The sequence below is a fragment of the Plutella xylostella genome, chromosome 13 (assembly GCF_932276165.1).
Source record: "Plutella xylostella chromosome 13, ilPluXylo3.1, whole genome shotgun sequence".
Taxonomy (NCBI): Eukaryota; Metazoa; Arthropoda; class Insecta; order Lepidoptera; family Plutellidae; genus Plutella; species Plutella xylostella.
The window spans coordinates 2,682,671-2,826,849 of record NC_063993.1 but is presented as its reverse complement, the minus strand read 5'-3'; the positions used below and the strand labels follow the sequence as shown (position 1 = coordinate 2,826,849).

Below are 144,179 nucleotides of genomic sequence, written 5' to 3'. Positions count from 1 at the left end.
AAACTTGGTCTGCGTCTACGCTATTTCCCCAAAGCATGATTCCATATCTAAGGCAGGAGTATGCGTACGCATAGTACGCCGACAGTGCCGTAGGGGTGTCTGTTGTACGTTCTATTACATAAAAAGCATAAAGAAACTGTGATAATTTAGATTTTACTTTTTCGATGTGGTTTTTCCAGTTTAGGTGAGTGTCAATATTTATTCCGAGTAAGCAAAATGTATTTGTTTCTTCTATGTTACTATTTTTTATTTGGAATTTAATATCTAATGGGTGTTTCTGGTGTGATCGAAATTGGATAATTTTAGTTTTATTATAATTTACGTTTAAATTGTGGTCCTCTAACCAATGCTCCACTGTCTCGAAACAAGCTTTTAATTTGTTTTCGTGTTGATCATTTTCATCACATTCAATAAGGATAGATACATCATCGGCGAATAGGACAGATGTTGCTGACTGACTATTTAAACATTTGGGAAGATCGTTGATGTAAATGAGGAATAATACGCAACCAAGTACGCTGCCTTGTGGAATGGAACCTGTAAGCTGTAGCTCCTGAGATTTTATTACTTTAATTTCGTTTGTAGTTTTGTTGAAATGTTCTATTTGTACAATTTGTTTCCTGTTTTCTAAATATGATTGAAACCATTTATATGTTGGGCCGCGAATACCTGAGTCATAGAGTTTTTCCAGAAGGATTTTGTATGAAACTCTATCGTATGCTTTTGTCATGTCCAGTAGTATTCCAAGAGCATATTTTTTATCGTTTATGTATGTTAGTGCTTTTTGTATATATTTATAAACTGCAAGTGTGGTAGATCTACATTGTCTGAAGCCATTTTGGCAATCATCTAAGATTTGATATTTTTCTATAAATTGATAGAGTCTATTTGACATGGCTTTTTCATAAACTTTTGAAAAGGTAGGTAACATAGCTATGGGTCTGTAATGGTTAAGTATAGTTTGGTCTTCTTTTTTGTGTACGGGTTTTACTAGTGATATTTTCAATAAATCAGGAAATTCGCCTGATTCGAAGCTTTGATTTATTAGAACAAATAGTGGATATATAAGTTGTTTTGCGCATTTTTTTAGAAGTACTGGAGGAATATCGTCTAGGCCATAGCTGTGTTTATTTTTAAGATCTTTTATAATTTTATATATTTCATCCATAGTTACCGGTTGAAGAAACATAGTTTGAGTAGTAGGCTCTACTACTGGCCGGCCGCGAGCCTCGGGTTCGCCGTCATTAGGTTTACCAATAGTTGCGAAGAATTCATTAAAGGTATTTGCAATTGTTTCGGGACATTCGTGTAATTGGTTGTGTATTCTAATTTTCAAATTTTTTATATCCTTCCTAGTTTTTCTTTTGCTTTTTTCATTTATTATCTTCCACATCGTTTTAGTTTTGTTATCGGATTTATTCATTTGTTTTATATATTCTAGTCGTTTCGATTTTTTTACTGTTTTCTTTAATATTTTGGAATAAGAGTTGTAATATTTCCTAATAATGGGATTATTGGTTTCATTTAAAATAATTTTTAGTGCTCTTTTATGTGCACATGATTTTTTAAGTCCAGTAGTTAACCAGGTTTTTTGTTTTTTTGTTTTTATTTTAATCCTTTGTATAGGTATGGTAACATTTAGTATTTCTTGTATTATATTATTGAAAGAGTTGTAGTTTTCGTTTGTAGATTTAGATGTATTAATAACTTCGTCCCATTGAAGTTCTTTTAATTTATTTTCAAAACATGAAATATTTTTATCTGAAAAAAGTCTTCTGTAAATTATTTTTGGTTTATTTATAAAGTGTGGAAGTTGGTCTTTACATATTTTAATATTTGTTGCCTTATGGTCTGAAAAACCATAGTCGATTACTCCAGATATGTTTTCCTCATAGTTGGTAAATATTAGGTCTATACACGTTGATGTTGTGCTTGTAACTCGAGTTGGTTGTGTAATTAGTTGTTTAAGGTTGAAGCTTTTCATGAAATTTAGTAAGTCTCTTGATTGTTTGTTTTTTTCTAAAACATCTATGTTAAAGTCGCCTCCAATAATTATGTTTTTGTATTTGTCTTTACGTATGATCGTATTCAATAATTTAGTTAATTGATCATAAAATACATTAATATGACGGTCTGCTCTATATAAACTTACTAAAATTAAATTCAGTTCTGGTATCTCTATTGCACTAATTTCTATAATAAACTCTACTGACATTTTAACAAGATCATTTCTCTGTATAAATTCTAAATTATCTTTAACAATTACGCATACTCCTCCTCCTTCGGGGATTACAGTCGTGAGCATATGTATGTATGTATTTATGTAGGTTCTAAGTTTGCCTATCTATATACTAAGGTTGTTCATTAACTTAATTATTTCCAGTAGCACAAAAGACACAAATAAATAGACTAAAGCAAAGTTTTGTTTTATATTTACCCTCCAGTTACCATCAGTTTCGACGAATTATTCAACAGAGGTAATTTAATAATTCAATTAAATTTAATAACAATTATTTAATTATTGTAATAAATTCCTAGAATTAATGCAAAGAATAAACTACGTTGTTGGCGAAACTTTACCAAAATAATTATACTTTATAAATAATCTTCTGTAGTTACACCTACATAATATACATTATGTACAGGCAACATGTTTTGTACTGAAACCCTATAGGTACAAAGTCGTATAACGAAGTATAAAATAAAGTTCTTCAAGTTTAGATGCTCACAAGAGGTTCAAGTTTGATCCATACTTCAAAAGACATGCTGTATATAATAATGAAGTCAAAGTCAAAGTCAAAGTCAAAATTTTTTATTCATCGTATAGTTATATTATTATACAAATATAAAATTTTCTGATGAACGTAAATTTTTACAAATTACTCTCCGTTCGGATAAGGGGGGGCTCTTTCTGTCTAAGGAGAAGAACGGAGGCAAGAAACTCCTGAGCCATCTTTTCAAAAAAAGAATGAATGTAATACTATGATAATTTAGACCTAGTATTATCATATTTTTTTCTAAGTCATACAATACATGAATACAACCATAGGTTTTTTTCAATGCGGCATACCATGTATTTATTCAAAGATCGTAATAATGACTTCCTCAATTTAGAACAGGGCCCTTATTCTGCTAATACATTTAGAAACACAGTTTAATTGTATATGAATATATTAATAAAAGATTTAGGTATGTAACTAGTACTAAAACAGAACTGTAGTTATAAACTTTTCGGTATTTATTTATAGTACCTACGAGTACTTACAATGTTACAATCCTTATCCTAACTAATATTATAAATGCGAAAGTAACTGTGTCTATCTGTAACTCTTTCACGCCAAAACTACTGAACGGATTTGAATGAAATTTGGTATAGATATATGGTCTAGACTCTGAGAAAGAACATAGAATACTTTTTATCCCGGAATTCCCGGGAAAACTTTTTAAGGCGAAGCGAAGCTCGCGGGTAAGCTAGTTTACTAAACTACAAGTAATTATAAAGTTCACAGATCATGCTGACGACACATCATTCAGTCGCCATGTTTCAGTTAACTGGCCTCCCAGGTAGGTATTTTATTCACTAAATCGGACCCACTGGGCCAGAATAAAGCCCCTTGGGAAAATACCGTTTTCATTAAGTACTCCTATTGTCTAAATAGAATATGGGTTCCGTTGGCTTTTTATTGTTTTACATTTCACGCAAGGACCCCAGACGCGGCGCTGCTATAATACCAGCATGTTAGAAAGTTGTAGAAAAAAAATATTTAATTCATATTATTTAAATGGTTTTTTTAAAGTAGTAAAATTGTTATGTCACTAATAGATGAGGAAGCTATAGAGCTTCCACTATATTATTGTATTTTGACGTTTCTTTATGTCTGGTAAGTAAAGTTGGTTTTCCTTTGCAGTCGCCAAATATGTATGGGATTTCGAATGTCTAAAAACCAATCATATAAAGGACAGAGTATAATGAATAAATAAGTTACTTAAACCGACTTCAGAAATCAGTAAAAAGTAGGAAAGACATAATTTAATTTGGACACCATTCTATGAGACAGTATCAAAACACCTACTGAGTATACTTTTTGGAAATTTCTTGCTTATTGCTTATTGATTGATTGAATTGGTGCGGTTAAAAAAATCCGAAGGCACAACACATGGCACTTGGTTCTTACCAATACAGCTTTCTTCCAGAGTTAACATGCCTAGATGTAGTATCCCACTGGTTTTTACCATGCACTTATAGTTACTTAATAGTAATATATATAAACATATCCAATTCATCTTGTCCAATTAAAATTTACATACAATACCAGGAAGTACACATTATTAAACAAAAATGCCCAGGGAGGTTTTTGAAACCAAAAACCACGGTGATTCTGAAATTTTCCATGTGACGTAACTGCGCTCACAACGTCCGTACATACATCTGTGCAGCGATTATAAGATTCGAAACCTCCGTTTACGTTGCGTATCGTCAACTTTCACTGTCAAAATGTAAGGAAAATTTGTTAGTTCCAAAAGTGACATTTGTTTTTTTCCATGATAGGTGTAATTTACGCAAACGCTAAACGTATTAAGTACCCTGTCAGACGTCTGTCAGTTAGTACAAAATGTATTTAAAATTTGATTTCAATACTATTTTATTTATATACGTTTAGCGTTTGGTAAAAGTGACCCTAACTGCCAGTTTCTATAACTCTATCTATCCATAACTAGTAGTTACTTTCATACGATTTTGACATAATTAAAAGTTACAATCTGTCAAAATCGTATGAAAGTAACTACCAGTTATAGATAGATACTGGCAGTTAGTGTAGTTTCGAAAATAGTATTGAATCCTGTGATCGCGCCTCTGAAATTGCAGAGTTTGTAGAATTACATTCCAATCATTAGTTTTCACGAGTATATTTTGAAACGCATACACCACAGTGTATCACGCACCCACTACACAGTTGGGCTTAATTTATAGTATAAACTAACACGTCATCACGGTAGGTAAATAGGGAGCACATACATCAATTCAGTGCAGACCTAATGTATCAAATGGCAGTGTGTTTGCGTTACCTGTTGTGGCATAGTTTGCATATCATACCGCTTAGACGTGTGGGACTCGCAATCTGTATTCGGAGAGTACATTCATTGCTTGCACCTGAGGACAGAAATCTAGACTGCCTATGTGTGTCGTCGTACATTGTCTTTGATGGTGTATTGAATATACATACATAACAATTATCAATAATTATATTATACGTAACTCATCTCTTTTGACCCTCTTTGTATGTTGAAGCATTATTTTCCTCATATATAAGGTGTATGATATTATATTTTTAAATTTTATTTGTACTTGGTTAGTTTTATTCCGTCTCGATAAATATTATCTGCCCCAAAACATTTTTTCGTTTAAAATACTCGTATAACTAGCTCGGGGCAGTTTACGGAAAACAGAATCCAATTCAATCATAATGATTGCCCGTGTAAATTAGAAATACTGCACGTATGGTTTCAAATCTCAGCTATAACGAACTGAGGTACCGGCCAAACACGGTAATATTAAACTGGCTTTCTGCAAATTAGCAACAAACTCAGTTCCCAGTATTTGATGTGAAGGTACATCAATATTTCTACTGTATCCACGTTGTACCTTCTTTAGACGGCCGACTGGTGTAGTGGTTAGTGACCCTGACTGCTATGCCGAAGGTCCCGGATTCGATTTCCGGCTGGGCAGATATTTGTTTAAAGACCGCAAAAACAACGGTGTGTTATTTTTGTGCCATAAATGTGTAGGTGCCTACAATAATAGATACATACAATTCAGTAAGTATTTATGGATATACAGTAGTTTCAACTACATAGTTTGTAAATACAAGGAAATACTTTAACAGCTTAATACAAATGCGTTTAGCTGCACACCTGTACGTGTTCTTAGTCAGTGTGTTGGTCCGTGGCCGCAGTGATCTGTCGTCGGACACCACCCGAGGCCACCGCAGCCGGGTGACTGCACTAGTCTAGAATCTATAGCTCGGTAGATTCAAGTGGTCACTCTAGCTAAAGAAAAACTAGATTTCGGAGAGCTGACCGCCACTTCATCTTGTTGTATCAAACATGCTACGATGTGTAGTATAGGGTAGCTGATTCTTTGTCGAGCTAAAGTAACCTTTACATAGCAACTGGTTTTGTCTTTTCTTGTCACTTTAGTGTTTGTAAAAGTTGCACGCTCCATTTTATTTAACATAATTATTTTAGTTTACTGCGCCGGTTTTTGTCGTCATCATCTTGACGTTTTATCAGCAATATTAATTAATTAATTCGTCTTAGCAAATTAACATAGCGTTTTGTCCTTATGTTTTTATGCTGAGTGATGGTGTACGGTTATTGTTCTTACAATGTTCTCATAACACGCTTAATTTATACGATAAATCGTTATTGTATTTCTGTTGACAAATGATTGTTTTATTTAATGCTACATAATTACGTTATAATACGACTGATGAGGGTTCAGTAAACATTGTTAACGAGTCGCACTTGTTATTAATTACATTTACCCTCCGCTTCACATTGTCGGGATAAAAGTTATCTGTGGGCTAAAAGTCATACTGTGAATCTCTGTTTAAGTTTGTGACTGTATGATTTTTATCACACTGATAACTTTTCAAATTCAAAATATAAATTCAATTAATTTATTTCGTAAACTTACATACTGGTTACAATAGTTGATGGGGCATCCTTTTAAGTATAAAATACCTGTGCCAGGAAACCCCGCTCTTCCATATACTAAGTACATTTAAAATAGTTTACGACAGTTTCAGGCTATGTAGTTACGAGTATTGACATACAAATTTAGACTATAAACTAAAGAAGAAAACAAAAAAACCTTTTGTATCCAGATATCGTGAAACAGTCAAATAAATAGCACAAATATATACGTAAACATACGTTGATACCAAAAGTCAATCAACTGCTTATAGCACCTGGCTGACTCGAATATAACTTATCTGCAAATTATTATGCCTAAGATCTTTAGCTTGGACCATTTCCCACCACACTGAGCTAGTGCGGGCTGAGGCTTGATGTATACATATAGTTTGATGTGAAAGCCTTCACATCAAACTAAGTCACGAAGTATTCCGTATATGCGATGGTATACATTATTGTACACAAATTCTCACGGGCTATTATTGATTGATGTGTCGCCCACGAGAATGCTAACTTTATCCTAACTAATATTATAAATGCGAAAGTAACTGTGTCTGTCTGTCTGTCTGTGTGTCTGTTACTCTTTCACGCCAAAACTACTGAACGGATTTGAATGAAATTTGGTATACATATGGTATAGACCCTGGGAAAGAAGATAGCCTACTTTTTATCCCGGAATTCCCACGGGAAATCTTTTTAAGGCGAAGCGAAGCTTGCGGGAACAGCTAGTATTATATACACTCACGGGCAATGAAAAAGTTCCGCTCACAAAATGATAACATCAAACGACCCCAATTCTTTCAAATATTGATGTTAAAATTATTACAAAATATTACCGTTTTTAGTAAGTAAGTAGTTGGAAATATCCTGATGCTCTGTTAAATGTAATTCAATGTTGCAGAAGACGTCATTAAGATAGCCTTTTCCGTTTAGGAATCATTTGGTGCTTTTCTCAGTGGAACCTTTTCATTGCCCGTACGTGTAGTAGGTTGAACAGTCTCTCTAAAATTTATGTTAAAGAAAAAAAAAACTAGAAACAATAAAAGTAAAAATGTAAAAGTAAAACAGCAAGTGTAGACACACCATTACAATAGCGTAAAAAAGTCCAAGAGTTTTTTCAACTTGAAAACTCACTGCAGACTACGGTTTTTAAATGAGTTTTATTCTTAGTAGCTATTTAGTTGTTTCTTTTAGGACTTTTTGGATGTCCTTAGCTGCCTTTTCAGGAGTGAATAGAGTCAGTTTGTGGTACATTTGTATTATTTTACATGCTTTTGATGAAAGTCACGGTGGAGAGGCGAGATAATATTCAGTTCATTAACTTTAGTATTTTGTTTACGGCTGTCTCGGTGAATTAAATTGATAAAACTTTTGTGTCTGAACGTCATCTGTAGAATCGGTCCGTGTCTCTCTGGATTCATAAATAAGGTAACGCGTCCCTATTCCGAGGTAAATCACAACATTTGAAAGTAAGTGGGAAAAATAAGAATTTATAACCATCATACGTAGAACAGCTGATGCGTTTGGTGAAGAATAGAGAGGATTATACAGAGCTGACCGCCACCTCCAGTAGAAGCACTATAAGAAGAAGAAGAAAGAACCATAATTATATCTGGTTAGAAAGTGCTATAGCTACTTACCTATCGGAAGCATAACTTACTTTGTCTGCTTGACACACATGTGTTGATGTGTTGGTTGGATGTCTTGGTGCAATAAAATTTAATGTTCTGTAAAGTCGTGTTCATTTGAAAACAGGCAACCTTTACTTACCTGCATTTAATGGAAGTTCAAAGTTTGTTGGTAGGTATATGGTAAAGATCACAGTTTCTTGTGTAAACATATACTTTTATATATTTGTTATTTAAACCATTAAAATAAAATTCTTTTGAACCAAAAATATATCCGCTGCATACTTGCTTCTCGCACAAGATTTAAAGTTAAGACAAATGGCAAGAGGATGGGTGGGCACCGCTCCTTAATCTTCCCCAGTTAATTTATATCCGTAGGCTGGTGATATCCAGAAAGTTATTTAAGTGATAATACTTTATGTTCAGCTCTACGATTTTCTCACAGCATGTAAAATGTAATAGTTTGTAATAAATGATCCTATTGATTTAATTAAGATATTTTCAGTTTCTTACGGAAATAAATTACAATAAACTTAATAGCTTCACACAGACAACGTAAACAGGAGTTGTTTTCAAGAAGATGTAAGTTTAAACCAGTGGCGTATATTCGCAGCGCGTAGCAAACACATCTGCTACGGCGTAGCGTTGCTACGAGAATTTGTAGCAGTGCTACGAAATTCGTAGCACAGTAGAATTATTTTCTGACACATGTGCGGGCAAGGAGCACGTTTTCTGTCGGCCACACGTTGTCACAACCAACATGATTCAACCTTTATTATGACCATTATGAGTATGAAACTATTTATTAAGCTGCTAAATTAAATTGTTGACCGTTAGTGGTGACCGACAGATACTGTAATATCCTTTAAAAATGCTCTGTAAGTAGCGTACAATTAAAAGACTGTGGATGGGTTTCTAAAAATTCACGATCTATCCATATTTATTTTATTTTATTTTATTTATTCATTTATATTCTATTTCATATCAACAATATTGGTCAACAATTATTCAAATACATGTAAAATATTAAACATGGATTCAAAGTCATTTACGGGTAGGTACATTGACCCTTTGTTGAGATAGTGGAAAATTCCAAATAGAAACGGTTTTAGCTGTCCCGCGTCGTATTTTTCTTGCAATATTTCATTATTACGTCGCCTTTAGGTTTAAAATAGAGTTATTTGTAGCCGAGGCATTTGTAATGTGAAAATCATTTTATTTACTTTGAATAAAGTTACTTGCCAGATGATTTTGTATCTACTAAATTGACTTATTGGTGTGTTTTTCGTATTACGAATTTTAAATAACTATATATTTAAACACTATATAGATAATATTTATTCAGGTGTTTTTCGTCGGTTGCTGAGGATATTTAACAGTAAATTTTACCGCAAATTGACATGTTATATTTATTTAACGAAATCTTTCGATTTAAGTACCTCCATTGTTGTCGAGTTAATAATAAAATAACATAACAAACAGTCGCACCATGAAAAAAGTTACTACCACGAAAAAAGAACTAAACGAATTCAGCTCACAAAGTTGGGGGAATATAATCAAGGTAATCGGGGGTGCTCCCAGAAATAGCAACGATTAACTACGAAGCTATTCTGTAACTTTAAATTGCACACCCGAACTTCGACAATTGTTCGCCGACGACTGCCTGCCTGCATTGTACCCTCTTTGAATAACTTTTCACGGGGAATATAACTTATTCTTAAACGTTAATTAGCTTAATGTTTCGACATTTGAACTGCGGAGACTGCTGTTGCAATTGTGGCACTGCGGTGCGGAAGATTTATGAACTGTTACATACAGGGTGGAGTTTGGTAAGCAATCGTGTTATCAATATTATTTTTAGTGTGTCGGTGACAAACACTAGAAATGGCCTGGAATCGGATACCGTTGAGATAGGGTAACCAGTTAGAATTGAGTCACTGCCATTTTTTTTAAGTTATCTTTGACCGTAATATTTTTTTTTATCAAACATAATTATATACAACCACACTGATACATTTAATCCGAATGCGTTCTACACATGAGGTACAGCGATATATTTTGTTTCTTAAAAATATTTTCAATATAAATAGAAAAATAATAACATAAGTTCTGTAATAATATTGTCAGTTGAATAAATGTTACCGGCCGGCATAAGAGCAGATTGATGTTTTTATTATTCAAAAAATAACACAAACACTGGCAGCAAACAACCGTTAAAACAATCACAATCAAGCCATTGTTTCGAAACAAATCCTGGAAATTCCAAATTCAAATTTTAACAACTGTATTTGCGCGACAGAGAGGACCATGTCTTTGCAAAGGCATTAAAAACCACTCGTTGTCGTATTAGAATCCAATAGAGACATTTCCATTTCTTTATAAACATTGGCATATTTTCTTTGATGGAGATATGCCGAAGATCGCGCCACAAGTTTCCAAGCTTCGTCGCATTCGTCAATTTGACTAGTAACATGTTTGGTTTAAAGTTGGATTTTCTATGGCTGGCACACAAAGTTAGCCGGCAACGAGTTTGCTCGGAATAAGGCAGCATAAGCGTTTGTTTATTCAAGAGACCTTGCGGGAAGTTTAAAACGGATGGAATCAATTTTTCATTGAGGATCATTTGTGTAGCGTCGAAACTTTAATATTTAAACAGTAGATACTTTATTCATGAATTGAAAATAATATAATTATACGAAACGTAAATTAAGCTTGCATCTTTATTTCATTTCTGGAGGTAGGTAGTTGTTAATTGAATGTAATTGAGACAAATAAAGCTTTAAATTATATAAGGACCAATAAGGACAACTTGCTGAATTCTACTTTGTGGCCAGGACTAAGAGCACAGTTATGCCCTATAATAATGTTACTACATAAATAATACTCAGTACTTAGCCTTCCTGATCCTGCCACAACGGTTACTTGTCTAAGTTCGTCATTTCAGCAAGCCGGAGGGCGTGCTTTGCTCGCCTATGTGCCCATCGCGAATATAATTCGTCATTAATTTATTATAAGAAACTAATAAAACGCATTCAAACTCCCATCGAAACCTAAAGACTAGAGTTGATAATATTCGTCACTGATCAGTGATTATACCTCCAGTGCGAAATATTTTTTTCTAAGTAGGTTCAAATCTTAAATTCTGGCGTCCACCCATCCAATTTATACAACTGTGCCAATAAAACGTATATAAAATCGTCGCCACCTTCAAACCTTCAAGTGGGTTCTCTGCGAAAGTTACTAAAAACTCAACCGTTGAAATATTGCTTCGAAACCTAAAAATTAACGTCCTACATTTTATTTGAATACATTTTAAAATTTGATTAAATTACAAAAAAATATTAAGAACTACGCTGAAACAGACATCATGAGATACATGAGTGTCATAAATAAGCAATATACCTAGTACCTTACCTAATATATTTATGTCAATTTTATTTATAACATAACATAAACTATAATATAGCTAACCTCAATCCAATTAAACTACTGAATGCTGGGTTATTGGTATAATTTTACCTCGTGTATGAATACAGTGTGATCGATGGTGCTTGATATACCACTACAAAAACTCGTATATTACGTAACCAAACAAAAAAGCGCTACAGAAAACAAACAAATTACATAGACCCCGCGGATATCTAAAATAAATATACTAACATTTGTAACGCCCTTACATAACACTTGGATATAAAAGGAGGCATGAAAGTAGAAAAATTGTGCCGAGTGCCAGAATTGGCAGGTGGATTTTTCCTATACGGGCGAATATTTCATAAATAAAACTAGGAAATATTTATATTCTACAGTTCTGGAGTATCCTTCCTGTAAGTCGCGCTTTTTATGACTTGTAAAGTGTGTTTTTTAGAGTATTCTACTCTTTGATAAGCAATGCTACTAGATGGGGTGTCAGTGCTAAAGAATCGTTTCGACAAATAACGCCTCGCTTTCATTAGGGAGCTCTTACATATTTTGATTCACAATGGTTGTTATTGGGTAAAAGCGTAGCGTCAGTCATTCAGTTGTACAACTTATACAGTAACCAAGGCAGAGAATAAGTATGTATATTGCATTTCTTTGTTTTTCAAAATTCAGTCTGTATAAATGTGTAAACTTTATACCTAATACATATATTTTATTAACCCAAATTATTTACATATCAATATAAAAAGACTTAATTACACAAGTAGGTATAAATTAAAAATAAACATGTAAGATATTGTGTATTATTCATACTAGCTATAATCAAATTATATTTGTACTATCTATAGTTAATAAAACCAAACAAGAGGACCTATTTAAACACCCTTTAAAGGCAAGGTCAGACGCTGTGCTATAAAACACACCCTTAGAAAATATACTGCCCATGAAGCTGTGTTTGTTCAATTTTACAAGCTCTCTTTTAGGCTGCCGCAGAGCCTCAAGTTTGGTTTTGTTGGAAGAAAAAAAATATCATCAAATCATTGTCTTTTACTGCTGCATAATAATAATATATACACTAAACACTGCAGGTATATTAAAATTTTAATTCCATGAAATAAAGTATGTAAGTAATTAATCCTTTGAAATGGGTTTTTATCCAACCTGGTAAATTAAATTCTTCTTCTTCTTTCGTGTCAGTGAACATGCGAATTTTTATATTTGTCCAGACCAAAAAGAAGCAACTTTGATAGCATTCTGGTTGGCCTGGAGGAAGTCTTCCCGTGTGCAGGTGGAAGGGCACAGGGGACAGGAGAGTAAATGCTCCATAGTCTGGGGGGCGGTACCACAGTCGCATAGGTTGGTACCAACGGTATAGCCCCACTTGCAGAGATTGTCCTTGAAGCAGCCTACCTCTGCTCGCAACCGATTTAGAGTCTTCCAGATGTGCCGGGGAAGACTGTTACCGGAAGCAAGTTTTTCCTCAAGAGGTTATTCCTCAAGAGGTAAATTTAATTCGATTGATTTAAAAGTAGTTATTTCTTTTAAAATAGAAATAGATAGTTATTTTGTCGAGCATTGATTAATGCATATTTCTCATACATTCAAGGTTCACTCTCTAAATCGATTAAATAACATTCATAAAAAACATCTATATGTATATTTCGCATTAAAAAAAATGCATAACTACAAATAAATTGTTCACCGTTTTCTGCGGCTGACAAACAACTGTTAAACCCAACCACATCGCAACCGCTAAGGGTGCGTTCACCCTTAAGGCGAGGAATGTAAACAGACCGTCTAATTACATGGCGCCCTCTGGACTCCAGATGTAAACACCCCCAGTCTGCACAGGCCTTAATCTCGCCGAGTTTCAAAGTTAAGAAGCTGATGTTAAGTTATTAGTAATTAAAAGCTCCCTTTGATGTTTTAACTGTTTGAACGGCAAACGCGGTTTCGGAAAGGGACGAGGAAATTCAAATTGTTATTTTAATTTAATTTGCCACGGAAAAACTTGATCGGCCGCTACTAGATTATTTAACCGCCAATTACAAACCGAACTAAATGGAATGTTAAGACATAATTTTGAGAATTACAAAGTACCCGTATATTTTACAAGCATCATGTATTTTGGACAGAGGTTAATGCTCGCAATCCGCATATAACTTCAGAAGAATAAGAATACATCGGGAATAATCTTATAACAAAATTAAATATACGAGTATACCTATATTTTCAGCTAGAAGGCCATTACGATCAATCAAAATTCAAGTAAGCAATCATAAGGTATATCGTTCAAAAAGAAATAACGTTAATCGTAATCAGTAATCGAATATTTTTTCCCTGTCTTGCCAAATATATAAATTAAAATATTTTAGACTAGATTTTCTCGCGAGCTTCGCTGAAAGGTTTTCCAGTGGGCATAATATAGACCTTTCTTATAAATCGCACTATCAATTTAAACACAGCATCAAAATTCGTCGTGTAGTTATAAGAATCTAAGCATACATACATAGATAGATACAGATAGACGCAAAAAGCTACTTTGATTTGATGATGATTTTGTATTTAGTGACAAAGAACACCTTTATTTTCAGTGGTAGGGGAAGGCAGCAACTGTATTAGATCCTAGCTCTACTATTGACTAATAAAATCCTGTATAATCTAGTACTCACAGTAAACGTGTAGTACGTAATAGTGATTTTGAAAAATATATAGAGATATAGATATTTTCTCTAAGTAGCTTTTGCGTTGAAATTTCTATTTATTAATTTAAAAATAAACTGATTACAGTAGACTATATAAGCCGAATGGTACTTTTTAATGTCTAGTACTGCATAAAAGCAAGTTTCGCCATCTTTATCCCGATACACTCGCGTTAGTATAAGTTTTAATCCGGCGCCCGCCGGCGATGGACCGTAAGTCGTTTTAAATTAAAACTTGCGATCGTGAATCCGGACCAAAAGATCTTAGTTGAGAGCAAAATCCAAACCTCATACATATTTCTGTACTGTGGGGCCATTCTGATAAATGGTATACAGCTCAGGTTATTTAGAATGAAAGGCGCAGTGGTCAGTGGAGGGTCATGTTTCTATCATCGGCCGCGGCATATATTTGTTTTAAACACAAAATAGTTATTTAAATAATCCTCGTGTGATGGTTGTGCGCTAAGAATGGCTCTAACGCATGTCATAAGTACCTATATATCTTATTGGGCGTAAACAAATTACTAATTAAATGTGTAACAAAAAATATATATTGATGTTACGGTGCGCCAAACTTATATGTACAGGAAACAATTTTATTGATTAATCACTTGTGGATGCTCCCTGTGTTAACTAACAGGCATGTATTGGAGCTATGATAACAGTATATAATTTAGTACAACTTTAGAAAGATGAGAAAAATGCAGGTGACTCTTCGCAATTCCACTGTAATTAAAAGAATGAAAGTCGTAACCTACTTCTGAAACTCACATTAACCTAATTGGAGAAAAATAATAATAATTTCGGAGGAGTTTAAAAGGTCTTACCATTTTTTTTATTAAAAAATATAAATATTCTTTAGGTGTTTACTACGAATAACTTATGATTATTATATTATTTAAAAAATATATACCTATTACAGTTATAGTTATACAAAGTATTATAAAGTATTGTCGCTGCAGTTACCGGTATACAAAACCTGCTTTAATATAGCACCAGTTTAAGGTTGATATCGCGTGAGATGTTCTACCAATCACACCGCTATATTTATGCTAAATATATATTAATAGTGACGTTTATCTACGTCGATAACAAACCCATGTAGCGGCAGCAGGAAGTTTTATACGCTTCACACTCTCAAACAGACATACAGATTAAAGCGAGCACAATGTTCCATGCACACATCACTGCAGGCTTCGACTATCGATCGCATCACCTGGCTGCTATTCTGTTATTTTGATACCAGACAAAACATACAGGTGAAATAAATAGCTCTGCCTATGAATACACTACATATAACAAGAAAATCTTACATATGGACAATACATAAGTGTTTTTTCTTGGTCTGGTGGTACAAATCTCCCATTTTGTACCACCTGACCAACAGTATATATATACCTATAGTTCATCGGTATTCGTTTGAAAGTTAACCGGTTATAGATGATACCATCAGAGGGAATAGTGTAGAGGAGATAGGAGATGCAAATGGAATAGCCTGATTGAGCAGTAGGTATTTAAATGTAAAGATACTTAGGTGGAATTTTACCAAAAGCTAAACGAAAAAGTCACCTGTAAAACGTCTGTAAGTTTGTACAAAAATTAATAAAATAAAATTAAGTAGGTACAAATTTAAATACTTTAGCATTATTTATGTAAAAGTCACCCTAGTACTGTTGCTGTCATGTTCAAAGTGATCGCTGCAGGTGGTGTAAACCGTAGAAAATCGGTCGAGAGAGCATTGTGATATACATTTTATATGAGCGGGCTGCCTATCTCTTCGGCATTATAAATAAATCGGAGCTGTTTGTCAGTGATTGTGAAATCAATGTTGTTCAGTTGACGTTTTTACTTTATTATTTATACAAGGCCGCGGTGTGATTTGTTTTTCCTGACTTTTTTACCTTCTTTGTTGTTGTTGTAAGAAGTAGAAGTAACTTGTGACTTTATTTCATTTCAACTGTTAGATCTATAGTTTGGTACTTACACATATGGCCTTATAATTATAGTTAGCGTTCAATAGACTGCAAATGCCTTCCTCTATAATCTACAACCCATTTAAACTATACAGGAATACATGGACTTATATCAAACACCCTGAATATGCGTATAATCATAGCCGTTTTCTTAAATAGACGGTTTGCTTCGGCATGCCTACTAAGATTAGTGTTGAATAATTATTTAAGTAACTTAAGTTATAAGTACGTGATAAGTTTCCAAAGTCTGAATTTTGAGCTTTTAAACAATTTGACGAATTTATAAAAGTTTGAATAGTACAACGTTCTTTAGGTTTTAAGTAATGTTTTTGTTGAAATATCTAATGACAGGATGAATATAATAATACTTTAATAATACACTTCTAAGAGTACTATTAAGAGCTATAGTTCTTATTTATTTATTTATTTATTTTATTATTGGGTCAGTCAGTTCTTTGCAGGGAGCAGCCATATACCTATGGCTAATAGGGTATTTAATACAATAAAGTACAGTCGTGAGCATAATATTCTATATAAAGAATATTCACACAACTCAGACGTACACGTACATAGTAGGTACATACAATAATAATTATATATCATCATCATCATCATCACGACCCATTACGTCCCCACTGCTGGGGAACGGGTCTCCTTCCAATGAAGGAAGAGTTTAGGCCCTGTCCACCACGCTGGCCAAGTGCGGGTTGGAGGACCCCAATAATTATATATAAGGTCTTTATAATATATAATGTATGAATGACCACATGTACATATGTAAAAGCGCAAAGTAGTTACTTTTAAAAAGTTTCATGGTACCAAATTGATTTTAGGCACTCAATCGATAGTGGTCGGTTAATATCAATAATCGTTCTGCAGAACATAAAACATAGTCAGTTCATAAATAAGTAACTTATTATTCTTAAGGGGATCCCTAAAGCTAAAATGCTAAAGTCGGCTTGATATACTTGATTAGATTGGAAAAACGGTGGCTTCTATCACATTGATAAAAATATATTTTGTAGCAGAGGGTATACTGAACATGTTAGTTGCTTATAAATTGGTGCAGGATTATAATAAGTATGTTAAAAAAAATTGCAAACACACCATGTCTTTTGCCATTTTTTGACTTATTATGAAAAAACCCTCGAAATCAGAGGGCCCATTTTCATGGAATCTTATATGTATGTGTAGGTAATTAAATTCTTAACAAAGTTACCTTAACTCGTATCATCCCAACCATAGTAAAACAAGTACAATTTTTATGAAACTCATATCAGAACAGGCTTATAGGTGTATAATGAGACCTGCATACCAAAAAAAAATATATCTTTTTTAGATTTTTAGTTTTGTAACGGTTCCAATAATGGAACAGTAGGAATATACATACATGTAAGATACTGTTAGTGGCTATGGATTTCGTTGGGAAATAAAACGATTGTATTCACTTTCTTATTTATTGTACGAAGTTAAAAAATAGATAGAGAAAAGAAATAAACTAACATATTATTTAAATCTTATAATTATTACGTAAAAATACATACTTAATTGGATGTGTTATTGAGTATGAAAAAGAAAAGAGCATTTGGTAATGTAAAGCAACATTACATTTGATGCACTGGGTTTTCCAGGTTTTCCAGGAAATCTGGTTCACGGTACTCCTTCTCAGCTTTTTCTGGAATATCTAGAAACCTCCACTCTCTTGTGAGTTCTACTTTTTCTTTCTGGAGGGGGCTGGCGCTGAGCCTGTGTTACCGTCGACGAGGATATAGGCTGTGGAGGCTGCGTCACTGACGATGTGGAAGGTGTTGGTTCCACTTGTTCTTCATTTTCTACAAGCTTCTTCGATACCCTAGACTATTCTATTCTATTCTCTGTGGGGGTGTTAGTACCAAAGTAGCACCTGGCTCTCTCGAGTGGTACCATTGTGCATATCCCCAAGGTCTAAAGTGCCTTCTCATGCTTGGACCATTTCCCACCACGTCCATCCATCGGTCTCCGGTCCGGTCCACTGTGGGTTGGTGCTGGAGTGCATATCTAGATGTGCTAAATCTAGATCACTATGCAGGTTTCCTCACGATGTTTTCCATCACCGTAAGAGCGATAGTATCCATTGTACAATTCAAAGAACTCATTGGTACATGTCAGCGCCGGGATTCGGACCCGCATCTCTGGAGTTAGAAGAGGGCGCTTACCCGACTGAGTTGCCACCGCTCCCACCGCTATCCTAGACTCAGATTGAGACGATCTGGTGACCCAGAGTTCAGCTTTTGCCAGTAACTGATGTCTAGAGAAATTATTTATACTTGCAAACTCTTCGTAACCGCTGTCTTTGTCACTATTTTGGCATTTGTCAGGAGGTGTGATGAAAATATCAGCCGCGAACAAGTCGTCATCTTATTCCAACTGATATATTATCTAATTCACATTCAATCTGCTATAAAATAATATCATAATTACAAGGAAATACTGATGAAGTAAAAATCCTAATGTATAAAGATCACGACTTGTATGTTCCTACTGCTCCAATAATGGAACGGTACATAAAAACTTACATAAAGCTACAATTTTTCATATTTTTTTCTAAATATGTATTATGACATGATATAACAATATTATAGCATGTGTATAAAACCTAAATTATAACTAGTCTAATGTAAACATCATAATTACTTACGTTTTTATTTTTGCCATAATTTTCACTTAAAACTTCAAAATAAATTTAGGTTTTACCGCGTTTTCAACCGCGCGAAGTGAAATGTATTTTATTCAAATAACAGCTAGCAATATCAGTAATGCCAATATAAAAGCATTAATTTAAAGATACGTTAAAAAATTCGAGAAAAAAATTAACAAAGTAACCGTTTGAAAAATGGAACACTAGGAAGATACGGGTTAAAGAGTTGGATTTAATGGACCAGAAGTCAACTTTTTTTGCAAAAAACTAATAAATTCCGGTTTAAAAATGATGACACCGTGACAGATTTCAGATTTCTTCAGTCGTCGCCCTGGTGGCGGCCTGTTAGGAGCGATACCCACGCCATTTTATTTTTTATCAAATATTTCACAAAAACTGATTAAATCAACAAATTATGACTACAAGTATTATAATACATATGCATTTGCTATGGAAAGTTAATTTTCTAATCATTTTAGATGCAGAAAAGCCGAAAATTCTTAGAAAACATTTTGCCTTTTCGATTTGTTTACATTTTTTACTATAGAGTTACAGATGCATAGATAAAGGTAAACATTGCACATAATGACACTTATTAGATTCTCCGAATAAGAACTATACGGTCAATGCAGTATGCCAAAGCGCGAGCCTGTTTATATTCTGAGGGGTAATTTATTTTATTTTAACGGTTGTGTATGGTAGGTAAGCTACACAATATACAGGGTGTTGAAAAGTAAGGTCATAATTTGTTTTATTTGAAACCAAAAACCGTAGTTAATTAAAAATATATATATTTTAAGATGTGGTAGTCTGTACACTACAGGTTGTAAAAAATAAGTAAGTATTTTTAAAAATTGAAGATCTAAAATTTACATAATTTTTTAAAATCTATTTAACAAGCTTTGCAAAAAAGCGGTTAAGTGCGACTGTATCTCGCCATGAAAAAAATGAAATGTTTACTGTAGCTATGAATTTTATGCGTTACAAGTGGAATAAAATACCGCATAATATTATGTACAACTATGTAAGAGCCTAGTTTAAAAAAAAAAACTCATAAGAAAATATTAAATACACAGGTTTTTTAACCCCTGAAGGAAATAGAGGGGTGTTATAAGTTTAAAGTAAGGGCTGAATTTTTTTTTTAAATTAGGGTGATAGGTAATGTATATTTTTAATGATTTTTTCAAATAGATAAATGTTATACCATTTTTGAATTGCCATAAAATTACCTATAGTTATAGTTATAGAAAAGGGCAGGGCTACCAGTGCCCATTCGCCACTGCAACCTAAAAGATCTATAAATTATGACTCCCCATGCCGAGTCTCACTCTACAGGCCCAGGTCTTTTATAAACCTGATATTACCTATACAGGATGTTGCAAAAAGGGTATACTGTGCCGAAAGGGTTTGACTCAGGGGTTATTCTGAACAACTTTTGTTCTCCAAGTTTTGGAAATTCTCGAAAAATAAATTCGGTCTCTATAGTAAAAAGTCACGTGATCGAATAAGTTTCTATGTAAAAGGTTTTGTTACGTGAATTTTCAAAATTGTAGAAGAAAAGTGGATCAGAATGGCACCTAAATCCACTTTTGGCTAAGCTTTATACCCTTTTTTCAATACCTTGTATAAAATATCGTCAGCGTCACCTTAGATCGTAATCATCGTAACTCCTCGTGACCAAATTTTAGAGGAGACAAAAATACTGTTTTATTTGTAGTTCTAGTTGGCATACTACCCACCTAAAGTTTTTTTTAACTAGCCTAAAAATGATTTGTTTAGACAGTCTATCTTCCTGTTCAACCGCAGCCTGAGTGCCAGTGACTCAATGACTGAAAGGAAGCCATTAGTGCTCCTAAATAAATAAAGCAGGCCTGTAGATTATCTTTCAGTGTACCGACACATCTGATTGCTGTAAGAGCCTGATAAGCTCTTCGAACGAGTCATACCTCTGTGGTGGTACGGTTTCGACCTTTCGGACAGTCAGTTTGGCATCCGAAATGCGGATTCGAATAGTGGGTACAATACTTTGCGTTCGTTCACTGTCGGAGCAGGATAAGAACCACGGGCGAGTTGTTGCGCTGGCTGTTTGCTTAAAAATAGTAACCGCGTTCAACTCTATCCCCTAGAGGGCGAACCTTTAGGGCGGCTCTTGTATACCATCACTTGTCTTCTTATCTGCAGAAAATTGACAGAGGTCATACGTGTCTAACAAGTACATTAAGGATGCGAAAAGAGAGGGTTTGTTTTCACTGAAGAAGTTCAGTTGCGGAGTTCCACAGCGGTAGGTCTTGGACCCCTCTGCTGTGGAACTTGGCATACAACGCGGTCCTGCAAATCAAGCTCGCAAACGGCGTTAGCACAGTGCATTTTTCTAATGTCACACAGGTCGTGAGGTAGGCTGAGAGCCTCCTTCGGGGATGACATCCCAATGATTCATTACGAAAAAATTGCTGCAGCTGTGCTCGCCATGCAGTGCATGGGCTACTTCCGAATCTGGGGGGCTGTTGCAAAGGAGTCCGTTGCCTCTATACGGTACGGGTTCCGTGCGATCTATGATCCTTCCGGGAGCACCTGTCTTGTCAAGTCGAAGAGAATGGCTCGTATTCGACGCAACCTGCAGTACTGGTGAGATTGGTTGGAGGACAGGACAGCAGGAAACTGCAGCAGCCGTCATGCTGTGATTCGACGCATAGATGCAAAAAAAAGTTGAAAGTAACTTCATGTTAATAAAATATTAGATCTTAATTTAACAACATAACATTGCAAAAGAAAAATTAACATTGTTGAGTATGTTATTGTAATTTACTAAAGTAGTAATAAAAACAAAGGCTTATTGCATAGTTTTCGTTCACGTTCGCCTACATCGCACGTTGTATATGAGAATAAAGGGTATAATTACTAAGTTTTCTTGTTTAAAAATCACGGTTTGGGGTTTAGAGGAAAACAAATGGTAAAATGCGGAATACAGTTTTTTTTTTTCGAATAAAGAGGAAAACATGTGAATTTAAAAAACGTTTCTATTGACACCAAAGAGTACTTTTCGCCGAGAAAAGTGGAGTTACAATGTTTGCGATCTAAAGTGATGATAGAACTAGAACTTATTTTTTCAGTTCACCTGCTGTTGAGTGAAATCGTTATTAGGTAAATGACTCCTTGACATGAAAATAACTTTTTTTTTATAATCGTTATAACAAAACCGTTTTTTTTAATACAGCAATATTTGTAGGTGTACTTACAGTGAGCAAAAGAGCGCAGCAAGGTGTAAATTTTTTGGTTTTTAAGAAACAAAAATATTATTTCTATCATATCCCAAATACACATAAGTACTTAAAAAAAAAATACACACTCTCGCATTGTACTAATGTACCCCCTTGCGGGGGTACTTACATGTTATTATTTTTCTGGTGACCTCCCCATATCCCTTTGCCAGCTACGTAACCTTTTGTGACACCCTGTATATGCAGAGTTCTGCAAACTACTGTTCTGAACAAATTATATGAAGAAGCGTTTTTTTCATGAATATAAAAAATTACGTAGGATAAAAGTTTTTCAGAGTGACGCCTGAGTAACGCCCTTTCGGCTAACTATACTTTTTTTATTACACGGGGGCAGAGTTTAATACAACACCCTGAACTATTAAACTCTGATAATATTTTCGCGATTTTTTTACATTCTGATTTCATTTCCTGGCTTAGAAATAACATCAATAACATGCTGCACACGTAGGTTTCGACATAGTATTAAACCCTTTTTGCAACAACCTGTATAAATATCGGCACGGGTACGACTTTATATATAATTAATTATTAAATATTAAAAATACTTTCAAATAAAAATAAATATTTTCGTATCACAAAACAATATTACTTACTTAGTATATTTTTAACAAAGTGGCATGTCTTCACTTTTATGTTTTCGAGTACTATGTTAAAATTTCATGTCATTGTCCGTAGAACGCCCCGCATACCTCAACCCCCCCTCACTAGATTTGACAGATTCTGATTTTCTTCCAGCTTTAGTGACAGCCTTATTGAGTGAATGCAGTAATAAAGTACTGCCTCCCGTTCCAAATTGTTGGCGTGATTCACAATGTTATACCAGAGAGTAATAACCCGAACTTGTTCAAGTTTGCTCAATATATCGTTCTACATGCAATAGGTGCAATGTTTGAGCAATTCCCGGGGCGACACACATTGCCCCTAGAACGCTCATATTACTGAAACGCTCCATGGTACAGACTAAGCAAAACCAAAACACAACTTCTTGGATACTGCAGAAGTTACGTCAGTTGCAAGGGGAGTTTTTCTACTCTGTGGCTAAAAATATGGGAGGGCTTCCCCAATGTAGCTGGGCCAAGCGTCCTGCCTCTAGCATTACATTTACATAATGTACTTAGCGCGAAGAGAAGCATACAAAGGCCCGTCTCGCAGAAAAGTGATGAGACACGGGTATGGTAGAGAAAAACAACCCATATGACCGTAAGAGGAAGACGTAATTCACTTTGCAGTGGCGTTTGTTGGGAGTGATGAATTATTGCGCGGTCTGTTACCCGGGGGACAGTAAGTAGGTAGAACTTTCGTTTATGCTCCATGTTTGCCTGGTTTAATAACAGGTATAGTTTTTATTGCAAGTTTTTTTTTTTGAAAAGACACTTAAGTTATATATTTCTAAGAAGAAAACGACTGTGCAGTTACCGGAAGGGTTTGATTCCCGGTGGGGGCAGATATTGATAGACGGTAAAGGTGTGTCATAGCCTTGGACGCCATCTAACAAATCTAACCAGCAAATTTCAAAAAAATGGCATTTATGATTGGCTTTATGTATATGAAATATTGCTTTATCTTTATATATTTTAAGTTCAATCGATTACCTAACACAGTATTGTGGTAACTTTTCATTGAAATCGTGCTGAACACACATTAATTGATTTGATGGTAAGACTGTACGAATATATGAGCAATGAGTTTAATCGAAAACACGAAAAAGGGAAGTGTTCATCCAACAGCATCCAACATAACAAAGTATTGTTGTCCATAAATCATTTAAACAATTATTATTGAATACACACAACTTTTACAATATATCTCATGCATATAAGTATACAGACTTCAGCACTGTTCAAGGTTTAACGCCCATGAATATCTCGTTTGCCCGATACCAATTTAAAATATACCTCCATAACTTTGTCGCTTTACATAAGTATAAGTAGTGAACAGACAAACAAAAACCGTACTTTTTGTCGTTTTTAACGCGAGGGCTGCAAGGGTGCAATTGGATCGGCAAGTGATGGCTATTGGCTATATTTATTTATTGATATTTATGGCGCATGCATCGAAGCGGGATTCCGAATTGAAACCCACTTGAAATCTGATACTTACTTGAATTCGCTTGAATCATTTTACTTTTTGATACACAAAGTTGGCATTTGAATTACATGTTAGCCGAATGGCCTCGAGTGCGAGTTTTTTCACCTACCTATCGATAAGTGAAATCGAAAACGCAGATGTGTATGGCGCGGAGCTAGTATAGCTACTTACGGCTAGGTGGCGTGTTTCCCGCGCCATACAAATTTGCGTTTCGATTTCACTTCTCGATAGGTGAAAAAACTCGCCTGAGGCCAGGGTGACGTAATGGTTTAGTGGTTTCTATTATAGGTACTCTCCGGTTATTTGTAACGGAACATAGTCCGTCCGTAGCAGACTTATACATTATTACAATATTTATGTATAGATTGGCGAAATTTTTATTATAAGCAAAATAAGACTATACGCTGGTTGGAAAACACAACCATACCGCGATGTAGAAATGCCACACTAGTGCCATCTATTGGGTTAGACTCGATGACGCATTTCCTTATATGGAAATGTTCGGGGGGTGTTGTGTCGTTCGAATCGACAGATACCTAGAATAAGTACAAGTCTTATTGTTGACGCTTAGAGTTTAAAGAGATATCATACTAGATTCGGTTATATTATGTTTCAACCGTTTATACGGCTCTGTTAATTATTGTTTGATTATTGAAATGAATGACGCCATAGTGATAAGTTATTATTATGAGGATCAGATTTGCACAACACTAATTTACGCGACACTTTACGTACTACGCCTCCTTGACGCTCAACTGAGTATCTTTTAGTTCTAATTAATCGAATCAGGACTTAAAATTAGTAAATACTAGTTATAATAATAATAATAATCATCATCATCATCAGTAGGGTGTGTTTAGGAATAGGTGACATATGAGAGTGGGGGTGTTTCTTAAAATTAGTAAATATGGTTTAAAAATGTAGGAATGTTTATGAATGAGAGTGTAGTGAGGTGATTGAATTGAGTCAATCAATACTATAAAATAGGAAAGACGGTTGTGATGTGAATGTGGGTTAAGTATTGTTCTGTTGTTACACACGTGGGGGTGAGAGTATTCATCTACAGAAATAGATAAGAGCTTAGGTTATTTGACAATTTGAATGCATTTTAAATTTGACTGTCTTGGAGTGAACGAATGTGCCTAACTTACCTAAGTATTTCATCAACATAGATAAATATTTAAGAGTTGTTTAATTTTGGGGGTGATACACCATTTAAATCATTGGTAATCAACCTTTTTTATGTAAGGGCCACAAACACGGTTAAGTCATGGTACGCGGGCCGCAGGTTGAGTATAGCTGATTTAAATTCTCATTGCACTCCTTTAAATAACTAATTGATTTTGTAAAGGATTTTGGGTTAAACTAAAAGTTATGGATTGGAATAGGATTATTGTTATTATGATTAGTGATTAGGAGAGTGGATAAATTCTTAAATCAAGGGGGTGTGTTGTGCACTTACACAAGAGGGATAGTAAATAAGTTTCTACTTGGATTTAAGTTTAGGTATAGGTTATCTGAAGGTACAGTGATGATGGTCACACCGTGTAACCGTGTCATTTATTCATTGGCCCTGTAAATTTTATACTTTTGGGCGCGCTAATGTCGGTGACTATACTTTGGTATGGTAATGAAATGGAATGTAGTCTTGGAGTACTTCTTCCTATACTTAATAACTTTACCGTGATAGATTACATTTTATAATATATTATTTTTTTTGGAAGGTGATAAGTGATGGTTTTTAAATTCATACCTACTGCTGAACAATTCGGATAAACTACTGATAGGCATATAAGACATTTGCCGAGCTTCTATAAGGGGGCTATCAAATGAGTTATCTAGTAGCATTGCTTATTGGATAATGATATCTTTGTCGTTTTTATTGTCTCGACCGACTAAGACTTTCTGCGATGGTCTACAGTGCGGGCTTTCAACGATCTCATATTTGAGAAGGGAATAGTGTGACTTTGGATCTCAACTCAAATATTTTTCATTAATGAGTTATTATTGATTTGCATAAATCACAAAGACATTGAGGAGGAACTAATTTAAATGTCACTCAATGCGCCGATCGTTCTAAGAAAGTACTGTGAGACATATAGAGCGTCTGGTGAGCTTCTATAAGGGGGCTATCAGATGTGTTATTCATTAGGCTAAAAATACAGGTGAAGGTGTTGAAGTGGAGTTAATCCAAGTAGAAAAGTAAAACGATTCGGGTAAACCACTGATAGGCACATAGGGCATTTGGTGAGCTTCTATAAGGGGGCTATCGAATGAGTTGTTCAACAGGACTACTGATAGTGTAAGCCTATTGGATAATGATACCTGTGTCGTAGATGGTGTCTGCTTGACTGGACATTCGGTGAGGATCTACAGTGAGGGCTCTAATCGATCACATATTTGAGAGGGGATATGGGTCTCAACTCAAGTATTTAGTTTAACTTTGTTACTTAGTTTCTTTTCTTAATTGCAAAGACATTGGGAAGAAAACAGTAAGCAATTCACCCAATGCATCGATCGTATGGAGAAATCACTGAGAAACATATAGGGCGTTTGATGAATTCTTATAAGAGAGTTATCAAATGAGTTACCTGATAGGATTGATTATGTGCACGCCTGTCGGGTAATGACACCTTTGTTGTCCACATTGGGTGCGCTGGTCGAGTGGGTGGCATCTATCTGCAGTAGGGGGCCTCGAACTCGTTGCATATTCGAGATAGCGAAGGGTACAGCGACTGTTACCTCGAATATTCTATTTTTAATATTACTAAGTAACAATAAAACACTGGTTACAATACTATGAATTGAGTAAATTTAATGTGAGAGTATTGGGGTTTATCACCTTCACTAAGATATAGAGTTATCATTGTCTATCAAGTTAAGTAGGTAAATTTTTATCCAATTGCATTTCCTAAAAATTTAGGGGGTGGTTGTAACGAGACTTATTTGTATTGTAAGGTTCTGATATTAGTTTGTTATTTTCATGTACCGTTATTCATGTATAATGTATAAGTCTTAGATAGGTAAATTTTTATCCAATTGCATTTCCTAAAAATTTAGGGGGTGGTTGTAACGGAACATAGTCCGTCCGTAGCAGACTTATACATTATTACAATATTTATGTATAGATTGGCGAAATTTTTATTATAAGCAAAATAAGACTATACGCTGGTTGGAAAACACAACCATACCGCGATGTAGAAATGCCACACTAGTGCCATCTATTGGGTTAGACTCGATGACGCATTTCCTTATATGGTAATGTTCGGGGGGTGTTGTGTCGTTCGAATCGACAGATACCTAGAATAAGTACAAGTCTTATTGTTGACGCTTAGAGTTTAAAGAGATATCATACTAGATTCGGTTATATTATGTTTCAACCGTTTATACGGCTCTGTTAATTATTGTTTGATTATTGAAATGAATGACGCCATAGTGATAAGTTATTATTATGAGGATCAGATTTGCACAACACTAATTTACGCGACACTTTACGTACTACGCCTCCTTGACGCTCAACTGAGTATCTTTTAGTTCTAATTAATCGAATCAGGACTTAAAATTAGTAAATACTAGTTAAATAATAATAATATTAATTATCAATAATTATAGAACAATAGTTCATCGGTTTATTACCTTAAAAATATTTAATAGTTGTGTTATTGTCTAGCTCAGTGGCGCCACCTGTAGGCTAGGATCTGAGGGATGGAGTGGAATCGATAAAGTTCGATGGATGAACCGGGAAAAGAAAAAGAAAAAGGGAGTCGATGGTCAGGGAAGGCTATAAATAGGATTCGGGAAGAAAACTCGCCCTTGGTCTTCTCGTGGAGTTTCGGGTGATAGGATGGAGCGTTAGTGGAAGTGTATTTTATGGCGGGGTGGTTTTGCAGCTTCGACCGGCCGGCGGCGGCGCCTCAGGATCCTCAGCTAAGTGTCGATAATATTTTGTCATAACCACTATTTAGAGGTATCACAGCATATCTATACTTCACCCCATTCTTTATATTAGAATATCTATCTACTTTTTTCTGGTTTCAAAATTAGAATATTTTTCATAACCTAAAAATCCAATTGTTCCCCATTATTTATTGTTAAGCTTCTTGGCCATTTTGAAATTGAAGGCTGCTACGGTACCTAGGCTTATTAGGAGAGACCCAAGGAAACCACCTTTTACTTCATCAATCAGCCTTAAAGATTCTATCACATAAAACAATCAATTTACAAGTATAAGTACATTCAACTATGAGAAAATTACCCCACTTGTTTCATCAAGCTATGTTTGTTTACCTGGAAGGAATAAACTTAGTTACTCAAGTATATCAATATATTACAGATATTGAATAGTATGTTCTATTGAGATGATGACTAATGACTCAAGTATTTAAGTATGTTACTTTTACTCACAGCATTCTATCTATCTGAAATTGTTTCACCCAGCAATCTTTGCCTACCCAGTAAAGAACAGTAATTAGGAAAATACAGGCCATTAGGTGTACCTATGTTTCATTGTGGCGGATCATAACCTATATGTTCCAACATATTTGGTTTACAAACTTACTAGGCCTACACAACAATCTGAATAAGTACCTGAGTATTAATAATGGATGATTCATCAGATATATATAACATAATTATGTGGAATACTATTCAGTGATAAGTACTTGCAATCTAAGTAAATCTATTAGGTAACTTATTAGATCATTCTGAAATTGTTTAAGTTACAAGGAATTCATATTCCTAGGTAGTCTGTACTTATTTACTTATCTCCTGAGATACACAATACAAACATATTTCTACCAAATCCATCTAGTTCTCATGTAAGCATGTACTTATCTATTCAGTCTTGAAACCAGAATGAAGAATATGCTTCAGGTTATTCATACTAAACTATGAATCCATTTAGCAAAATTGTATTCTTATTTGAATGAGCATTTCTACTATGTACGGTGGCCTGCGCCTAAAAGTATACAGGCGGAGTTTTTAAAATAGATCCCTGATGATGAAGGGACCAGCTACATCTGTTATAAATCCGGGGACGTGTTGTCTGTGATGTGTATAGCAGTGGTGTTTATGTGGATGTGCTTGAGCAGCATGTAAGCTTGAGATTGCTATTTTAAAAACTCCGCCTGTATACTTTTAGGTGCAGGCCACCGTACTTAATTAATTAAAAAAAAAAAAATCTTACAGCTAGCTCAATGTACTTTGATTCTCTAAGAGTGGTTATTATAAACATTACTTATTACTTGTATTCTTAATATTTGAAATGATTTTAAACATTTTTCCACCGGGATAAAAATGGGCCGAACCATATTTTCATAAAATACTATGTTTCTACTTGAATAATTACTGTGTGTACTTGTGTGATTCACTACTTTAATGATTCTCTATGGTTTTATTATGGATTTAGCTACACTTGGTAAATTCAAGTATTTGAAGTATTGTTCATCATAAAACAAAAAAAAAAAAAACCATACTTTAACAATTAGGCAGCAACAAAACTAACATACATTTAAGGGACAAAAGCGTGGTATTGTTTGCAAAACAAATCTACTTTCAAAACATTAGTTCAGAACTAAGAAACCCAGATTCTAAATTTATACTTACTTACTAGGTATTTGATACTAGGTACATTGTGTAAAATGTGGGTTTGTATAAAATGCATTTCATCTTCAAACCAGTTAGATGCTAAGCAGGTAGGTTTAGACTGTGGGAGAATAGGTTATTGAATTGAAAAACATGCTATCCTTTTGTATCTCATGTGTGGTGAATGTTATTGATGTATAGTTGGTGGATCTAGGCCTCTTACTCATTGATGTGATAGATATGATTTTGGTATTTACTTACCCACCTAAGTATGTAAAGTTTGCTTTATTGGAATTCAATAGGTATTTACTTCAGTACCTCAATTACTAGTTATGTATCAGAAAACAGAATAGAATTCATGTAATTTAGTGAGTATTCCTTTTATTCAATGGTTATATTGGCCATAACTTGTACCTGACTGACTGTGACTAAGACAATTCTTATATATTCAGCAAGTTAATGATAATTTATAATACTTAAAAACCTGTATTATACCCTTTTATTAATATAAATAAAGATTGATTTTGCTTTGGAAAAGATGTTAAGAATATCAAACAAAATTAATAAATAATAGGGTCAATGAGTCAGTTGCCGACCTAGTTGAGCACCAACTTTACTTTTACTAAAGTTATCTACTTGTCTGATTAAATAAAATAAATACCTTCAATTAGATACTTATACCCGTAGGGTCAATGTGTTGGATGGCGGCCATAGGAGCACTAACACTATTTTAAGTTAACTGAAATATTTGGAAAAGATAAAATAAATATTTCCATAGTGAATATTCATGCAATTTTACTTTTGAAGGTTAAATGGGTATCATTGGCTATATATTATTGACTGTGACCATGACAACTTTTACATATTAAGTGATTAGTAATAATTTATTATACTTATTATTCTCCTTTAATTCTGCTAATATAAATAATTATTGATTTGGGTTTGGATAAGATGTTGATAATATTAAACAAAATCTTATAATTAGGGTCAGTGAGGTGATTGACGGCCATAAGAGTTTCAACTGTATTCTATTCTAAATAAAATTTACTAAGTTTTGAATAAGATAGGAAAATATTTTCATAGTACATGAGTTACTTACTACCGATAAATAAATTGAAATGACTTCTTATCAGCTTGGGTAAAGGAAAGCAGTTGCTGAATTGGATTCTTCTTACAAACTGACCAATATACATACTATATACAGGAGGAGATGATGACAGTTAGTTATTAATAAGTAATGTTGAGCTTGACTGTGATGAAGTTAATTAGAGGCAGGGAAACCACCTCGAACAACTTGTAGGTACCATGGTAGACACAAGCCAGCATCGATAAAATATTAATTGTCACATAACTCTGAGATCTACAATATAGAGATACATTTGAGTGATTGCTCTTGACACAAGCTGAAATGGGAGATAGTAATTATATTCTAATTATGTCCATTATTGGAAGACATTGTACTGTGACGATACACATGAGTAGACTCAGGAAATATCCGTGTCGAATAAATGTATAAGTAGACTCAGGGAATATCCGTGTCGAAAATACAAGAGTAGGCTCAGGAAATATCCGTGCCGAATAATTATTGCATATTATGGATACAGAAGTAGGCTCAGGAACTATCCGTGCCGAATAACTATTACACATTATTGATACATTAAGTAGACTCAGGAAGTGTCCGTGACGAATAAATACATAAGTAGACTCAGGAAATATCCGTGTCGAATAAATACTTAAGTAGGCTCGGGAGATATCCGTGCTGAATTGTGAAGCTGAATAAAATATTATTAACATCATCTGGATCCCAATCAATAGATCCTTTCCTAGGGACTGACTGACAAAAAAAAAACAGTTTGAATAGAGCCAGTGGGCTAGAGAAGGTAGATGGGTCTGGTGGACAGATCTGGTCGTCCTTCATAGGGTGTGCGAGGCGGGGCGCACCTTCTATTCAAATTAAAAACGTAGTTTATGTAGGGCGAAAAATACGTCTCAAATAGGTAGGTTAGAGTCGGAAGCATTACTACAGGGGGGGGATATTACATATTGACCAATTAAAATGCTCGCCTATAGATTTTTTTATCCAATGAAACAAGGCCCACACGTTTGTACGTACATTGCGGACAAATCTTTTGTTAAGCGAACTACATTCTGAGGGCTAAAAGTTCATGGGTGAACCGACTGTGGGTGAATTGTTCTCCCTGTGTTCTATCTACTATTTTAAAAAACGAGTAATCTGCATAGTTTTATTTTTATTTTTCAGAAACGAATAGCAAAAGTGAATAATGATATAAATTATGTTAGTGATATTTGTAGTTCTAAATTAACTTGTCTTTACAACTGCTTGTAACTAAATAATGAAATTTTAAAATGGTTTTATTGAAATAAACTATCGTAGGTACTTAAAATTCTGAGAAATTGATAAATTCGTTAACATGAAAGGGCAAGTTTTAGTTGTAAGTACTAAATTATTTAATAAATACATATTTACGAAGTCTTGAACTTCGTAGAATAAAACTAAGAGCCAATAAATCGTAGAGTAAACCATAATATAGCTATTGACCACTTAAGAAATGCCTACATTGTAAAGTTATTTTAGAAGGCTGTCGGCATAATCAACCAATGTCAATGTGAAATTACTCTACGTTCTAATTAGGTTATTAATTTTATAATTGAAAAACATCATTTCCATAATAAAACTTGACATAAATTCTACATAAATATTTAACTCTTACATAATAACTCCTCTAAAACAGCTAATACCCTACAATACCGCGACGATATTCGATTTCTATGTCACAATATCATGAGCTATTAAGCGTAAGCTAGTTGAAGTCACACAAACCAGTGGAGGAAACACGACACCGCCGAGATCCGGTTACGAAACGACAAATAATAACGCCGTTATGCGTTACGAATCCTAATGGATTGCGGGTAACGGCGACGGAAGCAAGAGAGTTTAGAGACGTTAGAGATTGAGCATTGGAAGTTTAACGATCCTAAGGGTGCGTTGCACCATTTAACTTTAACTATTACAAACGTCACATCCTCTGTCAAAGCATCGGTTAAGCGAAAAATTGGTTGCACCATTCAACTATGGTTAAAATGACGTCATAACTTTAACGATAACCATAACCACCCAATGTTGGCCGGTTACTGTTAAAGTTAAAGTCAGGTAGCTGTCAAACATGTTGACTTTGAGTGCTTTGACAGAGACTGACGGCTGCAGTCAAGTGGTTGTATACCATAGACCTATTTACTACACATTGTATATACTCATTGGCTGCAGTCCGACAGCTAGTTTTGGTATTGCCTTACATAAAAACGTTTCCCACAATAACTTTGGGGATAATTATGTCTCAAACGAATAGCAACCCTAATAACATTAACAATGACCGACGATTTGATGGTGCAACACGTTACAGTAAAATGTTGACTGTAACGACTCTGTCATTGCTAAGTTTAACCTTAACTATTACGATAACCGGGATGTTGATGCAACCCACCCTAAGTAGCCCTGACAAAAGCATTGGTTATTACAGTGAGTTGCAAAAGTGGAGGTGTGTGAAGTTAGCAGCCTAAAGTTAGCAGCCTTTGAATACCCGACCAAATTAAGATGGTCACTTCAGTCATTGCATACTTTATCAATTAAAACACGTAAAAAGCCCCAAAAACATTGGAATAATAATGCTAGGTATTTATATAAACACTAAAATATGTTCTAAAATAAATAAATACAAAAAAAATACGACGTTTACTTACTGACGCTCTTGTTGGTTAATGGATATTTTGTATGGGGGCACCAAGATGCTATAGACCTGCCCGCATCTCACCTGGTTTATTATGTGTGTTGTGTCATTAAAAAACACTGACAGAAGTTTCATCAACATTGAAACGGGATAGCAGGTGTCCAGGAGCCACTTTCTGACGGATTTTGGGTGAAAAATTTACAATATTTCACGAATATTCAAGTTTGCAGGTGGAGCCTGAACAGGTTCAGCTGCAAATGATAGTTCATATGAAAGGTATTATTAATACCTAGAAACGGTTTTCAGCAATTTCAGATTAAATGACTTTTGGTGACTCTTCAAGGTGAAAATCAAAAAATAAAACTTAGCAGCCCAAGATTAACATTTTGTATGGGGGCACCAAGATGCTATAGACCTGCCCGCATCTCACCTGGTTTGTTATGTGTGTTGTGTCATTAGAAAACACTGACAGAAGTTTCATCAACATTGAAACGGGATAGCAGGTGTCCAGGAGCCACTTTCTGACGGATTTTGGGTGAAAAATTTATAATATTTCACGAATATTCAAGTTTGCAGGTGGAACCTGAAGAGATTCAGCTGCAAGTGATAGTTCATATGAAAGGTATTATTAATATCTAGAAAAAGTTTTCAGAAATTTCAGATTAAATTACTTTTGGTGAATATTCAAGGTGAAAACCAAAAAATAAAACTTAGCAGCCCAAGATTAACATTTTGTATGGCGGCACCAAGATGCTATAGACCTGCCCGCATCTCACCTGGTTTATTATGTGTGTTGTGTCATAAGAAAATACTGACAGAAGTTTCATCAACATTGAAACGGGATAGCAGGTGTCCAGGAGCCACTTTCTGACGGATTTTGGGTGAAAAATTGTCAATATTTAACGAATATTCAAGTTTGCAGGTGGAACCTGAAGAGATTCAGCTGCTAATGATAGTTCATATGAAAGGTATTATTAATACCTAGAAACAGTTTTCAGCAATTTCAGATTAAATTACTTTTGGTGACTCTTCAAGGTGAAAATCAAAAAATAAAACTTAGCAGCCCAAGATTAACATTTTGTATGGCGGCACCAAGATGCTATAGACCTGCCCGCATCTCACCTGGTTTGTTATGTGTGTTGTGTCATTAAAAATCACTGACAGAAGTTTCATCAACATTGAAACGGGATAGCAGGTGTCCAGGAGCCACTTTCTGACGGATTTTGGGTGAAAAATTTACAATATTTCACGAATATTCAAGTTTGCAGGTGGAGCCTGAACAGGTTCAGCTGCAAATGATAGTTCATATGAAAGGTATTATTAATACCTAGGAACGGTTTTCAGCAATTTCAGATTAAATGACTTTTGGTGTCTCTTCAAGGTGAAAATCAAAAAATAAAAATTAGCAGCCGAAGATTAACATTTTGTATGGGGGCACCAAGATGCTATAGACCTGCCCGCATCTCACCTGGAATATTATGTGTGTTGTGTCATTAGAAATCACTGACAGAAGTTTCATCAACATTGAAACGGTATAGCAGGTGTCCAGGAGCCACTTTCTGGCGGATTTTGGGTGAAAAATTGACAATATTTAACGAATATTCAAGTTTGCAGGTGGAACCTGAAGAGATTCAGCTGCAAGTGATAGTTCATATGAAAGGTATTATTAATATCTAGAAAAAGTTTTCAGAAATTTCAGATTAAATTACTTTTGGTGAATATTCAAGGTGAAAACCAAAAAATAAAACTTAGCAGCCCAAGATTAACATTTTGTATGGGGGCACCAAGATGCTATAGACCTGCCCGCATCTCACCTGGTTTATTATGTGTGTTGTGTCATTTGAAAACACTGACAGAAGTTTCATCAACATTGAAACGGGATAGCAGGTGTCCAGGAGCCACTTTCTGACGGATTTTGGGTGAAAAATTGACAATATTTAACGAATATTCAAGTTTGCAGGTGGAGCCTGAACAGGTACAGCTGCAAATGATAATTCATATGAAAGGTATTATTAATACCTAGAAACGGTTTTCAGCAATTTCAGATTAAATGACTTTTGGTGAATATTCAAGGTGAAAACCAAAAAATAAAACTTAGCAGCCCAAGATTAACATTTTGTATGGGGGCACCAAGATGCTATAGATCTGCCCGCATCTCACCTAGTTTATTATGTGTGAAGTTTCATCAACATTCATATGAACTATCATTTGCAGCTGTACCTGTTCAGGCTCCACCTGCAAACTTGAATATTCGTGAAATATTGTAAATTTTTCACCCAAAATCCGTCAGAAAGTGGCTCCTGGACACCTGCTATACCGTTTGAATGTTGATGAAACTTCTGTCAGTGTTTTCTAATGACACAACACACATAATACACCAGGTGAGATGCGGGCAGGTCTATAGCATCTTGGTGCCCCCATACAAAATGTTAATCTTCGGCTGCTAATTTTTATTTTTTGATTTTCACCTTGAAGAGACACCAAAAGTCATTTAATCTGAAATTGCTGAAAACTGTTTCTAGGTATTAATAATACCTTTCATATGAACTATCATTTGCAGCTGAATCTCTTCAGGTTCCACCTGCAAACTTGAATATTCGTTAAATATTGACAATTTTTCACCCAAAATCCGTCAGAAAGTGGCTCCTGGACACCTGCTATACCGTTTCAATGTTGATGAAACTTCTGTCAGTGTTTTTTAATGACAAAACACATATAATAAACCAGGTGAGATGCGGGCAGGTCTATAGCATCTTGGTGCCCCCATACAAAATGTTAATCTTGGGCTGCTAAGTTTTATTTTTTGGTTTTCACCTTGAATATTCACCAAAAGTCATTAAATCTGAAATTTCTGAAAACCATTTCTAGGTATTAATAATACCTTTCATATGAACTATCATTTGCAGCTGAATCTCTTCAGGTTCCACCTGCAATCTTGAATATTCGTTAAATATTGTCAATTTTTCACCCAAAATCCGTCAGAAAGTGGCTCCTGGACACCTGCTATACCGTTTCAATGTTGATGAAACTTCTGTCAGTGTTTTTTAATGACACAACACACATAATAAACCAGGTGAGATGCGGGCAGGTCTATAGCATCTTGGTGCCCCCATACAAAATGTTAATCTTGGGCTGCTAAGTTTTATTTTTTGGTTTTCACCTTGAATATTCACCAAAAGTCATTTAATCTGAAATTGCTGAAAAGTGTTTCTAGGTATTAATAATACCTTTCATATGAACTATCATTTGCAGCTGTACCTGTTCAGGCTCCACCTGCAAACTTGAATATTCGTGAAATATTGTAAATTTTTCACCCAAAATCCGTCAGAAAGTGGCTCCTGGCCACCTGCTATACCGTTTCAATGTTGATGAAACTTCTGTCAGTGTTTTCTAATGACACAACACACATAATACACCAGATGAGATGCGGGCAGGTCTATAGCATCTTGGTGCCCCCATACAAAATGTTAATCTTCGGCTGCTAATTTTTATTTTTTGATTTTCACCTTGAAGATACACCAAAAGTCATTTAATCTGAAATTGCTGAAAACCGTTTCTAGGTATTAATAATACCTTTCATATAAACTATCATTTGCAGCTGAATCTGTTCAGGCTCCACCTGCAAACTTGAATATTTGTGAAATATTGTAAATTTTTCACCCAAAATCCGTCAGAAAGTGGCTCCTGGACACCTGCTATACCGTTTCAATGTTGATGAAACTTCTGTCAGTGTTTTCTAATGACACAACACACATAACAAACCAGGTGAGATGCGGGCAGGTCTATAGCATCTTGGTGCCCCCATACAAAATGTTAATCTTGGGCTGCTAAGTTTTATTTTTTGGTTTTCACCTTGAATATTCACCAAAAGTCATTTAATCTGAAATTGCTGAAAACCGTTTCTAGTATTTATAATACCTTTCATATGAACTATCATTTGCAGCTGAATCTCTTCAGGTTCCACCTGCAAACTTGATTATTCGTGAAATATTGACAATTTTTCACCCAAAATCCGTCAGAAAGTGGCTCCTGGACACCTGCTATCCCGTTTCAATGTTGATGAAACTTCTGTCAGTGTTTTCTAATGACACAACACACATAATAAACTAGGTGAGATGTGGGCAGGTCTATAGCATCTTGGTGCCCCCATACAAAATATCCATTTACCAACAAGGGCGTCAGTAAGTAAACGTCGTATTTTTTAGAATTTATTTATTTTAGAACATATTTTAGTGTTTATATAAATACCTAGCATTATTATTCCAATGTTTTTGGGGCTTTTTACGTGTTTTAATTGATAAAGTATGCAATGACTGAAGTGACCATCTTAATTTGGTCGGGTATTCAAAGGCTGCTAACTTTAGGCTGCTAACTTCACGCAGGTCAAAAGTGGTACCTATAAGTAGTCATGAGTCAGCCAAAATATAATCCTTATCCTTACTAATATTATAAATGCGAAAGTAACTGTGTCTGTCTGTCTGTCTGTCTGTCTGTCTGTCTGTCTGTTACTCTTTCACGCCAAAACTACTGAACGGATTTGGATGAAATTTGGTATACATATGGTCTAGACCCTGAGAAAGAACATAGGCTACTTTTTATCCCGGAATTCCCACGGGTATACTTTTTAAGGCGAAGCGAAGCTCGCGGGCAACAGCTAGTAATTCATAAATTTTAAACAATCTGTATAGTTTGTTAGTAGGTAGTTTATGTTTATGAAATATCACGACTGCCAATAATATAAATTACCGCTTACAGAAATTTCTTCCAGGAAATCTATTAATGGAAAGAACGGGCTTTCGGTCTATATTCAGGAACCAATCTACCTCAGCAATGATTGGTTGCTCGACTAATACAACAGAAGGTCTAGTATGGGGCGCATTTAAGAAGTGACAAAAGTTTTGCATCACGCTCACTCACTTCGCGCAGCCTCAAGAGCGAGCGCGACGGAGAACTTTTGTCACGTCTTATTAGCGCCCCGTGCTACAGGGCCAGCACACTTCTATAACCGATTTTAGATTTAAACTCTTGATATCAGTGACCTCTTTAGCAACAAACAACGTAATTTTTGCCATTTTTGTCATTTAGGAATTTTACATTAGTGGACCATTCTTAAGGCTCAGTTACTCACTCACTTTCACTATCTGTCTGTATCATACGTTATGATGGGAAGAACGAACTTAGATGTGTTCATACTCTGAGAAATGCCGTAGCTAGGATTAACAAGCAGAATACTGTTTCTTACCAGGGTCAATGTTGACCAACTCTAAACGTATTTAAAACAGTATTTAAATCAAGCGTTTGATGAAATTCCACCTAAAAATTCGAGGTTATCATAATAATAGAGATACCTGATAATAATTGCGTAATGGAGACAGATCTGGCCGCAAGACGACCAACGCGGACAGTATATAATGACCCTAATGAGCCTGTCAATAACAGATGAAAGGAGGCCACGTCATTATAGACGCCATCGCCGCGAAATGATAGCAGATACGACCTTTTGATAATGTCAGTATTATTTTTGGTTATGCGGTAATTTTTCAAGGTTGTGTTTTAATAATTCAGTTCCAATGTACCTACCTAATAATACTACTCAATATTGTAATAATAGATAACTGTGTTTTATATAGTCACATGAAGTATTTTTTACATGTTACTAATACACCAAATTTTACTTTCACATACCATACGAGTGAGCCATTACACCTCCCCGAAATTAAATTCCGCCAACCCTAATTCGCGCATCTCACACGCGTTCACAAAGACGTTCGAATCTACTCACATTTGGGCATCACAAAAGCACCCGTCCAAATTAAAAATGTCGCTGCGAAGATTAAATTCGGTGCAGACCGAAACATATTGTAAAGCGACAACAAACGGGCGGTTGATAAATCGCGCCCGCTTCCGTCCCCCCCCTGCCCGCTGCACTCCCTAGCTGTTAATTTCCGCTAGCTTGTATCAGCTCGGCGTTAGCTGCTCTCTGTTATTACGTCTTCGCAGCAGTTTGTGACCTGTTATATAACATTTGTTTAGGTGTGCGCTTGGGCTTCGGCTGAGAGGATTCGGATTTTAAACTCGAGCTAAAAAATGGGTGTTATAATTTAATTGTATGTGACATTGATGGACAGATAATTATAGGTAAATACATATTTGTATAAGTAGCTCTTATTGGGAGACCCTAACTTATGAAGATGTAAGGTCCTGGCTTCCTTTTTAGGAGGTTTTTCTTAAATTCTGAACAAATTTTGTTCTGTAGGTTCGGATATTCCTGCAAAATCTGAGCCTATTATGTAAAACCATAAAGTAGTAAGCTCATCATGTTGAGGATTTCATTAGGCGGGAAAAAAAATACTACTAAAATTAGTCTAGAATATTTAAGCCTCCGGCAATCTAATGTTAAAAAAGCTTCTCATAACCAATTGAACAACGTCGGAATGACAAATGTGAGTAATAACATTATTGTATATATATTATTAATGGAACTTTTTATGAGCTCTAACAATATTACCAACCTAAGGGCTTTCACAATATTAAAGTCTAGACTGTCAAAAGCCTTCGTTATATTTACAAATTCAAATATAAATGTAACCTGTATAATATAATATAATACAACTTTATAGGTACATATGTACATATATTTTCATTTCATTTTCATATCACACTATGTTCAAAAAAACTGCATCAACAATTCAACATATTTGTTGTACATAAAGTTACAAATATCTAAGCATACATACAAAGGTACGTCATACATACAAACGGACTGACGCCGGAAGTGCCTTTGTTTTATACTTTGTAGCATTGACTTATATGTACATTGCTAGCATAAGGACAGGCCCAACCGTTCAAGAAAATGGAACCCGCACGCTGGCCCTAAAATATCTTACCTATACTTATCTGTCATATTGTTTTTATTAGGGCCAGCGCGCGGGTAACATTTTATTTACGCAAAATCAGAAGACGGGCGCATCCATCCTTTTGAAATCTGTAATCCTTTTTAAATTGTATTGTATGTGTTGTTTCTATGGGCCTATTAGTTGACTGAAATAAATAAATAAAATATTCTTCCGCTTCCCCTATCCACCTAGCCGCCGCCCCTCTGATGGCAGTAGGCCGCACTCTCCGCCCGAGGAAATGACACATACGTTTCAGATCACATTTAATTCCGCGCACGCCTACGCCTGTAGCTTTACCATCGCAAGCTATTTTATTGTGAACTGGTGTGTTTTGTTGTTTAATTGTTTATGTATAAACACTGGGTAGGACCGACTACTTTAGAAGGGTGGCCGGTAGTGGCTCGATGCTTGGCCTATTGTAGGCCTACCTTTGGTAGGGTTCTCCATTGTATCTATAGGTTTATTTTAATAGTGTTTAATTTTACACCCAAAACCAAGTCTCAGAAACTAATGAAATCATCTGTCTCAGACACTAACTATATGTGAGGGCATAATATAGGAACAATGTTTTCATTTAAACAAACAACACCTAGTATCAGATCAGAAGATGTTTATACATGTAGGTTGTTTTTCGACACTTGCGAAGTATAGTGAGGCCTTTCGGGACTTGAACCCGGAACCTTCCGCGCTTCCGTATAAAGACAGCAATTTTTGGCACACAGGCGAACTTAATGCGAGCAGCATTTTCTACCAGTTAACCTTTGGTGATGTCGAAAAAGGGTAGTGCTTAAGGCTTTGACGATAGAAGATGGTCTATATTGAGTACTTAACCGAAATATTTATATTATATCGTTTCTTGGAAAAAATATTATCTGCTAAGCTCGTAAAGCATTGTGGCTGTCAAGCTAAACTGGGCGTGCCCCAAGGAACCTTAATATTACCTAGAAATGAGACTATCTTTGAGTAACGCCTTTAATTAGATTCCAGTCGGTAGTCGGCATCACCCGACATTTAAATCGATCGATTCTCAATTTGCCGCCATTAATTTAGTTCCCGCCATTTTTCTGCTCGTTGGAGTCTGAACATCACCGTTTTATATTACCTATTAGTACCTAGGTTGGGTACTTTATTCTCAAGATGGGTTTTGGTTCGCTGGTTTAGTTGGTTTTATAGTGAAGTCATTTTGTTCCTTGAAAAAGTATCCTTAGTAACTTAATAAGGTAGTATATACAGAGTCGTATGAGGAGTAGAAGAATAAAAAAATACTTCCATAAGTACTTCAGTTGAGTTTTCGCGACTTTATCTTCGAAAGTTTAAAGTATCCTTGAAAGCAAATTCAGAATCAAAATGTCAAGTGAGTAATTTAAAAACAAACTTTACTGACTTATTAACGGCCGATTAACTCTTATTAAGTGGTATACAGGCTGTTGCAAAAGTGGTCCTATGCATAGTATTTATTTTTTCATGAATTTCTAAAAGGCTCGCCCTCTATTACAATGGGACTAACATAACACTCTGGCGAAAAGTGGGTGCAGCAATGCACCTCTGCCTACCCCGCAAGGGAGTACGTAAGTACAAGCGTGAGTGCGTGTTTTTTTTTGTTAAAAAACTAAAGTCGTTCAGAATGTCCAACTGAGTACTCCCTTTCGGCTTACGAATCCAGTTTTGCAATACAGTATATTCCCGATGGTCCTGAGCCTTACCGACATTATAATTAGTATAACATTAATTACAATAAATAAATGCTTGCATAATAAACATCATTTAAATTTAAACTGTCAGCGTAAAACGAGTGCCGTGACTTCGTAATGGCGTAATCAAAGGCATTAAGGTAACTTCCGATGGGATTTGTGTGGGAATAAAAACCCCATGTTTCGAGCTTTATATTGCTACCAGGGGGGCCCGTTATGGCCAAATACGACCGTAAATGAAGCATAGAAGCCTCATAAGGAAAATAACCTGATATCGTCGCCTGTATATTGCTACGAGTATTATAAGCCGCGATAAATGAGGATTAATAAAGTAAGGGATACACTTGGGTAACTTTTGATGTCTGTCTTGTCAGAAGAGTTCCGAGTTAGTAGATAAGTTAAATAAATCCTGTTTAAGAAATGTGTTTCTTCACATACATATATATTATGTTTGTTTCTTCATAGAGAGGTGCATATGCATATGTGTCTTCAAACTCTTGAATGGTTTCTATTTCGAAAATATTAATTAAGAATAATGTCAGAAGCAAAAAATAAGTTCTTCAACAAGCCACAACGTCACAGCCAAAAAACCCTAGATAAATACAATACTCTCTTTATTTGTACCAAAGGAAATAATACAAAACAACTAAACGTACCTACCTAGTTTTTTTTTTTTTTTTAAACCCCCAATTTTTGCCGCAATAGTAAAAAGCCACCGTTCAAGCCTAAACCCAACTTACCCACTTCTTCTTCTTCTTTCGTGTCAGTGAAATGCGATTTTTTATATTTGTCCAGACCAAAAAGAAGCAACTTTGATAGCATTCTGGTTGGCCTGGAGTAAGTCTTCCCGTGTGCAGGTGGAAGGGCACAGGGGACAGGAGAGTAAATGCTCCATAGTCTGGGGGGCGGTACCACAGTCGCATAGGTTGGTACCAACGGTATAGCCCCACTTACAGAGATTGTCCTTGCAGCAGCCTACCTCTGCTCGCAACCGATTTAGAGTCTTCCAGATGTGCCAGGGAAGACTGTTACCGGGAGCAAGTTTTTCCTCAAGAGGTAGGAAAGGATCCTGGGGCTGCTTTACTTACCCACTGAACCGTGACAATGCTAATTACATTCTTAATGAAATTGTCACGGGTACGGCAATTACTGAAAACTAATGGGGTTTATAATTATTGGCTCATTAGGCGTGTTCATTAGAATTATCTGCGTCCATCTTGGTGTCCCTTGGAGCGCCGCCAGCCACGTAATGCAGTGTGAAATCAGAGTTGGGGTAAGATTTTAGAAACTACCCCAGTTGCTGTGCAAACTGCTGTCTTGCTTTCTGTTTTAAATGAAGGCTGTGATTTTCTTTAAAATTTTCGGGTAAAATTGGTGGTAGTATTATTCTGTGGTGGTATTAAGAAATGGTAATATAACATTTACACTAGTGTATTGGAAACACTCCCATACACATTTTATTTACAGGTTTAGTTCTCCCCTTCCCTGGTAATTTTAAATTGTACATTAAGTATGTACAATTTTGTACATACTTACAAGTTTGTAACATTTAAATAATATAATAATATGTTCTTAGTATCTACGTGGCTGCTGCAAACCGAAAGTACTAAGCATAAACTGGAGGAAGTTAGCTTAGTGCATTTACACGATAGAAGAAGAAGAAGTATCTACGTGTGTAATCGATTGGTCAGTTTTCGGTCACATTGTATATAAACTTCTCACTCTCACAGTGCCTTAAATATATACTTAAATATATACTTCGTTTAAGCACGCAGGTAAGTATACTTATAACTTAATTAATTGGTGCTACATGAGAGCTGTTTTTTTAACGGCAAGTAAATAATTACTCAATTGAGTAGTAAAATAATAACGTGACCTCAATAGCGGTAAAGCTGTTCACTGACTAGTTATATCGTTATGTAACAAAGTTATGATGGTATTCTCTCCCATCCAAAATAAAAGGCCCAAAATAACGAAACGATTTATTTGTATTTCAAACAACATAAACAAACCATTCTTCGATGTTAATGTAGCTGAATTAAATTAATCTATGATTTAAATTACAATGTTAAAGCACGTTCAAATTTTAATCAGCAGAAATTGAAACAAGTTAGTGTACACAAATTAATTCGTCCAAAATTTTCAATCACTTTAATTCAATAGTAAAGCACTTACTTTTATGATCAAAAACAACGTATTCTCTCATTGTATTTGGGGTTAAATTCAGTCGCTCTACTCGCTCTGAATGGAACGGGAACCCAGTCGTACTAAATGAAACGAATTGTTTGGTATTACTGATTAGTCCCGCGATGAAAGCAACACTTAGAATATATTTTACCATATACAGGATGCTGCAAATATGGTATAGGTACTAAGCTAAAAGGGGCGGACTCAGGTTCAGATTGACCACCTAAGTCACCCCCTTACCGCTTTTGAAACACCCTGTATATTTTATTTTTTTCGTTTAAATACCAACTACTAAACAACTATTTTTTTACGACTTTTTATACCTTTGGTAAAAAGTAACATGACCAACTGACCACCAAAGTTTTTTGCGTAGATACAGTAAGCTGCATAAGTAGCTATACACTTTTGTACGTTGTCAAACTACCTACGAATTAAAACATCAGTGTTTGAATGAATGAATAGGCAGTTAGTGAGTTTGACAAGGTTCAAAAGTGTATAGCTACTTATGCAGCTGACTGTACCTATATTGTTCAAAAAGTCTTAATTCCTTCAGATTGACCCCCGAGTCGTACGTAATTCTTGCGTTTATGCATAATGCAAGGATGCATAACTAGCAAACCATTGTCTCTACCATGGAGCGCCACAATAATCTGTCCTCGGCCTTCCTCATCCAGCCACTACCGGCTGTCAAGGTCGCTGGTCTAGTGAGTCAGACATCGCAGGGTCGGTCGGTGGGTTATTTTAGTTAAGATTCTCAAAGGAACCTCGAGAATATCTCTTTCAGCTGAGAACTGTTCTTCGTGCCGTGAAACATAAACTAATCAGTTTTCAAAATCGTTACCTATAAAATATTTAGATAGCGGACAGACAGACTTATCCATTCTATAAAATGCCGCATTCTATGCGGTCTATTTGTGCTTGAGATTCACAGTACACTGTACAGAATATCAAACTTATAACATCAACATTTTCCAGCACGGGTTATAAAGGACTAATTCAGTTACAAAGCTACAGAGGCAGGTGCGAACTCATGTTACGCAAGAGAGAGCGTACCTCGGAGCTACGCACCGACCGTTTTATTGACTGGAAAGAAATCCCGCTCATATGCATACCCGCACACCCCACCCTCGCCACAAAGCCACCATCGTTTCGCGGTATTAAAAACGGCTTTCGATATTCAAAAACTAACATACCCAGGAGCCTGGAGGCATCCAGATCCGTTTTTTCTCTCACGTACAATCCTTACAGCGCATACTTAATTTCTATTTGCCCGTGGCGCGAGGTGCGGGGGCGCGGGGCAGGGTTTTCAGACCGGCGCGGTGGAGGCTCCCTGGCCAGTTGAGACTGCGGCGCCGTCACGGCCGCACGTCCCGTCCCGCCCCGTTTCAGCTGAACCAGTGGAAAAGTGTAGTGAAGTGAACCCAGCGTGGAGCGCACATGCAGTGGACCAGACCTGACTATTTTAAGTGCTTGTGATTTTTCCCTACCGTCACCTTTTTACTGTGTGGTTAGTGTTGCGTGCGCCTAAGTGAGTTTTGAACACGTTCGTGAGAAGTCGTGGCTGCAGGACTGCAATCACAAAAATAGTTTCCGGTAAGTTAGCTGTTTTTTTAAGGCCGAAGTTGGTTCAGGTCGATTCCGTATAATGTGGAGTTATTGTCCGGCCGGACGGCTTAATTCAATTTGCGCTAACTAGCGGCGAGTACGAGGTAGCGGCTACATACTGCTCAACTTTTTGGTAATAACTATACTACTGTTGTGTTATTTAATTTTAAGGGGTTCCGCTCATCTGGCATAATCTTTATTGACCAAAACTCATTTCGCATAACTCGTATGGTCTAAACTTTTTTGGCCGAACCATCACTTTGCCAAGACTTATGTGGCATAAGGCTCGTTTCGTCTAAAACTCTTTAGGCACAATCTTTAAACACCTAAGTTTCGTTTGCTCAAATTTATGTTCGTCTATACCTACGTATAATCTTGTTTCTCTTAATGTTATCTTAATAAATAATATATTAAGTATGTAGTAAATGTACAAATTGTGGTATTTTTCTCCTACATCCCGAAAATCACGATATTGTATGATCAAAAAATCGAAAGTTAACGACCAATATAATTATTACAAACCCCATGAGATCGAAACCTAAAAATAGGTGCGACGACGAGCAAAGCGAGGAGGAGCGTGTTAGGTGCACATGTTCATCAAAACCAAAGCGGAGCGCAGCGAAGCGGAGCGGAGCGTTTTCCAAACAGCGGAAACAATACAAGGCACCAGTTTGCGCTATGTAGGGAGACGCTCCGTCAAAGTTAAAGCCAAACGAATATTATTACTTTGTATAAACCTAATAAACCTATGCCATAGCATTATTAGGCTATTCAAGATTTGGCCATACCATTATTAGGCTAAACAATGTTATGCGAAATAACTTTTTACTAAACGAGATTTATGCCATACGATTTTCGGCGTAACGAGACTTTGACCAAACGTTACTATGCAATACGAGATTAGGCAAAAAAATCTTATGCCAAAAAAGGTAGAACCAATTTTAAGCTTTTCAGCAGTTTTTCAATACGCTTACATGTCATTATAGACTATGAAAATCGTTTACAAAAGGTGGGTTTGGTGAGTAACAATCTAGGTCAGTAACTTGGTTTACGATCTGAAAATGTATTTATGATTCATGATGGATGATAAATAAAAAAGTTTAAAAGGTAGGTACTGCAAATTTTATGACCTTTAACCTTTATAGCTCTGGTTTCACCTAGCCAAGCCATTTTGGATCGTATTTGGAACACGGGCGTCTACATGGATTAAAGGGATCAACTTTGCGATAAAATAACGGAAAATATTCAATCTTCAGTAAAAAAAAACGTATTACTAAGGTACTAAACCAAGAACGGATCTTTTAATTAAATATAATGGTACTCGGAGTAGGTTCTTCGGGTACAGAATGGTAGCCAAATGGATCAATGAAGTTTTCTTCAAGTATTCTCGTACAATACAAAGCAACAGTGTATTATACCTTAGGTTATTTAGTGAAACGTTCAACACACTGGCTCGGGATATAATAAAAAGGAGGTAACTTTCCGGGATAAAATAAAAAGGACCTAAAGTTACAGTCGTGGACGCTTAGCGCATAAAAAGAAAACATTTGAAGAAAAGTCAAGAATATCAGCCGATTTAAAAAAATACTGCAATAACAGAGCCTCGAAGAAGGAAATAGGCTCAGTCCCTATTATAATGCTACGAGTATACAAGAGAATAATAATATACTAAATATTTTTCACCTTTAAAGGAAATCTATACAAGAATAAGTAAACGGAACGGGCGGACTTATTGAATAAAGCTCTGTTTCTCATTTGAGTATGTATCTTAATGAACATTATTATTATATATTTATATGAGCATAGGTACTTATTAAAATTTAAATAATGAACATAATGTACATCAAAATAAAAATTGACTTCAGTCTTGTTTACAGATACAACAACAATCGAACGATTTTTGAAAGTATACAAATATAAATTATATAGCTATTGAATAAAAAAGCACAGCAATGAAGGTCTTAAGCTCTCAAGTCTTAAGATCCGCGGTATTAACAACCGAGTTTCCTCACAGAAGTGAGTTCAGCCTACAACTGAAGTGTCTTGTGGTTATCCAATAGTTAATTTATTGCTCGCGAACATCAGCCAGCCATTTCCGCTTGTGGTCTGCGCAAGATGGATGACTACTCGAGGAATATTGTAGTACAGTCGACTACTTAATAACGTGTACTTTTTACCTCGTCAACGTATAAATTCAGTCACTTACTGCTTTGGCCGTTTATGATGTTTGGTGTTGACAAGGTAGGTACATAAGTGGACACATATTATTTACCAAGTAGACTGTACCTTGAATAAATGAGCAGTCAGTTGTAATATTTTGTAACATGATAGTTTTCAAAATATACGTAGATGCTCTATAGCGTGTGACGGCGAGAAAGCGTACTGAACAACTTTTAATGAGGCCAACTTTGAAATGGAGCATACTATCGAGTCCAGAGCATCTAGTACGGGTTTTGCAATTTACGAAAAGGAAAAAAGTTCACATTTTCTCCTGTTATTTGCATTCGATATCTGTCAAAAGGTGCATCATAGTTTCCGCTAGAGGCGCCACTTTGTATGCGAGACAACAAAATATTTATAGTTTTGGACAAACTATCAAACCTGTACTAGATGTACAGAGCTTAAATATGTAAATTGCTGATTATGTACAATATATTGAAGTTTCATAAGAATTTACTCATTAAAAAACAATATCTTCTGTAAGTAGGAAATATCTTCAATATTAAGCGAGTTTTACTAAACCTTAAAGTGCCTTCTCTTTCTTCAAAGAACATCATTTGGGGTCTACATTTACTTACTATTCGAATGGAAAGAAAACAATAGTTGAAGATGTCGTTATTAACCGGTTTTTGGGTCATTCCCTGAGAATATGCAAGCATTTATATATAAACTAATATATTTTGTATACTGTACTGTATATATATATATTAAACTGGCACCATTAATTCAGCACTTTCAAAGAGACCAATTTCATCCATTTTATGGTCTTGACTTAAAGGAGAGAACTATAAACTGTGAGAGTTAAGACGACGATAGACTAACACAGTCGTGTAAATGAAATATGGTTTCTGCTATTCTTAACCGGTATACTGAAATAACTGAGTTCCTTAAAAATCATCTAGATATCTTTGGTATACGAGAGTTTATACTGTAAGAAGTGCGATAAGCTGAGGAGAAAAGTTACATTTCTCTAAATATACTCTCTTTAAACATAATATTAAACATATAAACCTAGCTTACCAAGTTTTTTTTTTCCGGAACTGTCTAAAGTTTAATAACTAATAGCTCTCCTTAAAACATTTGGAAATGCATAGCAACCATTGTGGCTTAGCCGCAGTTAGCAGTAAGAGGCTTCTAGAGCACACATTTATCGTGTCTGAATGTTGGCAGTGCATTCGTAAAGGTCATTGGCCCCAGATGATGGCTATCGATCGATTAATGCATTTTTGGCATTCCACGCCCCTTTCTGCTATAACTGGCGGTGTTTCAAACCATACTAAGTACCTACCTAGTTCTTTTTTAAATAGCAACTAGCATAAATAGTGCAGTTTGGCAATTATGACTGATTAAGATCTTTGTTATTGCGAATGATTTTAATCGATATCCTGTAGCAACATTCTACGGTTTGGCGTAGCGCTACGCTGTTGCCTCATGATATACTAGCAAAATAGTCCGACGTTGCGTAGCGCTACGCCGTCGCCGTAGTCTTATGCTACGAAAGTAGAGAATATAATATAATAGTGCGGTGGTGGCGTAATGGATAAGGCCTCGTTCTCTCAATCGAGAGGTCGTGGGTTCGAATCCTGGCCTGTACCAATGAATTCTTTCAATTATATTGTCAATTAAGGAGTTTAAGTACAATAATACCACGTGCTATTACGGTGATGGAAAACATCGTGAGAAAACTTGCACATCTAGATTCTTGATATGTATCCTAAGTGCATTGTACTTATTCCAAAACGGGTATATGGTTCGCAACCTATAACGTGAGTACAAATGTGCTGCGAAAAGTGGGTGGCTCGCTTGTGAGCCACCTCTGACTACAGTCGTGATTACAGTCGTGAGTGCAAATACATTAGTAGAAAATACTACGATGAGGCATACGTTTAGTCGTTTACGCTGTAGCCCATGTAACCTTACAGATATCAACACGCTCTAGTACCATGATGCAGTTGGCAAATTGAATCTTAACTATGTTTTAATAATAAAATATGATAATTAGGTTCAGAAACTGATGGCACCCGAAAGTTTGAAAATGCATCTTTCTAGACAATTTAATATAAAAATATGTCACTTCATTAATAACAACCATTTAAGCGTCTTGGATGAATATTCACAAAGCGGATTTCAAAGGTAAGAAGGGACGAATTGACAACCAAATTTAGCGGAAACCCTGTCCTGTTAATCTTAGCTTCCATGAACCTTGATAAAGCATTGTCTTAAGTAGAGCAACAAAATCGTTCGTTTATTAAATCAAGTTGGCGTTCAAACTATTAAAATGAAAAAAAAAAACTGATTAAAGCTTCGGTATTAAACAAATATTTCAATTTATTTATTTTTATTTACAAAACATTGTGTAACATAGTTAGGTTTTTAAATTAACGTGCCATTAAACCTGCTCATTAGATCATTAGAAATAGTACCTACATATAAAATGATTTACATATATGTATATTATAGCATTAGTCTCAGGATCCATATACAGTTTTAATTAGTTTTACACTCAAGGTGGTTTTCGTGTCAATAAATACAACTACAATAAGTACTGCAAAACTATACAAAAACACTAGGTACTTATTATTTTAACAAAGTTTAATAAATACACTATAGGTATTATCCAATATTATTATACACTCACGGGCAATTATATAGTTCCACTCACAAAATGCGGACACGAAATTTTTTCAAACATTTATTTAAAAAAAAAACAATAAAAAATATTTTTTTTCAAACATTTATTTTAAAATTTGTACAAAATATTACTTACCTTTTTTGTTGCTAGTATCCTGATGCTCTGATAAATGTACTTCAATATTGCAGAAGGCATCATTAAGCTAGCCTTTTCCGTTAAAGAGCAATTTGGTGTTTTTCTCAGTGGAACCTTTTCATTGCCCGTGAGTGTATAATCTAATGGCAAAGTTCAACGTGGATGTCTCAATCAGAACGGCGGACTCGATTTGAATAACATTTTGGTTAAGAGGTTGTTTACGTTACAGATTCGCCCTTGTTGCCATGGGGCTCGGCATTAACACAATAATAGGGGTTGCCTTAAGCCACTTTCTATCGTCGGATCCGATTTGTGCGTCAATAGTCTTAGCAACCAATGGCCGGATGTTATGGTTGTGATTTTATGTGAAAATAAACATTAATGCTGTGTTAAAAAAATACTTTCTTCTACGGTGAAGGAAATCGTCACGAGGACATCTAGATTCTAGGTGTGTGTAAATAAAGTGCATTGTACTAATTCAAAAATACGGCTGGTGACCTATGGCTTAAGTACCAAATGTAAAACAAAAAGCGTTTGGCTCATTATGTATAAAAGTATATAAACTTTTCAGAATAACTTCGAATGGGTATTTTCCTCCTATAAATTCCTACGTGTAAATAATTCTGAAACCGGCAAGCAAATATCAAAAACATTCACGTACTTAGCAGGTACGGAAAATTATATAACAACCAGCACTTCCAATTGCTATCTTCAAAGCGAGCACATTAACCTTGCCTGCTTGAAAACAAATGGCTGTGTAAAAATTTTATCACACGAAAGATTGCTTTTCTTGGTTATACGATGTTCTTTGATGTTTTATTGTATTTTAAACATGTTTATTTTCATTTTCTTTAGGTAAATTGTTGAATTTATGATAACTGATTAAAAACCATTGGTATTAGAACACAAAAAGGTAAGTACCTAAACGCACTGTCTCGCTTATCTCGAACCCAAAAACTATATATGTATATTATTGTAATCTACTTCTTAAGATGCAACCAGTTACATGATAATATCATTATGAATGAATGAAATCATATTTGTGTTTGACTTTTATCAAAAGACAATCTTTTAGATTACTTTACGACCGCCATTAGCCTGTCTTCAAATATTTTTTGTTATGATTAAACTTTATTTCTGAGTCACGCTAACTCCATTTTTATTTAATGTGTTCATTTTACAAACGGCACTGAAAGCGTTGAATACTATTTGAACCATCACATAAGTACTCATGTATCTTTCTTTGAACACATTATTACGTTATTGCCTATTAATATTGCATTTACCCTAAGTGAAGGGTGACAAAATATTGAAATTAGGTGCTATACAAGATACTTTGGTTTAAGCAATAAATAATGTAAAAGAAAATAAAAGTATCATAGTTTTACCAGGGCATTGAAATGAAGGGACAAAAACGTTTTTTGGCTCTCCTGAACATTTTGTCTCATGGTTCTTACTATGTTTTAAAATGGCCCAGCCGAATTATGCCTCTAATAAAAACCGTCTAAACGTAGGAATTAACTAATAGACGAGTGTGAATTTGACAACGTAAGAAAATGTATAGCTACTTATGAAAATGAATGTACTTAACGCTACTTGTAACACAACGGATAATTATTCATATATCATGGCACTTCATAAATTTCCTGTGGTTTCCGTCGGATGTAAGGGAATCCTGGGTGTCGTCGTGTCGTCGGATCGTAGGTATATCGTATTAATTACAAGTATTTTAGGGTAGTCAACATAATTATACTACTATGAAGAAATTGGTGGAGCTATAAAACCACCATAAAATATGTACAATGAGAACTGATATGTAACCTACTTCATTCACAAAAGTTAAATAACGTACCTATTTGAACAAAAAACCAAACCATGGAATGTAATTCCAATTATATCTCTCTTCGTGTCTTATAATAGCAATACACAATTCATGTTAAAGCAAAAGGAAACAGTTTGGTTAATTTTATGTGGAAACGCCGTCAGATTTCCCAAGAGGAAAAAGACGCAGGGTAAAGAAGATATTAGTCAAAGAATTTCTATTCATATATATCTATAAATTGAAGCTACTTTTCCTTATGGGATCGGTACTAAGCAAATATATCCGAGAACGGAAGTATCTTTAGGTAAAGTTACAACCGTATTTATAAATATAAGAATGTTATATTTTTAAGCCTTCCGCCATTTGTGGTACGTATAAATAAAATTAACTAATAGCATAGATCAAATGCATTATTGATTATAATTGAAATCGATTGATTATCTCCTCCTTTATTAGGAATATTTGGTATATTTTGGGTACAATAATCAAATCACAATATAATATATGTATTATTAACTTTCTTATTGTTATAACAACATATTCAAAAAGACCGCAAAAGAAATGATTTAATCAAACTAAGTAATTAAGGCAATTACGTGTGTAAAGCTAAATTTATGCAAGCAATGCAATTATTCAGAAAATGCTTACAACGCTCGTACGGAGCTCTGCTAATGAAGTCAAATGTTGTTTTTAATGTTACGGTACATTTACGAAGACTCGCAACCATGGGTAATCGTACCTAATTAGTTGTCTTTTTGATCATAATAATAATATGTGGGGACATCTCACACATGGCCCTCTGACCTCAAACTAGGCAGAGCCTGTAATATAGGTATCGGACAGGTGATATATCTACACAAAGATCTTTGAAGGCATTGTACGGTTTCAAACTTATAACACATCTCATTTTGACCGTGTTGAGTTGTCAAAATTGAATTATCCACCTTTTAACTGAAAACTTAACAGTCGCTTTTATTTGGCAGAAACAATAATGGCGCCGTGACAACCCTTTCGCTTTAAAAGCAAGTATAAAATTTTAATTATTGCGAGTAACAGCTCGAAACAAAGTAGGTATTTGACCGTTGAATTTTCAACGCGATTTTATTGTATACAGCAGCTCTGTATAGGTATAGCTGGATAAAGCTTCGTTGCCGTTATAATTAATTGCATAAGAATACAATATCGCTATCCACAATCACTATACATAAGTTGCTATAATATGCATGTATTTATAACTTAAGTAGGTACTTGTTTAGTGTAACATAAATGGGAGTATTACCAGCCGATAAACAGCTCAGTTGTTTGGCTGATATTGTAAATATTAGTTTTTAAGGATTATTTTGCTTAAATTAATTGACGAAAACTTGCAATCTGCTATATTGTGCTTTTACTTGCCAAAGTTATTGAGATACCTACTAACAATAAAATTATTAGTTTTCTAATTATGCTTATTATGATTTTATGGTGGATATTTAAAACTAAACATGGCTCAGATTTGCATATCTGTAAAATAGATCTAGCCAAAACACTTAAAACTTTTATAAAATTCGTAGACACTAAGTATAGTGAAAAGTTTTAATGTTTCGTGGCTAATGCATAATAAGCTTAGCCCAAACCATCAAAGGTTTGGTGAGTCACTCAGTAAAGTTATTATATACCTACCTATTCAATCCCTTTTAACTTAATCGTAAATGGCTTTTGACGGAACAAAAGAATGGCAATTTGGGCGAGTTTTAAACGGATTCGAATCTTTAACAGTTATTACACGCAAAGGTATAATGAGGGTGTTTATAGGTACTTAGGTACGAGGTACGTCGATATACCAGTTAAGTTTATTTTGCATTCATTTATGGAAAATTTGCTATTTTGTAATATTTACCATGAATTTAACAAATTAAAAAAACACTCACGGACAAAGAAAAGGTTCCACTGAGAAAAGCACCAAATTACTTCTAAACGGAACGGCTAGCTTAATGACGCCTTCTACAACATTAAAGTACATTTATCAGAGCATCAGGATATTACCAACTAAAAACGATAATATTTTGTTCCAATTTTTAATGAAATCTTTGAAAAAAATTGGGGTTGTTTGATGTCGGCATTTTGTGAGCGGAACTGTTTCATTGCCCGGGAGTGTATTATCTTCACTAACATAAGCATGGCGTATCCATAGCATGTAGGTACCTACAACTACATTCATAGGTGTCTCATAATACTCTTGTTTTCGATTGGAACTAAAAAGGACGACTCATTCCGGAACAGTTTTCCGAGCTTGAGCCGGAACTATGCGCTTTTCTGAACGACGTCTTAATACTTCCGGGAACGCAAAACCAGTCTCACAAAAGAGCTTATATGAAAAAGGCTGTTGATTGTTAGTACATTTTACAAGGAATTACACATATACTTAGGTACGATCACCGTACATCTGTTTTTCTCTAGATTTACTTAAACTAAACATCGCACTCTTAGTAAATATAGGGCACATTCGAAAAATATTATTGTTGGAAAAACGCGCAAATAAATATGTATTTACTGAAAAGTATTAAAATTATATATTTCTTTGACAATTGTGTGTTTCCTTGTTAAAGATTAAAGGCGTTTTTTCAACAATCATATTTTTCGAAATGTGACCCTATATTACTAAGAGTGCGATATATGATTTCGGGTTTTTTATCTTGCAATGGACATACCAAGTTATTAATTCAAATAACTAAACAGGATTCAGGTTATTTTTGTCAGGAAGTGGGACAATAAATCTTATCAGTAATAATAATGTCCTGAGTCGGAGGACTCAATGAACCCCTTTATTTAATCATGATAATGTTCGGTGTGGACCACTTAATTGTTTCCGGGTTGACCTGAATAATATTTATGTCACCTAAGGGTATATCTTTCTTTCGCATCATTAATTTGGCTCGTGCGAGAATCTTCGAAATAATAAAAATAAAATGATAATGTAACACACGTAACAAGCAATTATTTTATGGAAACGCTTCATACATTTAAAATATAATAATATCGCTTTAATTGCTATAAACTTTTGTAATTGCACATTCTTTAGCCTAAGCCACTTTCTCATTGAGACCTAGCTATACTTATTTAACACGACAAGGACATAGGTGTTAGGCCAGTACATAAAACGTAAAATTGACCTTATTTCCCGTGCGTTGGGTATCAGAATCGCATGTGCTAAGCTGTGAGTCGTGTTCTACGCCACCCTTGGGTGTAGTTCGGATCGAGTCGTTTGTACAAACTCGAGCTACACGAGTCGAAATAAAATATATTTACAACAAAATGTTTTATACGCGACGTGCACGTAATGTGGGCCATTTTAAACGCTCGACCGAAAACAGGTTATAAGCTGGACATGTTGTGTGTTTGTCTTTCACTGTGGCCCTGAAATGAGATGATAACGTTTAGTTCTATGAATCCGCGATCTCTATGGTTAACAATTTCGCAATGTAAATATAATAAGTACCTAAGTATTCATTAGTAAATAATATAGATCGGGCTTAGCTATAGTTAGAGCTCTGGAATGTGCTATGTCACCGGGGAAATATTTTCAACGGTAATTTATTATGATTGTTCTGTAAAGCATGACGCGAGGAAAATTAAACGTTGATTATAATCTGTTACAGTGAATTAATTAACTAAAACTGTGTATATTTTTGCCGATTCACCGTGTATTGGACACGAAACGTATAATTCAGCCCTAGGGAGCCGTTTATACAAATATTTACTGTAAGCTTTTAAAATACAGTTTATATCCGTCCTAAAGGAATACAATGAAAATAACTTGCTTGGTAGCTTACTTTTTCACAGATTTCAACAATATCTCTCTAGGTTATTATGTAAGTTATAAAGACATAAAAAATTAAGTCATCATCATCATCACGACCCATTACGTCCCCACTGCTGGGGCACGGGTCTCCTTCCAATGAAGTCCACCACGCTGGCCAAGTGCGGGTTGGTGGACCCCAACACAAGCAAGCTTGTGCTGAGAGAGTTGTCGGGTAAGTGGGCAACCCGACTGTCAGATGTTTTCAAGCCGCCCGAAGGCCTCTGACTAGGCTTAACGACTGCTGCCGTAGCAGCAACCGGGACCCACAGCTTAACGTGCCGTCCGAAGCACGGAAGCGTCAAGAAAAGCACCACTTGAAATTGGTCACCCATCCAATGGCTGACCGTGTCAGTTGTTGCTTAACCTCAGCGATCAGTTACGATCACTGAGGCCCGCTCGACTACGGACGCTTCAAAAAAAAAAAATTAAGTATGCAGGAAGATTATGAGTTCCTTCTAAAACCGTGAATAAAAAACTGCTTTGCGATAAATTTTTGTTGAGTAAGTGTGAGCTTAAGGTTCAGGATTTTTCAATTGGGTAAACGGTTATCATAGAACATCTTATAAAAATATCAGTTTAACTTCAAAAATGCCATTTTTACCTCAAGCCAGGGCCAAAAGCTAGTCACACAACTGACACACATACCTCGTTAATAAATTCAGTGGAATTTACACTTCTCGTGCTGAAGGTAAGTACCTACGTGGAAAGCAAAGAGTATTTTTCATTCATTCATTTTAGTGAACCCCCTTCGATCTATGCCAGGAATGTTTGCTTTGTCGAGGGGACTACCCCTATGTAATCCAATATGGAAGGTCGGGTTTTAAATTTACCTCGGAGACACGGTTTCGCGTGCCTGATTTATTTCATTTTACTTTTTGTTTTACAATGAACACATTCTGTGAATATTGTGTTGGATCCCGGTATATTTGAATGTGAGATTATTGTTTGTAAATATTGGTAAAGTTATGAATACGTAATGAAATAAACATAATTATTTATGAATTATTTAAACTAATGTTATGCTATGTAGCTCCCGTCTATCACCTAGTCTATCATCTCGTCACCCATATTCATACTAACTATTTTGTACATTATAAATTATCATTATTTTTTATATTATACCTACCTATGTTAAAATTAATGTAGTTCTGTAACTAGCATTATGTTATAAGAAATCAGCGTTTTTGTAGTAACAACTAACTAGTATAAGATTTCCTTTGAGCACTACCGTTTCCAGATAATGCATGATGACTCAGCTAGTTCAACTTCTGATCGGCTGCGTTTCATAAAGCAATGACATGTTATAGTCATACCTAAATGAACAAAAAAAGATGTTGTTATTATAATGTAGATTACACGTGACTGGCACAAACTAATAAATACCAAAAATATCACGCAAGCGCAACTTGTCAAAGGGAGATTTTCCATCATAGACTAGAACCATAGACAAAAGCCGATTATAGATGGTGCTAGTAAAACTTCATACTCAACAGCACTGCATATTTTTTTATAGACAGCATGGATTCGAGTCCTTTCAGCCAATACAAAAATCTAATGGATGTAACTTCCACCATAAGCGATAACGATAACTACTACAGTGCCACAAACTTATCTGTTCCGGTGAGAGCGAAATAAATTGATCCATATCTCATTACTTACTAATGAAATGTATATTGTTAAAGATTAGATGGATTTATTAACACCGCAAGAACGAATTAACAATACGGGTAAACTTAAAATCTTATAGAATTAAGAAATATTAGACATATATGTGAGCTGTCACCGGAACAGATAAGTTTGTGGCACTGTACATGGCTGTTATATTGTTTTGTGGTAGGCCTGTGACATTTGTATGATTTCCCGGTGGCCATCTATCGGATGATTTTGGAACTTTTAAATTTTCAAGGAAAATCCCTAATTGAACGTGCCAGCTTTCGATAACTGAGCTACAATCTACAATCTCTAATTTTTACGGTGAAGGAACACTTAGAAATGGTCCAAACTTAGAAAGGTGGTTTAGGCTTTATGGGGCATGGATAGGTCCCATTCGAGTGACTTAGGTGCTGGCTCCTATACCCTCTAAGATAATGCAATAGAACGTACTATCAAGAGTCCTTATTGATCCTGGTCATGTATGTGAAAAAATACTACGGGATCGGCATCGTGACATACAATAAGTATATTAGGCTGAACCAAACCAGGAACGAACGAACGAAATGGTATCTGATTCAGCAGTTTATTTCAAATGAGTTTTCTTTCCCCCTTCCTCTTCCCCCTTTGTCCCTTCATAATGTCGGTTGCGTCGATCTTCCTTTTTTGGTAGAATCTTAAATCGTCACTACCATAGACTAATACTACGAATTACGGAGGTGCAAGAAAGGAGCCTCCAACCTTGATTTAACCAAGACTTCATGTATGAACTGTGCCTTAAATACATCAAGTCCGTGTAGTACAGGTTTTGCAATTTTTTAAACCTATATACTACACAAGCAGAGCTCCTGGGCTGTCGGCTACTATAACTTATAGAATACAATAGAATGTGACTTATCTCTGGCTTATCATTTCACCAAAACTAGACCATCAATTAATCTAATATCGCTTAGATCTTTTTTATCTTAAGGCTTTTTAATAAACACATATTAGTATCTAAAATTTAACGCTGTATAGCATTAAAAAAACACACCTATATGCAGACGAATTGAGGTTTTTTTTCGAAGTCGGTAAAAAATACTGCCCATATAAACCACATTTTTTTTATACATGTGGCTTGACACTTAAAAAAACTCGAACGTTTTTCCCTGGTATACTCTACCACGAAACTCTACATCAAATATGTAGATCTTTTAAGCAGCTATACGTAGGTAGGTATATAACTCAATTTAGACCAAGATTTGGATTTAATCCTTGCACTGTTAAAGTATCTTTGGGTTCATTATGTCATACTGTTACGTTCTCATAACCCTTCAGTAATATCTCTGTGATGGTATACCCTTCTTAATGACAGGGTGGTGTCATGTTTCGTCAATATACTATAGTCCGCTCAAAATAGCTTGTCAACACTAAAATTATTTATTACATATACTACATAAATATAAGCTACTCCTTAAAAATATTATTATAAAAAATCATAAAATTTAATAGCTATGGATATTATTATTTTAACCCCCGAGGAAAAAAAGAGGGGTGTTATTGATATTTGAAACGACGATAAATAATTTTACGACAAGTCTTTTTCATAATTTTATCAAAAGCTAGAGTAAGGTTGTTTAATGATAGAGAACCATTATACTTTCATGTTGATAAAGTATTGCTTACGATACAAAAAAATAACAACGATAAAAAAACTATCAATAAAGACATCGACCATCATAATTAAAAGTACAGGCAGAGGCCTGCCTGTATTTTTACTCTGGGACACAAATACAAAAAAAAAAACGCGAGGTACACATTAAATTGCACGCAGAGTAAACGGTTCAATACCCCACTCCCTTGCACAACATCGATTACCACCTCACATGAATACCCCTACAATATAGACATCCGACCATCATAAACTGAGCCACCCTTTATAATGACATTCGGTAGACCTAAAGGTCAAGATTAAGTTGGCGTAACGGGTCGAAGGTTTCCTTGATATACCTCGCTACGTTGGTGATTTTGATACAGAGGTATTTATTATCGTGTTGTATTTTGTATTTATTTAAACCGGGGCAATTATTTAAAAGCGTTTTCAATATTATAATATTGGCTTTAAGAACTGTTGGTGTCTGAAAGTAATGAAACCTTCTTAGCCTCAATTTCTCCATAGTCGGTTATCTAATGGATGATGGGGATAGTTCATCAATTATACGTCATCTCCATATAAAATTCTTGACAGATGTGTCAAAAGTCAACCACTAGTACCTGGCGCTAAACGACTATAAGGAAATTGGCACTTAACGCGTCGCCGTCGGTGACAATCACACGCACTAAAATTGTCACCGTGGTGACAGTTCGCCAGTACTAGTTTAGATAACGGCAATATGCACCATTTCTGTCTATAAATGTAATTTCTGTGTCATCACGTCCCATCACGTCCCCACTGCTGGGGCACAGGTCTCGTAACTCCTTCCCATGAAGGAAGGGTTTAGGCCTAGTCTGCCACGCTGGCCTAGTGCGGGTTGGTGGACAAATTTCTGTGTTCCTAACTAAAATTCTAACTAAAACTATTATTTACCCTTATCTTTTGCATTTTTACTGTGCATTGCTCTAGTTAGTGCTTGACGGTATTGAAGTTGAATTTTAGGGCCTCCGCTGAGTTGCGCGGATATCCCGATCAATATAACCTCAATAGAAGCCCTTAGGCAAATATTTCACTGACTGACATCGGCTGTTTCCTGTCGCTACTCAAAATTTACTCACGGATCACGGAGGGTGATCATAAAAAAAGGTGTTTACGATACATTTATTGTAAAACACCAACCGTTTGATTTTATCGATTGCTATTTACCGTTCTAAAATAAATTTTATAGCCTTTGTCTGTGTTAAAAGTTATTGTTTTACTTTTATAGCTAATATTTTATCCTTTTATAGGAAACACGTGATAGTACAGAGTAAAAAGCCATGGAAAGGAAAATGAACAACGAAGTAATTAATTATTTAAGCAGGTGGAGATTGATGTATTTCGTTTATTTGTACACAAATCTGTTCAATAACGATTCGATTATTTTATCAATCGGCATTAAATTTTCAACACGTATAACTGACACTAACGACTTTATAAATTACCTAACTGTAGGTTCCTATTTGATATTCCAATGCAATTTTATAATACTTATACTATCTTTAAAATATTACAAAATACAATTGTTCACATCCGGAGAACTTTCTAAGTAATCCTTCTATAGAATTTATAAAAGTTGACGAAAAGAAATAACAGACGACTCGGAATATAAAAGTAACCAGCATTTTCCTGCATCAATATTCCCCCATCTTACAAGTTTCCATCTCATTGTTATGCATGCACAAACGTACATCATATTTTATTATTTTGTTTACAAATTCAGATGCCAAGATATCCTCGAAACCGAATAGGGGCTCTCTAATTTAACGAATAGCGAATATTTGGATAAATTGTAAATCTAAGTTATCCTATTCCAATTCCTACACTGTTGTTTTTATAGTTATTAAATTAAATATTTATAGTTTTGCAATCTTTTTTTTGTAAATTTATGATTAAAGAGATTATTTGAAAGCATTAACTAGCCAAGATTTATTAACAATTCATACCTACTTTAACTTTTTGTCTTTGCTTAATAATTGTGTAAATTTTACATCATCCAAACTCTACATTTATTCAATTTGTCGTCCATTCATCAATATTAAGAGAATTTGCCAAAAAACAAATCCCAAGAAAAATATGCTTTGGTATCGTCGCAGTTCTAAATGGTTTGCAAAAATATTGGTTCAGTTGTGCCAAGAATAGATTGACCAAGTTATAAAGTGCGTACTTTACTATGCGAGCATTTTTGGTTCGTTAACTTTTGATTTTGGTAAGAGGGTTCTCGCATGTTGATCCCGCGCTGGTCGCAATCGCAATATGTATTTATTTTCTATTGTACGAGTTCTTTAAACAAAGTTACTGGCCTCTCAGGTTATGGTTATTAAAAAAAACAAACTTATACATATAAAGAGACAATTGAAGTTAGTGTAGTAGCGATAGTAACACAGCGTACAGCGTACCGGATGGTGCAGTGGTTAGTGACTGACAGCTGCTGCGGCGCCGAGGGCTGGGGGTCCTAAGTTCAATCCATCTAGGGCAATTAGGTAGGTATACGTTTAAAGACAAATATTTTGTACTCGGGTCTTAGTGTTTAAATATTTGCGTAGTTTGTGTAGTGTGACTATCAATAATAAGTGTTCCTTAAGTCCATACATCTATAAAAACACAATGTCTTTTTCTTCAATAGATAGCGATAAATTTAATTTAAACTCACTCAACAGAGTCATCATCATCATCACGACCCATTACGTCCCCACTGCTGGGGCACGGGTCTCCTTCCAATGAAGGAAGGGTTTAGGCCTAGTACTACTCAACAGAGTAGAATACAGTATTTTTCTGTGCACTATCTAATAGGCATACTTTTGTTACAAACTTTCAATAAATCGATAACATTACGCAAAAAAAAACCTGTTAAACCGGAGGGTTCTTACACTATTCGGTTCGATTCTATAGCAGTTTTCAACATTCATTTTCAGTAGATATTTTAAGGATATCGGGATCGGGTCCGTGATTCCTTGATCAGAGTAAAATCACTCATTAAGTTTTACCCTGTTTATGGTTGTCTATGTACGAACTGAGTTTACAGATTGACCACAAGGACTAATTGTAATACTGTTGGATACCTTTGACAATGATAATTTGGTGTAATTAATATATCTAACATCGTACAACGTACATATGTCAATATGCGCATGTTTATTACAACATTGTACTCAATTAAAAACGGCATAAATGTATTTTGAATAAAATAATACTTAAAAATGTTTGTTGATCAAATGACCGTAGAAAAAATTCAACATTGTGTAGCGTCTTGAAAGTAAGGGCGTAATACATGTATAACGTACGAGTATAATACAATGTATAATATGTATATTGTATAATACAGCTCATGAAACTCGACTTGAGGAAATTGCCCCTCTGAAGAGGAACCCCAGAGTACGCTTCAAGAGGAAAATTTGATAGCTTATTGTTTTTGATATCCTTGATGAGGCGGAATTCCGAGATAAGACTTTTCATTTTTTTAAATACTTTTCATGGTTGCAATCATATTTTTTTTAAATATTGGGTAGGTGGAAGTAGCGAATGGTTACTTCATTAGCGGACCTTGTTATGCTGTTATGCATTGAATTAGCTCATATGAAAATTTATAAATTTCAAGCAGAAGGCAACGCATTTAAGAGATACCTAAAGTATACGTATTTTCATATGAGCTAATTCAATGCATAACAGCATAACAAGGTTCGCTATTATTGTTTTGTTAAGTACCTAAATAGAAATTGACACAGATATAAAATAATTGTAATTATAACTAGCTTAAATTGTACATATCCATAAAGGTATAAATGAGAACAATCGCATCTATAGGGACTTGAAGTGGGCTGCCAAATATTCTTGAGTATAGATACGATGAAAGATTTTGGCATTTTTTAAACCAGTATGATATGGACTGTGTACTGTATTAAAGTAAATTTAAACTCTTTTCATTTTATCTGTATAATTCTTTTTTTCAATGTGTAGTCTTTTATTCACAAGAAGACATTGTTCTCGTTTCAACTTTATCTAGATCGGCTGGCGGCCTAGCCGTTAACCTAAGACCTAATCTAGCTACAAATTAAGCACGACCGTTTTGCGAGTAACTCTGTAACCGCAAACATACTCAGAAGCTGGCCTTCTGTTCTGTGGTAAACCATTTGGAAGCACATAGGGAATAATACTTCTACTTATAACTACATATAGTGTAAAATAAAGCTCATAAATTATTATCAATTTAATTTATTAAAATACCTAGATACGTAAAAACCTAAAAATAATTTATACCAGTATAATGTCATAATTTATCATCAGCCTTTTAGCTCATAAATGAATATTCCTTAAAATTGTGAATATGTAGCTAGGCATTGTTATTGTTATTAATCAGTATCATAAAAATAAATTAACAACTATCAGAAAGTTTTGTGTGCACAAATGAAGCCTCACTACGTCACTCGGGGAGTGACGTATCACCTTATATGCGTGCAATTTATTATGTAAACTACATAATATACCCCGAATAGACTCAACCAAATACACACATGGACACACGGCCCGAGTCCAGCTTAGCTAACCACTGAGAGCTAATCTAGCTACAGGTCTAGAGAGTATATCTCTATAGATATAAACACGATGTCACATGCCTCTGCTACTAACATAGGTAGCAACGGCGGAGGAGTAGTTAGTTACGGAACAAGTTATTTCCATGAAGATTAAAAGAAAGAAGAAAGAAAGAAAGAAAGAGTTTTATCGTCGATAATAGATATGGTAGAAAAAATGCTTTCTTATGTAATTAAAGTTAATTAAAAGTAATTTGGCTTTGTAAGAAACAGTTCTCAGTATTTTCAATAAAAATCGTTTTTCAATTATCAATTTAATACTGTTACAATTTTTTATCTTTAAACAAAAAAAAACTCTTTGACAAATTTTCCAGAGAACAGGGATCAGTTTTCTGAAAAGATATCGTAGAAACAAAGTGTAACAAGAAACCCACAAGATTCCTCCCCATCCCCAGTCAACAAAGCTTTCTTTTCAGCTCCTTTCACGAAGGCAGTTAAAATTTCCCCGTCGATAAAATCACTTTAGTTCACCCGATGAAAGCGATGCTTGACACAATTCCATCTTTGAGGAAAACCAATAGAGCCCTCTCTGAATAATATCGCGATTTGTTATTTTTTATAAGTAGATTGTTTTACAATAGCATATTCGGCCGGAGCTGGCATGCGACCAAAGCCCGAGGGTTTCATAGCGTACGCAATAAGCCTATTGGGGGTAAAGACCAGAAAATTTATAGCCAGATATTTGTGTGTTTGCGGCCAGTTGCGGGCGCCGCACGCTCACTTCAGAAACTAAGCTGTGGTTTTAGCATTTGATGCCTCTATTATTTAGGCCGGGGTATGCAGGCCCTAACACGCGGTCAATAACAGTTTGATTGGGAATTATTAACACCGCCTATATCAGAGATAAATTGACGCGTGGTAGCTCGCCTTTGAAGTAAACTACCTGAAAATATAATACTTATCTTCATGTTTACATAAAGTATGTTGAAAATTATAATACCCGATACACTCTTTCGCCCGATTAAAATTGGAACTCGTTAAAAACCTCACAAAGGCCGAGCATGTCTCTTTCAAGCCCGCTGCAAGCCACAAGCTATACAGGGTGTTTATCTAGGGCACGTCCTTAGCTAGCCGAGAGCATATTTGCCGTGTGATGAGTTGACACACTGGCGCCCGTCGCCTTCACAGAAATAGGTCGTGCAGCGTCCTGGCTGACGGTAATACGACGGCCTGACAACCACATAAGATGTATGTGCGTTACAATCTGAATATTAACAGCTTATTCGACTTGCGTAGTTCACTGCGTTTATTAGATAGTCTGTTAACGGCGTCACTGTAATTGTAACTTACATTTTAGCATTCGATTAGGGAACAAACAAAAATTCCAAAAAACTTATATACGAATTTTGGAATACTGAGTGTGAAATTTACAAAATATTGCAATTTAGCTTACTAGTTAACAGTAAATATTTCTGGCGAAAAGTTTTATAACTGTTCCAGCCCATATAAGAAGCAATTTCATCAAGAAAAACATGTCTACAGTATAAATAAAAACAACAAAGTAGTACGCTAGTTTGTAGGTACATAGCTTCTATTTCTCCCTGTTTACTGTCTTCTCTCCTTTTCTTTTACGATTCAGAATAAAAGCGGCACTTTATATACATGAAACGTGTATGTGTGATATAAAGTTTAAATATGATACTGCAATACTGAAGCTGGGGTAGGAACAAAAATGTCACGTATTGGACATTGCTTAGCGACGCTGCAATGCGGACTCAACGATTAAGTATCGAACTGGGATTAATTCCAGCTTAAACCCTAGTCTCTTGATATTTCCCGCGAATTTAAACTTCATGTTTAATGCATACAAAAGCCTGCGATCTGTACGTTCAAAATTACAGCTTTGTGTAATAAAAAGTGCGGATTTAAGCTAACAGGAGCCCGTTCTTTTAATTCAAGCCGTAAAGTGGAGTTCACTTTAAGCCTTTTATTTGCGCACTGCGTAATTCTCGGTTTTGTCCAGTTTCAGGGTTTATTTCAGTTTTACAAGTTACGTGTAATTGTGCGGTGAGCAGAAAAAAGTGTTATAAATTTGGCAATATCTTTATTATCTCCCTGCAGGTCCGAAATATTAGATTTGAATGTGTGTTTTCTGATGATAAGAGTGTGTGTGTCTTCTAAAGTCCGAGTCATAAAAATCCGTTTAAAACCTATACCATATTTTGTAACAAAAAAATATATTTTTTAACATAGGTAGGTAGCTTACTTTACAGTTTCATGCAAAGGTACAATTTAGTTCGCTTTAGTTCCTCGTATTTCTGCCGCTCTGTCGCGTTGTTTTGCGTACAAAATACAAATCTTACATTTGTTGGCGTGGAGCCGAGCCGCCCCAGTCACTACACTCGGGTCATCCGAGTACTGGCCTTGTTTTTATCGAAAAGGGTTAGAATTTTTGTCTGGAAGGGTTAAAAGACAGCCGTTTAAAATTTATAGCTATTAGCAATTTCACTGACGGCACGATAAAAAATGCTAGCGGCAATACAGAAACGGTACCGTTTTAATTAATATTTGGTCTCAAATTGGTACCGGTATAAACCTTGACCCAATATAACTACCTACATACAATCATGGATACAGATTGGTTTCCTAAAGATCTAGACTGAAAAGGAAGAACGTGATAATATTAATACCTTTCAAAATCATGACATAAGTTTTTTCATGACAAATATTCAACGCGCATGGAACCTCGAATGTTCCCTACCTACATCTACAATATTACGTGTTTCCCTCCATTATAATCTTGAAATCCCATTTCATTTTATATCAGTCAGAAAATCTCTAGAATTTACATCTACATAATAAAATACAATAGTATCATAACAGCGTTATAACGAATCTTTAAGCATAATAATAATAATATCAGTAACAATAAAGTGAAACTAGAACAATGCAAAACTGGTTAAAACCCGTAAGACCCGCACTGGGATTGTAAATCACGGTTATTTATAATAATTGCCCTAATATTGGGTTCATTTTACTTGAGTTGTCGTTAAGGGACCGATACTCAACTCGAATGGATGTTGGGATAAGATTTTGTTACTTACTTGTTTTCATATTGTTTTAAACAAACTACGAAGAAAAAAGAAAAAAGGTTGCACAAATTCATTTGTACTGATTGCAGTAAGGGGATAATCATTTATCACTCCTCAGTTTCTTATAGAAAGGAAATAAAAGTGTCACGAATCGAAAAATGGGTATATGGACTGACAGTTTTTATCTTTGTGTTACCCATAGATGATATCATCCTAGTTTATCACTACTTAGTTTTCGATGAAGATAATAGAAAAGTATGTCATCATCATCACGACCCATCACGTCCCCACTGCTGGGGCACGCGTCTCCTTCCAATGAAGGAAGGGTTTTAGGCTTACTCCACCACGCTGGCCTAGTGCGGGTTGGTGTGTAATAGAAAATTATGTAAAACATATTTACCTAAATTAGCATGCAAGCCAGATAAAATTATACATTCCATCACTAAATTCAAACATAACGCCGCTTGTATACCGCCGGCTTTACAATGCAGTGAGTCGCTTATTTATTCCCCGTCTTTACTTTGTTTTTCTTTATTGTCACACCGAATTAAGCACAGTTTACCTAATTAGCCCGGTTATTCGCGGAGCTTACTCGGAAAGAGCCGCGCGACAGCGTCTTATCCTAACAATTTTAGCAAAAGAAAATTTCGTCGGAGAAAAATCACCATTCTTCTAGTGAATAATCACTGCCATTCCGCGGCGTTCCAGCCTCCGTCGAAGTAATCCCGCCCCATTGCATTAGTATTACGCGTGAAATAAACATTGGGATGTTTTACCATAATGACCGATTCAGCTTACGGCCTTATCTGGGCCGTGAAATATTCAAGAAAGCATTGGTAAATAGGGCGTATTTATTCACGACGTTAAAGAATGCCTCGGGCTATTGGGCGGGGTTCGAATCACTGCCTTAAAATGAATGATGGCCTGAGGGTTTATGATTGTAGGAAAGATTGGTTCATAAATAATAAATGTTTACCAGAGAATAGTTACACTCAGGTTTAACGAGTATTTAACACAAATATTATTTTACAAGTTTATAATGTATGACAGCACTAAACATCTGTTTAACGTTTGACTAGGTTTTGTTGTAAGATTGTAATGCATTGTTATAAACACCATAATGGAGTAGTTTCCGTTGTTTACATGTAAAACAAAAATCCATTTAGTTGGTCCGTAATATAAGCTAGAGAGAAGTAAAATAGCAGACACCTATTTATCATTTTACAATTCAACAACTTTACACATACATAGATAAAGTGAACTCTGTAGTGGTCGGCCAGACCTTATGAATGGAGGCATGACGTGTGTGTGTGTAACTTTTTCTATCATGTTTAGAAAGAAAAACACAAAATTATATATATTATATTCTTCTTCACAAATCCGACTAACAATTAAAATTAAAGCAACTAGCCTATTTGAAACGTAATAATAAATATATTTTGCTTTTATTTTTCGATGTTCATTAAGAATCAGGTATTTGGTACAGTTAATATCAAACCAATTACAGATTTTTATCTACTCAATCTTATCAGTAAAAGGATATATCACTCTGAATTGACGTAAAGCGTCCAACTCCTATCTACAGGGGAAAAACCGTGGAGTGGAATTTGTAACGATCTTGAGTACGTGATATGAAGACGGCATTGCCTCACGCCTTGTGAACACATCGTTTGATATTCAGCTTCTGTGCTGCGTCCTGATTGGTTGGAAATAATAGAAAATATATTATTATGGCTACGGAGCTACGCCGTAGCGTCGTAGCGCTGTAGCACCGTAGCGCGTAGTGTCGTAGCACTCGTAGCACTTCGGCGCTACTGTATCAAAATATACCTGCAGTAAAACATATAATTACATACAGTAAAAGTATAAAGTCCTGAAAACCGAAGTGGAATCTAACAATTTTTTACAGACGGTATTTAATCGATGTATTATATTTATTAAAGGACAAATCCGTTAAAAAGCCATACCCAAACGGCTTTTTTTTTTTTTTTTTTTTTTTAAATAACTGATAATTATAAAATTCTTAGCAAAATTGCACTCTTGGCTTTATAGTTAGACTGTACAGACGCATTGAAATCCTCCTGGTTTTTTCGAAGTCGGTTTAATAGTTAGGACGAGGAACAGCACCTAATTGAGACTTTATCAAGAAGTAAAATAACTAATTATGAATGTTTCCTATTTCAATGATTTATTAGTTTTTATTGAATAAACTCACAAACTTACCACATCCATTCACAAACCCATCTAAATCTTAGTGTAACCTTTTAAGGGTTTCGCATTTTAATTACTACTATTTATCCCATAATTATCCTGATAATTCTTTTTACAGGCAGTGAGAAAAATGCGCAGTGAATCCATAAATATTACACGTATTTTTAAATTCTGTAGCTTCAATCAGAAAATTAAATCAGAGACTATGAAAGACTTGCGATTTTTTATAAATCCTGTATTAGCAAATTTATCGTTTCATCTACAAAGCTAATTTCCGATACCAAATCAACAAAATTATACGTAAAAATTTAACTTTTGATGTAATCGTCGAATTATATTTAAAAAAATGAATATAAACTGGAATTGAAGCAAAGATTTCGCTTTGCAAATTCAAATTAAACATCAGTTAATGCTTCAGTCTGCTCATAGCCCCGAAGTCACGCTTCCAGAGAAAAAAAACAGGAGCTTAACTACGCTTGGAGTCATGGATATTGCCTACTATAAATTTACTTAGTTGCTTAAAGCTCGTAAACTTTTTACATCAGCTTCGGTAACTGTGTTGTAATGTAAATGAGTTACCAAGTCTTGCGGACCGGACCCTTGTTCTGTAAAAAATGTGAAAACTAGATTTATAAAAACCACAATACCTCTTGTTTAATTACACTACCTATATATAGGTTGATCAACTAGTAGACATACAGGGTGTTAAAAATGTATAGTTAGCCGAATAGGGGATGACTCTAGGGGTAATTCTGAACAGATTTTGCTCTTGTACTTTAGTATATTCGTTAAAAAATCAATCAATCAAAAACAAGTCACATAATACACTCACGGGCGATAAAAAGGTTCCACTGAGAAAATCACCAAATTACTCCTAAAAGGAAAAGTTAGAAGAGAGTTTGTGAAATAGTGGTAGACTGATTTTGATTGACAATCGACAACTAATTGTAAAACTTAACGAGTTGAGTTTGAGACATACGAGAAATTTCTTTTATTTCTCGTAACACGCATTGTGATAACAGGAATCAGATGAATAATATTTAACTCCCCGAAAGTGCTAATAAGTATCAGCATTACCTGCCTAGGATTTAACTTTTTTAATAAAATCTTAAATTTGTCATGTTTGTGAGTTCAGAAGGGCTAGTACGGGGAAAGACGTGAAAAAAGTTCTCCGTCGCGCTCGCTCTTGAGGATGCTCAATGTGAGTGAGTGCGATGGAAAACTTATGTCACGTCTTAAATGCGCCCCGTGCTACTAGCCCAGCTTATAAAACTATAAAAAATCCTGGCTCACCTACACCGACCTAACATGTGCTGTAACACTTACGCCGAACTAGAAAACTGCGAAACAGTTCAATCAAATTACATGAAAACGTCGGCCATTGCTTGGATACACATAAAACATTTTATGCGCACTACAAAACTTACTTTTATGGGCTGTTTATATGGTTTCGAACACAGTATGCCGACATGGCGTCCCGACGCTGGAGGATGGAAGCGGTTCATACTGTATTAGGTCTGAGTGTTTACGTTTCCACTTTATAAGTCCAAGTTGGTTTTATAGGTGGTCGTCAAGATGTTTTTCTACAAGTTTTCATGGTCACATTACGTAATATCTACGTGCGTCGTCGTTCTTTACCGTTACTGTATTGTATATTGACCAACAGATGGCGTGGCTGTCAGTTTTTTTATAAAAACTTCTCAGCGTGGCGATGGCAAACACTGAAGGACAAATCTTTCACAGTGGTTTTAATAATCAGTAATTCATACAGATACTACCGGATTTTCAATTGAGATAGATAGATAACTTATTTATTTACTTAAAACAACACATACACAGGTTACAGAGCAAGATAACATTAAGATTAAGATTACATAAACACACGACATTCATATGAGACATTGAGAATTGCATAAACAAAAATTTAATAGAAAATAGGTAGGTACAATAAGTCTTACGTTAACATTCGTTATAATACACGTGAATGGCTGAATGCCCCGGTTTTTCGTCTGAGGGTTAAACGATAATGTATGCTCATAATCGCTTGATTATCATTAAATGAGCGTTAATCACGTCTGTTGTTTTTTTGCTCTTTTAAACTCCGCCGCTTGGTGAAACAAAAAGCAATCTTTGTTTTCGCAGCATTAATATTCGAGGGTAAACTCAAACTCAAACTCAAACTCAAACTCAAACTCAAAATTTTTTATTCATCGTACAAATATAAAATTTTCTGATGAACGTCAATTTTTACAAATTACTCTCCGTTCGGATAAGGGGGGGCTCTTTCTGTCTAAGGAGAAGAACGGAGGCAAGAAACTCCTGAGCCATCTTTTCAAAAAAAGACTTAAAACTAGTTGGTATACAATACATATAAGCTTAATAATTATTATTATAATAATATGAGCAGAGCTAACTACTTATCACAGCCATGCATTAACGTCCTCTAAGTAATCATCAATTTTATAATAAGCTTTTTTACTGAGTTTCTCTTTAATGTAACACTTAAACTTATTCTCTGGCATTTGAGCAACTTCTGCTGGAAGCTTATTATAAAATCTAATACAGTACCCTAAAAACGATTTATTAACTTTCGCCAGACGCATCGCTGGAAAAGCCAGCTTATGCTTGTTCCTAGTATTAATGTCATGATTACTGCCAATTGTATCAAAAGTTGAAATATTCTTTCGTACATACATTAAATTGGAAAAAATGAACTGACATGGAACTGTAAGGATGTTAATTTCTTTAAATAGTTCTCTCAATGAATCCCTGGAACCAAGTTTGTATATAGAGCGGATGGCTCTTTTCTGTAATACAAATATAGTTTCAATATCAGCTGCTCTACCCCAAAGCAAAATGCCATACGATAATAAGCTGTGGAAATAACTAAAGTAAACTAATCTGGCGGTTTCAACGTCGGTCAGCTGTCTAATTTTCCGTACAGCAAAAGCTGCGGAGCTCAACCTTCCAGACAATTTTTCAATGTGAGGTCCCCACTGTAACTTTGAATCTATAGTCATCCCAAGAAAGACAGTATCATTAACTAGGTCCAATTTATTCCCATCTAGAATAATGTTAGTATCGCATTGTCTAACATTCGGCAGTGTAAATTTAATACATTTCGTTTTCTTAGAATTCAATAGAAGATTATTAACGGTAAACCAATCGTGTATGTCAGATAGAATTGAATTAATTTCATTAAAATTATTTTCTCTTCTTTTAACTTTAAAAAGCAAAGAAGTATCGTCAGCAAATAAAACTATATTAGTCAATTTTTCAACCATAAAAGGCAAGTCATTAATATAAATGAGGAATAAAAATGGTCCTAGAATAGATCCTTGAGGGACGCCTATTTTTACATGAGCCCCCTGTGATTTAGTATTGTTAATATCGACCCTTTGTTGTCTCTTGTCTAAATATGAAGATATCAAATCTAAAGCCTTTCCTCCTATTCCATAGTATCTAAGTTTCGAAATTAAAGTCTGATGGTCTACACAATCAAACGCCTTCGACAGATCACAGAAGACTCCAATAGCATCGTGATGGTCTTCCCAGGCGTCAAATATGTGCTTAATCAACGCAGTACCGGCATCGGCTGTTGATTTGCCTTTTGTAAAACCATACTGCTGGCTATGAAACAATCGAGCATCATTGAAATGCAAAAGCATCTGACTGAGTATGACCCTCTCAAATATTTTACTCAAAACTGGAAGAACCGAGACAGGCCTGAAATTTGCAGGGTCCTCCATATCCCCACTTTTGAACAGAGGTATAATTTTACTAAATTTCATAAGATCTGGGAACACACCTTCAGCGATACATTTATTAAAGATGTTAGCTAAAATTGGGGCGATTTTATTAATAATAGAAAGAACAAATTTAACTGACATTCCCCACAAGTCTTCAGTTTTCTTCATATTTAATGACTTAAATGTTTTTATAATAGTTAATGTATTAATATATCTGAATTTAAATTCCTTATCGGTTGAAGGTGCGTTCTCCTTCGTCAGGGTTTCAGCTGCTGCAGCCGAAGAATCCAGGTTACACGTAGTCTCTAAAGGAATGTTCGTAAAAAACTCTTCAAAGACCCTCGCCACCGCATCATTCGATGTTATAATGTCATTGCCTACCTTCAAAGATAAATTTGTCTCGCGTGTTCGATTCTTCCCCGTTTCGTTATTAATAATAGTCCAAACGGCCTTAGATTTGTTAGCAGAGTCTTTAATCTTGTTATTAATAAAAATTGTCTTCGCACAGTGACAGACACATTTATACATCTTGCTATATTTCTTCACATAAGATTGAAAGTCAGGTCGGAGTATGAATGTTTTCATCTCATACAGATCATATAATGTCGCCCTGCTTTTGCGAATACCCTCTGTAGCCCAGTCACAAAATTTAATTTTATTGTCAATCAAAACTTCCTTCGTTTCAAAATTACTCTCAAACTCATCAGCTATTATCTTAAACAAGTTACTATACATCTCATTAGAATTGCAATCTAATTTAACATTCGGAAGTTTTTCGTCTAGTTTCTTCAAGTAATTGTCAATTTTCTTTGTAGTAATCGGTCTGCATCTCACCTTAGTTTTATTTGTCTTGTCAGTGTTTACTAAGGTAATGGTCTGCCCACTGTGGTCTGACCTCAGACAATTAATCACACTACTGTCTTTAAACTCACAGTTACAGAATATGTTATCTAGACAAGTGGCTGACGTGGGTGTAATTCTAGTTGGTTCCAGAAAAACATTAAAAAGATTAAATGATTTAAAAAGTAACAACAATTTCGACCTATTAGGAGAGTCACCTAATAGGTCAACATTAAAGTCACCACACACTATTACTTCCTTTTTACTATTGGAAGCTAACCTTAGAACATCCTCCATGACAGTCTCAAAGGTAATAAAATCACCAGTAGGTGGCCTGTAGGTACATACTATTATATACTTATTAAGCTCTGCACATGAAATTTCTATATGGTGTTTAACAGAAAGAGCAACTATATCCTTTCGTTCTTTACATTTACAATTTTCTTTAAGAAATATAAGTGACCCACCATGCTCGTTGATATTTCTGTTAAAACAGCTTATAAGTTTGTAATTTTTTAATTGGAACATCATTTTATTCTCGTCTAACCAATGTTCTGTGATACATAAACAATCAATGTTAAATTTTTCCGAAAATAGTTCTATTTCTAACAATTTAGAAGAAATACTCTGAATATTCTGATGTACCAATTTAAATTCATTCTTAAATGTCTTGTCCTTCGATAGTTTTGAGCCGAGAGAGCAGTGAACTGAATCAATCTTTATATCAACGCTATGATGCTCTCCCATTGTCTGAAAATCTAATTTAAAATACGACAGCAGCGCGCTTTCGAATGAAATTTAACATTTTGTTATTGTTATTTTTGGCTCTTATTTGGGTTATTCGTTTAGAATCAGAATTTCAATAAAAATATAAGATCGACCATTATTTATTGACTTAAAATGAAGCACAATAATGAAAAAGCCTGCCTTATTATTTAGTACGTATATATAAGTGAGGGTGATACTCAAAATTTCATTTCACACTTTATCTCAAATCGGAGCCCACCTGAAAACCTCAACCTTTTTAAGTAACGTAAAATTTATCACCGAAAAACTCTCAAAGAGCGCAAAAATTGGCTTATTTCACGCCAGTCAGCGCAATTTTATATACAGTACTCCTTTTAAAAACTGAGAAAAAACGAGGTTAAAAAAATTATAGGATTTGGCTTGCCTTTGAGTAATCACGGACCCCGCGCTTTTATTTCCCTTTCATCGTATTTTTGTCTCATTAACTTTATTTTTTATTCGTTTTGACACTCTGAATAAAATAAATTATTTATCCCAAATCCATTTTTGAAACAAATGACAGGATAATCTGCAACTAAAGCTGACTTTTACATAATTGTGGGCACGGCCGCATTGAAATCTTTTTAGTTTCAGAGAACGAATTGAAATAATAAATTACCATAGGGAGACAAATTATTCATTTTTAGATTTAAAAGTACCTGTAACCTTTGAAATCTCATTAAAAGGCAGATTACCCTAGGCTTTTATTATTCACATTATATATTATTATATTCGTGGGCATAAATATTAACAAACATTTTTATTAATTCCACAATGTAATATCCAGCATCAAAACAGAACTGTCACAATGGGGCTCGGCATACGCAAAGATCTAGCAAAGTAGGCGCCGAGGCAAAGAACATAAAAGCAACGGAGCGTGTAGAAGTGACACTCGGTAACAAAGCATATGAACACAATACGGCTGCCACCAGCGGTTTATTCAATACATGTTGTCCTGCTTTTCAGGTCACTTCCAACTGTGCAACGTGAAAATTATATTACGCGGCCGCTTTTGTGTGACCCCCTTTGTTGTCCAGTTATCTTTGCCTTAGTCACTTTTATAGCTGTTGCGTCATGTAGCGAGTAGGTATTTTATGTTTGTTGTTTTATGTGATTGGATACGTTTATATACAGCGTTTTATTTATCTATGTTTTGCTTACTATATTATTGCAAGCTAAAGAATAATTATAACTTAAAAATAAATAAATGATTGACCAGCTTTTAAATCATATCTTAAAATTAACTTAACACCTCATCATCAGTTACTTTCAAAACCTATGGTGAAGTTAGTGATTTATTGGTAACAACAAAAGTAAGGCTGGAGCAAAACTGTAAACAAACTTAATCGCCTGTTGGAGCTGAATAAGAATTAATCGATAAAGCCATTAAACTGGAGTGTTTGAGTAATCAGGTTTCGTTAAGATCCCTTTGTCCTAATTGTATTATTTGGATTAAATTGTTGTGAATCATGTTTGCTTAAGGCTTCTGGCTTCACCTCAGAGTGATTGCAACTAACTAATGTATGTTTACCTACTACCCAAAAGCCGGTGTATATTGAACTAGCTGTTCCCGCGAGCTTCGCTTCGCCTTAAAAAGTTTTCCCGTGGGAATTCTGGGATAAAAATTAGCCTATGTTCTTTGTCAGGGTCTAGACCATATGTATACCAAATTTCATTCAAATCCGTCCAGTAGTTTTGGCGTGAAAGAGTAACAGACAGACAGACAGACAGACACAGTTACTTTCGCATTTATAATATTAGTTAGGATTAGGATTGCCTAGAATAAGTCTTTAAATTCTACTTAGTTTGTTTTAATATCATATAACGGTTGTCACTCCCCCGATCCAGATAGGTTATTAAGTATTTCTTTGAAAACACTAATCATTGGCCCAGTTTTTCATTCGAGTATAAATCTAACGACAGACGAACTCAACGACAATTCAGCCAATCACATCGCTGTATTCCATTCTCCAATTCTACTTAACTTGACCTTACGTTACGTATGTATGGTACGGTACTTTGCCTCTATTTTTAACAGCATTTAAGGCTCACTTTTACCAAACGCTAAACGTATTTAAAATTGTATTTAAATCAAATTTTAAATACAGTTTGTACTGACAGACGTATGACAGGCTACTAAATACGTTTAGCGTTTGGTGAAATTCCACCTAAATGTAACATTATTAATTATACTTTTCGTTTCTTTCCAGATGCGGCAACTATGTCCTTCTCAAGAAACACTGAACTCAGGACGATGATGTTAAAAAGTGCTAGATTAGTGTTTTAAGTGAACAAAAAAGTTCCAAGATGTGTTTCAAAGGCAAGATTGGGTAGACAGAAAGCAAGATGGCGCGGAGGGGGCTGGAGGGGGAACTACTGGGATTGCTGCTGGCCTTGGCTTTCTGCATCTTGTGTCCAGACTATGGTGAGTTAAATACACTTATTTGTTAACTAGCAGTTCCCGCACGCTTCGCTTTGCCTTAAAAAAAAATCCCGGGGGAATTCCGGGATAAAAAGTAGCCTATGTTCTTTCTCAGGGTCTCTATACCTAATTTCATTCAAATCCGTTTAGTAGTTTTCGCGAGAAAGGGTAATAGACCGACAGACACAGTTACTTCCGCATTTATAATATTAGTTAGGATGACTTATACATACCATGATCCGTTATGCCCAGCATACACGAGGCTAGTTTTTCAAGGTAGGGTACCTAGATAGTGTCACGACGATAGCGAGCTGCCTTTTACAAATGATAATAGTAGCCGATTGATAAACCCAATAAAAAAACACCAATTTTAAACTTTCAAAACGTTAAATAATTTGATTTGGTAGAACTCGAGGTAGAGCTTAGCAAAATAAAATGGGACATCTTAGGGCTATCAGAAGTCCGTAGAGAGGGCGAGGACACGATGACCCTGGAGTCCGGCCATATGCTCTACCATCGCGAGGGCGACCAACTGTCCCAAGGTGGCGTAGGATTCCTCGTCAACAAGACCCTTGTCAACAACGTAGTGGAGATCAGCAGTGTGTCGAATCGGGTAGCGTACCTAGTACTAAAACTAACCGAGAGGTATTCCTTGAAGGTCGTACAGGTATATGCACCAACCTCGGCATACTCTGACACAGAAGTCGAAGCAGTATACGAAGATATCTCTAGAGCTATCAAGTGTACTGCTAAGACCCAATACACCGTTGTGATGGGGGACTTCAACGCCAAAGTGGGAGTACAAGAATGCGACGAATCGAGGGTAGGACCTCATGGCTTTGGTAGCAGAAACCAGAGAGGGCAAATGCTTGTTGACTTCCTCGAAAGGGAGGGGCTGTACTTGATGAATTCTTTCTTTGAGAAACAGCCCCAGAGGAAGTGGACATGGGCAAGCCCCGATGGTAGGACGAAAAACGAAATCGACTTCATTATGACTGACAAGCGGCACATATTCAGAGATGTCTCAGTGATCAATAGGTTTAAAACTGGGAGTGATCACCGACTTCTCCGAGGTACTCTGAATATTAACTTCAAGCTGGAGAGGAGACGTCTGGTGAAGTCGACCCTTCGTCCCACACTGCACCAAATTAGAGCTGGCAACACCAGCTTCCAGAGAGAACTACAGAGCCGATTCGAATCGCTGGAAACCACTACGGATATTGACGCGACTACAATCCAAATAGTGAAGGCTCTTCGTGAGGTGGGCCACAGACATTTTAGCATGAGAAGCAAAAGCAAGGAGTCTAAACTTTCAAGCGAGACACTCGAGCTTATGAGGCAGAGACGCGAATTTCCGTCGGCAGGTGACACTTCGTCAGAACTACGGGTACTCAACAAGCGTATAAAGAAGCTGATACGAAGAGATCTCCGTCGCTCCAACACACGCGCCATAGAAGCAGCAATTGAGCAAAATCGGGGGTCAAAAGTCTTCGTTCAGCAACTTGGGAGAAGCCACTTGACGAAGTTGAAGTCTGCAGATGGTAATATCGTTGCCTCTAAGCCGGAGGTTCTTGCCGAAATTGAAGGTTTTTACGGACAACTTTATGCTTCACACGCGCAGAAGCCTGTGGCTCAGCTCACCGATTCCAGAGCGCCACTAATACGCCACTACACTGACGACATCCCTGACGTCGACATAGGTGAGATTAGGATAGCCCTTGAGCAGCTTAAAAACAACAAGGCTCCGGGTGAAGACGGAATTACTACAGAGCTTCTGAAAGCTGGAGGTATTGCAATCCTCGAACAGCTCCAGAGGCTCTTCAATTCGGTTCTTCACAATGGCATTACACCGGAAGCATGGTCTGAGAGCGTCGTGGTATTGTTCTTTAAGAAGGGTGACAAAACCCTTCTGAAGAACTATAGACCGATCTCGCTTTTAAGCCATGTATACAAGCTGTTCTCAAGGGTTATCACGAACCGTCTTGCCCAAAAGTTAGACGAGTTTCAGCCCCCAGAGCAGGCTGGGTTTCGAAAAGGCTTTAGTACAATAGACCACATCCACACAGTAAGGCAGATTATACAGAAGACCGAAGAGTATAATCAGCCTCTGTGTCTAGCCTTTGTAGACTATGAAAAAGCCTTCGACTCCATCGAGACCTGGGCAGTTTTGGAATCCTTGCAGAGATGCCAAATCGATTGGCGCTATATCGAGGTGTTGAGATGTCTGTACAATGCCGCTACTATGACTGTCCAAGTACAGGACCACAAGACAAGACCTATCCAACTGCAACGTGGAGTGAGACAGGGGGATGTGATATCTCCGAAACTGTTCACCAATGCATTGGAAGATGTCTTTAAGACGTTGGACTGGAAAGGACATGGCATATGTATAAATGGCGAGTACATGTCACACCTCCGCTTCGCGGACGACATCGTTATTATGGCAGAATCTCTGCAGGAACTCAGCTGGATGCTAAGTGGCCTAAATGCTGCTTCCCGACGTGTTGGCCTCGGTATGAACTTGGACAAGACGAAAGTCATGTACAATGCTCACATCAAACCAGAGCCGGTCGCCGTTGGTGAGGCAACAATCGAAGTTGTGCAAGAATATGTCTACCTCGGGCAGACTATTCGGCTAGGCAGAAGCAACTTCGACAAGGAGGCTGCAAGGCGCATCCAACTGGGTTGGGCTGCATTCGGGAAACTTCGTCACATATTCTCCTCGGCCATTCCTCAGAGCCTGAAGACAAAAGTTTTCAACCAGTGCGTCCTGCCAGTGATGACGTATGGTGCAGAGACGTGGACACTGACGGTAGGACTGGTCCACCGATTTAAAGTCGCTCAGCGTGCTATGGAGAGAGCTATGCTTGGGGTTTCTCTGATGGATCGTATCAGAAATGAGGTTGTCCGTCAGAGCACTAAGGTTACCGACATAGCTGTCAAAATATGCAAGCTGAAGTGGCAGTGGGCTGGTCATATCTGCCGAAGAACCGATAACCGTTGGGGTAGACGAGTTCTCGAGTGGAGACCACGAACAGGCAAACGCAGCGTGGGACGCCCTCCTGCCCGCTGGACTGACGACCTTAGGCGGGTGGCGGGTAGTGGTTGGATGAGGAAGGCCGAGGACCGAGTGTTGTGGCGCTCCTTGGGAGAGGCCTATGTCCAGCAGTGGATGATTATTGGCTGATGATGAAATAATTTGAACAAAAATTTATTAAAAATAATAAAATAATAAAAGTTTATTTCAATAAAAAAATAGCAACAACGTTACAGACTTAATCTAGACAAAATAGGTTGAACAAATGCGTTGTGAGTTGAACCATCATAACCCTAAGCTAGGAATGATCCTGTATTATAAGGTTATGATGTTTCTCCGATATAATGAAACAGTAGTAGGTACTTATACAAAATAAATTTAAGTAACGCCGTAACTTGATTTAGGGTTAAAATATGAGTGTGTGCCTACGTTGTAAGTGTATGACTCTGAGTGTGTGTTTGTGTGTGTGTGTGTGTGTGTGTGTGTGTGTGTGTGTGTGTGTGTGTGTGTGTGTGTGTGTGTATGTGTGATGTGAGTATGAAGTAATGTTATAGAGTAGAGCGATGCAACTGATACATAGTTTATGGGAAAAGTATTTTGATTGCAAGGTATTTTTAGTTATGTTATCATGAAGTCATAGTCAGGAGCTTCTCAGTCTCTTCATATGATAAGTCTGATAGCCAGCTTTTTAATTTACATTTAATTTCAAATTTATTAAGGGGGTAAATGTGCAAACTTTTATTTATTTTATTATATACTCTCGAGCTAAGGTTATCCAATTGGCTATGGGCAAAAACCGTACGACAACTTTTTAACTCGCAAACAGAAAAACCCTGTCGTCTGTTTAGCACTTTGGCATCCAAGGGAAGGTATGAGTGGCGGCGCAACACAGTCCTGAGAAGGTATATTTGTCTCACAGTAAGGACTTGCGCTTCAGAGTATACTTTCACGGTAGCGTAGTCTCTTGGTTTGGACAATAAAACCTTCAAAACCGCTCTTTGCGCCCGTTCCAGAGAAACTATTCTGTTATACCTAAAATTTGGTAGATATACGTAGGTAAATCGTCATTTCTATTTACGAAATATAAGTTAGGTACCTATGTTATAGCTTAAAAGAAAAGTTATGCATTCAAAATCGCTACAGTCATACTTCATTTGTTTAGTCGCACTAACTAAATATAGTACTTATTTAACTAACTCTATGCGTGAGGCCCACTGTACTTGTGGACGTACTTGTGGGAAGACCTTTGCCATTTCACAGAAGGTACGACGGCCGGCGGCAATACGGCTTGAACAATTATTATCCAAGAGAAAATATTCGTTTGTGGAAAGCTAGATTACGTCACGAGCGACAATGAGTGAAAATACACAAAACCCACGCTTTTATTTAGATTAATATATGGATGTACTTACATAGACGACCGAATGGCGTAGTGGTTAGTGACCCTGACTACTGAGCCGATGGTCCCGGGTTCGATTCCCGGCTGGGGCAGATATTTGTTTAAACACAGATATTTGTTCTCGGGTCTTGGATGTGCCCGTTACATGGCAATAGGCCCGCCCCCTATTACATTGGGACTAACATAACACTCTGGCGAAAAGTGGGTGCAGCAATGCACCTCTGCCTACCCCGCAAGGGAGTACATTAGTACAAGGCGTGAGTGCGTGTTTTTTTTTTTTTTTTTTTTGTACTTACATTTTTTCACGATTACTCCGCTTTGAACCTTAATAATGACCTGCCCAAGTCTTCTTTGAAGTTTCAAGTACGGTTCGTACTAACAAACATCAAATTATGTTTTCAAGTAAGTACATATTTTTCTAAAATATACCTGCCCTTTGCGTAGGCAACGAGTTTTTGGCTCAATGCGTATCTCCAATTTTACAGGATTTTCTTTTAAAAGTATACACAGCTTTTAAGAAGTACCTACTAAGTTTTTATTTATTTATGAAGCATCGGATAATAGAATACCATCGACATTATAGGTACTATTAGACAGAATAATTCATGATTCGGGGCTAAGACTTTTTAATATTCATACAGCCGTATGTATGTCTATGTAAAATAGGCATATTTCTATCATGCTGTCATTAAAGTTATAGTGTTTCTCTAATTGACCGGTTTTAAGAGCCATCAATGTAAACAGAAGGTCAATATGGCATGGCCTAATATTGACTGAACATTCAATGCGAAATGGCCAAAGGTCAAACAGACAATGCATAATTAAATTTGATTATCCAAGTCGTTAAATGCCCGAATGAAACGCCAATGGCTTGTTTTATATTGGCATTTTTTGTAGAGCTTCAAGGTGTTGAATTAAAGGTATATTCTCGCAAAAAAATTGTGGTTCTACATACACATCTTTTTGGCCAGGACTTTTTGTATAAGTCATACTTGGTACAATTTTTGTAGAACAAAATTTGTTTAGGATGACTCCCTAAGTCACTCTGTTTTGGCTTACCAATACCAATATACCTAAACCATACCAATTTTGCAAAATCACATGGTCTTTTAGAATAATAACATGGAGTTTAGGTAGAAATAAAAAAATCTAAAGCATAATTAAGTACCTACCCGTGGACTAAAAATACCATAAAATCGCCACTCTATTTCGTGATTTTCGCGAAAGAAGGACGAACAAACAAAGTTCCGCATTGTTTTTCTTTAGCTAACAGAATATTGTGTAAACAGATTTTAAATTCTGAAACGTGGGCTTTCAATAATTTTCCGAGTTAAATTATAAAGTTTCTTGAACGGAATCGTAATTTTCGTAAGATATTGTTAAATAATGAACAGACATTTTAATGATTCATCGGAAATGTGTGTATGAATTGATTGAGAAAAGTTAGTATCTAAATGCTTTTAGTTAAAGAAAAATATTACCTAAATAAATAAATAAAAATGTATATTTTAAAGCTTGTAGCAGCTCCTGTAGTAATATAGAGGCACCACTCAATAATGACAGGTTTATAGTTTTCTAGTCTAAATTCTAGTATTGTGTCCGTTTATCATTAAAAAACTACAAAACTCTTATTTTTTTAGTTCTGCACTTTTAGTACTTCGGAGTGATGTGGTGTAGGTGTTATTAGATTTTAATCGGCGTAAATAGCCGAAGGTCCCGGGTTCGTTTCCGAGCTGAGGCAGATATTTGTTCGGGTCTTGGATGTGCCCGTGAAATGGTAATAGGCCCGCCCCCTATTACATTGGGACTAACATAAACACTGGCGAAAAGTGGGTGCAGCAATGCATCTCTGCCTACCCCGCAAGGGAGTACATTAGTACAAGGTGTGAATGTGTTTATATATTATAAAAGTAACTAAAATATATCACAATATTTGTTCTTCATAACGCTACCATAAAATGGTGACTTGAATCTCTTTTTCTACTGTGTCACAGTATCACTTCTCGAAATACGCTTGGTCATCGTATCGTGAGCATTTACGAAGTTCGCACTACAATCCGCTCAGCACCCGGGGCACGTGCGGTCATGAAGAACTTCATAACACCAGCGAAGTAGAACTCATTTTATCTTTTTACGATGCAACAAAGTTATAGTTGAGCGAGACTGATGAAACGTAACTTGGTTGGTTATTAAAATCTCGGTTGTTATGCAGGGTGGGAAAGATAGGGTGCTTTTATAGAGAATCGGGTTCCCTGTATCTACCTGTACCGGTAACCTGATTATGCGAAAGAGCTCGAACGGACCATTTGCCGGATTTTTAAATGTGCGCTTTCGCATAATCAGGTTACCGGTGCAGGTAGATACAGGTAACCCGAATTTCTATGTAAGCACCCATAGACAGCAAAGAAACCATAACTGTAGCTGAAAGAAATATCTAGGAAGCTTTTTTTTAATACCTGTTTAGAAATTGCGTTAACTTTTTTCGAAAAAACACGAGTCATTCTTACAAAAAACTTTTATGGATGCCAAACGATGCTCTTGGTTTTATTTTTAATCAAAAGTGTAAATTGATATTGCATCTATTTATAAAATAAACATTTTGTTGCCCCATGTAGCTTTTTCACCGTGTATATTCTTCGCGTCGTGTTGTAAGATAGTTTGTTGTTAGAAATATAATGGAAAATGTGTAATAGAATATCAAATTGGATGGTAAAGGTTTCTCTCTGTTCGCTTTATATTAAAGTATCTGTTGTTTTTCTAGTTAGTCAATATGATATTGGTTTGAAAGTAAATATTTTAGTTTTGCTTTCTTAGAAGGATAATGAAATGTTTTGCTTAGATTTTTTTTAGTCGTTAAAGTTACTTAGTTATGTTTCGATAAAACTATACTTTGGTATCATGGGTTTTAGTAATGCAATCATGAATATCAACATCATAATCATCCAATGATAGACATAATAGTTTTTTTAAGAAGAAGAAGAAAATATGCAAGTTTTACACCATCACAGTGTTTCTAGGCATTTAAGAAAAAAGCAAAAGAGCCCTGTAATAACTAAGCAATAAGAATCAAAATCTAAACATGTCAGACGTGCCCCGAAGATCTTAGTGGGATTTAGAATCACTTTCGTCGAGCTCGAGATAAAAAGAAATATTATTTATTAAGCCTTAAAGCTTTTTCAGAAGTAATGTATCATTTCCCGAGTCGCCTGGTGCGGGTGTAGGTAGGTATTTGCCATCTTGGATTTATTTCACGTTTTATTCATTGAGGTATGTATGTAAGTACCTATAGGTACACACAAGCCACTCAGGCTGGGATTTTATGAGTGATGAACAGTAAAAGATCCCGACGAATTGAGAACCTCCTCCTTTTTTTGAAGTCGGTTAATAAAAACAGGCGAGTCATTTTATGTAAACGACATACTAAACAACATCACCTTCATATGAATCTCATACACCTCTGACAATACCTCCCCAAAATTACAAATAATCGGATACCCGGTTAACCGCGCTGACAAACCCTAGAACTGTGTGATTGATCCTTGTTAGTCACCGAGACACCACAAACAAGAAGTCTGCTTCACTGTCTTGGGGAACTACAAACTTTATATTCATAGTTCATTCGCATTCATAAAAACTTTTCTCCCGGCAATATTTAAAAGAAATAGGTACACAAACTTCGGAACAGCACAAAGAGTCAGTGCGGGGCTTTAGCGAAAAGGCACTTCTTTAAACCACCATCCGTAATAGGATGAAAGACTGACTGAATCTACTTGGAAAATATAAAACATAAACTGGAGCCTTCTTTTGGCTGGAGTTTAAGCGTTGATCCGGGACTTAGCCGGGGCAGCGGCGGACGTGCTCCGCCTTCGATCACCGCACACATTATCCCGGGGGATTCCTCTGCTTAAGTTGGTAAATATTGGAATTTCTATATCGAGGTTGGGATGCGAGTGCGCCGTAATGAAATAACTCGGATAATTTTTCTGACGATGTGTGATGTAGAACTGTCAGTATGTGGAGGTCGTATGTCGTGGTTTTGCGCTAGTGTTTTGTTTGATGTTGGGATCTTGTTTACTGTGAACCTAGTCAGACTACTTTGTTAGATTTTCAATAGAAGGTTTATCTTAGTTTAAGAAAAAAATACTTAGTAAAAATACATTAAGTACTTTCTTCAAAAGAATTTTTTCTAAGATTCGTTGAAAAGCATTACAAGCAACAATCGCTTTAACAGTAAAATACGAATATTTCTAATATTATTTGTATTTAATAGTTCAAAACGCTTTTCGAGACACATTATGTATTCACACTTCTACATATATTAAAACAATTCCACCATAACTCTCCCTTTATCACACATCCGCAAGCTCGGAAAGCTTATAAACAGACAAATTGGCGTTTCTCGCAGCTTTAATACGGCGCTACGCTCACGGCATAAAAATTCAGAAGAGCCATTATGAAAGATCATATTTTTCTCGCGAACCGTACGTGTCACGACTCACGCCCTCGACGTAAAATTCAATATGAGTCCGTGTGAATGAATTACGTTATACATACATAGCTACGTGATCTTATTATGTTGGGAGACATGCCTTTTGACCGCTCTTCGCAGGAATTGTATTCTAAAGTGTATCTCTTTTCGCGATCTTTTACCTGCAATGAATAAGAACGCCACGAATTTCCGATTCTTTTGGAATTGTGAGAGAAATATCCTGGAATACAATCTTATTGATTAGATTGGCTCAAAGATTTTCTTCTCATGGACTGGCCACCTAGCGGTGCACAGACTGCGATGCCGCACATCCATACATTTAGATTTCACATTTCAAATCGTGATTGAAACTTTCACTAGGTCATCTGGTTGTTTATGGATAGTAATACTGTGACACTATGCTATGGAGGTGTATGGAGGTAATAATACTAGCATATCTGCTTTGAGTTTCATTAATTTCATAGAATACAAGAGTATAGAGGTAGCAAAAGCAATTTACCATCGTAAAAAAACACATTACACGAGTAACGTATAATACTATTATATATAATACGCCTCGCACTCCCCAAGCGTACTACAGAAACATAGGTTTGACTTTGAGTTTCTGGTCAGGATACTCAGAATACTGATTAGTGATTACTGGGCCGCAGCGCTTGCCAAAGGAACAGTCTGTCTCAGTGGGATTTAATATTGTATGGATATTATATCGTTGCCGCTAGAGAACGAATTAGCTATTCATCAGCCTCTCCATTGTTCCTCGGGATCAAAAGATGAACGAATTGAAATTCCAAGTTTAGTTTTCATTAGCCTTTTAACGCCTACTCGTTCAAAGAAATATGATCATTTTGTTATAAAAATTAAAAATGAATGTGAAAAACTAACAAAAACACTAAAATTACAGAAATAAAATATAAAAACTTTCAAGGTACGATTATTCTAATTGGACAGTAAATCAAGACTAGAGCTTCCGTTATTCATATTCTGCAAAAAATACCTTTTCAACGACGTATCACTCATTTCTATTGGTGCTGGTCCCAGCTTCCATATATTGGTGCCCATCATCATTTACTTTAAGATTTTTCTACTTATCTAAAATTACGATCCGAATCTATAATCTGGAATTTTTCAAATTAGTATTTCGGGAATTTTTTGCATTATTAGAGATAATTGATTAATAGTTACCCAGAAGCAAGTACCATACCTAAGCTAAATAATGTGCATCATGCATATAATATACCTAGATTATTAAAGTTAAGATAACATCATATTTTTCATCACTTAAATACTTTGAATATCCGCTTACCAGTCTAAGTGCAGTCATACAAAACGCATCTCTTAGAGGCATATTGAAATATCGTTACATTCATTTATACCTAAATATAATGTTCATATTATTTTGCTTAAAAAACATGTTTTAATATTTTAATTGAATAGGTTTTTGTCAGTAAGTATTGTTTTATGCTGGCACGCACCCAAAACGAATGTTATGGTTCTTGGCTGAAAATCTTTCTTGTAAAATTTATACCTGTTCCTTAACCATATGTATGTAGGTATCTTAACTTTTTAGGTCAAGATAAGACTATGTAGGTACTTATAGTCTGTAAGTATACTTTTGTAAGTTGGATTGAAGTGGTGTGCAATGATGTTGTATTCTGTTCTATGGAGAAAGAGATTGGAAACTTATACAAGCCATGAATGATCCTACTCCGCAGACTCGTTTTCGATCACGATGTTTACGCATTACGAGTAGCATCCAAATAATCTCATGTGAACTCCACTTTATGCATAAGATGTTTGGCAGATACATAATTAACATAATAATACACTCGCTAGAGTCGCGAGCAATGAAAACAATCCAGTGACATAATGGAACGGGAATGGCATGTGGACCTTTTTTATTTATCGTGAGTATATTAAGTTTAAAGTGCATCTTTTTAAGGTCACATTTTTAACAATAACTTCAGATTAACCATTTTAAAAACTACCCACTGAAGGTTTAGTTCACTGCATAGGTCGCGGGTATTCGCGGTGACTAAGCGTTTACAGTGAACTGCCATTATTATGGCTCACGGAAATTGCAAAAGTTTGTGTACTTTTTGCACGGCTGTAAATAAGGCCTTGCCTGTATTACAACACGTAACTCATAGTCACTAATGGCTAGGAAACCTGGAATATTGAAATTGGAGCTGGACACAATACTTTAAAAAATTTATTTAGAAAGTTGGTAAGTATTATACTGTACTTTTTTCAGTAACAAAATCAGGGCTTTCGTAGAATAAGTATTTTTTTAGTAGATAATATCTCTAGGACTATATTACAAGTCTAATACAAAATTATTGTTAGTTAAATGCTATGCAAATCGTTACACACGTAATACACGTGACCCTTAAATATAAAATAACAAATTTGAAATATAACTTAGGTCTGTACGTAAAGCAGCGCTATATACTTTAGAGATATACAGCTGGTGTATCCACGAGTAGGTTCATCGGCCTTTTAATAACCCCATATTTATAGTAAGTAAGCGAAAAAACCTAAGCTAGAGAAGCTTTTAACTTCCTACAATGGAACTAAAAACCTAGTAATAAGCGACTAGAACATTAGTTTTACAAACAATACCTAGAACAAGCACTTTGTCTTCTTGTTCCACGAACTAGTTCTTAGTAAAGAAATATGTTAGCGCGATTCTTTCTAGCTACGATGCAGACGTACTAACATACATAAAGAAAATGTATTACCTAAATACTCTGGTCTGCAAAAATAAGTTCTGTATTTTAAAATAAATATTGTTTCTAAAGTTTATTTTTGTAAAGGTGGTATTAAGCGAACGAGTGCGAGTCAAATTGTTATTCTGCACAACTTTTGCTTGATTGAACTTGAAAATTCGTAAAAATTAATACTTTTACAGTTGTTTTTATAGTTGTTCTTGAAAGAGGCTTGTAACAGGTGACTAGACTAGCGAACCTTCATCGGCTGATGATAAAATATTGCCATAATGTCGCAGCCATTTTCAGTATCAACGACAACGACGTCATAATGGAATAAATTGCATGATTATTTAAAAAAACAGGAATTTGCGAGATTTAGGAAAAAAATTGTAAGTACGTACCTAGGTATAATAATTTTCTTTGTCGGTAATTGTAATAGAAAGGAAATTCGTATCTTTCATGTTTACCCTAAGTAACTTCAAAGAAAAAATGGTGTCGCATCGTGATACTCTGTAACATACATACCGACAAATATAAACTAGCAGTTACTTGCCAGCTACACCGAACAATAAAAATTTGCTTTTAAAATAAAATTAGAGATTTGTCATTCTAAGCAGTAACTATAGTTATAGCTATTTCCAAATGGATTTACCGTGGAATTACGAAATCTAAGTCACATGGCCAAAAAAGTTTATATGGAGAATCTAATTAGTTTTTCGCAAAATTACAAAAGTTGTTAATAATAAACCCCTGAGTGATCCCCCTTTCGGCTATTTATGCCACATCCCGAATATTAAGAATTAAGAAAAACTATGGAAAAAACCCGATAGTCCGCCTAACCTCGTGGCCACAGCCAATTGCGGCGCGGCGTGCGGCGCGACGAGCGGCGCGGCTAGCGGTGAGCGCCGAAAACAAACGCTAGACAACGTACGAAGTATGCCACAGCTAGCCGCGGCGCGAAATGCGGCGCGGCTAGCGGCGCGGGTTGACTGGCGCGGTGCGCGGCGGCGGCGGGCGGCGCGGTGTGCGAGCGAAACAAATGTACTAGAGAGTATCGAGGCGGCCACAGCTTTCAGCGGTGCGGGATGAGGTGCGGCGTGAGGGGCGGCGGGCGGTGCGGATTGCGGTGGTATGCCACAGCTCGACATTTGTTTTGGTCGCGCGTTGGCTAGTCCGTCCACTTCATGCCGCCGCGCGCGCCGCTTTGAGCTGTGGCCGCCTCGATACTCTCTAGTACATTTGTTTCGCTCGCACACCGCGCCGCCCGCCGCCGCCGCGCACCGCGCCAGTCAACCCGCGCCGCTAGCCGCGCCGCATTTCGCGCCGCGGCTATCTGTGGCATACTTCGTACGTTGTCTAGCGTTTGTTTTCGGTGCTCACCGCTAGCCGCGCCGCTCGCCGCGCCGCACGCCGCGCCGCACGCCGCGCCGCAATTGGCTGTGGCCAGGGGGTAATTGCTATGTTGCGTGTAATACCTTTCTACTTGGGATGAACGTTCCTAAATAACTAATGAAATATTTGATTGCCGTAATAGCTATATTGGTAAGTATCCTCAACAATAATCCTTCCTTAGCCTGTTTGAACACTTTTACGTAGCATACCTACCTACTTTAAATACTGTATAGCTAAGCTCCAATTTCTCCTTAGTCGGTTAGATCGTAACCAGGGAAAGGTTGATCAATTACACGTCATCTCCATATTAAATTCTTAACAGATGTGTCAAAGGTCAAGCAATAATACCTGGTTATGCTCTAACCCACCATGGAGAAATTGGCACTTAGTGTTACATTTATCGTGCCTAACGCTACGTCTTATGAAAATGCAGCGAAATTAAAAGCTCATTAAGTAAAATTTTATGAACAATTGCCGGTCTTATCGCTTCTAGCAATCTTCTCCAGGTAACCTTTTTCCTCAGGTACCGTCAGTCAATGGTCTAGAAAGTCTAATAACGTTTGCTCGCCCCCGATCCGTGTTTGTATACCGGTTTTCCATTTAAGTTTGCTTTTGTTAGGTGTTTACATTTGATAATTGCATTCTGAAATCCTTTTCAAGATATTTCCCCGGTTAAGTTTGTTGATTTTAAGCGCGTTTCAGTTGAGGTTAGTAGGTTACTGTTGTAGAATAATCAAATTGTTTTTTTTTTATTTCTATCGGTTTTTCGGTTTAAACAGGTGATAAATACAGTAATTATAAGTACCTACCATTTGAACATCGTTTGACTGCTGGATATAGGCCCAAGGATCACCACAACACTCTGCCCTTTTCTTTCCCATCCAAACACGTCTAAACGTAAGAAAAATATTTAAAATGCAGTTAAAATGTATGAAGATGAAATCTTGCACAAATGCAATGGCAACACAGTTTTAAGGTCCATTTAGTATGTAACTTCGAAACCAGGACCTAAGTCCAGAGGTTTTATATATCCGTCTTTGCAGACCCACATTTAACATAATCCCATAACAAATTTGCCCTCCAATCGAAGCTCGATTCCTATCTTAAATCGCCCTTCGAGGTTGGATTTACACTTGTATCGTTTAGTCACGTAACCCTACGAGCCTTATTCCATTAACGAAATTACATCCGAACTATTTGCCAGTTCGCCTCAGAGGGTCACTCCAGGTTAACAGTATTAATACTGGGCGTGCCATCGCTAGTTCTAATGCAATGGAATAGAGTTGAAGTTACAGCTGCCTCTCTGGTATCGTAAAGCCGGAGTGGGCCAGCACGAGAGCGGCGTCGCTAGAAACTGGGCCTCAAGTCTGCTAATGAATGGCGGCTCAATGCTGTGTCGTCTGAATGGTTTTCCGACTTTAGGTATCTGTTTTCTCTTGGTTAGTAAGTCCCAGTAGTGCAATATGAAAAACACTTATTACTGTTTATTAACGTTAGTTAAAAAAATATGCAATAAATGTTTCCTAAAACGCTATTAATGAATACCTACAGTGCGACACCCATGCTGCCGACACACAACTGTGCCGCCATTCTTTAGCAGACTTGGGGCCCTGGCGTTTTGTGGATGGCGCTAATGGATATGGTTTTGGTTGGCAGGTGACTTGAGCAAATGTAGTTATCCTACTCAGCCCTGAGTGGTTTGCCGTAATTACGAATGAGCAGTCATGTAGGAATTACAATCGGAATCACGCTATGACATAGATTAGTAATGTTATTGTACTAGGTACTTCGATCTGGTGTGATTGTGTGTTAATGTAAGGTATTGATTTGTGAAGCTCGATATGGAAGTCGGTGTTTGTGCATGTGATTAATGCCTTTTTTATTTCGAGCGTTTTCAACATTCAGGTATCCTGGACTGAAATTAAATTTATAAGGAATCCTAACAAAATAAGTAAGTACTCAATTCTCTTTCTACATAAATAAACAAAACAATTTTTGATTATCAGTAGGTACATCTTTCAAACATAATAGTAGAAAATTAGTCATACATGCAGAAAGAATACATAGGAAATTTTCGACTATCATGTGGCTTAATGTTTTCTTCCTTGCCATGGTAGTCCAGATATAGAATAGCTGACCTAAATTCATAAATTACATGATACCTACCTAACTTAAATTTTCAATTGAAACTCGCTCTATAAATTTCGTCGGACAGTGAAGCAAGAAGTCATTAGTCAAGTCGGAACCAAAGATCCACTTCAGTTTCCAATTACCCATACGTTTGACTGTACCTGCGCCAATTTAGATAGTAACTTCTAAGCAGTATGGAAACTAGATACGAACGTTCAAAATTACATAATATTCATATATTCAGTGGTAAGGAACCTTACTAGTGGGTGGAACATTTTGATTGCTCGGGCCAGGTATTCGTATTATTTTATGGATGCTATATAATTCGTAGTTAAATATGACCTGTGGGTTGCTTATTGTCGCGAATTTTCGTAATTGCTTTGGTTATTAGGTAATTAATTTGATCGAGTTGTCGGAGTTTAATCAAAATCCACGGTCACGAGCATTAAAAGAAACCAAATGACCACAGTTTTTAACAACACTTAATTTAAATGTTCAACAAAATATTTAATTAAGTAGGTACGTTCACTTCTAGTTGCTATTCTGATGCACTGTTAAATGTATTTACCTACTTCAATATTGTAGACGGCGTAATCAAGCTAGCATTTCTGTTTAGAAGTAATTTGTATGTTTTCTCAATGGAAATTTTTCATTGCTCGTGAGTGTATTCCAATCCTCAAAAGCGTTTATCAAACTTAGTTTTTGTATTGTTGCGTGCGTCGGCAGTCAATTTAAACAATAAACGGTAGCGTACACACTGCCAGCGTACTCTCTTTGGTGGAAGTTTGTACGTAGTCACGCAGCCCCCGCCCCCGCGCCCCGCCCGCCCCCCGCGCCCGCCCTGCGCTCAGGCGATTAACCAAATTGTAGGGAATGGCTTACAGTGTTACAGCATTGCGCAAAGTTCCTACCAGCTACTTACCTTAGAAGAGTGAACACTCTTGAAGAGTTCTTTCGGATGTTTATATTCGCTTTATTTTGATAATTTGAATACCTTTTGTGAACTCGTGTCTGGTATTTAGGTAAGGTAAGTGCTGTTGCAAATAAACGTGTAGGATAGGATTCTAAAATGAGTATATTTTATCAAACACCTAAGTCCGTCTACATCACTTGTATTTTGTAGCCTTTTAGTAGATTATTTTGGCTTGAACTTTGAAATAAACTGCGATACGGGCGAAAACCGTCTCGCTTGCGAGTCACCTCTAACTACCCCTTCAGGAATCGTACGTATGTGTGAACTTTGATGCGATCATCCATAATGCTAATAATATTCATGCCTTCCTGGTGTTATTTGAAGGAAACTAAGTAGGTACAAGCATGATACTAGTACTATGTACTCGTACCTGCCATTGTTTAGACGTGGGTATCACGGTATCACGGCATTATTAATATATCATACCAACACAGGAAATTACAGTATCTTTTCCACCCCCAATTACGGTTTATTATTATATAACAGGCACACGAAAACCTACGACGCCCAACGGAGAATAATAACCTTCGTCATTCATCGTACATAAACATAGGTGGGTGTTGAATAAATTACTTACTACCCCAGAGGGAATAACTGAATAACACGTTTACAATCAGAAGTGTTGTAATTTGTGAAAAGATCTAATGATACTGAAATAACTTTTTATAATTTGCAAATTAGTAACTGGCAATATCTGACGAATAACTTTTGGGTTCAATGAGTTTTACATAGAGCGAAAGCCATGAACAGTCGATAAAAAGTCATAGCACGTGACAAAAAATTCCATCGCACTCGCTCTCGAAGCCGCGCCTCAAGTAAGCGCGACGCAAAACTTTTGTCACGGCTTGGCGTACGCGTCTTGCTCCCCGTGCTAGGCCTTCAGGTAAGCGTATCCTCCAGCCCGCTGAACCAACGACCTGATACAGGTAGCTGGTAGTGGCCGGATGAAGGAGGCTGGATATTGTGGTGCTCCTAGCGAGAGACCTATGTCAGACAATGAATGACTTGCTGATGATGATGATCAATAAACCCAAGTATATCGTATAAGTGATCTTTTTACGTGTAGCATCTACATCAGTTTTAGAGTATTTTCCAAATAGTTCCTTTGATTTATGATGATCGCGATGACTTCAATTAACTAAAATAACCATAAAAATATTTTAAATACATTAAAAATGTATGTTTGGCAGATGTAATTACAAGAGTGATTGGCAATTTCCATGAAATTATATTATTATTCATGAGCGTCAACCGTATTTATGAGGAAACATAACTGGAAAAGTTTCCTGACATAAAACTTTTTGATTACCAAGAGCTCGTAACGTGTATATTAGACAAAGGTTCAAGACCTTAATCTTAATATATTATATCAAAAAGTTTTTAAAAATATTAACAATAAAAAATATCTACACTTAATGTAAGAGCGGTTTGTAATCTATAATCATGAATAACTATGAGTAGGTTAGTAAAGTAGTTAACGACTGTTATTGATTGTATATAGATAGGTTTTTTTAATCAAAATTTTAGCAAGGTACCATTTTCAAATTCTGGTCTTACATCCACATAAAGGTACAAAAGCATTGCAAAGTTTCCATTAAGTACTCCACATAATTCTTATCTGGATTATCTAAAACGAAAATACTAACCTAATAACATCGTATCGGCTTAGCAAACATACCCTTTTCTCGAGAGTTAATACCACAGCAAAATGCTGTAATATAATCTATACAATTGCAATAACTCATCCTGTCCGACCTAAGTATTTGTACAAAGAAAAGTCTGCACAGCAATTATATCTGGAAAAGATATGTTTACGCCGCCCCTCACAAAACATTCCGAAAGGGGAAAAAACGGGGATATGTCCTTTGTCAAGAGACCATGTATCTCAATCGGCCGAAACTATACGAAGCATGTAACCTAAGTAGCGTACGTTATCTCGTGTTCCCTTTCGCCTCAATTTGGCCCAGTATCGCCACAATACAGCCTGCCCAGTGCTGCGTCTTCGATATTGCACTATTAGAGTTTACGGTCAAATGAAAAATCCTTCAGTTCTAAAGCTAGCCATTACGTACATTAATGCAAGAAGCAAGGTATCGGATGCTTTGCCTACATCATACATACGAAATATTTTACATAAAAATCCGAGATTAAAATTGTATAATGACTTTAAACATTGCCTCACTTGTGAACCCTTTGGACTATTAATGCATAATTACAGCCACTGTTTTCCTATCAGCCGTTGTGGACTAAGAAAACCCAATACATAGAGAAAGTTTAGAATGTTTTCATACAATATTCTAAATCAATCACGATGATCTTTTTAAGTACACTGATGATAAAAGCCTATAAGCATATTAATATTGATAAAATACGATTATTTCCTTGTAGAAATTAAAGCTCATTCTATGAAGACATCTTTCGTCAATCGGACTTTATACTATACTAGACGAAGCAGTAGAGTCTTCTTACAAGTCTTAGTGATTCTACTGTGAAGGTTCTACTCCGTTATCGCTCGGTCCACATTTTCGCTGATTTACAACTCGGTCTGTAATATTGTTTACTTCGGTAATGGTCAGTTTTATTGCTGGAGATCTGTCGGGTTACTAAGCCATGTTTTATAATAGATTTGGCACAGGCTCTGCCTCAAACAAAATTTGATTATAGTGAGACAAAATGTATTTGTATTTCATAACATAGTATGCAAAGTAAAAGGAAAGCTTTCAGTACTGTGAAATGAGCTCAAATCTTTAAAATTTTAAGCAATTTGTTTTGTGGTAATATGTCTAGCTACTTTTTTGAACAGTGAAGTCAAAGCTTAAAATTTTAACCAATTGGTTTTGTTTTGACCAAACAGTCCTGTTATGAATTTAGATTCTGATAGCAACTAAGACTCTACTAACAGTGGGAACGAAATAATTTTCTACGAAGTTCCGCTATTTATATTTAGGAAGCTGTCGTCGAGATAAAGAACACCCCTTTAAATATTTATTGTTAGCGCTGGAGATATACGATGTTTCGAGGGACGCACGACAACGTGACGTAATGGGGGGGACTACTCTGGTTTTTAGAATAGACTGGGAATCTTAGCCTCATATTGGGGTAGATTAAATTAAAGAAGCCTAATCGGTTAGCGTATCACCTATTCCTTACTGTACGTATTGTAAAATGTTTTGATAAATCGTTTTTTTGCGAAAAGTAATGATAGATAGATAGATAGAATATTCTTTATTTGTACACGCACATAAAATAACCTTACATAACTTAAATACTAACACATATGTACAATAATTGCGGTCTTATCGCTTAAAGCGATTTTTTCAAGACAACCTAGGGTGGAAGGATATTATAATGGTAACTAATGGTTATAAATTCTTAATTTTATTTATCTTTTCAGTTTGCGCTAGTCTCCCCGACTTTTGACGATCATGTGCATCTAACATTCTAACTTGAAAATTACCACAATTTTCATATTATACGGATTTTTTCCAATATCCCTAGGATTTTCACGAAAACTCGAGTAAAAAAGTCCTCCTACGGCATACATTAATCAATAATTACTTATGCACGCCTTTCACCATGTTGGCAGACCCTTGCCTCAAGAAGATGCTAGGCAACTCAATTCACTCAAAAATAACAACAATTGCATATTTCGCATACCTACTTATATTTAAATGGATAGTATTACAGCTTATTATAATAATCATAAAATTAAACTAACTAATAAAGCAGCAGAACCTAAGGTACGTTCTTGTAGTAATTAAATAAAACAAAAAGAAGAAAAGATTCCTCAGGCTATCATTATCCGAAACTTACTAACGAACTCCCAAAAAGTTTATTTGTAGAGAAAAGTAGAAGGAACGTTATTATTACGGAGGAGTATCACGAAAGTATAGTGAGGGACATCATAATATTATTATCTATTATATTATAGATACGTAAAGATATAAATGCTAAAATTTTCTCTTTAACCTTCGCTTGCTAAGCTTAGCATAGAGAATATAAGATTATCAGAAAATTTAATAATTCAGCACTCTTTTAATTTCTTCATGATAACCTATACAGGATGTAAATGTCATCATCACAGTCATTACACCGCACCACGTCCCCTCTGCTGGGGCACAGGTCTCCTTCTTCAGGCCTTAGTAAATGGCATGATCTCACAAAATAAAACAAGAAAGACAATCTTCTGGCCCTGTAGCACAGGGCGCTATTAAGAAGTGACAAGAGTTCTCCGTCTCGTTCGCTCTTGATGCTGCGCGATGTGAGTGAGCGCGATGCAAATCTCTTGTCACGTCTTAAATGCGTACTAGCCTTTTCGTCAAACTAAACTACTTTCTTTTAGAAATGTAACTTACTTTCGGAAATGCAGTTAACGACGACTTAAATTGCAGGAAAAGTATGTAATTAACCGTATAAAAACCAAGTTACAATTAAATAATTCAGTCCAAAGTTTGACTATAACCGGTTCTAAATCAAAACTATATTATCGTATATAGACACACTCTCTTCCATCCAAAGGTTGTCTAGTAGAGATTGCTATAAACAATAAGGCCGCCTTTTTGTACTGTTTTTTTTTAAGTTTTGTTTCTTTGTAATTTTTTGTTCTTGGTGCAAATAAAGTGTATTCTATTGTATATTGAGATAAGGGGAAATGTGACTTTATGTGACACGTCCGCGACTGTACCTGTATGACGCTCAGTTTATCTAGTTTACGAAGAAACGGGGCGTGAAGGAGGCCAATCATGTGAGAGCCTCAACCTTCCAACAATGACGTCATCGGCTCAGGTCAGTTTCAGGGCTGGGTTATTTTCATAGAGCAACTGGTACAGCAAAGGTTTTCAAAGATCATGTATGTATATTTTCAGGACATGGGTCGATACTCATTGGGAGCAGAGGGGCTGAGACCTTGGGAAAAGAAAAGGTTTAGGATTTACCTCAAAGGGAATAGTTAGTGGATAGCAAGAATGGTTCTGATCATATAACACATCTTATGATGACCCACAACTTTGGACTTATAATAAATGGAATAACAAGCTGACGTCACGGTAGATCGAAAGACGACATGTCGAAATAAAGGTCACTATTCGACAACGTCGCATTTCTTATCAGATTGAGGTCAGGCAATATTATTAACTCCACCGAACCAAGCATATCGGCGGTCTTGACACGGCAGCTGTGTGGAAAGTTAAATTGTTAAGCCTTTTATGGGCTTTTGCGGGTGAAAGCTACTGAAACATTACAGTATAATAAATATTAAGTAGGTACTTCAAAGTTTCCATGAAAGGTGTTTATTGAAATTAGGCAAAATACCACATTCAGTGTAAAGAAAACACAGGAAGGTTACCCAAAATAAACAAGTCCAAGAGCAGCAGGAAAAAATATGATCCATTACTGAATCTTAACTGCCCGCGATCTTCAGCACAAGATTCAGTGTTACTAACCACTGTAATTTGTGAAGTTGGTTTATTAATATTGATAACATTAACCTACAACCTGCTAAAATAAATGTACTAGATAAAACCTCCACATTTTGATTATGAATTTCATAGATTACTTTTTATTCGAATTCCCATGGGACTTTTTAAAAGGCAAAGCTTCATTTCATTCAACAATAGCTATTACATTACCAATATAATACCATTACTAACCATACTCTTTGTCCGCAGTATCATCAGCCCAGCGCGAGCCGGGGAAGGGTATCCCGGGCAACTCGACTGCGACGGCCGCGCCTTCGAACTCCGATAACTCGATTCGGTCAAACGCGGCGGCGGACGGCGCTAGGCCGACGCCGCGCACCGGACCTTACTTCGACCTAGCGGCGTCGAAGAATGTCACCGCACTGCTTGGCAAAACGGCCTACCTCAATTGCCGAGTCAAGAATTTAGGCAATAAAACTGTGAGTATTGTTTTTAACCCCCGACAAAAGAAGGAGTGTTATAAGTTTGACGTGTCTGTGTATCTGCCTGTGGTAGCGTTGCTCCAAAACGGCTGTACTGATTTTCGATTTGTTGTTTTTTATGTGATAAGTAATTAATTCGTCTGTTTTTTTCTAGTTAGTGGGTAATTCTACGATTTTAGAGAATATTGGTCCTTTATAGTGACACATAGCAATATTATCTTCACCTACCTATCTCATAAAACGATTCATACATTTTACGAGTTTAAATGTTAATTAAAATGCTCAAAATATTTCTTGCAAAATAAAGGTAGGTTACTCAAAAAGGTTTTAATACCATCATTAATTTAAGATGTTTTCTCTCCCTGTTTACCAAGTCAATTATTACTTACGCAGCTTAAATTAAAGATAAACACGCCGCCACTCAAAAAGTTATTAAACGAGTGTGTACAAGATGAGAGGAAATATACAAACAACAATTTTAATTAGTTTCTACACTTGAGAAGCGAAAACAATGTTTCAACAATAAATAAATTTCCAGTAAACTAAATTCGTAACGAGATGATAATTAAGCCGTGAACACTCAGACGATACTCGCGGTGTCATTGTTAGGGTGAGTGCACACACGTTCGCTAACGAGTCTCCTTAGCAATTTAGCGTGCACACAACTCGTCCAATTTACATAGCTCTCAGCCACAAATTATGTGCGCCGTCACAATGCACGGGAGAAGTCGTTATTGTGCACCCGCCTTTATAAATAAAATTCTCATTAGGCTGGGATGTGGTATTGCCGACGTAAATAACGACAACGTACGACTGGGCTACTAACGACATCCCCGTAGTTTCTGCCCGCCTGGTACTTTACGGCCCGCCCAACATTTAGATTTCTCTAATTGGGCGGTTTTATGGGTCATTATGAAATCTCTGATGGCTTTATTAGTGCAATGGTTGAAGAGTTGTCTGCAAATCGTGAGGTATGGGATTCGATTATATCGACTTTATGGGTAATTTTTTTTTGCTATTATATTATATACCTACTTGTCATAAATAGGAAATATGTATCTAAAATATGTATCTTAAATTTAAAAAACTTTAGAACTTTTCTATACTTATCGATAAATTGTGTTTATAAGTATATATATAAGTTCTCAAAGAAAACCCGTTATTGAACCTTTGTGCGGGGGCGAAAGCGAATAAATATAATATCAGAGTAAAAACAAAGTCACATAATAAGATTTACCTTTTAGCTTACGTATATTTTTAGTTGTTATTCTAAGACTATAAATATAGGTATGTAGGTAGTTTTCTTTCTATTCTTTTTAAGTTTGTTCTTTATCTATGACGGTAAATTTTCTCGTAAGTTATTTTTAAGTTTTCTTGAAACAAACTAGGTGATTGACGATTCCTTATATCCTAAAAAAAAGTGCAGAAATTAAGAAGGACTCTTGTATTCTTGAGCTTTTGTATTCTGAAAATGATTAAACTCAGCGAAATGTTTTAAACCCTACTTTAATATTTGTGGTGACATAAATTCAAAAATCGGTGGAATAAAATAATAAACGTACTCACGTTAAATTTAATCGACACATCACTCACTACTAGTTTTCGTAAACTAAAACGTAGTAAGAAAGAATATTAAAAATACCTTTATAATTGAATTTTGAAGATATGCTGATATTTTCTATGGTAAAGTATCATTTTATTACTTAACAAATCACTCAAACCACCTCGAACTGAACAAGTGTAACAATAAATCACAAGAAATATTAATTCCTTTGACGTCCTATCAGAAAATATGATTGAATTTACGGCTGTGAATAATGAAACACTTTGCGTTGATTATTTAACGTTGTTCGCACTTCAAACAAATAAAACAACAGAAATTATATTGAGTAGTAGATATTAGATGAGCGCTCATAAATGTAAGCCCGCTATTCTATCCTATTGTATTCTCTGTGCCCACCTTTCGATGTCGCGCGCTCTACCAAAATGAGTCTAGGGCCCAAAAAAGTAACGTTCACGCGCTTCACTCATAGCGTACCTCAGAATAAGGACAGCCTTGTGGTTCGCTCATAGACAACTTTACGTTTTTTTCTTTGTTCCAGTTGAACATGCAGGTGTCTTGGGTGAGGCACCGAGACATTCACCTGCTGACGGTGGGGAGGTATACCTACACCAGCGACCAGAGGTTCAGAGCCATACACTTGCCGCACACTGAGGATTATACACTTCAGGTATGATTTGAATATAATTATAAAACATATATTATAAAAAAGAAAAGATGAGCCGATGGTCCCGGGTTGGATTCCTGGCTGGGGCAGATATTTGTTTAAACACAGATATTTGTTCTCGGATCTTGGATGTGCCCGTAAAATGGCAATAGGCCCGCCCCCTATTACATTGGGACTAACATAACACTCTGGCGAAAAGTGGGTGCAGCAATGCACCTCTGCCTACCCCGCAAGGGAGTACATTAGTACAAGGCGTGAGTGCGTGTTTTGTGTTTTTTTTTTTTTTTAAGAAAAAGAATTTCCGTTGAGGTGATAGTAGGCACCTGGCTGGGTGGCTGGCTCTCTCGAATGGATTCTTTGACCATACCCCCTTAAGTTCTAAAGACTAAACTGCATCCCTGAGCTAGGGCACACAATCACAGCGGTGCATATTATAGTTACTTATTAGGCTCTGCTTAACTTAAATTTCTCATTTGTGAAACTAGCTTTATTTTAAACAGCATAAAATATAAGGTTTTTTAACCTCCGACGGGAAAAGAGGGGTGTTATAAGTAAAACATGTATGTGGATCTACCTGTGTTAGTGTAGCTCTCTCAAAAGGCTGAACAGTTTTTTTTTTGTGGCATAGGTAGTTTTAACCCGAATGTTCTAAGCCATATTAAATTTTATCAAAATCGGATCAGCTGATCAAAAGTTCTGCAACTTTTATGGGAATGTGGGGGTTTTTGACATTGATTTGGTTCTCGAATATTATTGATTCTAAGGTTCTGCAGGTAAGAATAATAATAATTTTATTCTTCGTTATTATAATAAAGCAATTTAGACAAACAACCCTTTCTAAAAGTAGCTTTTTCTTATCTTTACACTACGTTCTGAATGGGATGAAAAGATAATACAATAAAGGCTCGCTTTTCTTATTACACAATTTATTCTACTTTCCTTTTTTGGCTAATTTAGATGGAAACTTTAATATTTTAAATATTTTTGTTACAAAAAGGTTCAGTGTAGAAAATTTAAAATATTACCTGTGATTATAATATGAACACACAAGTACTTAGAACAACGCAGATTCTGAAAATAAATTAATGATTACAGAATTTATGAAACCTGAACATTTCCTGACATTATGTTCCTGTAAGATCAATTGATCAAATAACAACATAGACTAAACAAAACCACATTCCAAGTAGGTTCTCCTTTCAGAAAATAATTATTTCAGACACAAACGTAATAAGTACCTACCTACATAAATAAACGTATTTCGAAATCACGGACAATGAAAAAGTTCCACTCACAATATCCCTACACCAATTTAATCAAACATTTAATTAAAATTAAAAAAAAAAACCTTATTTAGTTGGTTATATCCTGATGTTCTATTTAATAATATGTTTCAATGTTGCAGAAGGCGTCATTAAGCTAGCCTTTTCTGTTTAGGGGTAATTTGGTGCTTTTCTCAGTGGAACCTTTTCATAGCCCGTGAATGTATAATGTTGTATTCAACATTATGTTTTGTTTCAGATAAAATATCCTCAGCACAGGGATTCCGGAATCTACGAGTGTCAAATATCAACGACTCCACACATGAGTCATTTTGTACATTTGAACGTTGTTGGTAAGTTATAACTACCTACATATTTATTTACCCACAAATTCATTCAGCTTTTTGTCACTTTAAAATAGTTTCAATATTGTACAATACCTACGGTCTAGTTTTATGTACATTATAAATTCACATTATACCAGGTGTTGGTACATAACACTAAGAACGATCAGTATGACAAAGTCATAAAAAAGAGATTGGTTTGTAGGAACCATGCCATCGGCATAGCATATAATTTAAATAAAATAAAAAACCGACTTCAAAAAACCACTAAAAAGTAAGAAATAATTTAAGGTTTACACCAATTCTTTGTGACAGTACAAATATACCTAAGCAGGAACTGTTCTTTTTTATGTTGGTGCGGTAACAAAGTAATCTGAAGAAATATGGCACCAACTTCAAATTTATATCTTTATTTATTTTATTGTTTTTAGATTATTTGCAATAATTTTCAATCAAAATTAAGATGCAAATGATACCAATCAGTCCTACTCGTCAATACGAATCATTCAAGCCTAAACACGAGGTGGTTGCTATATAAATATACCGTTGAGGAGTTCCCTTAACTGCCTTCCGTTTCCATCATCAGATCAGCTCAAGGTCACCATCATATTTTTTGTTATAAGAACTATATTTACGTTCTAAATTTCATTAGAAGGTTAATAGGTGCCCAAAATGGAAATTCATACCCTGTTTTTACCCCTTTACCCACCCTTGGGGATGGAATAAAATTCTGAAAAAAAAATGGAACCACCCCTGAGCTCAACCCAATACATCAAAAAAATAATTTTCAAAATCGGTCCATAAAAGGCGGAGTAATCGGTGAACATACATAAAAAAATATACCGACGAATTGAGAACCTCCTCCTTTTTTCGAAGTCGGTTAAAAATAGTGAGTCCCAAGACCTTGGCTTCGAGAAAACACATAAGTACTTATACCAAAGAGTTTTCATAATTTACGTATGTTGTTGTTAGATTAAGAGCTTGCAAACAATAAGTGTTCTTTACACGCTAAACCTTTTTAACTGAACACGCAAAAGAGAATGTCGATAAACTAGGTCGCGATCGACAGTTGGAACAGCCAGGCAGCTAGGCGATGTTTTATTGACAGCTGAGAACAGTTGACGGCTGGGGTTGTTAGAAAGTCGTATACGAGACAAAAAGTGGTGTCTATGGATACATGGAGAGAGTTCTACTATATAAAACTACGGTAATGATCACAACGTTTTTGTTTTCTTGACTCTTTACTGTTTTTTATTCTTTATTTATTTCTTAATCCCAATTCCCAAAGAAAGGGTATTTTACATAGGTAGTATATAGCTTATAATAATATGCGATTATCTCAGTAATGTGTAGTGCAGAATAATGTACCAATTTTTTTCTGCTAGGTATGTGTACATTTCAATAGTACTTATATATTATTTTATATTGAATAAGGCGTTTCAAAGCTTTGTCTAATTCTGTTCTAAATAATACCCCTTTAGAATGACAATGTTTAAGTTGTAGTGTTGATTAATGGCTGACCTCGTAACTTTGTTGGTATTGATGTTTCGTGGAACCTGCCATAGGACTATGGAGCTATTTCCTTTGTATTTGGAGCTTCTATTGAATAACCAGCTTGAATTTATTCCTGAGATTTGACTCGAAATATCGAAATGTTGACTTGATTTTCACCTTACATAGCTATTGTTATTTTATCTTTAAAATGTAAGGATATTAAGGTTCCTATTTATACTAGGTATTCTATGATATGTTTTCCCAAAAGTTTCTTTGATGTAAATGAAACTAACAGCTTTAGTACTCAATCCTTCCTCCCGCTTCCAACACAATTTTGTTAGTTACAAATTTTAATGCTTATGACGTCACTTCGTTAACGGTTCACTGTAAGCTCATTGCTTAGCTGTTTACTTTACGTGTTTGATCACGTGAAGTAACTTAAGTTTCTGTTTGTAAATGGAACTCACGCATGAATTTAAATGAATAAAAATACCGTTGAGCTAAAATAACGCGATTATGATGAGTACTTAACTGAAATTTTGTTCATTACAGTCGAGTAAGCGAAGGCTTTCAAACACTACAGTTACCGGTGTAGTTTGCAGTTGTATTTACGTGAAATCGAATATAATTACTTTCCAACTTTCCGCTCGTGGAACACAAATGAAAATATGCTATAAACTGATGGTTGAGTATTGCCATGGGGTATCAGGAACCATACCACCATAGACTCAGCAATAAGCATCGCTTCCGTCCTGTCAAAAATCTGTCCTTCAGATTCGTTTTTGAGGTTATCCCAGTTGAAATAAATTGCTAATAAATTATCAACAGAACCAACAACGGAAATCATCGGCGGTCCAGACCTGTACATAGACCGCGGCAGCACCATCAACCTGACCTGCGTGGTGCTGTACTCACCAGAGCCGCCGGCGTACATCTTCTGGAACCACAATGACGCGGTGAGGCCGCCATTTTGTTTTTTTATTTTTTCGCAGTGTTGCCAGTGCCAAATTAAGATGGTTGGTGTTGCCATTAATGTGTAATATTATTTTTTTAGTTTATTGTTACATTAGGATTTAATTAAAGAAAGCACTGAGCTTGATGGATTAGTGAAATTTATTTCCAACTTACCTGAGGTCAAATAACGAAACTTTTTTACGAAGACAAAAGTTTTTCAGCCCAAATCTCTGTACACAGTCGTTGGCTAAATCCGCGCTTAATTTAGACAAATTGTGAATGTAAAAACTTTTCCCCGACAGATCATTAGCTACGACTCACCTCGGGGAGGTGTCTCGGTGGTGACCGAGAAGGGTGAGACGACAACATCGTTCCTTCTCATCCAGCAGGCGCGGCCGTCGGACTCGGGCACCTATCAGTGTAACCCGAGCAACGCGCAATCGAAAAGCGTTGTCGTGCACGTCCTCAATGGTGAGTTTCGAATGCCAGAATTGAGCCCCAATTTTTGTGCCCTAATAGTTTTTGTTTCGGAGTCGTAATTGCGTTAGAAAGAGGGAAGGATTGATTTTCCATTTTCCGTTACAAAACAAATAAAAGCTTTTATAGCTTTCCTTGTAATTAAAGGGAAAATAAGGGTAGCTTTTAATAACACATTTGAGGGTATTTATTATTGCTCCCTAGCTATATTGAACGCTTAATTTTGACTGTAGCTATTAAAAAAATATTAACGCATTTACTAAAAATTTTCATTTCCCTTGATTTAAGACCATCGTTGTTTTAATGATAACGACTCACGTCGAGGGAATTTTTAATTTTCCTCCTTTTAAAAATGAATTTTCTTTTCCTCAAAGCAGGGGTCGGTAATTTATCAAGAAAGATCGCGATAAGGTCGGGGATTCTTGTATCTTTGAAGGTGGATTTATGTTTTCTTAAAAGATATAGATTTTTCTTCCTTTGAAACGTACATGTTTTAGCATATTTTTATCCTTATCTCAATTTGTGCTGCTGTGTGATCAATGGTATCTTTATACAGGGCGAAATTTATCTGTGAACGACACAAAACCCAATAAATGCGTTCCACACTGCAAAATACCATTTAAAAAACATGACATGACATTGCATCAACAACAATCTGTTAAAATCGCCATTAATCACACAACAGCACCAGCCTTAACCCAAAAAATTAACACTGATTTTTTCCAACTACGATGTCGAGAGCAGTTTTAATTTTTGCCAAAGAAGCAAATTCTATTTTTCCTTTATCAGGAGAGTATCCTGCGGCCATGCAGCGGGGCGGGCAGGCGTTCCTGCTGACGTCACCGGTGCACTGCCTCGTGCTGCTCGCCTGCCTGCTACTTGCCTTCTCCTGACAGCTCACCATAGACAACCTGTAAATAGAAGAAAAAGTTTTATCCAATAACGGCTGTTTAGACTGTGTAAACAGCCAGCATTCGCTATAGTGTGGGTTGTGTTATGTACAATGTAATTTTTAACATTCCCTGAACAAGTAGCTGAACTGCTTACCTAGTATAGTTGTAAAAAGTGTAATATATAAGGCGTTCATTCTTGCGTAACTGTTTTTTGTATCGAAGTACCTAATATTGTGACTCTTGTAATTATTCATATTGATGTCAGGGATAATTTTACTGAAGTACCATTTTAAAGGTTGATAAAGTGTTGTGCCTGTTTTGATGGCTATGTCAACGAAAAATCAGCGACTGTAATTCACATGATCCTATAAAAAATATATCAGAGAATCTAAACGTAGTACGATGCCTATGACTATGCAAACAATGTTTCTTCTAGGCAACATTATTATACCAAAGACTTTTCAATCATAGGCATGTGTCCTTTCAGCACAGTTTAAAAAACACAGTCGCTGGAATGTCGCAGATATTTTGTAACGTGAATGGAAACACAGAGTAAGATAAAATTACTCGTTATATAGTGCCACAAACTTATCTGTTCCGGTGAGAGCGAACTAAATTGGTCCATACCTCATTACTTACTGAATGAATTTCATATTGACATAGATTATATGGACCAATTTAGTTCGCTCTCACCGGAACAGATAAGTTTGTGGCACTATACAAGGCTTTTCAATGCGTAGAACCATTGGTTTTAAATAGAAACCTGTATTGGCGAAAACTTACAAAAAACATAAAAGTCAGTAGCAACAGAAATAGAAGAGATAGTTTAACACAGGAATGTAAAAACAGCTGACAATACTACGTTTAACAATGACTGTACATATAGATAGAACGATACGAATCACTTATCTACTCAGATAAATAATAAAAAGAGTTAATAGTATTTTCATATGTTTAGTGGGACACACATTATAATATGTGTATAACGAGCCAGCAGTATAAATAAATATTGTTTACCAGGATGTTTTCTGTACTTGATGACATGAAAACATAAAAAATAATACCAGCTAAGCCGACCGAAATAATTCAAACTGTATGGTTAACAATCTCGGAGCCTTACCTACACTGATTTATATTTGAATTCTAGCTAAATATAATATATTATTATGATCTTCTTACTATGCAGTGACTAATCTATTTATTTATTTATTTATTTCTATAGATATCTAGACCTGGCTGTGGGTTTGTCACTATGCGTGGTAGGCTAAGCTAGTCTTGATAAATCCAAAAATGTTGTTGACTGATTTAATTTGGATAAGATTATTCGATTTTAATAGTTCCACTAAACACATGAAATACCTATAGTAAAGTTAGTCAGTAACTATTATTTAAAATAAATTGATATAATAAGTTACAAGCGATTTCATACTGTAAAGATGCATACTTAAAATCGTTGGTATATAATATCTAAATACTCGTATAAACATGTACTACTGGTTAGGATATAAATCTATCGTAAGGTTAAATAGATACTATAAAATTGTAAATAAACTATTCAATATGTAAATATGTACTTATAACTTATATGGCAGGCAAATGCTAACAAGGCTTTCTCCGGAGCTTTTAGACGAACTTACTATCTTTCTACCTAATTGCCCTAAAGTGTACCTGTATATGAATACCATATACCTATAATTATTGTGAAAGACATTTCTGTACTAATTATATTTTTGTAAATTAATCTTAATCATAAATATTTCAAAATTATTGTGAAATTGTCTGCAAAATAAATGCATATTCATAAATAATTAATTTTCATGAAAGCTCTCGAAAAAGCCTCGAATGTAGCACGGCTTGTGATACCAATCTGATAAAATTCACATTTTGTATCTGTTCTTCCTTAAAATAACTTCCCAATTTCTGTGTGAAATAAAACGGGCAGTTATATCCCCTTCGGTTTATGTCTGAACATATTTTATGCGCAGTAAAAATATATAAAACACGCACTCACCAAAAATGAGAACTCTCAAACAAATGACATTACATTTAGGTTAGAAAAAAAAATTCAAGTAACAAAGTATAGTTATTGCACTTTACCAAGTTCGGTAGCCGAATCTATGCTAAATTGTACAATGGCCTAGTCTATTTACTAGATTTACTTTAAATTTCCTACAGGATGAAAGTTTCCCCATTATTAAGCGAAGAGGCATAAAGTTGTACTCCATCTTTGAAGGCTATTAGGCTTACATTACACGGGGGATCTCTGTGCAGCATTGCGGCACAGAGTATTTGGTGTGTTGTAGCCAAAATAACGAGTTTTACTTTTTTATTACCTTCACGATCGATACGATTACGATACCTTCATAAGGACAATTTCCCACCACCCGGGTCCACTGTGGCGGGTACTAGGAAATCATCGGTTTTGCCAAGCCCAAAGTAAAGTCACTGTCTTAGAGTCAGCAGTAAAGTACAATAACTATAATAACTAGTAACTTTTCCTATCTATGATAGTTCCCCGTCCCGAAATCAAAAAGAAAAATATCTTATTTTGAAAGTATTTGAAAGTGCTTTTTGGTGACAGTCACTGTCGATAAACTGCGTAATCTATTTCTTAGTTATCATGAATTTATTGTAAAAAATAAAGAACCTACTTATTGAATTCCACTATTTTTGGTGTATAAAATATAAAGAATAAATGATTTTGCTGTTTCTTTCATTAATATAGGCTTATAAAACAGATTTCAATATAAACAGTTATTAATGTATCGAAAGTTTATTATTGTATACAGGTAACAATAGTATTATTACTTGTTGTATGTACCATACTGAATAATATAAATTACATGTGTAATAAATATTATAAAGAAACAATAAAGTTTTAAAATAACTGTGATATTTTTTTATTTCATTCTATCTGAAAAAAATAATAATTTACTTTCTTACTGTTAATATCCTACAATCCTCTCGTCAACACTTAATATCGCGTAAGACCTAGATTTTCTTGATACAATACAAATAAAAACCCTACCTATATCATATATCCTGCCTGGTATAACCACATATTATATTGTACATCATCTTTGTTATTGTTACGCAGCAGCAAAAAGATTCTGTTTACGTTTCCCGTTATAATCTTGTTGTTGAAACTTAAATACGACGCGACAGTGTTGACAACTTATGAATATCTAATCGAATTGAATCGGGATGAATGCGGTCCCCCCCCCCCCTTCTTATTAAGGAACAATTTTACGATTACATTACTCAACTTTTTTATATACCTAAAAGGTTCATAAGTGATACAGGATGTCAACATAGGCGTTTTATTGAAAGAACTTTAATAGCTGGTTTTTTTTTTCACATTTTCAAGATGCAGATAGATCAAAGACTAGAATGGAGATAGGTATCGAGTTGAAATTTGAACTACATATAAGGACAAAACTTATAGTTAAAATGTCAATCCGATATCTCCATGCTTTCCCGAAATAAAGGGTTTCTCGACAGACGGATGGACGGACGGACGTACCTTAATACAACAAAGTGATCCTGTAAGGGAAAACATCGAGACAAAACTTGCACATCTAGATTATAATATGTACCATAAGTGTATTTTACTCATCAAAACGACGATACGGTTCGCGACCTAGCCAGTGAGTACAAAATAAATGTACAACGAAAAGTGGGTGGCTTGCTTGCGAGTCACCTCTGATTTCCCCGTCGGAGATTACAGTCGTGAGCATATTAGGTATATATTTATGTTGGTATATGTATGTATGTAAAAAGACTTACGCCATATCTTTTTTCCACCTTTATAACAATAAAAGCTACCGTAATAATGGCGCATAACAGCTTTTGATGTCAGCTCTTTCACATTTTCATAATGAGCCTTGATTATCATGGCAAGTCGCATTTTCCTTTATATTATTGTTTCTGTGAAAAATAACGGTCTTGTAATAAAATGGGATATGTAATAGGTGTTTTACTTATATATGTAGGAAGTTATTATACAGGGTGTACATTGCGTACATGCACACGTATTCTTGCACAACTTCGATTGTTGCCTCACCAACGATGACCACACTTCGTCGATGCTTCCGTGTTACACCTAATGTATTGTGGTCTCTTATAATACAACCTGTGCTAATTGAGATGACGATCTGTGACGTGTGGCTATGAAAAAGTGTTCTCAATGTCGCTAATTTCATAAAAACACAGAAATTGTTTAACGATAGTGTATATCAGAACAAACCAACAGTAGAAACTCTGTTGCCGTGCGATCAGTAATTTTCCAACTAGTATTGCCTTGCGTGTAGCGTGCATAGTACAATTTTCGTAAAGTTTTACTGTATGGGGTGAAGACATAATATGTTAGTGTGTACACATACAGGTGACTATTAGGTAAGTACTTATTTAGCTATTATCTCCAACCTGCCTGCCGATTTAGTCTTTGACAAGGTCTATGTTTCACAGTGAATGTAACACTTTCTTTTAACAACTGAGAACATTAAGATAAGCCACACTTAAGTAGGTATAGCCAGAATGAAGTGCTGTGATTGGCTGAATTATGGTTTAGTACTACTTAATTTCATGCAAAGGCAAAGTTACTCAAGTGAGAAACTGAACCTCAACGTAATAATATCGTCTCAAATTTACCTCTTACGAATAATACGATATGCAAGAATTAACAACAGTGTAAGGTTGAAGCGCCTCGGGCGGCCCTTTCTCCAGTAATGATATAAACACACGAGACAACGCGTGGGGTGGGACTACGGACTTTGTTTGGCTTCCCTTGTCGGCGGTAGTGTTTTGTTTTGTCCGCACTACCCTTGTTGTTGTTCAGTTGTGTGACACTTGAAAAGAAAAACTGAAAGAGATAATTTGTAAAGGGGCTCACGGCCTTCGAGTGAACCTCCAAAATTTACTTTATGTATACAGGATGTAAAGTTGAATATTATCAGAGGTAAATGAAACTATAATTATTTTAGACTTCCTGACCGTTTCTGGTCTATTCGAATATTGTTTAAAAAGAAAAACTACATAATAAGAAAATCAAGTAGGAAATACTTGTAACAAAATCAAGAAGGAACTGGCTTGACCCAGTAAAGTATCCCGACCGTACTGAAATTGTTTCCAATAGGTACTTTACTTATGTAGTACTTGCGTTTACGTGTATCGTGACAATAATAAGTTTAGACATTTCAGCTCACGCAAAACGAAGTATAGCGTAGGTACATTGAACAAAAGTTTGTAAATAAATAAAACGTTTTGTTTTTCAGGTAGGTACCTATTCTATTCTATTCTATTCTCTGTGGGGGTAACAGTACCTGCACCTAGCTCTCTCGAATGGAACCTTTGTGCATATCCCCAAGGTCTAAACTGCCTTCCTATAAGCTTGGACCATTTCCCACCCCGCTGGTCCACTGCGGGTTGGTGGGTTCACATATCTAGATGTGCTAAAATAGTTATACCTATCCTAACTTCCTAACTAATATTATAAATGCGAAAGTAACTGTGTCTGTCTGTCTGTCTGTCTGTCTGTTACTCTTTCACGCCAAAACTACTGAACGGATTTGAATCAAATTTGGTATACTTATGGTATAGACCCTGGGAAAGAACATAGGCTACTTTTTATCCCGGAATTCCCACGGGAAAAGTTTTTAATGCGAAGCGAAGCTCGCGGGCACAGCTAGTATGTATAAATAAACATTATAGATGTTCATAATCGACGATCTCAGGCGGGTAGGCTGGTAGTGGGTGGATGTGGAGGGCCGAGGACCGAGCGTTGTGGCGCTCCTAGGGAGAGGCATATGTCCAGCAGTGGATAATTATTGGCTAATTATGACGATGAAAATTGAGTTGTTGATGATTAAGATTGTACTTCAATATTGCGTACGAACAATAATATTTTGGTAGAATATTGCAGGCTGCGTCATTAAGCTTTTCCGTCATTAACTAATTTGTTACTTTGTCACCGGAACTTTTTCTTTGCTTGTGACAGTCGTGAGTGTTACTATCCATAGGTATAACAATTAAATTTGCCTTTATAATCGTGGTACCCAACACCAACACTCTTTATCTGAACATAAGCTAAAGCCGGAGGCCTAGTGTAGGTTTTTCTAACCGATGGAGCAGTGAAAATCGCCTAAATTTCGCAGAGCTATTGCTGCGCGGATACCGCTAGGTGGCGACTCACCCGCGCCATACAAATTCACGTTTACTCGTCGCATCTCGAACGGTGTAAAAACTCGCACTCCGCACGCTGTAGTGATAGGCTATTTCCTACTTCGCCCACCGGCGCGGCGATCGCTTCACAAATTGGCCGCGTGACTTGCCGTTCCAGCCACGGCGTTAAGGCATAGTCTAGTTTTTTTAACCTTGTTCTAATAAAAGTATTTGTTTAATTATTTATTGCACTAAATAAATGAATGCATAAGTGTGTAAACGAAGGACTTAGACCCCCCGCAGACTGCAGACTTTTAGTCGGCCGATAGTTTGGTCGGGCTCTTAATCAGTATGGAGATGTATGGTAGTGCGCACATTCAAAGATTATGTATCGACCGATACTCCGGCCGATACTATCGGCCGACTAAAAGTCTGTAGTCTGCGGGGGGTCTTAATGTTTTGTAAATTGTCTGGCAGTTGACCCGCACTGCAGGAATTGCAAGAAAATCATTTTTCTCAACCACGCTTACCCTTAACTTGTAGTAGTTATTTGAAGGCCGATGCGATATTATGAATCTTCGACCCTCTTCCGGACTGTGTTGTTAACTTTTACAACATTTTGCGTATATTCGGTTCATTAATTAGATATTTTTTCTACTATGAAAAAAATAATATTCTGTAATATTTCAGTTTATTACAATTACATAGGTGTTCTATCTATCTATCTATCATGGCGAGCTGATTTTCCGCATTTTACAATTAGGGTGTTGTTAGTTATTTAAAAGATATGCCACAATTTTTCACCTTTCTGGTATATTTTTGATTAGGTTACACTAACTATGTTATGGAAACACAATAAATGATAATGATAAGCTCTTCTTTTACAAAATATACATGATGACCTTGGGATATTCCGGAAAAAAATATATATTTTTTGTATGGGGAAGCATCTTTTTTTTTCGTTATATCCCTAGGTCATTATAACAAAAGTTGTTGAGAATGAAGAGCTCTGTAACATACTTCCGGATATGCATCTACGAAAGACTCACCCTGTATTATACATATAGATTTTTTAGATAAATATTATAATAATTACGCAGGATAAACCGTTGATTTGGCTGTACAATTAACTAACCTCCATTAACTCAAATATGGATCGTAACGCCTTCATGTTTATTGTTATTAAACAATTATGGTTTATAATATTTAATTAGCTTACCCATTTATTCGTACATTGAAGCGAAAACTTCAGATGAAATGTACCTACTTACCTGTCTACGAGTAGGTAATTTTGATATTTGCCTTACGTTTTCAACTTTGAACAACACCTTTGTTGAGTTACTTCTTAAAAGTTTTGGGGTACAAGAGAGAGTTTATTATATTCTGTTTCTATCCCCTTTCTTCGTATTGCTGAATTGCGTGTCGCTAAATACGAAATGCCTAATACTAAAACTAAACTGGGGTTTGTCACTCTCTCAGCTATTTATAAAGCACTTATACAGAATATAACATTATCATTATTTTGTATTGAAAATTGCTCTTACATACGAAAAGCGAATCGGAGACCTGAAAAAAGTAGACGTGGAAACGGATTTCAGTGACGCATTTTAAGCCTATTCGGTGATTCCTTTGATCTCCTGCTCGGTTCCACTATGAGCGACATGGCCTTTGAGGTTTGTAGATTTTGTTTTTTATTCATTCGCCAGTTCACCACTAGAATATCTGCCAATAACTACCTTCGTCTGTATTGTATTTTTCACGAAAAAATATGGTGTTGGTGTTTTTACACGACATTTTTTCGTCCGTCCAGAAATTGAGGAATGATACAGTGTTGACTCATGTTTTTTGTAATAAGTTATAATTTTGGATTAAGCACATAATATTTTCACGACTGTTCCACAAATGGGGTAGTACAGGTAACTCGCAAACGAGTCACTCCCCGTTCTCTAATTTGCAATTGGAATTAAATAATTGGTATATGGCATGACTTGAACATTCAGCCCCTAAAGGAGAGCTTTTTCCGTGACGCTACCATGACTCAAAGTCAAAGTCAAAGTCAAAATTTTTTATTCATCGTACAAATATAAAATTTTCTGATGAACGTCAATTTTTACAAATTACTCTCCGTTCGGATAAGGGGGGGCTCTTTCTGTCTAAGGAGAAGCAAGAAACTCCTGAGCCATCTTTTCAAAAAAAGACTTGACTCTATATGTATATAATTATTTACACACATAATAATTATTGAGATCGGTACTCATCAAGTAAATTCACTAGTAGTAAGGGATGATCGCACATTCTTAGTCGTTTCCTAGAATTGAGTCTCAATTGACTTGTTCTGAGAACAGTTGTGTGTTACTTCATCCAGGGATAATTAGTCTAATCAACTGATCATTAAATTATGACACAACAGAATTCCTCTGAATTTAATGCTAAATATTACTTAGATGTAGAGATTAGTGCCTATTTGCCTTTACAACATTTGGATTTATTGAATTTACCATAAGTACCTATACTGTTTGATAATAAATTTGCTGATGAACCTTTAATTTCTCTGTAAAAACAACATGAAACTTTGTACCTCCTGCAGGTTGACTGGCAGACAAGTCCACCTGATTGTACATTATTACTATTGTAAATTATGCAATAAATTTAGGAATACAAAAAGTGGTAAGCACCCAATTTGACCAGTTAACTGAAAACCGCAAAACAAACGGCGAACTATCCAAATTATGCTAAAATGAACTAACACGAATTTACTAGTAAATCTACAATTAGGAGTCGGATTAGCGGAATATTTCCCGGCAACTCCCTGCCGACTTTAATTGGATAAATATTTAGCATCGTGTCGATGAATTAGGTAGGTAAATAGGTGTACCTTCTACCTTAGCATTAACTTATATCTTATCTTAAACCTCCGATTAATAGAGGTAGCTATTTGTACGTTAATACCACGTGCTCTTACGGTGATGGAAAACATCGCGAGGAAACCTGCACATCTAGATTCTAGATGTGTATCCTAAGCGCATTGTACTTATTCCAAAAACGGCGATATAGTTCGCAACCTATGACGTGAGTACAAATGTGCTGCGAAAAGTGGGTGGCTCGATTTGTGAGCCACCTCTGACTACCCCTTCGGGGATTACAGTCGTGAGTGCATATGTATGTATTTGTACGTTTGAATTGACTATATGTCTGTGTTAGTCTGACTGTGGCGGATAAAGCGTTATTTGGTCAATTTGACTTATAATAGGACACTACATAACTTTTATTCCTTATAGCTAAGGGTGATCTATATAAGGCAATTTGTTGGGAACATTTACTTATGCCATAGTGGTTGAGATTAACGGAATGAGACCTACAGATGACAAGAGGCTTGTGGTGGTAGCCTATGTCCATTGTCCAGCTGCAAATAATTATTATTTACAAGCGAATACTCTGAAACCGAATACGTGGTTAACCTATTTTATTTATGACTCGAGCTAAAGCCACAAAATATCAATTAGCCTCCTAAAGTGACGTATCACCGTTCATGCGTCACTCATCCGATTCATCCTAAACTGAGTAGGTAGTTATATGAGGCATCAAAATAGGCGTTCTTTACAACATAAATGTCTGTATCTTTTATAAGGTACTCGTAGAAGGTTGTTTTTAATTTGCGGCTTCAAGAATTTATGGATTAAAATGTTTAGTGTCAATTTAAACTCAATAGTACTACGTGTTCCTGAGATACACGGTCTTGATTGGCAGACAGACAGACAGACGGACAGGCAATACATTATTCTATACATATAGATGTTCCGTTTTTTACATTTTGAGGTACCTATGGATCTCGATAAGTATTATCTGCATGCCCCTTTACAATACATCATGTTCATGTTGAAATTAGAACTAAAACTGTTCTAAGTACTAATTGCACAGAAGTCATTTTGCGCTTAAGAACTTAAAGTGAGTTCTAGTTTCGTTGAACTATGCTAAGTAGCAATTTATGCATCTCGGCTTACGTCGTATCTCCGCTTGCTTTTGTACTATTCTATTCTATTCTATTCTATTCTCTGTGGGGGTGTAAGTACCTGCACCTGGCTCTCTCGAATGGAACCTTTGTGCATATCCCCAAGGTCTAAACTGCCTTCCTAAGCTTGGACCATTTCCACACCACGCTGGTCCACTGCGGGTTGGTGGGTTCACATATCTAGATGTGCTAGATCTAGATATGCAGGTTTCCTCACGATGTTTTCCTTCACCGTAAGAGCGATGGTATACATTGTACTTAGGTTAAAAGAACTCATTGGTACATGTCAGCGCCGGGATCGAACCCGCATCTCTTGCGTGAGAAGCGGGCGCTTACCCGACTGAGCTACCACCGCTCTACTCTTTGTACTTAACTATAATGAATTTAAATACCTGGTAATTTTTGAATGAAACTAATTATTAATTACATATTAGGGCACGTATTGAAACATACAGGAATACGGTAGAAAATTATAGGTTTTAGAAGTTGAACTAAGTATACAGGCAAATGTGGTATACCAATACCACCTACATAATGTATGTGGACATATGTTGCTATTACGACTTATTTTTCAAATTTTACAAAACTTGAACCTGAGTCGTTGTTGACATACACAGAAGCAAGATGTCATACCGTACCGTATTTACTGCTAGTTCAGAAAGACAATATAAATACAGCCATAATGCGGAAAGCGGAAAGACTTATGTAAATACTCGTACATTAAATTAACTATCCTTCTTATTTGGAACATTAACCTTTTCAGCACATAACAAACTAGGAAAGCATTTCCAATTCAAATTTTATTACCTTTTCGCTGCAAGGAAAACAGTGGGTGAACATTTTGTAATGAAAGTTACTCCATAAATGACTTCATAAAACTCCTAGGACCCATAACTCATACTTCTTTAAACATTACGTTGGTAAGCGGAGGGGTAATATGAAGACGGTAATAAAACAAAACTGTTTTCAGCGCCAATTAAGTTTGGTCTGCCCCGCCCTTCGAGATATGACGGATTTAGATTAGAAGGGGTAGTGAAGGGTGGAACTGAGGCGTTCGGGTTAGCTGGTCGGGTCCGCAATTTCGTAAGGACACCCCAATATTTTCTTTGCAACCCGTACTCTTCTCAATTGTGATATCGCGACTCTTGTACAATAACAATACTCTAGGCACCCCTTGACCCGCCCATTTCTGGTAATTTTATGACAGACAAACTCGAATAATCTTAAATGTGTTATTTGATATCAGATCAACTTAGGGCTGAAAATGTGAGTTAAGTGCAGTGAATTTCATCTACTGCCATTAGGCACTATGTTCAGTTTACTACGCTCCCTTTTTTAAGGTTATGTTCATATTAATTCAGTGGTGTAGCAGACCTCACACTTTTCATACCTTTTAGTCATGTTTATTCTTACAATAAATTGATATAACTAATAGTAATTGTGTACATACATTGTAGATTTTATAAGACAAAGAACAGCGTTGGGTGATCTACACTTTGATCTGATTATAGCAGAGTGAACCCAGTTTGGGTAGCACATACTCGTATAAAGGAAAGAATCGTAAATTTTATTCAAAAATACAAATAAGATTTATGTTGTCTAGACAAAATAATACACTTATAAATGCAAGGCGATGAAAATTTTAAGTCAATTGGACAAAGGAATCACGTTATCCCATACAAATTTTGACCCCCTTTGAAAATTATATTGGTTTTGTGGGAATTCTTTTGTACTTTATGTATGCCACTGCAAAAAATGACTGAGAACTAACGCACAGCCCAACTACAAAACGTATCTTCCTGAAGCTTGCAGGGATTGTACTTTGTATGAAGTAGGCAGCAGTTGTCTAGGAATTCTCTTTCGTTTTCACTTGTCAATATTCTACTCATCATCATCATCAGCCAATAATCATCCACTACTGGACATAGGCCTCTCCCAAGGAGCGCCACAACACTCGGTCCTCGGCCTTCCTCATCCAACCACTACCCGCCACCCGCCTAAGCAGCTCGTCAGTCCAGCGGGCAGGAGGGCGTCCCACGCTGCGTTTGCCTGTTCGTGGTCTCCACTCGAGAACTCGTCTACCCCAACGGTTATCGGTTCTTCGGCAGATATGACCAGCCCACTGCCACTTCAGCTTGCATATTTTTACTGCTATGTCGGTAACCTTAGTCCTCTGACGGATAACCTTTCTGATACGATCCATCAGAGAAACCCCAAGCATAGCTCTCTCCATAGCACGCTGAGCGACTTTAAATCGGTGGACCAGTCCTACCGTCAGTGTCCACGTCTCTGCACCATACGTCATCACTGGCAGGACGCACTGGTTGAAGACTTTTGTCTTCAGGCTCTGAGGAATGGCCGAGGAGAATATGTGACGAAGTTTCCCGAATGCAGCCCAACCCAGTTGGATGCGCCTTGCAGCCTCCTATCAATATTCTACTGCGCCGTAAAATATTATAGACGGCTTCATTAAGCTAGTATTTTCCGGTTAGGAGTAATATGGTGCTATTGTCACTGGAACTTTTTCATTGCTTGTAAGTGTATTTAGTTTACTCTGTCACGAAGTAGAGTAGGTACGTGCCACCAATGAAGCCTTACGGAATTATTGAAAGAAAAATGATAAATAAAAACTCATATTAACGATTAACGTGATCACGTTCCTCTCTTGAGTCGATCTTTGCTCTCCGCTCGCACTCAACATGTCCTAACCAAATACTGACCCGCACTTTGATCAAAATATACTTCACGAATGCTAACTTGCACCCCACTCGGCCCCTCAGTCCATAGCGGTTTTTATGGAATAAAAATACAGGAGGATACGTTTTCCTCATACAGTGGCAAAAATATAACTGTTAAATTTCTTGCCCATACAATACACGTAACATACATCTTGAATCCTAAATAAAACAGTAGGCAAATGAAAATAACTTTTCATAGAATAAGTACCAAAATAACTATGGAAAATATTCAGAAACTAGTTCTAACAAAGTTTGTGAAACCGATGGAAAGGGATGTGAATAAAAAGTTTTCATAATAAAGCAAGGAAGCAGAAGAAACATGAAAATTTTATTCAATTTTCAGTTTCCCAAAAGTTATATCCGTGTCATTGTAGGTAAAAGTTTCCGCACTACCTGAGGCAGTACCTTAAATAATAAGTATTATAACTCTATTTTAGATAGTGTATTTTAATTTATCGTCATTTTGTTGTAGGTATATTAAATTGTATCTTCTTCTACAACGGTGATAGCTCAGTTGATCTGTCAGTAGTTCAGTAGCTTATTAAGGGTGACTTGCACAATCATGTTAAATCTAGATTTAGAGTTGAATCTCGATTTAAGCCTCAAATTTGTATAGATTGACGTTTCTTAAATAGACATTTGACACTAAATCTAGATTTAATATCTTTGTGCAAGTGGCCCTTAGGCAGAGATGCGTGTTCCCATCCAACCCCTGACATAATATACCTACCAATGAGCTATTTAGAATTTAAGTACAATGTGAATCATCGCTCTTAAGGAAACCTGCAAATCTAGGTTTAGTACATCTAAATAATTATTTGAAACCCTTCAGCCCGCAGTGGACTGCCGTGGGGGGAAATGGTCCAACCGAGTCCGCGTTGTTCTATGGTCCAAGCTTAGGAAGGCAGTTTAGACCTAAATGCACAAAGCTTCCATTTGAGAGAACCAGGCGTAGGTACATACACCTCCAGATAGAATATAATATTATTATAAACTTCAGGTACGAGTATTTACATAGCTTGTTTTTTTGACGTTGAAAAGCACCTGTGTAACACACATATTTGCTTATTATGTGCAACTTATTTGAAAGCTGTCTCATATTTCAGGTGCCTACACTCAAAAAGACAATATCATGCTAATGTGATTTGATACTGTTGACAACTTTGATAAACAATATAGGTAACAAGTGTTTTTATTTATACTCTCAAATATTCTCAAATATATGGATAAAGTTTGAAGTGGGTACTAGGTACTCGGTTTTCTTAAATATACATTTGAATTTAGGAATGAACTAAGGGCGCCTTGCACAAGAATCTTAAATCTAGATTTAGTGCTATATCTCGATTTCTGATATAAATTTATATGAACTGACGTTTTTAAATTTAAGACTAGACACTTAATCTAGATTTAAGATTCTAATGCAAGTCGCCCTAAAAGACAAGCTACAACGAAGGAATTAACAATACATATCGCTAAATTAAAATGGTATTCATAATACCTAACTACCGGTTATAATTTTATAATATCCTAACAATGTGTCATTTGCGAAAAACGGATCTTCATCGTCATCATTATATGTAACTTCCTGCCATCTTCCACTGCTGGACAATCTAAACTTCTGGCTACCTGTCTACAAATATTATTAGGTATGTAGCGCACAAAACAAATATAGCAACTATTTATAGCAGTTTTGTCGTGAACAGAGCTATCTAGCGGCACACATTCGTACTAAAGCAAATAAAAAGTGAAATTCTCGGAGTGTCACCGAGGCCGGGTGTAACAGGATGGCTCGTTATCATATTAGCATAATGCCGAGTGATGTCTGCGCCGGGGAAGGACGTTATTTACATATTATTAAGAGTTTTGTTTGTGAAATACCCGGCAACTTGTTTGCTTCTTTTCCTATTTTTAATTCCTTTCAGCGAAATAGGTATTATGAGTTGTCTCATAAAGACGTCTTATGACACAGGCGTGCGTATTTTGTTGTTCCATATGTGGCTTTAAATTATAAACTAATGAAACTATTAAATCATTCAACTTTATTCGTTATAACGTTTTAATAATAGAGCTAAAACATTCAAACTCAAATGAGAATGTAACATATTAATATAAGATACTTGACAGCTTATACCTATTCTTTACATATTTTTTTATATACTTTAGTAAGTAAAATAAAATTGAAATACTTACAAAGATACCCTACTTATGTAAGTAAAAGTTGAAGGAAGTCCTTAAGCATTTCGGTTCATTCAGTCAACTACGTTTGACCGCAGTAGCAGAGAAATGAAGTGATTCAAATGAACTGTATCAAAGCATAACTGCAAAGTTTTCTCAAATTATTCTCCGCACCTTTTTGGAATATTTCAAAAATGTTTCGCTGTTTCTATTTAAAACTTGGTGTTATTTTGTTGGTATATTTAAAATGCCTTTTGTTCGGCCGTTGGTTGTTTTTCCGTAATAACAAGCATGCTTGTTTGTGCAAAGTTGCGTCTGGTTTGTAATGATAAAAGATTGCCTTAATTTTAGCGGAAGTTTGTTCGAAACAGATTTGTTCATTTCCCTTTGTTTGTTTACCTGTTTCTCATTCTAGAGGCCGATGTTTACTCAAGTGCTGCATGCTAAAACTCTAAGCCCTTATTTTTACCGAATGGATTTTGATTCGACTCTTATGTCCACATTTTATAATTGAACTTTTAATGACTACCAGGAAGTGCATATCGTATTTTCTTGCCGGTTGTTTAATATTAGACACCTATATCTACTTTACTATTTTTATTTTATAATCGATTCATGACCACATACTGAATCGATATTTAATACTTGTTATTTCTTATTCAATGAGTACACTCAAATTTTTATTGAGCGGCCCAGTCACGCAAAAGGTCGCTTAGGTGTTTTTTTTCTCTACACACGTTTCGTCATCCTCCAGAAAAGTATTATTAGTGAGGAAACTATTTTGTGGAATTCTCTTGACATGGCATTGCGCCATTAAGATCGGTTTCACGAACAGCGCAAGTGTATAATCAAACTTTATTATAATCGTAATCATCATCAGCCAATATAATATATTATTATGGTGCAGGCTGGACTGGATATAGGCCTCACATAGAAGCGTCGTAACGCCACACTGTTCTAATTCCATATTCGATGTTGTGGCTTTTGGGCTGTGGGGCCTGTGGTCTAGGCAATCCGATAAGTGCTCGTGTATTAGGTACATACAAATAATTTATTTTATCCCACAGTTAGTCATTATCCAGCCATTGTAAAACAATCCCTAAATCTTACTCTGTAAACAGAGATATTTTTATAAAATTATAGGCGCATTGTCCAGGAGTAAAAATCCCTTTCCATTTTCATCAAAGAGGTCAGAGGGAGGGTCCTTAAAAGAACACATTATCCTAATACACCCTGCAGGTACCAAGTTTCGGTTTTCACACCTGACTCATTTTAAATTGACCCAAATTCTGTATCCTTTTATTTAGGGGCCTTCTTTTAGTAAGTAATAACATATTTTGTACTTTTTAGAACTGCGCGCGTCAAAAGTATTTTCGCATTTTATAGCAATTATTTGGCGTATTTATTATTTGGTTATTAAAACAAATCGATAATTCTGTTACGATATAAATTCTAGCTAGTTATGGCTATGGCAGACTCTTGTGAATAATATAATATGAAAGATATTCCCCTGTCACCCGCATAAAGCTACAACCTTCACTCCCTTTTATTATAAGTAATCTTTTTGGTCCAAATTGTTAATCATTTTGCAGGGCAAAGGCACCTCACTAAAGCACCATATTCATAATCTACCCCCAAAAACCATCTGAAATTAAAATTATCTGTACAGCGCTCCACAGCGCTCTTGGCTGTAGTTCTAGAATATACTTTGTAGGTACCTACCAGAGACACTCTATCTTGATTTATTGTTTATCAAAGGTTTAAGAGTATTTTTTGTGCTGTGTCACTGAAACTTTTTCATTGCGCGCGAGTGTATATTCCACTGACAAAATAATATTTCATTCACATAAATGAACACAAAGATACAGAATGTGTAGGTTAGTTCATTTGAATATGAACAGAAACATCTAGATTTACCTGTAGTGAATATTCCTAGATTTCAATAAGACTCAAAGCCCTGAATTCATTGCATACTCCCCAAGCAAAGTGACTCACATACTAATCTTCTTTAAAATAGGTAAAAGCGGAGTAAGTGTATTTATTTGCTCTAACTCTAGACTTTCTACTGAATTTTGTACAATGGGGTATGTACATTATTCTTCTAAAAATAAATCAGGATTTGTTAAATATCAATCAATCATAGTTATTATTATTTTTATTTATTTATTTCATGAGATATAAGTATACAAAAGGTGTACTTAATGCTAGTTGGGTGGACTTAGTTTAGCCCTGTTCAACAAATTTCAAGACTTTAAACTTTGATTATGTTATTATGTTTTTATAGTAATAACATAGCCTCGTTGTTAATTGTACCTAGCTGCCACATTTATTCAGCTATATTATTATTGCTTCTCCATAGTAAAATTTCACATGACTAGACGAAAAAAGTTCCTATGGAGAAGCATTTTTAAGCGAATCTCCAAAAGTCTTTTAAAGTTCTCCCAGAGCAACCCCTTTCAGCCTAATATATCGTTTTTTCAAAATCCTGTATATACCTACTGTTGTGTGTTTGACTACTCTCACTAGGATCAACCACGTGGATAAGTTTGTGAAAGATTGCAATCATGTGAACCAATTGCAGATACTTAACTGAATATTAATAGATCTACATCACTCTATATACCTAAAGTTCTTGAGCTCGGTAGCTATAGCTTTAGATCACGTTTCCCCGCCAGAGGTCTCACCATCCACACTCAACGTCGACCTAAAAAACTTCAAGTTGAACTTAAAACCTTACTATCTAGGACATAGAAACGGTAACTGCAACATAGCAAAGCTTTCAAAGAATTAGTTCGGTCTAATTGCTCCTGTGTTGTGGCTGAATCGTTTACGGGAATTCCTGAAATTCAATCCCTTTCAAAGCTTTAGTAAGATTGAAACATATTATATTGCAAAAACAACCGGGGATTGCTGTTCCACTCGTATCGTTTTTAAAGCTCACAAAGTGCTGCGATTGGCCGATGCATATTGAAAATTCTAGGTCGTTTCTAACTTTTATTTTGATTTAAGAGTACATTACTTTACAGTTTACTTTTTATAATCTTTAATCTCAGTAGATCGTTCGTAGGTATAATATTGTGCATAATTTTAGTAGGTACCTAATGTCCGCTGCATAAGTAGCTATACGCTTTTGTACCTTACCAAACTACCGATTTAACAAAGCGTCAATGTTTGAATGAATTAATAGGCAACATATAAAATAGGCAGTTTGACAAGGTACTACAGTATCAAAAGGATATAGGTAATATTATAGCAAATAGCTTCAGCAGCTGTCTGCTTACGTTACTCATAAGTTTTTTGTTTCCTTTAACTAAGGGCTGATTTTTTTCAATGAAATTGTTGCTGTCATTGTCTAATACAAACACTGCAATTTGACAGCAACAATTTTATTCCTCAGATAACACTTATCTGACTATTGAAAAATCAGCCCTAAGGTGGGTAATTAGTTTATATATTGTTTCTTTTTTTAAATAAAATGGAGCCACATAGGTAAGTATGGTTAAAAAATACCATTATTCGCAAACACAGTCCTAATATTTTCATTCGTAAAGTTTTTATTTAAGTGGAATAAACCATTCAACATGCAGGCGGTTCTAAGAAATCCAAGTTACTCGTAAATTTCTTTGCATCGCAAATTGCGATTTCGTTGAACGTAGGCATTCGTGAAGTTGTAAACCCAAATCGAAGTTTTAATGGAATAGTTTATTTCTACATTTATTAAGTCTTGATCCATCAACATCTAGGTAAGTCATGTTAATATTAGTTGTAATAATTATATATTTGCTGATCGATATTTTAGTTTCATTTACACTCAGCAGATAGGCATTAGAGATTTTGATAGTCAGAGGCGTTCGGGCAGCTTGAAAAACATCTGACAGTCGGGTTGCCCACTTACCCGACCACTCTCTCAGCACAAGCTTGCTTGTGTTGGGGTCCACCAACCCGCACTTGGCCAGCGTGGTGGACTAGGCCTAAACCCTTTATTGGAAGGAGACCCGTGCCCCAGCAGTGGGGCCGGTCGTGGCACGTGGTAGGTCGTGATGATGATGATGAGATAATCATAATTTAAGTACAATTTATATTTCGTGAACTTTCATAACATAATTTGTCTACTCGATGGCGTTAAGTGAGTTGTACTCTAGTAATTTTATTCAAGTGAATTTAAATGGAAGGAATATTAATTGGATTTCAGGGAGACATTGAAGACAAAGGCTGTTTTTATCAAGAACGTTATCAAAGAATGCGCCTCACTCACTCAATGAACTAATTTACTCCTTCTTTAGCCGAGGGCCTTATTCTGGTAAATGGCTGTTCATTACTATTTCCATGACATTTTTTTTTCTTCAAAGTCTTGTGTTATGTTTTTTTTTTAAATTTAAAGTCAAAGATAGAATATGGAGTCATTTTGATGATGCCTTTTTTCAGTAGTGGACGAGTTGATGATGATAATGATGACAAAATACGCTAGATTTTCGATAAATGAAACTTGTCAATCCTTAACTATACTGAAATCCTGAACATGTATTGTATATATAGGACATAATACCATTATAATACATGAACAGCTGAGCAACTCATCAATTATTTATTTTTGCCTGTAATTTTAATCACTTACCTGTCCCGATGGCAACTTATCAGCCAGTCAAATTACATACTACTTCCATGAACAAGTCGGGCCAAAGTCGAGCCAGGCTTGACTTGGTAATAAGAAAGGTAATCTCCGGTTTCGTAGCGGCGGACACGTTAGGCTTGGGGCAAATAGTTTTTTTTTTATCGCTTAGAAATTGCACGTGACTAGGGTTGTTGAAAATATTACTAAGCGCTTTGGCTTATAAGGAAGTAAAGCGGTTTTAGGAGAAATGTATTATAATATTGATTGGGATGATTGAAAGAAGCATAGTATTCTAACTTACGGAAAATGTATGATGCATCATAAAAAATATGTTATACGACAGGAAAAGTTGCCACAGATTCATCATACTTCTTATCATGTACAATACAAGTAATGGCCACTGAAAAAACACCGCATTAAAATTTTATATTGACTGATTATTGCCTTTCGGCGGTATTTAGCCACTGACAGATACAATGTAAACTTATAACAATACTCCTAGTTTAAATCATTATTTCATCAGATGTCAAGAATATTGTTCAACACAAAACTAAGATTCATTTCTGCTATCTTGAATTTAATCATAGAAATAAACTCCTAGACAGTCTCTGTCGAACACAGTATCATAAATTTACTGCAGATGGAAAATCCAATTAAAGTTTATTATTACTTCGGCGGCCAATGCTTGCAAAATGCACAATAGATAAAACTAGTTGCTATAATATTTCGCTTTTATTATATTGGGACTCAGTAGTCATGACGATACTAAAATATATTTTAGTATCAAGGTTGTTTTATATGAGCTTTACAAGTCAAAAAACATCATTTTAAAATTACCTATGTTATACAGATACAATTACGATAAACTCTAAACCATCAAAGTAGAACCGGGACTTCGCGATAGTACCAAATAGGTATATATTCACATTATTGTAGTAGGTTCGATTTTCGGTCCAAGCTTGCTCGTATATAAATAGGGCATTATATTGAGTCAGCTGATTTGGCTGACGAGCGCTTTAAACCCGTGGTCATACATTAGGCCCACTCTCTAGATCGACGAACAAACGAACAAAAATTTTCACGCAATGGGCACTTTTAATACAACAAGTAAGAGCCGTGGTTCACAGAGCGCTCCGAAGCTTCGGTAAAACAAAACTGCAGCGCTAACCGCGACTCTATCTCGTTGTATTAAGCGTGCCGACAGCGTGTCAATTTTCGTCCGCTCTTTCGTCGATAGAGTAACCCCCCAGTCACTCGGTCGCAGCGTACTCATCGTGAAAACCCGGCTTAAACAACGATCCCTGAAGAAATTTCCGTCAGCTATTTCCTTAATTCTAATTGCTGTGCACGTCAGAGATCTAATCTACGCCTAACAAAGTGTTAACGATCAAAGTCAGTCAGGTGGGGTCTTCCAATCATTCGATTCTTTGCCTCACTAGATGGTCCCCCCTCCCATCAACTGTAACCCCCCTCTGTCGTCTGAATCGCGATGGCGAAGGAGTCTCGTAAATATTGTTTATCAAAGTATAAATAGGATAGTAAAGGCTGTGTTGCCATTTTAGGGACTTGTCGGTGACAGTAGTCAACTTTTCATCGTTTACTTGTGCTTTTCTTATGAAACACTTAATTATACACAGATTAGTTTAAAGATTCATGGTTTTTATAAAGCCCAGTTTTCTTTAAACTTAAGTATTTACCTTATGCCTATAACTTTCAGTTAACTTGTCATATTTTACGTAGATCGACGACACTTTTACTTTCTGAAGCCATTTTTACATGCCAAACTAAGGGAAGTATTTGCATACAAATTTATGGGACTACATCTGTTCGCATCTGGCAACACTATCAGAATCCTGATTAATTCACTGCCCCACATTCTGTTTTTGTTGACGCCACCCGCCATCAGGCTTGATTGTGTTGAAAGGAACAATCTGGTAAATTTTATGAACCCTCCCTTAAATAGAATTCGTTACATAAAAACATAACGCGTCCAGAGCAGTAATGTTGTTTGTTATGTCACCAAACGGGTTCATTTGTGAGTACGGAATAGAAACGTGCTAATTTGGGATTGTGAATTACGTATATTTTAACGGCACACGTGTGTTATATTTTTGTAATAATTAAAACAGGAACATTACCTATGTTATTTGTTTAACTCAATATTGCAATCTTCATAATTTTAATGTGTTTCAATGATAAACGTATAATGAAAAAAATTAACAGCTTTCAGCATGGTTCTTAGATTTATAGTGCCACAGATTTATGAAAGTTGTGGCACAACAAAAGATTTACCTATCTTCACCTCCTGTACTTTGACTGATTGATAACGCTTTTGCAAGAGTAACATTTATGTGTCAAATCTATGATAAACAATATTGGGTACTTACTTATAATTAATAACCATAATAACCTTTCATTCAAAATACTTCAGCTGCGTTAATAACGCATCAGACGTCAGAAACACAAGTGGCATTAAATGAAATCGGCCCGAGTATCGAACCACCTGAAATACACAGCTCTTCCGTAATTAATTCCAGCACATTCAGTGACAATGACGGTTCTGTACTTCTGTTATACCGGACCACCCTGTATAGCCTTCATTCGAATACCAATTTCAGAATGTGCATTCAAACATTTAACATTTGCATTTGGTTAAGCGTGTCTTGAGATACAACAACGCTGCAAAATAAGAAAACCTACACACATATGTGGGGGACATCTCACACACACGACTAGACACGACATATAGAGTGGCATTTTATCTGTGATCTACCTGGTGTAAAAGTAAAAATATGTATGTTTTATAATTTAATTATCTACTTCTATCAAATCACATAATCCTGCTAGGACTAAGTACTACCAGACTACTTGTATGGATGTAGGTATTATTTTATTACATATAAATTCTTGAGTCACCGTGCATAATTCAACAATAATAATATTATATTTTTCCTTTTTGTTCCGGAACAGACAGAAGCCCATACATACATTGGCCACCGGTAAGTTATTGATATTGCATGAAAATATTTGAATCCAATCGGTTGGTATTGCTTTTGCCGCAAAAACTATTTTCCCTCAATTTAAATTCGTCGGCTACATGCACGTTGAGTTAACAAATGGATTTTTTTTGCTCTCAAAACAAAATAAGTAATGTCTATTTTTGTATTGTTAGTAAAAAAAATACGGTTGGATGATTTAACTACACAAAAAAAAAAAAAACACACACTCACGCCTTGTACTAATGTACTCCCTTGCGGGGTAGGCAGAGGTGCATTGCTGCACCCACTTTTCGCCAGAGTGTTATGTTAGTCCCAATGTAATAGGGGGCGGGCCTATTGCCATTTTACGGGCACATCCAAGACCTGAGAACAAATATCTGTGTTTAAACAAATATCTGCCCCAGCCGGGAATCGAACCCGGGACCATCGGCTCAGTAGTCAGGGTCACTAACCACTACGCCATTCGGTCGTCTAACTACCTATAGAGAAATAATAATTAAAATATAATAGATACATAATTATTATATCTCTCTAGGTAGGTAGATCTAATTATAAGTTCAATTTTATCAGTGTGAGCCACCTCTGACTACCCCTTCGGAGATTACAGCCGTGAGTGCATATTATGTTTGTATACATGTTTTTAAACGACTTCAAAAAAAGGAGTTTCTCAATTCGTCGGGATCTTTTTTTTATGTATGTTCACCGATTACTCCGCCGTTTATGACCCGATTTTGAAAATTCTTTTTTTGTTGTATTGGGTTGAGCTTCTAGGTGGTCCCATTTTATTTTTTAGAATTTTATCTCACCCCCAATGGTGGGTAAAGGGGTAAAAACTGGGTATGGATTTCCATTTTGGGCACATATTAACCGATTCTAATGAAATTTAGAACGTAAATATAGTTCTTATAACAAAAAATATGATGGTGACCTTGAGCTGATCTGATGATGGAAACGGAAGTCAGTCAGGGGAACTCCTCAACGGTATATAGCAACTACTTCGTGTTTAGGCTTGAATGATTCGTATTGATTAGTAGGACTTTTTGGTATCATTTGCACCTTACTTTTGATTGAAAATTATTGCAAATGCAAAATTATTTTAAATTATTGCAATTGCGGGACGACCGAATGGCGTAGTGGTTAGTGACCCTGACTACTGAGCCGATGGTCCCGGGTTCGATTCCCGGCTGGTGCAGATATTTGTTTAAACACTGATATTTGTTCTCGGGTCTTGGATGTGCCCGTAAAATGGGAATAGGCCCGCCCCCTATTACATTGGGACTAACATAACACTCTGGCGAAAAGTGGGTGCAGCAATGCACCTCTGCCTACCCCGCAAGGGAGTACATTAGTACAAGGCGTAAGTGCGTGTTTTTTTTTTAAACCGACTTCAAAAATCCACTAAAATGTAAGAAATAATTTAAGGTTTACACAAATTCTACTCGTATGTGACAGTACAAATATACCTAAGCAGGAACTGTTCTTTTTTGAAGTTGGTGCCATATTTCTTTAGATTACTTTGTCACTGCACCAACATCAAAAAATAACAGTTCCTGCTTAGGTATATTTGTACTGTCACATACGAGTAGAATTTGTGTAAACCTTAAATTATTTCTTACATTTTAGTGGTTTTCTGAAGTCGGTTTTTTTATCAGTGACGTTTTCTTTGCCAGATCAATGTACCGGATGTTCTATCAGCAATATCGTATGAAGGGAAACAGGAAGGTCATTAATACAAAGTAACCTTTCTGAGTGTTGTCCAAAAAAATACAATGTAAAACTAACCTACCTATCTATACTCAAATGTATTATATCCTCATTATTTTCACTAACCATCAGATATTCAAAGCGTACAGTATTAAAACTTGCCATCGCATTTTTTGTTGGAATAGTGATGTGACAGAGTAAAAAAATTACGCTTTTTATTAAAATTCCTATTTATTTCACTCTTATTTAAATGTAAGTGAGTGAAATTCTGGATAGTGTTAGTCACTTCATTCTTCACTTAAGAGTAAATACAATATACTTATGTGAAGAAAATATGGTCCACCAGCCCTGAATAATATGACTAAAACGAAAGTTATAACATATTATTATTCGTTTGTAATTTTAAATTTCACCTAATACAAACAGCATGCAATAGACTCTCGTCGAATAATTGAGAGGCCGTTAGTATCCTAAGGTTGACATAGTCTAAGTGCCAATTTCTCCATAGTCGGTTAGAGCATAACCAGGGAGTAGTGGTTGACTTTTGACACATCTGTCATGATTTTTATATGGAGATGACGTTTAATTTATAAATCAATCCATGTCGGTTAGATAACTGACTATGGAGAAATTGGCACTAAATGTAGGAACATATAAGTATGCCTCTTTAACGAGAGTCTAAATAACCAACCATCACATCTCTTAAGTTTACCAACTACCGGGCGTGCTATTAGCGCGAAATAAAAGCGCGCATCGCGATCAAAAGAGGTGGAAGAATGAGGTTTTGAAGCAGGTCGTGTATGAAAGCGGTCGAGGGTCGAGGAAATGGGACCTCCTTGGTGGAACATTAACTTGATCGCAATACGGCTGTGAGAAATGTGGGGCCTATTCATGGGTGGGTTTTGGTATGGTGATACATTTGTTATGTACTGGATCCTAATAAATTCGTTATTTCTTTTTTACCCTTGGATATAAAATCGGTGTTTTGCAAGATTGTTATGTTTTATTTAGTATCGTATTTTACTCTAAATTATGATAAATCCTACCTTGTAATATAAACCTCTCAAATTATCATGTAACATCAACAAAGAAAGATATTATTTTATTATTCCAACAAAATAGATCATTTCTAATATTTACTTTATAGGTGAATGTAGTTTCCAATCCGAAAACAGTAATTGACAAAACGTTGCGGTTTGATCATTCATCGTACCTACCTATTTAATTTTCATTCTTTTCTGGAAAATAGTCGAAATGTTTGCTCGAAATCCACTACAAAACTTTGCTTTACGTAAGCAAGATTGATTCCCCTGTACTAGGCGTACAGTACGTATCTCTGATGTTGACTGTACTGTCGCATAGAGACGGTCGTGGGTAGTTTTTAAACTCTTTGTGCCGTTCTGTAATTTAATTTCGCCGAGAGAAACCATTAAAAAGGTCTTGTGTGTGCACCTGTTTTAAAATTTTAATTAATGAAACTAAATTATTTGCGTAAATTATATATCTCTTGTGAAAGTATCATAGAAATGCTTTAACTTAAAATAATGACCTTTTATGATTAAGGTTAGAAGGTTTTTAAGAAATTCTATCAAATAATCAAAAGCTTTCGACCGTGTGGACCACACCATCCTGCTCACTAAGCTCGAAAGACTGGGCATACACGGTGATTTGCTGCGCTGGATCAAATCCTATCTAACGAAGCGCTCTCAGGCAGTCGTACTGGGAGGTTACCGTTCCGACTACATAACCATACCGACCGGCGTCCCACAGGGTTCCCACTTAGGCCCACTTTTCTATTGCGCATATATATATGACATTACAGAATGCTTTAAATTTTCCAAACATCTTCTATATGCCGATGACAAAAAAGTTTTTTTCAAGGTTTCTAATGAACTTGATTGCTCGTTGATTCAGTCTGATCTGGATAGATTGTCCACATATTATAAAAAATTAAAAAACCGACTTCAAAAAACCACTAAAATGTAAGAAATAATTTTAGGTTTACACAAATTCTACTCGTATGAGACAGTACAAATATACCTAAGCAGGAACTGTTCTTTTTTGATGTTGGTGCGGTGACAAAGTAATCTGAAGAAATATGGCACCAACTTCAAAAAAGAACAGTTCCTGCTTAGGTATATTTGTACTGTCTCATACGAGTAGAATTTGTGTAAACCTTAAATTATTTCTTACATTTTAGTGGTTTTTTGAAGTCGGTTTTTTAATTTTTTAAATTATTATTTTATTTAATAGTTTTTAGTTTATTTGTAATAATTTTCAATCAAAAGTAAGGTGCAAATGATACCAAAAAGTCCTACTAATCAATACGAATCATTCAAGCCTAAACACGAAGTAGTTGCTATATACCGTTGAGGAGTTCCCCTGACTGCCTTCCGTTTCCATCATCAGATCAGCTCAAGGTCACCATCATATTTTTTTGTTATAAGAACTATATTTACGTTCTTAATTTCATTAGAATCGGTTAATATGTGCCCAAAATGGAAATTCATACCCTGTTTTTACCCCTTTACCCACCCTTGGGGGTGAGATAAAATTCTGAAAAAAAAATGGGACCACCTGGAAGCTCAACCCAATACAACAAAAAAAGAATTTTCAAAATCGGTTCATAAACGGCGGAGTAATCGGTGAACATACATAAAAAAAAATATAAAAAAAAAAAAAAAAAAAAAAAGATCCCGACGAATTGAGAACCTCCTCCTTTTTTTGAAGTCGGTTAAAAACAACAACATAACGGTCAATATCTCTAAGTGCGAATGTATAAGCTTTACACGTAAACGGAATCCTATTCAGTACTCTTATAATTTCAACAACACACCAATAAAGAGGGTTGATGTTGTAAGAGACCTGGGTGTTTTGCTTGACAGTAAACTACTGTTTGATCAGCACATGGACGCTATCGCTGTTAAAGCTTTCAAAAATCTGGGCTTCGTACTGCGTACATGCCAACCGTTCAGTAATCCTCACACTATTAAAATAGTATATTACGCGTATGTGCGAAGCTTACTTGAATATGCGTGCCCCGTTTGGTCACCCCAGTACATAATCTATAAAAACAGACTTGAGCACATTCAACGGGTCTTTGTTAATCATTTAAATTACCGCTTCAGGAAATCTGTAAAATCTTACAACGACGGATGTAGACAAAATGGGCTACTAACTCTAAATCAACGACGTACAGTTCTCGACATGAGTCTGCTGTATGACATAGTTCGCAACGTGGTGGACAGCCCCGACCTGGTGCGTCGTGTGGCATACTGCACGCCGCGCCGCCGCACCCGACACACGCCTCTGTTTCAGGTCCCGTCTTGCTCCACTAACTACGCGGCCAACTCTGTGCTGACAAGGTTAACTCGAACGTACAACAAACTGTTTGCTAATATAGACATTTTCAACTGTTCCAAAACTACTTTCAAAAGTCTAATAATTAAATTGCTGGCTGAGGAAGATGAGTATGTGTGAGAATTTTGTCGGAGCTGAGATGTCCTATTACAATTATTATTGTGTATATATGTATCATTTCATTTCATTTCATTTCATTTCATTTATTTATTCAAGAACAATATACATTGTATGTGAATATACCTATAAAATAAAATAATTTAACATAATCATTATAATTATAAAAATAGCGTGCAGAAACAAATTAAATACAAAGTCAAAAGAATAATAATAAAATCAAAATTAAGTAGGTACATATTATGTCAAAACATTAAATTAAAATTAATTTCAATTAAAATTTTAACATGCAATAATTAAATTAATTAATCCAAAGCAATCAATAATTATTATAAATCTTCTAACCTATACAAGCACTTCTTCAACAAATAAGTTTTTAATTTTATTTTAAAGGTACTGTGTCCTAATAGGATTTTAAGATCTGTTGGCAATTTATTAAAAATAACTATTGACTGGTACGCTGGTGAGTGTTTAGCTACACGTAAGATTGGATTAAATTTGATTGGTAGATCTTTTCGCCTAGTGCTGTGTCGTGCCACTCTTTCTTCGGGACTCTCAATATTTTGTGCATTCTTGCTTAGACCTGATAGCAAGGTTAAGACATACAGCGCAGGAACAGTAAGAATGGCAAGAGATGTGAAATATGGTCTGCACGACTCATCCTGCCGTATGCGAACAATTGTACGTATGGCTCTTTTTTGCAAAACGAAAGCTCTTTGTGTATTATAATCATAGCTATTCCCCCACTGTTTTATACTGTATCGTATTTTCGATTCTACAAGAGCATAGTACACCATTTTAAGTTGTTCCACACCAAGTGCATCTCGAAGGCTCTTAAGCGCATAACAAGCTGAGCTGATTGACCCTTCTATGGCATTCAATTCATATTTCCAATATCAGTATTTATGTATTTCTACATATATGTACTCCATATTTATGTATAGATATATTTATGAATAATTGTATAACCCACATCAAATTGATTCATTTTTTAATTACGCCAAACAATCGCTTAATTATTCTTATCTCAATAGTTTAACACCTACTTACTTACTTCTATAACAAATAAGCTCTAAGTTACCTATGTTTAATATGTATCATGATATTGGGTCGCCTAGTAATTATTAATTTAACATACAGTTATGTACAATTACGTACATGCTTAATAAATCTTTTCGATTACTTTGCTCATCTTAATCTTAATTTAACTTAAATTTTCAGTTTGATTAATTATGTGCGGTCTTTGGCAATAGCTTATGGTGTGGCGTGTTACCTTGTTACAATGTGAACTATTCACCTATTAATTTATAGTAATCAGCTTCTGTTTATGACGTAAGTTGTGATGTAATTCTGACGGGGTGCTAAGCTGATGGTATGCTGATGCTTGTGCTTGAGTCTGCACTTATTTATTTTTTTAATTTTTATTTTTTGTTTGTATTTTGTTTTTTTTTGTGTTAAAAGAAACAGCTGTATCTGACCTAAATGTATACTACAGTTTAAAATGTAAATCCTATTAGTGGCCTTATTATAACTAGCTATAAACATATTTATAAAAACGCTGTTGGATTTAAATAAATAAATAAATAAATAAATCAAGTACTATGCCCATGGATACCTTACGTTATTTGTACGTTCGTCTATATTGACTACATATATGTACGTAGATATAGGTAGAGGAGATTTATTATCCCCAGGATTCCCCCGGGGAATGCCGATGTCCATGTTTCTATTTTCCAGTCTCTTCTTCTCGATTCCATTTTAAATGACCCTTTGGCTTGTCACAGGATTCTCTAGCTGCAATGCTGAGAATGTACAGTTAGTTTAAGAGATATTTATTCCCCCCCAGCGCAAACTCTTTAATTTTGTGATCGACATACGTGATACGGGTTGATACGTGAACTGTTTATTTTTAATCAAAATTGTTATGTCAATTAAATATTATGTGGTGCATCCATCTTAACTTATAAGGATCGAAGTTTTATATGAATCAAACACTGCTCCACCTTTGAAACCAAATTAATTATCACCAATCATCGCATAAGCTGGACCTATGATGAATCAGAAAGTCTATTAAAACAGTTAAAATAGCGCACATTTCATCACACCTCCTGGCCCTTACCGCATACACACTTTCTGGCACTCCTTGTAAAGTAATCTAAACACACAAACACACCATCACTCACACACACACACATACACAAACACAAACACACTTTTTTATTTTATTTTCTAACATATATCAAATGATGATGGGCACCAATATATGGAAGCTGGGACCAGCACCAATAGAAATGAGTGATACGTCCTTGAAAAGGTATTTTTTTGCAGAATATGAATAACGGAAGCGCTAGTCTTGATTTACTGTCCAATTAGAATAATCGTACCTTGAAAGTTTTTATATTTTATTTCTGTAATTTTAATGTTTTTGTTAGTTTTTCACATTCATTTTTTATAACAAAATGATCATATTTCATATAATATTATATTTGTTTATTATCTCTGTAAATAAAACCAGTTGAAAGTAATTTCACCAATTTCAATAATACGTGTTTACGTGTATTACGTCCTAACTGTCAACAGGAGAGAGAGTGCAATGCCATAGAAAAATACTTCCTTCCGACGAATATATTTCAAAATGGACAACTTATACGGGTTTGTCGTCATAATACTTTTTTGCTCACTTGAAAAGAGCTATCCAACGATGTATGCCTCATCTTTATTGGACATAGGTCCCAAAACGCCCATTGTCATTTATCCAAGATTGCACTGTATAAGTTTTATTTTCTTGTAAAGCCGTATTTAAATGGGTTAAATATTATCTCTATCCTCCACGGGACAGGCATTGCCTGTTGTGGGGGTCAGTACATTCACCATCTTTTGTATATTTTTAAAGGAAATAAACATTTTTACTTTACTTTACTACCTAATTACTAAAGATTTATTCAATTTCTTAGAAAAAAATATTTCCTCTCACAAAAATCAAGTTCAAATTTCATTTCAATCAGTGGAATTCTAATCTTTGTAAAAAATCTTTTACAGAATCGTATTCTCATAACCGCAAACTTTAGCAAAGTTTAAAGGTCGAAAAGGAAAGAGGTGAATTTAAATTTCATTGAATTGCTAATGGTGAAACTTTAGTGGAAACACCGATCTAGGAGTAGGTGGGTACGAACAACTTTCCGCCTAGATTTATCATCACTTTTTATACAGGGTGGATTCTTATGTGAAATTAGGCCAAAGGACCGTTACTCCATAGTATTGAATAAAATATTAGGTACAGTATGCCATATTTAGCGTACTGGGGACAGTAAGTTGCTGAGGTTTTGAACTCAGAGCCTACGGTAATATACGAAAACGAAGAAAGTTTACGTTTTCTCCTGTCATCTGCATATATTATCTACCAAAAGTTTCATGATAGTTTCCGCTAAAGTCGCCACTTTGTATGCCAGAAAAATTATTATAACTTTTGTACTTTTCGACAAACTCTCAAACCTGTGCTACGCTCTGGACATTCAATGATTTATTAATCCTTACATATAACTGACGTTACTAAAATATAGCAAAACCAAAATGGTTCTTTGTTCTTTAAATTAATTCACCACATCTGCTGCGGATCTCTTGGCCTTAATTAAAACGAATTTAGGACAAGACGCCATGAAAACTTCCAAAATAATTATCAATTAATAACTTCTGTTCCCATTGCGAACTTTTAATTAATAAATATTTCAAAAATGATCTGCAAGGAAAAGGATGTTCCTTCTTTTTATTGTCCCGTAGCCTAATAGGATACATTTATACATAATACCTATACCTAAGTCTGTCCGTCCATTTGTACCTCTGTAACAGCCCCTTTATTCCAAAACTATTACGACTACAATTCTGGCTGAATCTTTACTATCGCTACATAGTATAAAGCAAAATCGCTTATCGCGTCTGTCTATATGCGCAATTTTGTATTGTATTGTATTTGTTTTGTATGTGTATTTCAGGATCGGGAGACATCAAATAACAACTATGGTCAACCGACACATTATCAATTACCTATCCATGAGGCCATGTTAAAAAACTCACTCTAAGCCGCCGAATTTTACAATGTATGTAATAGCGTAATAACGTATTGTAGGTTATAATTTATGTGAACGAAAAAGTGCATAGGTATATAACCATGGTGCCGTTTCAGAGTTAACACTGTAACTGCAATTTTGTTTACACCGAGCAAGATCCGCTATAAGTTCTATGAATACTGGGATGTATCTTGGATATACATCGTATGTTCTATAGATACAGGGACAATAATATACTGAGAGAATGTCTTTAGCAATCTAGTCCTATAGCAGTATCTCTTCGTAACGGTTACTGCGAACTATCAAGTAGGAAATACGCGGCCCAAATGTAGACGCACCATCAAATAAAACGGTGATTTCGGATCCTGCTAGTCTTTTTCTACGCTGCGAGATACGCACATGAATTTATTTTGACCGTTACGTTATTTTACTTCCGAGTTCTATCGAGAAAGTAAAGTATTATATTCTATTCTCTGTGGAGGTGAAACCTGGATCTCTCGAATGGATCCGTTGTGCATAATTACATATCCCCAAGGTCTAAACTGTCTTCCTAAGTTTGGACCATTTCCCACCACGCTGGTCCACTGCGGGTTGGTGGGTTCAGATATCTAGATGTGCTAAATCTAGAATAGATATACAGGTTTCCTCACGATGTTTTCCTTCACCGTAAGAGCGATGGTATACATTGTACTTAAATTCAAAGAACTCATTGGTACGTATGTCAGTGCCGCAATGGACAACATTTCAAAAAACTAAATCTGCTATAAATCGAAAACCATTTCGAGATTTAGCTCTAAAGGCCACAAAAAAAATGTTTTTGTATTTTTTGGATGTATAATTTTCGAGAAAATCATAAAATAGTAAAAAAGTGCTGATGACGTCATGCATCAGGTGCGATGCATTTTGATGATCAAAGCCCATAGATTTAAAAACAAAGTAACTGTCACTTTCATTTTTGATTGACGTTGACGTTTTATCGTGACGTTGTTGTTTATTTGGGTCATTTTCATTAATTCTGTTCTGACACTTTCTGACTATTTTTTTATTTATTATTAAGAGATGACCTCTATATAATATGTCCCAGAGCATGCCACCGCCTACACAGTTGAAAAAATGCTTCTGCTTATTTTTTTACATGATAAGTACCTACTTTCCATCATCAGAAATATCAATGTCATTTGAAAATGACCCATTTGTTGGTTGACATGTAAACAAAGTTTAAATGTCACTTGTCAGTGTCATTTATGTTTTTTTCGAGACTCCGGCAATAGACAAAAATAAAAATTGAGTCTAATATGTGACGTCACTTCCGGTTTTAAAATAATTAACTTTAAAGTTAAAAATAACATGCAAAAATTAATGTATATACAAAATAAAAAAATACGGGTCCACTAATTTTCTATAAACTTTCCGAATAGCTAATAAAAATATAGGGTAAAGAAAATGAAATGTTGTCCATTTGAACCCGCATCTCTGGCATGAGAAGCGGGCGCTTACCCGACTGAGCTACCACCGCTCTAAGTAAGGGTTAAGTATAAGAGTTTTACATTCTAACTGAAGCCAATTTTAATGAAATGTGTAGGGAATTTTTAATTTTCCACTTTTTCATTGCTCGTGAGTGTATTACACTTATAACATCTAGGTGACAAAGGGATGAGTCATGAGTGGCATGAAATCTCAAATCTCTACAATAAACTACTGGATATCAAAAAGACAATAAAAATCTGTAAGCAGAGCACAATCGCGGCGCAAGAAACGTGAACCAGCCCGTCACGTTGTGTTAATAACTATCATCAATCAATCTTATTGTTAGAGAGCTGAGAAATTTCCAAACTTTGCTATTTTATAACTGAAAAGATCTCGCCCAACAAGTGCTACTAATAAATATCGGTTACATTAAAGTGAACACAACAAATTAATTATTTTGAAGTTTGAAATTAGTTTTTTGGGTGGTAAATAGATAGATTGATACAATAATATAAATAACAATATTCTAAATGACTTCTACTCGTACTCGTAATGATAAAGAGTGAATAGAATAAATAGTGAAAGTGAAAAAGTGAAAAAATGTTTATTAAAATTTAAAAGTTTAACTTAAATCACAACACACTGTGATCCTCACACTAGGTAACACCTGTATCGTGAGAGATCAGGTTCGAACTTACACAAAAACAAGCCGTAAAACACAGTTTGTCACGCAGGACGCAAAATAAAAACATTTTTCGTATTAAAATTATTTATATATATAGGCATGCATACAAAAATAAAAATAAAAGTAATTATGTATGCCAAAAGTGAAATATATACCTATAACATATGGAATACATAGATACAGATATAAAATAAGAATAATATAATATATATTATAATAAGTAGCTAATAAACGCACATTAACATGTTCTCTGCATCGGGGTTCTACCTTTTTTGGCATAAGATTTATTTGCCTAATCTCGTATTGCATAGTAACGTTTGGTCAAAGTCTCGTTACGCCGAAAATCGTATGGCATAAATCTCGTTTAGTAAAAAGTTATTTCGCATATCATTGTTTAGCCTAATAATGGTATGGCCAAATCTTGAATAGCCTAATAATGCTATGGCATAGGTTTATACAAAGTAATAATATTCGTTTGGCTTTAACTTTGACGGAGCGTCTCCCTACATAGCGCAAACTGGTGCCTTGTATTGTTTCCGCTGTTTGGAAAACGCTCCGCTCCGCTTCGCTGCGCTGCGCTTTGGTTTTGATGAACATGTGCACCTAACACGCTCCTCCTCGCTTTGCTCGTCGTCGCACCTATTTTTAGGTTTCAATCTCATGGGACTTGTAATAATTATATTGGCCGTTAACTTTCGATTTTTTGATCATACAACATCGTGATTTTCGGGATGTACGAGAAAAATACCACAATTTGTACATTTACTACATACTTAATATATTATTTATTAAGATAACATTAGGAGAAACAAGATTATACATAGGTATAGACGAACATAAATTTGAGCAAACGAAACTTAGGTGTTTAAAGATTGTGCCTAAAGAGTTTTAGACGAAACGAGTCTTATGCCACATAAGTCTTGGCAAAGTGATGGTTTGGCCAAAAAAGTTTAGACCATACGAGTTATGCGAAATGAGTTTTGGTCAATAAAGATTATGCGAGATGAGCGGAACCCCTGCATCGGAGTAGGATGATACGGCCAGCGCAGGACTACCACTTTGGCTTCTCTATTGGATAAATGTTTGATATTACATTGCCAGGCGATTTCATTAAATATGTGAGCTGTTATAAAGGGTGCAAAACGCCTGGCAAAAGCCGTTTTAATTTTAGGCAAAGAAATTTGAAACACACGTTTCTCTAGAATGTCCGCGTAATTATTTGAGTTTACGGTGTGCCTATTATATTATCTATTATAATATAATATATTATATTCTATTAATGATAATAAGTGGTATGTTCATGTTGTTGTTGTCAACGTAGTATGAGTAAAAATAAGTATAAACTTTAAAGTCGTTTAGTGCTTATAATGGATAAACCACAGAATACCGCGGACTCGGGTGTTGCACTCAACAGTCTTCACAACACTCGATGGCTCAATGTTATCAATACTAAATACACATACCAGTTATCGAAAGTAAAAAATTCAACTTAACCAATAGACGGTTTAGGTAGGAAGAACTTTTAATTATATTTAAGGACTGAACTGATACATATACAAGGTGGGCCAAAAGAACAAAAATCCAAAAACAGAATATAAGTATTTCATTTAAAAAAAAAGGGAGCAAAACAACATCGGATGATTTCTTTTGGTCCACCTTGTATGATGTTCGTCTTTTCTTGCTCTGGTGACGACGTTAGTATCTCTATAGACACACACCTTAACCTTGATTTTAACTACACACATTTTGAAATACACACAAATAGTGAAACTGACTTTAAAATATCTTTAAAAATAACTTATTGGTAATTTTTTATCGATGTGTAGCAAACTTTCTTTAACTTCGAACGGAAAATGGACGCGATAAACACCTGATCTGACACTAATAGGTCTACAAAGTTTCCAAAGTTGAGCCAATAAAAACAACGTCCGAAAATTGCAGGGATTCTTCGCAAACTTTGTAGTTAGCCGTCCCATTCAGCGCCGAGTGACAGCGCGAAACAAATTTAAACTTTCTACCATCGGACCCGATTTCAATCAGGATTTTTCAAACCAAATCGGACCAAACAGGATTGAAAACAAAGCAGCAGGACCAAAACAAATTCCGCACAAAATTGAGTGCCGCATTCAGTTGCATTAATCCGACGAAAAGAATTCCCGTCCCTGAGTATCCACGGGGAAAATCTCCCAAGTTTACAATCTGCTTTTAAACAATAAAAGCAAATTGAATAAGCAATGGAGCGAACGGGCATTCTCCGGATTTGGGGGCAAATTTTACGACTATTTAGTATTTTTAAGACAGTTTTAAACATAGAATACTCTTATTAGTTATTAGAAAATAACCTAGTCGGTAGGCGGTGTTGGCTGGAGAACTCCGATTACGGGTCAGGACGCAGTCTTTATGTCTAGCAGTGGACGATTACAGGCTGGTGATAATGATGACCTATCCATAATATTACTGACTGCTTATGCAATCACTGCCTACTAGAAATACGGTACTTAAATTGAAAAAGTAATAAAAAAAAATCATAGATTTTTTTGTGTGCCTATTTATATTTTTAGATAATGCTCTCTCACCGAGAGTATCGTAGAGCGTCTACTATATGGAGAGTATACAGTTACAGTATATTAAATTTTGAAA

At 35.8% G+C, this 144,179-nt stretch overlaps 1 protein-coding gene across 3 annotated transcripts; it reads left to right on the top strand.

Moving 5' to 3' along the window:
* The first annotated feature begins 45,895 nt into the window (after positions 1-45,895).
* On the top strand, positions 45,896-108,019 carry LOC105384802 (lachesin). Of its 3 annotated transcripts, none has more exons than XM_011555092.3 (8): positions 45,896-46,158; positions 77,560-77,774; positions 99,566-99,795; positions 101,901-102,029; positions 103,548-103,641; positions 105,955-106,082; positions 106,383-106,551; positions 107,347-108,019. In XM_011555092.3, the coding sequence occupies exons 2-8, from the start codon at positions 77,696-77,698 to the stop codon at positions 107,448-107,450; spliced, it is 933 nt and encodes a 310-aa protein (XP_011553394.3). In that variant the 5' UTR covers positions 45,896-46,158; positions 77,560-77,695; the 3' UTR covers positions 107,451-108,019. The 3 variants fall into 3 exon arrangements, with proteins under 3 accessions (XP_011553394.3, XP_037968107.2, XP_011553386.3); XM_038112179.2 differs by having other exon boundaries at positions 107,323-108,019; XM_011555084.3 differs by having other exon boundaries at positions 107,320-108,019.
* The last annotated feature ends 36,160 nt before the right edge of the window (positions 108,020-144,179 follow it).

Bases quoted from the DNA above. Each gene is read 5' to 3' on its own strand.
- LOC105384802 (XM_011555084.3), top strand. From the start codon at position 77,696: ATGGCGCGGAGGGGGCTGGAGGGGGAACTACTGGGATTGCTGCTGGCC. The intron at 106,083-106,382 runs GTGAGGCCGCCA...TTTCCCCGACAG, and splicing joins TCTGGAACCACAATGACGCG to ATCATTAGCTACGACTCACC. The intron at 106,552-107,319 runs GTGAGTTTCGAA...TTTTTGCCAAAG, and splicing joins TGTCGTGCACGTCCTCAATG to AAGCAAATTCTATTTTTCCT.